Source organism: Lycium barbarum, chromosome 8, assembly GCF_019175385.1.
Source record: "Lycium barbarum isolate Lr01 chromosome 8, ASM1917538v2, whole genome shotgun sequence".
Lineage (NCBI taxonomy): Eukaryota > Viridiplantae > Streptophyta > Magnoliopsida > Solanales > Solanaceae > Lycium > Lycium barbarum.
The window spans coordinates 128775259-128919437 of NC_083344.1; the positions used below are offsets into that span (position 1 = coordinate 128775259).

A 144179-nucleotide genomic window follows, 5' to 3' on the forward strand; every position below is an offset into this window, starting at 1 on the left:
CGTACCGAATAATTCGGTCGGTTTTTAATTTTATAAAAATAAACCAAAAAAATACCGAACCGTACCGAATAAGTTTATATGTATAAAATATATTCTATATATAAATTTAAATATAATAAAATATTAAAATTTTCGCCTTGTGTTCGGGATGTTGAAAACGACTACTAGTTGACAATAGAATTAACACCTAAAGTTCCAACTCTAAAACCAATTATACTACTCCTATTGAAATTAAATTAGTTCTAGCATCTCGAGTAGTACCTAACTTGTAAGCTACTACAAGGTATTCCAACGATCTTGAATAGAAAGTTAAAAAGTATTAGATATCTTTCGTCTATTATGATTTTAAATTTATCTTATTGGATACTTAATCTTAGTAGATTCCGTTCTTGAGTCTCATGCTGATTGATTTTTGCCCCCTTCGTGCGATCTAAATTATACTTTTTGTCTTTTCTTAACATTGTTTCGCACTACTGTCAAATAGTGAGATCAATCTTTATTCTTGTCGTCTTTCATGTTTTCTTGATTCATCACCCTTTAAATAGTAAAAATGTCTAGCGAGTTTTTGCCAAAGTCCTATAAAAGTATATGCATGATGTCGTGTCTTTAGCTTTTATTAGTGACTACAACACGAAAATTAACCGAATTGTATCGATACTGAAGAGAAACCGAAATGATGGGACGGTTCCAAAAAGTATAATTTTGGTTCTACAAAATCAAATAATCAAAAAATTGGTATGGTATAAATTTTATAAAATAACCGCCCGAACCGTACCATTGACACCCCCAGCTTTTAGCATATCTAAGGTTATAAACATTTTTCTTAAGCATATCTAAGATTATAAGCATTTTTTGTTTGACAAAATATTTTATATTTCATCTTAAATATTCTTTCTATATTTGTCGTTCCTCCATTTTTTTTAACAAGAATACTTTAAAATTTATAATTTTAGTAAAAAAATTAGGAATGTTTTAGTCATTATAACAAAAAATAGTTTATCAATATTTTTTAACCAAACACATCAATTGATTGTTAGCAATTCGAGGGCTTCTCTTCAAATATGTATCTGCTTATTTAGAAAATTAATTTAAATACTAAAAATTATTGGATACTTACAATCAGCTAATCGACACAAGCTTTAATTACTGCACTATTTAGTTACCTCTTAGCAAAAATAATTCCCTAAAATTATGCAATTTTACCATTCATTACATTTTTTCACTTATTAATATTCTTGCAATTAGCAAATTATCCCATATTTGTCTTTGTCTTTTACAGAACTTCAACGTGAAGTCGAAACTTTTTGAGAAAAAAAGTCCAAATGTACTCTTTAACAATTGATTATAATATCAAACTATCCTCAAGTTTGGAACTTCATTATGGGTCAAGGACCAAAACGACAAGAGTAATATTAGATCGAACCTTAACGGAGGACAAAATTACTTAATTTTGGATAGTATAAGTAAACTTGACCATTATTTTTGCTACTGTCTCCGGATTAAAAAAAGAGTCCACTTAGCCATTTGCACACCTCTTAAGAAATTACTCAGTCCAATTTTTTTTTATGTAAATTGCTAAACTACCCCTAATTAAATAGACATTAAAATTTGATCACATAACACTTAATAGGAACAAATCTGAAAAAACAAGATTAATTATTTCTTGATTTAATAAGTGTGAACACTTTTTTTAATCAAAAAATGAGAGGCTAAATGAACACCTTTTTGGATCAGCAGGGAGTAATAAATTGAATAGGTTAAAGAGAGAGAAATGTAGTGCAACATTTATAATTATCTAAACTATATGGGCCACTTAGTCAGTATTCAGTATTGACAAATGTTCTACTATATTACTCCATTTCCTTTTCCAGCGCCACCTGCCAAGGGAGGTAGATGCTTCCCAACTAGATACATATCAGTTTGTATTTTTCCAACACAAAGTAATTAAATATTTTAATACTACTATACTATTTTCGTCCAATATTATTATAATTAGAAAAGCAACTTTCTCCGAGATACGTTAATTATATTATTAGCATGCAAACCGATATTTATCACTAGCCAATTACCTTGTTGCTTCGTGATTTTCATTTGTTGCAGCCTTGCAGGATACTTAATTAAATTATTAGCAGTATAACAAAATTTATTAGGAGCAATAACGGATGCAATTCTTTAGCACAGGGTTTATCTGAACTCAATATTCCTGACACACGAAGCAAATTTATTGAAAAAAATCATTGAAATTTGAGCAGATTCTATATCTAAATTTTATAATTTTAAATACTATAAATTTAGTGTTAAAAAATTTAAAAGTCAAATCCTTCAAATTTAAAGTCAATTACCTTCTTACCTACTTTTAAGTACGTCTTCCGCATCAAATTAAATGGAATTATCACTGCTTGTGGTGTCAAATAAGTTTTGTTCCCCTTAATATCTTTCCAAATACATTTGACTAACTTCTAGTACAAAAAAAAATCAAAAATAAGAAAACTTCTTGTACTATTAAATTATTTTTAATTATAGAATTAACTATAAATATTTATAAATTAATCGTCACATTTACACTGAAAAAATGTATTGAATTTTTGTGTTTTGAATAGTCATTTTTCTTAAGTCGGAAATAATACTCACTATTTACTTTCAATGTCGCCTCTTATCAATTACAGATGCAATTATTAGGCAATCAATTCATCCGAACCTCTATATATACATATAAACTCATTAAAATTTCAATGAAAATTATATATGAATCAATAATTTTAAAAGTATAGCAAACTCCATAATAAAATCGGAAGATTGAACTATCAAATTTAAATATTCGTTCCGCTCTCCTATGTCATGAATTTTTGAAGAAAAAGAAAAAAGTACTCCATAAAACATTCATGCGAGAAGTAAATTACGAAACTCCTTTTTTTTTTTTTTGGTTGACAAATCCTAAAATCATTTGAAAAATGTTTAAAGTCCTGTAGTGCATTCCCACGTGAAAAAAACAAACATGATAAGATTGTCACAAGTACAAGTGGTGTTAGAAGCTTCGTAGATGTAGACAATGGACCAATAGTCAAAAGATATACTAGTACTATTTTATTTTCTAGAATCTAAACAGATTGACTAATTTCTAAAATTGACCAAATGTTTCTTTTTGGCCAAGGAAGAAAGAAAAATTGAAGTTTGTTGCAACTTTTGTTGTTACTTTAGAAACAAATCATGTTCTCGAGATCTTAATACTTTTAGCGAGCCAATTAAAATAAAATTATTATTCTAACCGTAGTGGTTTACGGTCATTTTTGTTGACACTAAGATAACAAAATTATTATATATTGATTATACATTGCATACTTGCTAAATTTGTAAAAAATATATAGATTAGACTTTAGAGTAATTTCTTATTTTGGGCATTGTTGGATTGTTGTGTAGTGTAAAACTCCCCTTCTCTCTTAATGCAATAAAATAAAAATCCTTTTCATCATCCTTTGACTGTCAACAATCTCAGATTCATGGTCTACTTATGTTTGTTAGAGAAATGTACTTAATATTATTAATTACTCGTTTTAATCATTATTTGGATAATGGAAGCTGTATGCTCCTCCAGAGAGGTAACCTGGGATAAAGAACAAACATTTTCTTATTTTTACAAAATAAGAACAAAAGTGATTAGTTTCAACTTTCTTGCTAAATTCTACAACTTTTGATCTGTAGATCTGTGTTGGAAGAAAGTAACACAATGTTTTAAACTTAAACTGCCGAGAAGCAAAGAGACGCAAAATAACAAAATTCATGGAGATCTTGGTCTTTGACGAAGATGAACTGGTATATGTACTGACATTCACTTCCAACTCCGTATCCTAACTTAGGGGAAACTATCTCTAGATGGCAAAGTGAAAAGTAGAATTCTAAAAGGATCAAGAATTGCGTGCCTTTAGATCCTGTCTTTCTTGATTATGAATCAAGACGAAAGGTCAGATCAGGTTTGGTCTACTTGCATTTACGCAAGGTCTAGATAAGTGCTACACTTATTACTTCATCCAAAAGAGAAGAATAAATAATGAAACCACATTTACAGAGAAAAAGTATCATCTCTTAATCTTGACTATAATTTGGTTAGTCCACTACTTGTATAACTAAAATTGTAGCCAGCAATGGAAAATGATGATGAGGAGGAGGATAATTGTCTTGTTTCATTTCTTTTTGATTCATTCTCCTTCAGTCTCTGGGAAAGCAAGGAATCAGATAATAAATCATAAACACATGGCCCAATATCTAAAAAAAAACATTACTTGATGAGAACCAACTATGTAGCATCTACATCAAGAATTCAATTAAAGTATTGCATATGTCATTAGTCAGATTATTTATAGAAACCGCCTTTAAAACGAACCAGCTTCACAGTTGTTTCTACCCCTTAAAGTTCTAAAAACCTTCAGTATTGGTCAGGGTGGACCAAAGAGAAAATTAAAACTAGTTATCATTGTCGTTAATTGTGCTTACCATACCACCCTCATGCCACTTCAAGAATCCTTCCTCAAGGGCCTTTCTCATCCATGGGTGTCGACAACAGTCAATTGCCTCGGGAATTGTCAGCCAACTTCTTTTCCGGCAGCTCTGTTCTGGCCAACACTCGAGCTCTTCCTTCACAAACAAAGCGAACATGGCAGCTTTACACAGACCTTCTGGGCTGAACTCGTCTTGAAGTGTTTTGCTTTTAAAGGGGTAATATCCCAAAAAATGCTGAAAAAGAAGAGGTATAAATCCGATGGATACATGGATAACAAAAGACAATGAAATAATGTAACAGTTACATAACCCCACCCACCCAACAACGGGCGGATCGACAAGGTAATATGTGGCTTCACGTGAACCCAGTAGCTTTTGCACAAATTAAGAAATCTATTGAATATCTATAAATATTTGACTGCAAACCTAGTTATTATTGTATATTAACTTGAGAGGAACTCATAAACTTCAAATCCTGGATTTCGGCCTCTGGAAAAGAATGAACTTCTTCAGAAGTCCCTCGGATATTCAGGGCAAGAGACTAAACAATTCGGTAGAAAAGGGGAATGCACTGTAGAGGGACAACATAAAGAAAGACTACTAAGATTTCATGAATCAAGGGGCTGAATACTGCTTAAAGTGAAAAATGAGACTATTAGTTGACTTGTGTAGAACATTTCGGGATGTCCCAAAGTGGAAAGAGTGGCATATCCATTGGAATAGAGGAGCAACACTTATTTAAAAGAACATGTATAACTTATTACTACAAAATATTTCTTTTTTAATATGATATTACTGGAAATTGACATGTGGCACTTCAATAAGAATTTGGACAAAACTTTTACAGGGTTAACGCGCTTATTTTTATGGTTAAGCACGCACGCTCCACATAGCCAAAGTGGTGTGCACGAGACACAGTTGGGAAAAGTTTGACGTGTAAAAGTTTTCCTGTGAAGGAGGGGTGTCAAAGGAATTTTGTTACAAGTTTGGGAGGGGGATACATATTAAGGCTAAATATTTTGAAGTTCAGCCACATCACATTGCTCAAAAGGAGTGGGAAAGAGAAAGTATCATAAAATTTCTAGTCAAATATTCTCTCCATCAAACATTCTGTGCAGAGGAACTAAACATGAATAAAGTAACAAAAGCATTTTAGCACATCCAAAGCTCGAAGGCAGAGAAAATGTTGTTTTTACCTATGTGGCCTATTTAACATACATAAGGCAATTAACTTATTTCTGTATCCAAATACTACCAGAATAAACGAAGACAGGATAAAATAATCTCACCACTAAATCCCCACGGACTCCAGCCTCCTCTATGGCTTCACGAACAGCTGCCTCTTTAACTGTTTCATCATTTTCCCACCCTCCCTATATAAACAGACAGAAGTGTCAATTAAAAGCACCCATATGCATCTTGTCAGCTCTAAGGCAAAATAAACATGAACAAAAAGAATTAACTAAAACCTTATTCCCCAATATCACAGTGCTGCTAATAACAAGAAAAGCAGAAACCAGAACAAAAAGAAAAAAAGAATTAGAGAGTAAAAATCAAGAAGTCTATCCAGTCACTTGTGATGACCGGGAGCCTACTGTAAATGCCAAACTTGCTATTTATCTAGTTGTTAAACTTGGTAACGTTCAATTTGACAGTAAGGTGGAACAACGTTAGCGAATCTCTTAATTATGAAGCTGAAACAGCCTCTTGCAGAAATATAGGGTAAGGCTGCGTACAGTAGGTCCTTCCCCGGACCCCGCGCATAGCGGGATCTTAGAGCACCAGGCTGCCCCTTTTTAAATTATGAAGTTGAAATACCAAGTGATAAAGAGGACCTAACTACTAGATCCATCAGAAAGTAAAGTCATATTAGGTAACTTAATGCTGGCCCAATAAAACACATTTGGCATTTGAACTACCATAGCATATTGCTTGAAATCAAATAGAACAATTCTCACCTTCGGAAACAGAAGACCAGGCCCGCTCGTTGAGTTTATCATCAGTACTTCAACTATCTTTTCAGATGTATCACCACCATTTTGTTCCATATCTCTGAATCTAAATGGAATACACCTGCGGACAACTCTAGTTAGTTAGAATTCAAAATATACAGGTTCAAGGCAATATTATTCTGATTTCAAAATGCAAACCTAGGAAGTTAAAAGCAGTTAGTTGCTCACTGTTTTCAAATCTTAAAGAAGTGAAAAATCTTTGACAAATGAAAGTTGTCAAAAGACGTGACGACTACCACAGAACTGAAACCCATATAAAGATGCTGAGTACTTGTGAAAAAAAAAGACCCTAAAGACAAAAGAAGATCTACTACCTGAAATTATTGAGAAAAAGACAGCCACAAAGTCAACTTTAAAAGACATGCTTAGTATTTAATTACAAGAGTTAAAATTTCATATTTGAGCTTACTGCATTTTCTAAAGGCCAAAAGACTAAGGGGCTTTTTCTCATAAAAATCCGTACAGTACTATTCATATCCCGATACTTTCTAGCCACTGAAGGATTTCTCTTGTGTTCCTGAATTTTTCTACTTTGTGCTATTGCTTCTCCAAAAAATTTCAAGGATTAAATCAAGTATTCAATTGCATAACATACCATTCTTAGCAATATAGAACATCAACGCCTCACTTACTGTCACCATGCTAAGTTACAGCCTGAACAGCCCAGAACTAATCTCTTTAGCCGAAGTCAAGGTGCATTGCCCATTGACTCAGAAAGGGAAGCAATCCTCAAACTGATCATCATCAATCCATCAGTCCTTTTCCTTCTCACATTTTTTCAGCTGAAAATTAATCCCATCACAGGACTGTTCGGTTAAGTCATGGTATTAGTTTTTGATGGTGATAGGAAAAATGAATTCTTTGCTCGCTGTGAAGTAGCTCTGCCCTCATAGCTCTCCTCTCTTTCAATTCCTCAGCTGTGATGTGGTGATAAAGATAAAGAGAGATTCACAAGTTTTTTGTGCTTTATTTATGTTTTATGTCATGGCTTATAAGTTATGACTCCATCTTGAAGGACACGTTAAACAGAATAAGAATGGAAACTTGGAGATATAAAGTGTGATGGGAAGGATAAGGATAGCTTCCTTCTGATTTGAACCAGCAAAGAATTTATAAGAAGATATAGCAGGATACCAAGGTTTTTTTTTAATTGTAAATGGCGTCCGGACCAGCTTGCGCGCACCTCGACTATTTCCAGGGGTACTTGTTACCTCCCACCAACACATCTCGACTAATTCCATAGGGTACCTGTTAACTTCCACCAGCACAGGTACCGGGTAACTATGTCCACCAAGGCTTGGACAAATGGGAAGAAATCACCTAGTGTTTTGTCTTGGCTAGGATATGAACTTGAGACCTCGTGATTCTCGCACCACTTCATTGATCACTAGGCCACACCCTTGGGTGTGGATACAGAGGTTATTTCTAACCAATAACCCCAATTTTACTTTGTCTTAAGCGTATTTGATGACTGACTGCCTCAGAATTTCATCGTATGCTCACGTGGAACTGAAAAAACAAAAACATAAAAAAATAAACTGAAAATAGACAGGGTCGCCTGATTACTACTCCAACTTTCCAAGAGTCATTCTTCTGCTTTTACCTCATCAAAATTTTACTTCTTTTTGCATAACCAACTTGAAGAGAACAATGCCAGCCTATTCCCACATGTCTTAACAGTTCTTGGTTACTAGTATTATTTACAAAAGACTTCAACTTTATGAAGATACCAAACTTACTTAGTCTACAGAAAGCTGAAAAATTGCCCTTTTACTTAAAATCAAATTACACAAACCCAACCTTTAAACAAATCCAATCAAATGAACTAAGTGAAGGAACTGTAATCCATCATGTTCCTTAATAACCCTTACAACAACAACATACCCAGTGTAGTCTCACAAGTGGTGTCTGAGGAGGGTAGGACGTACACAAACCTTACCCCTACCATAGACCCTCCGCTCAAAAGAAAAGAAAAGGTTTTGAAACATGATATCAAGAATAATACGACAACAACATATCAAGATAGGAAGCAAATGGCGCAACAAATAGTAATACACATCGAAGAAAAGAAACTAAAAAGCGATTACTAACACTACTAGTAAGGAGAACACTCAGCTACCTACTAACCTTCTAGCCTAATCCTCGACCTCCACACCTTCCTATCTAGAGTCATGTCTTCATTAAAGACCAATGTAGATATAAAAAACTAATGAAAAAAGAAAATAAATTGCCTGTGAATATCATTCTCCAAAACAAACCAAACACCCAACTACACCAAGCACAAAATCTTGAAAAGCATAGAAAACTTAAAAACCAAAAATACACATATTCAACAGAAAATTTCCCAAAACCAAACAGAACCCAAACGAGCAAAAACCAAAAAAAAAAAAAAAAAAAAAAAAAAAAAAACAATTAACATAAAAGAAATGAAAAGAAAAAGAGAAAGTACCCAGCAATGAGTCGATAACCTTCTTCATATCTCTGTTGATGCCTACCCGTTCGAGCAACCAAATCAGACATTTGTATATACAAAAGTTATGCCTAAACCAGCTAAATGCAATGATACACAAAGCTTTTAATCATACTTGCATACAAACCCCTTCTTGAAAAATTAGCAAAAATGATTGGTTTTTATCCCTTCTGCATTGTAAAAATTCAACCTTTTTTCCCTTGATAAATAGCAAAAAGCCTTGTCCCCATTTTCTTGTTTTTGTCAAAAAAATAAAAATAGATGAGGAAAATGAGAGAGAAAAAGGGGAAAAGGCTATTAAAAGCAGCGCATAAATCGGAGCAACGTGGGACTCTGAGGTGGTCAGTCAGCCTTTTTTTTTTTTTTTTTGGCTATACAGTACCTTATTTTATTTTAATAGTAGTATTTTTATGGCATAATCCATAAACGGGCTCTTAAATTTGGCCGGTAAGTATGCCTTTTAAATTTGGGTGTGCACAAACACTATCTCAATTTGTCACCACTTTGCCGGTTGAACACTCCAACATATAAAATGATTATCTAGATACCTCTAAAATTTATGTGTCGCGTCATCATTTGTGTTCACTTGTTCAGTTTTATACAAGTTAAGGTGTCTACTTTTGCACATCCAAAGTTAAAGGGTATGTTTGTTAGCTAAAGTCAAGTTTGAGGACCTATTTATGTATTATACTTTTTTTTTTTACGAACACTGACTAAAATTTAATCTCCATTTATTAACCTATACAAATCTTTGTTACGTGGGTCTACATGAATTGTATACTCCATCCGTCCCAATTTATATGACAATTAACTTATTTGAGGAGTGGAACAACTTTTTATTTGATTACGATTTTCTTTAACTCTTTTCATATATTGTGAATTATTAATTATGCAGACGTATAGTATTTTTACGTAATTTTCATATATGTAAATTTTATATAACTACTTGAAGACCCTATGTTTGAAATTGAGTAAAAAAAAATTAGTTGACTCGCCAAATATGTTAACCCTCGAATAAATTGGGACGCAGGGAGTACATCTTTTAAGATAACTTCTTATATGTAATTAATTTTAGGTCTACTTTCTTCATTTATAATATAATCATTAATCGCGGTTACACACTTGTAGACGAATTCGACAAGACATTGAATATAATCAATCAAATCTATCTCAAATGATTTTCTCTCATATTATCCATACGAGTTACTCGTGTCTTGTGCAGATCGCAAAATGTGATCATTTATATGTTTGGTGAAAAATACGATAAACTCTTTTTCAGTATTTAGTCACAATTCTTGTTTGAGCTTGTACTATGCTTAATAACGTGCTTTGGCTTAACAAATCTCGAGCCTAATAACGTGTCTGCCATGTGCACTTGTGTTCAGCGACGAATCATGTATAAAAAATGGATCACGTAAACTCATGATCACCGAACTAAATTCGGTATATTATATATATAACCTTAAAATATATCTAATATTAATTGAAAGAACACATGGTCAAACTAGACCAAGTGGAGCACTAGTTAAGTGTTGAGTTTAATCCCTTAAGATGTGGGATCAAACCAATTTTGGATTCGCCTCTGCTTGTGATATGCTTTAGAAAACTCTTTGCTTTTCTATCTTATTCCGATGTGGATTCGCGTAAAGTGTCATGTGCACCTCTTCTTCGGGGGCATGCGAGCCTAGAAACTTATCGGTCCTTCTCTATGACCCGTCCTCGTCGATCCACCCTAGCTCTATCACCCCTACTCAGCATCAGTGTTGAGATTTGCCCCACCGAAAGAGTGTCAGGCTCTATTATCATGTGTAAACGGTTCAGATCCAACTGGCAAGGTATTATCCATTTTGACCCGACATCCTTTTAGATTACCTCAAGGCTTATGGGCCTCAAAGATTTGACTCCTTTTTTTTAACCCACATCTCAACAGTTGAATTCTGAACTCGCTTTTAACTTTCTCCTCTCATTTCGATGAGAGATTTACCTAAGGCAACTGTCACAACGAATCCCCTTTCGAGTTTAGGTGCTAGCACCCCTTTGAGCTGTGACAATTATATTCAAAACCAAAATAAAAAAAAAAGGAAAAATAACGAAAAATCGAAAAATTAATATATTTATATAATAGAAAAAATGTTAGGACAAATATGGACAAGTAATAATACTTAGGTTGTTGGTTTCTGTTAGTTGTCTCCTTCCTTACATCACACGTAGGAAGGAGAGAGAAAGAGAATCAGACAGTTAATGGATCAAGAAAAGTAAAACATAGTGATTCAATTTCTATCTCTCTGCATTTTTTTACCATAGTTAGTGTGATCCATAATTTCCAACCAAAAAAAGACAATCTTGTTGTCTTTTTCACTAGTATCCCATTTTAAAATATTCTTCAATGATGAAATCCATGTTGAAAAAAGATTCTTATTGATCCAAAAAAAGAAAAAAGTGTGATTATTATTGTTATTATCATGAAGGCATTGGAAGCAACTGTAAGAAAAACACAATTGGTAGCCAGGAAAAGAGCCCACACAATATTTGGCACATATGGACCAACAACACAAGTTGATGAAGCAGAGCTTAATAATAACAACAAAGAAAAAGAATTATTAGAAGATCATCAACAAGAAAATTATGATGAAGGTCCAATGAATGGTGAATTATACCATTTAGAAAAATTTCTTCCTAATGGAGATTATTATACTGGATATTGGGTTGATAATGTACCTCATGGACAAGGCAAATATTGGTGGACAGATGGATGTATGTATGTAGGTGATTGGCATAAAGGAAAAATGATGGGAAAAGGTATATTTAGTTGGCCTTCTGGTGCTATGTATGAAGGAAATTTCAAGAATGGTTATATGGATGGTGAAGGTACATATACAGCACCAAATGGTGATACATTTAGAGGTTCTTGGTTAATGGATTTGAAACATGGACATGGTGTTAAAGAATATGCAAATGGTGATTGTTATGATGGGGAATGGTGTAGAGGATTACAAGAAAAAAGTGGGAAGTATACTTGGAAGAATGGGAATTATTATGTAGGTGAGTGGCAAAATGGTAACATTTGTGGGAATGGGAAATTGTATTGGACTAACGGGAAAATGTATGAAGGGAATTGGGAAGATGGATTGCCTAAAGGAAAAGGTACATTTCATTGGGCTGATGGGAGTTATTATGTTGGGAATTGGAGTAGAGATCCAGATGAATTGAATGGGACTTTTTATCCATCTGAGTCATTATTAGAAAGGGGGAATTTTGAATGGGATCCTCAACAAGTTTTCAATGTTGATTTGATTGGATGCACAATTTCACCAAATGATAAAGTTTCAGCATTGCCTTCACAAAAGAAACTCGCGGTGAGGATATCGAAGAATGTGGATAATAACAACGTCGTTAATAGGACAAGGAGGATGTCGATAGACGGTTCAGTAGATAGTGAATTTAGTAGAATGCAGTTATCAGACGGAGTTGGAACAACAACTACTACTACAAGTATTTCTTGTTCGGATATCGAAGCGATGGTTAGTTTGCAGGAAGCTGATGGATATAAAAGTGGAAGCCCTATTAGGATTCCTAAGATTGTCAAAAGGCAAGGAATCACAATTTCTAAAGGGCATAAGAATTATGAGCTTATGCTCAATTTGCAGTTGGGAATCAGGTAGCTTAACTTTCTTCATGTACAGTTCAAGTTTCTCCGAAGGGTAGCCTTGGAGCAACGGTAAAGTTGTCTCCGCGTGACCTATAGGTCAGGGTTCTAGCTGTGAAATCAGCCAAGCCACTGATGGTTGCGTCAGGGTAGACTGCAAGGACCGCACCCCCTTGGGGTGCGGTCCTTCCCCGGACCATGCCTGAACGCGGGATACTTAGTGCACCGGGCTGCCTTTTTTAGAATCAGAGTTTCTTTATACCTTTTGGTACTTTTTGCTTAATCCTGAAAGAGTTTGAGTTATGTATGTGTATTGACCAGATTAAAAACATACCGTCAGAGTTTCTTTATACCTTTTGGTACTTTTTGCTTAATCCTGAAAGAGTTTGAGTTCTGTATGTGTATTGACCAGATTAAAAACATACAGTCAGGCCTCTCTATATCAACATTTCACTATTGCGATTGGTTTTCTTCGGAACCGACTTTCATATTATGTTATGTATGTTCTCTATACCAGCATCTCGCTATAGTAGCCAAAAAATATCTGAACAAACGACGCCGTTATAGAGAGGTTTGATTGTATTTTGCACAACAAATCACTTAAACTGCACTAGTAGGTAACTTCATATAATAAACATTTATTAGCATGTAGCCTGGGAAAAAATGGTGAATGACCTGCTATAACAGACTAAATTACGCTGATGATGTAAAAATTCTTTTTACAGTCGGTCGGTGTATATAACTTAACGAAAACATGAAAGCTTTCAGTCATCTTGCATATTTTCTCGGCTGAGAGGAGTATTTTTTTTTTCTTTGTTTATGGTACCTTGTAATGTGAATAACCATATAGGCATACAGTACAAAAGCTTGGCCCTCCTCCAACACTTGATCTCGAGCCATCGGCTTTTGATCCGAAAGAGAAGTACTGGACAAGATTTCCACCTGAAGGATCTAAGAGTACGCCGCGCCATCAGTCTTGTGAGTTCAGATGGAAAGATTATTGCCCGAAAGTTTTCAGGTATTGCCTCATTATGCAATGTTGTCAACTTCTTCAGCATACTTTTATGTGAAATCGAAATAATTAGATGTTATATTGGACATGATATTGTCCAGGGCTTTGAGGACGTTGTTCAAGGTGGATGCAACCGAGTATATGTTGTCTATTTGTGGCCCCCTTAGAGAGCTAAGTTCTCCTGGAAAAAGTGGAAGCTTCTTTTACTTGACAAATGATGATAGATACATGATCAAGACAATGAAAAAGGCAGAAGTAAAGGTGAGATCTATAAACCTTTTCCATAATGTATGTGTTTCATTGCAATGAAATATGGTTCAAAGTTGTGGTACTTGACATCAGAAGCGATGTAGCAACCAATGGACTGCTAGCGGTTGAACTCAAAAGGGGGTTTCGTGAAACTTTGCTTTAGGAAAATCCTACCTCGAAATATCGGGGAAAATTTAGGGGCCATAAAAAGGTAAGTTCTAGATTCAACTGTCAATGCGCCTTTTGGATTAAAGCCCAAGGAGACAGAACCGTGAGGCCCAAAGGTTGGCTCAGAGCACACAATCTTGAGCCATTACATTTACAAGCGAATCAAGAAGAGTTAATCGGATCGCTCTTTATATATGTGTCCTTTTTTTTCTTTCTCTCACACACAGTCCAAGAAATCATCATGTATGCGGCATAATTTGAATCCTGAAATGAAGTCATTATTTCTTCCTTCTGATTCTTACCAATGAATGGTCATTAGGTACTTCTAAGGATGCTCAATGCCTATTATAACCATTTTCGTGCTTTCGAGAACACCCTCGTGACTAGGTACTATGGCCTGCATTGCCTCAAGCTAAATGGACCAGCTCAAAAGAAGGTATATTTACATATAATGCATTGAAATTAAACACAAGTTATTCACTATAAAAACTTGAAATATGTTCAATGGTTTAGGTCCGGTTCGTGATCATTGGGAATCTCTTCTGCACCAATTACACTATTCATAGACGGTTCGACTTGAAAGGATCAACTTTTGGCAGGATAACAGATAAGCCAGAATCAGAAATTGATACAACAACTACTCTTAAGGATCTTGATCTCAACTTCATATTCAGGTTACAAAAGTCATGGTTTGAAGAATTCCGGAGGTAACATTTGTTTTCTCGCGTTAATTCTCTATTATTCCACTTATAGTTTTGGTTGTGTTCAATTGATCCCGCCACTTTTGGCTTATACCATAATCTCAAATAACTCAAATTATTGAATTTATTAAGTTTAAATCCTTAATCTGCCTTTAGCTCGGATATTTCTTTGATTTTGCAGGCAAGTTGATAGGGATTGTGAGCTCTTGGAACAGGAAAGAGTGATGGACTACAGTCTTTTAGTTGGTGTTCATTTTAGGGAAGGAAATGCTACTGGATATCAAACTCCTTCTGGCTGTAAGACGCCTATTGGTTCGTGCTAATCTTATAACACTTGCATTTACATTTGTCAATGAAACGACAACAACAACAACTAAGCCACAGTCCCAAACAAGTTGGGGGTAGGCTACATTTGTCAATCATAGCAGAAATTATTTTCTAGCTTTTAGTAAACCTTCTCTTCACTCTTTTGGACAACTCGTGTCTTTTAATGTTATATGCTAATTAACTTTCCTCATAATCAAGGCTCAAACGTTATTGTAAGAAAACAAGAAAGCATCATTTTTCCTAATGTTTGCAGAAAATGGAACCACAGAAGTTGAACCAGTTCATCGGTTTTCTCGATCAGATGTGGATCTATTACTTCTTAATGCAGCAGGGTAAGTTTTTCATCTGCTAAGTATGCAATCTTCCCGAAAAGTAAACTAGACATTTACTCTTCACGTGGTAACCGGATTAGGATTTAAAATTAGCTTAATTTAACTATTCTAAGTGTTCATTCACACAGATTTTTATGCCTTTTTATGGTGTTCAAATTAGTACTTCTGCATATATCCTACTTCACCTTATTGTGCTAAACCATACTGAAGATAACTTAATTCATTTTAAGGTTTAATTTTCTTAATCTTAATCAGACACCACTACAGTAGAGAAGAGCTTTTACACTTTCAGGTTACTAGTAATTGTACATAATAAGTGAGATTAGTAACCTAAAGTAAAGCAGGTAACTGCTATAACATGTTAAAATTAGTGTATAAATTATTAGTGTCAATGTAAATAAGTTAGATTCTATCAAATAACTGTAACATCGCATTAAGATTTAAATTGATTTTTTCTACTTTAATGGCTTCATCTCTTCTAAGTATCTTTCGTCAAGACCTGAGCTACAAGCTTGTCTACGAGTACGGCAGAGCCCAGTAGCTTTGGTCCAAACTCTGTATTTGTGTTTAAAAATCCACTTAATATGTATAGATAATTTATTCATAACCCATTAAGCTGCCTCTTCTAGAACTCTAAATTCATAAACTCAAATTCTTGCTCCGCCTCTGCTTTTCACTATCAAAAAAGTGCAACTTATTTAATGCTTGAGTAATGCAGGTTGACTAGCACAAGTTTGGGAGTAAACATGCCTGCAAGAGTTGAAAGGACATTCAGGAAAAATGACTTGGACTTTCAGCTAGTCGGAGAACCAACAGGGGAGTTGTACGATGTGACATTGTTTTTCGGAATAATAGACATACTTCAAGACTATGACATTACCAAAAAGCTTGAACATGCTTACAAGTCCATCCAATGCGATCCAAATTCTATCTCAGCAGTTGATCCAATGGCATACTCAAGGCGTTTTCGCGATTACATATTCAAAGTTTTTGTAGAGGACAATTAATAAGGACTATCATTTTTGTAAGTCTGCAGTTCTTTTTTTGTGAATTTGATGGGAGGAACTCAAGCTGCAAGGAGAAATGCTTGTGAAGGACTCCCAACAAATTTTGCCGTTGAAGCTTAGAAGAACTTATGCTTCATGGAACTTTTGTCTTAACATTTTGAAGTTTTTTGTTAAATTTATAGATATATACTATTTTGATAGCAATTGTATAGAAAAAGTTGTAAACGGAGTGATTGGTTCATGAACAGATTTTGTTCCAATTGCCAACTAACCTAAGCCCCTTTAACTTTCTGGGTTCTTTTGTTTCAATGTAGTTCATGAACAGATTTTGTTTTTGTCTTTCTCTTTTTTATTTTTTGGTTTCCTACCTGGTGTCCGGCATCGTCATTAGGACCCCAGCAAATTTGTGTCACGTATTCCTGAACCCGAGACCTCTGGTTAAGGTCATCCATCTCACCACAACCCTTGATGGTGTGTGTTTGTCCTTATTCTTCGATGAAGTGTGAACAAGAACACTGTAGAGAATGATTATTTGCCAATTAGCAGCAAGCTGTGGTTATATTTCCTTTGCAATTTAGGTACCTCTACGTACTTGCAATGTTCAAAGTGTCTCTTACAAATTTTGTCCCAAATGAAGTTCATCTTACAAAAAAAAGAAAAAAATTATACCACATTTTCCCTTTAAGTTTGGCCTAAAGAGCAAGTTAGAATTGTTTCGATACAAGTATGATACTTCACTTAATCATCCATATTCAGAAATGAATACTGATCACATTCAAAGTAAAAGGTGCAAATATCAAAGTTCATGAAGTTCCTTCGAACCATACCTTTGTTACAGTTTACAGAAATTTTACAGTTCTGATTTTGTCTGGTATTAACATTTATCAACTAGGATTCTATCTCAAACTAGCTGAAGTCAATTATATGAATTCTGTGTCTATTCCTTCTGTACATCAGGGATCGTTTGAGGAAGTCAGTTACATGAATCCTGTGTCTATTCCCGGCTATACAGCATCGTTTGGTTACAAGGACTAGGATACTAATCCCAATATGAAATTTAGGATTACATTTATCCATTATTCTGTTGTTGACATTAGCTAAAACCAGTATAAAATTTATCCATCCCCTATAGGATGTGGGATTATAATGCTGTGATTACAATCCCGGTATATCCCTGTTCTGAACCAAACAACAATGAATTGTTGAAAACTGGGAAATGTAGACCCTCAATTTCCTCTTTTACTTTTAACATTCTAGGTATAAATAAATATAAAGGGTGATGACATTTGTAATAGCAAGATTTATCAGGCACCATGTCACACCAAAACAAGTTATGCTTCAATCGAATACCAGCATCACGATGACAACATTATTAATAATCCAACCACAGAAACTGTAACAGTAACAAAACGCACCACTGGTCCAACAAAACAAACATAACAGGATAATTGTCACTACTAGGACAATACCATCAAACGAAAAGGGTTGAGATAGCCAAAGGCTATACTTATTTTAAACTAACCACCACAAAGTACTCCAACGATAACAAATCCTTCTTCATGATCTTATGCAGAATACTTTTAGAACTTCACAAGGCAGATACGGAACTGCCAAGATATCTACCTTAAACGTGTATTGTAGAAAGTTGCTCATAATGACATGTAGCAGAACTTATTTGTCGAGATCATTAATAAACCAGGTAGATTTACTGTGGCTTCTGCTCCAACCAGCTATCCACCAAATTCTGATCCCTCGGCCGCACAATTATCAATCAAACCAAGACAAGGTTCATAATTTCAAAGCACCCAAATTCCTGCACCTACTGACCTCGGTCTCTACTCAACCAGTTTGAATAGCTCGGCACAAGCTGCATCAAAACCCACAACTGTACATAAGATGATAGCAGAAAAATTTACAACATTGGTAAGCACAGGTGAATTAACATAATAATCATCCAGCAAATTAACATTGATCGCCTTGAGGCATTCAAAAGGAAGGAAAAAGTTTGAGCAGCTTTACGTTGGAATTAGGCAGTTAAAAATAAGACGGGTGACGCATATTAATGGAAGCCCTATTACTTTGTTCCCAATTCCTCAAAGTTCAGAAGTAAAGAAATGCAGGCATCCGGATCCAACTCTTCATTACCCAGACTCGCAAAGGAATAACAGAAAACTGCTACCAGTAACCGGGCCGGTGTGAGACCACCAAGACATGGTGTGGAGTAAGTCATAGAAGAAAGGAAAGGGGAGGGAGGGGTTTCCAACAGAGATCTGTCCAGAAAGAACCAATCTCCTGCTTGTCTGAGTATTTCCCGCTTAATAAAGAAAGAAAAATGAACAGGGGAGACAGAGAGAGAGAAGAAAAAAATGAAGCCATTAGGTTATGAGTGACCGTGGCCCATACTTCCTAATCGCTCAGGACATGCAGCTAATTGATAGCTGGAACTTCTTCGTTCGCATGGAAAGTTGGCTGGAGGACTGTCTCATCTATGATTGTTCTGGACTAAGAATAATACTCACCACGGCAAACAGTTGTCAGAAGGGGGAGAGAAACAAGGAGAGAAGGCAGCAGGCAATACCTGCTGAACAGCTAGTGCCTGCAACAATCCAAGACCATCCATGCTGCAACAAAAACATAATAACCTTGACCATACTGCAATATGATGGTTGAACTTTGTAGCAACGGGCTAGTGATCATTCTCCCCAGTAATTTGTTAACCTGTACAGCATTTGAAACACAACTGAGAGAATGTATATTGTGGCATATTGTAGAACACTTTAACTCGTTTCAAGTAACTTTATGATTAAGAAGAACAAGCAAGATGCATTTCTCACCATCTAGTCTCCCTATCCATGTCACACAAAGAAACGATCTTGCCACAGGGACTGTCCTTGATACTGCTGAGGCAGTGCAACAGATTGTTGGTTTGCTTTCTGGATATCTGACTGCATGTGCAGAGAGGGCACCTGTTTCCCAGGGAAAGGAAAGCTAATCCCGGCTATGCTACTGTTGCTCACAGAGTGATATGTTTGTGTTGAATGATTGTCCGTGTTATTGTAACCAATGCTCTGATGTGTTGAAGGTAACTGATATCCATTCAACCAGCTATAATCATCCATACGAGGAATGGGGTTATTTTCATTCTTTAAGGTCAAGGCAGATGAAGAGTCATCTACTTTGGAAGCAACAGAACCAAACCCTGGAGGTGGACCCAGATGTCTAACTGGTCGGCTCACTGGATTTTTCTTCATTCCTGTTGAGATAACTGGTGAAGATTTCATGCTATCGGAACCAGCTATTGAAGGTGTAAATGAACTGAAGGTAGATGATATAGCAGCCTCTGGAACCTGGAAGTGAATATTATTTGCAGTGCTGAACTTCACAGACTGGGGTAAAGGAACTGAATATGCTGCAGGTGGCATCATTTCTGGATGATTTAGCAACTCAGCTTCTGTTGTAAAACCATTTCCCATCAAGTTCAAGCCCCCCAATCCATTCATGACAGCACCTTGCTCTACAGACCACATTGAAGTACTTGGTTGGATTGGCTGCACATATTGGGTATTGGTATGGGAAATGCTTGTTGGCAGCCTTGTAGCACTCCAAGCATTCTGCAACCTCAACCCATCAAGTGCAGACGGAAATGGCCCCATCTCACAACACTTATCAACAAACGCCATGCTAGCACCAGGAGGAGCATTGGCAGCACTAATACCAGATACAGGAACCGCTGAAGTCATTGTATTTGAAGAGATGCCATTCGCTTTTTCCATAACTGGTGGCTTAAAAACAATAACTTCGTCTTCTTCCTCACATTCAACATACAATTGCTGCTTTGGCAGCGGATCTCCCACAGTCAACTGTCCAACATCTGGACTTTCCAGTCCAATACCACTTAATTTGGCAACTTCCATGGAGCCATTAAGTTGATAATCATCAGAAGTTTGGGGCTCAACACCGATGATAAATTTCTTTCCCCTGGTGTCGAAATATATTCCCTCTTCTCCAACCCTGACCACATTAGCAAGAGCCTTTCCAGCCGCTATCATCCTCTGAAGACGTGCCTTCTTCTCTTTACTTCCACTATCACCACCAAAAGAATGTTTTCTTGAGAAGTCAAGGATGAGCTGTGCCGGAAGAAGAGGAACAAACCCTCTAAGTTCAAAGTCTTCCGGCAATGCAAGACGATTACCACTCTCACCTTCATCATACCTGCTCATATTGAAAAAACATGTTTCATCTTCATCGACAAACTTAGACCCAGTCGACAATAGCTTATTAAAGAAAGTGATGCAGGTCTTCCAGAAAAAAGATCTAGCCCTTGCTTGTTTTTCCTCTGATTCATTACCAAGTGCAATATCTTGATGGCACGCCAACCATTCTACAAAAACCAAGATACCAGGCAATAAGAAGCTTGACGAGGGATCATTTAGTTGGATACATCTCTCAACCACATGACCCATGAACTCAAAGGCAGCAGTAAATGCCTTCTGTAGAAGAACTGATCTCTGTAGAATCTCAGCATATGACTGATTATCACTTTCCTTAATCACATTATGGATGGTGAATATTAAGATGGCCACGAGCCTGACAATTGCCAGTCTGCAGTCCGTAGCATCTGAACCAAAACTATACTTCTCATCAGACCCAGATGAGAGAAGCTCAAGCAGATCATTCTTAACAATTGACAGCACTTCTTCAAAGGTCTCCAAGCTGAGAAAAGATGATAAGAAGTTAGCGTCACACTTGGTTATATTGTGGCCAAATAACATATATTCATTAGACAGGAACATACCTGGTGCGTGTGAAGAGAATACCATTCAACCGAACAAACCCTGTGCTGAAGGTTTTGAAGATTTCAGATATACTTGAACCTTTTTCCTTCGCTACACTTGCTTCAACCTTTTCATCTTTTTGAGACTGCCTTATTTCACTTTTACCTCGTCCTTTACCCGTTGTTCGTGAAGGAGCTGCCTTGATAGACGAAGCCTTAGCATCCCCTGGTAGCTGGGAGTAACACTGACGATTCTGCCATAAAGAGAAATCAGTTAACACTAAGATCATCCACATAGCCCATTGCAACAACTGAAACAGTCCAAACGGAAAGAAAAAATGCCCAGAAAACTTTAACATGAAAGAGTGGGCAGAATACAAGATAATCACGTCTAGATCACTCCTTGACCAACCAAAAACAGACGGAAATCGAAATTCCACACTCACAGCAACTGAAAAGATGGAAATCAAAGTTCCACTACAAGATCTCGAGAACTTCCTACAACTGGTATTTAGGTGTCTATTTTGCTTTAAGAAAAGCAGTTCACCATGATATTGTTTAACATATGCTACACCTATGTTTTATATCGTTCTTTTTTCTAGATAATAATTCATATTTCTTTTTTATTTTACCAAACCGTGAAAGTATGTTTTATCACACTCTAAAGATTATCTAACAAGTAAACTCTTCAAAGTTTGATTATCTAACAAGTAAACTCTATCAAAGATGAAACTATCACAAGTGTGGATTTGACCATCTGAGGTTCGAAACATCCTTAGTTCCTTGATTCATTCCGCAGGCGAAAAATCCATACTTTGGAAATAAAATTATTTGGTTTTGCCAATTTGTGCTTTTGCTCTAACCAAAGCTATTGCGATGTCTCCATATAATTTTTTCCAAGATAACAAACGTCGAGAAGAGAGAGAAGAAGGAGATCTGGTTTTTTTTTGGGGGGGAGGGGGCTCAATGAATTGCTTACCTTCTCAAATGCAATGATCAGGTTGTCCCTTGCAGTCGTAAAAGGATTCTCAATAGCAAGACTACGAAAATAGCGATAGATCGCCACCAACTCATCACTGGAATAGGAAGCCAGTATTGCAAGCTGGGAAAACAACACAATCAGCAATTTTTACAAATATAAACAACAAGATTTTAAATGTTGCATAGAAAGATTAATCAATGATCATTTTCTCTCCCCCCCCCCCCCCCCCCAAAAAAAAAGGGCAAGTACGGATATCTAAATGATCGCAGAAGTAAAAATAAAGATACCTGATGATGAGGATTGCCGCTTGAGGGCCACAGTGAAGAAGCTTGCAGGTAATAACTTGATGCTGCCGCAAGGTCACGAGCTTTAGAGTCACCCTCACCATATAAGCCTCTGTACCGAGCAAGATCACCCAGATAAATCAAACAACGATGGCAGGATATCAATCCTTTCTTCACCTCAATAGATTTATTAACATCATTTGAAGAAGGAATCTGATTCCCTGGATCATCAGAGAAAGCTCCTAGTGGCAGGCCATACTTTGCCCTGATCTTCACCATCAAATCATGATAAAAGCCAGTTGCTTCTGAGAGAAAAGTCTTGAACTGCGTGCGGATCTTTGTGATGCTATCTGGCCCGTTGCGAGGCGGACCTTTCCCAGTCTGAGAAGTAGTTGATCCATTTGAAGCTATTGCAGCATTAAAGCGTCCACGCAGTTCCTCAATTCTTCTATAATGCAACTGCCACAAGGCATACTCTATTTCATGTTGTTCAGAAAAAGCGTGATCCTCGAGGATGATAGCTTCATAGTTTTCACGCATTTGTTGCCATGCGTTTGGGTCAGAAGGAACTCTAGCTTGTACTGCTTTCCTACGCTTGTTCTCCAACTCCACATTCTTAACAAAATCAGTAAAAAACGTCAGTCACATGTTCCAAACAAGCAGGTACGTATTACAATCTCTAAGCATTAAACGAATACAACTCAATGAACTTATTGGACCTGTACATACAGCAATACGTTGTGCAGGTCAATAGAAGTATTTCTAACTAAACTATGTATGTAGGTCTGTAATATAAATCACTATATGGTTATTTATGATGAAGAATCACTCTAAATATCCATAATTCAAATGGCAAAGCAATGAGGCGATACAGCAAATACCGACCTTGTTGAAGAGCCGCTGAACACGTTCCCGTGGCGAATGATCTAAACTGTTATCCATCTGAATGGCCCTTATTCATCAAGCTATTCAGTCTGCAGCACCAGAGCACAATCAGATATCAAAACAGGGAAAATATGAAATAAAAGAGGAAAAATAGAAATGCAATCATTTACGCATAAAAGAAGGATACATTGCACAAGCGAAAATAGAACTCGGAAGTGAATCTAGGCGAATGCACATTGCAGAAAGGGTTTCAAAATTGTTAGGAATTGGTTTTTCTTCCTAATCTAGATAATGAAAAGGCAGATTAACCCTCAGCAAACTAATACTGATATTAATACCCATAACAGACCATCCACGTACCCACCGCAATTAATGTCTTCTTCAAAAGGAAGAAAAAAATGAAAAATATTCTCCGAGTAGATACAAAACCACAATGCTAAATATCCATACACTAGCTGAAAGCCTACGACATCCACGTGCAAGCCCCCAAAACCCTTTTCTCAAGTTCACTTCGAACTCCTAATCTAGAAACTAGCTCCTCTCGAATAAGTTGAAAGATACACGTTCATATACATATATTAAAATCCACAAAAAGAATCATCCATAAACAAAAAGATGGAAATGTACTAGTCAACTTCACCAACCAGTTTTTTTTTCGTCTTTTATTTTTCTTTTGTGGGTGTGTGTCTGGGTGTGGGGGGTGTCTCGCTTTGGTGAAACGGGCTCAACAGGTGCCAAAAGGATATAGAGGATGAGGCAAAATAGTAGTAGTTGATGTTAACTACCTTCCTCTCTTCATATATTTTTATTTTCTAACGAGAAATCGCCCAACGGCCAACGGCACACCCCTCTACCCTTCTCTACTTAAATGGTAGGCTTTTTTGTGCCTAACCCACACATCATCTGTTCCAAATACACCCGCGTAAGCCATTCGTTTACTTGATTTTACTAAGATTTCATCAACAATATAGCCAAAAAAATAAAATCTAACACAAGTAGCCAATAAACCCAATAATATTACAGCAAAATACAAAACCTCTAATTTACCTGACAAAAACTGAAATAGAGATCAAATTTCAACTCAGACTCTTAACATAACCAAAACAAAAGTCAAACACAACAAGTCAATAACCCAATAATATTACAACAAACGAAAAAAACCTAAAAAAATCCGTCAACGCTAATTTACACAACAAAAAAAATCGAAACAGAGATCAAATTTCCAATCAATTAGCAATTCGATCATAAAAATTACCAAAATCAACAAATATGAAACGGAAATTTCAAAAAACTCACCAAAATTTCCCAAAGCAGATCCAGGGAAATCAACAGATCTCCCCCGGTTCTTTCAATTTACAATAATACCCCTATCTATTTATGGAGATGTATATACGTATATATGGCTATAAAGATGAAGAGAGAAAAAGGCTAGGGTTTCGTAATTTTAGGGCTATTTTGGAAAGCCAATAGATGAAGAATGAATGAGGAGGAATAGGAGGAGAAGTAGAAGAGACTTTTTATTTTTATTGTGAAAATCGTTTTATGAGTCTTTTCTCGGTAACGCCGTCTCTATGACTCTATCCTTAGCCCAATTTCGACTTTATTTGGTATTTAAATAAATATTATCTAGATTACATCTATTTGGTATGTTCACTAATTTTCACAAGCTTAATTGGATTAGAAAAAGGGAGGGGATTATTTTTTCTTTCCCTAGGTTCATTCATTATGAACAAAAAGTGATTGGTTGATTAGTGAGGTTTTAAAATTGTTATAAAATTCATGATCGGCTATTTCATTTTTGCTTTCAGCAAGTAGGCGATGCTAATCTATGTTTCTTTTTTGTCTTTCAGTTGGATACAATTGCTTAGATGTGTGTGAAAGTTTCGAGATGACTTGCAGAATAAATACTATCTAGGTTTGTCTTGTCTCTTAAACAAACGATTCATTTATTGATGGGTGAATGATGGGGATTGAACTCGCTCTGGTTTCAGAATCCACTGCCTTGTTCAACCCCTACCCGCAAGTTCAAGTAATCTATCTACGATCAGATCCTTCTATTGACCCGTTCGCTTTGCGTTTAACTTTGAGAACCCAATTGTTCCCAATAGCTCTATGCTGGGAGGAAGGTCAAGCAGATCCCAAATTTTGCTGGTTCTCATGGACTTTAATACTTCTTTTATTGCTTTCATCCACTCATCTTTTTCAGGACTCTTTAAAGCCTCAGTCACAGAAATACCAAGAAAACGTAATCTTCAATCCTATAAGCACTTTTAGGTATACTTTTTGTGGTACTCTTACATAGCTGAAACTCAGATTAATCAACAAGATTTCGGGATTGAGAACTCCCACTCCCACTCGAATCAAGCATAAAATCTTGATCAATTTGATTATTAAATGTGTCAGAAGACATTAGGTGACTATCTGAATTCAACATTTCATAAAGAAGCACTCCTTTCTGTACTTCGCCCTTCTTTGGAAAATTATTTTCCACAAATGTGACGTCCCGTGATTCAATTTCAGTACCACTTCCATTATCTAATTCACCAATGAACACATACCATTTGGAGCGTTTTGAGTATCTTATAAAGATATATTTCTTGCCTTTTGGATCTAGTTTACCAAACTTGTTAAAATGATCGTTTACATATTCAGCACAACCCTAGGTCGCAGATCATTCAAGTTTGGTTTCTGACCAGTCCATAGCTCATAAGGAGTGGAAAACTGATTTAGAAGGCATTTTCTTCAATATATAGGCTGCAGTTACTAACACATCTCTCCTAAAAGAGGTAGGTAAATTTGTCTGCGCCATCATGGGCCTTGTCACGTCCAATAGTGTCCTATTCCTTCTTTTTTTTACACCATCTTGTTGAGGTGTGTAAGGAATAATTAATTATCTGGCACTGCCCTTTTCATTACATAATTCATCAAATTGTCTTGATCGATATTCACATCTTCTAATTGATTCTCAACTTCATTCATATATCTTCTAAAGCATTCAAGTGCTTCAGATTCATGAGAAACCAAATAGATATAATCAAAGTGCGTGAAATCAACGACAAACATAATGAAAAGAAACACAACAGACCTAGCCTTCATATTTGTGAATTACAGACGTCTGAATGGATTACTCGCAATAAGAAGGCAGCTCTCTTAGCCTTCCCAAATGGTTTATATGTAATCTTTCCGACAAGATAATGTTCACAAGTGGCATGTCTATTTTGGAGAAAGAACCCAAGTGTCCTTTCTTAGCCAACCAATTCATTTTATCTTGCCCAATATGACCAATCTTGCATGCTATGTAATAAATGTCACGTAATAACAACAACATCTTTATTACTCGAATAGCATGTCATAATATATTAGTCCACATAATAGTCACAAGTGAAAGGATTAAAATTTACACTAAGAAATCATCATAAAGGTGTCCAGAACCATAGAAGACATTTTTTAGAGTAATTTTCACAACATTATTGTTGAAGAGAAACCTAATACAAGAAGAAAAAATGTTGGCAGTGGCAGAACTGCACTTACTTTTATCTTTCTTCTTGTAATGCCACTTTTCCTTGTTGGAATTCATTAAGTTTCTTTCCATGGAGGATCCACCTCCGATCTCCTTGACCCTTTACTAAATTTCTTGCGCTTGAAGCTTGAAAAGTTCTTACCACTTGATTTTCCACATAATTGGTTTCGTAGCACCTGCTCATCTTCAAGCTCAACATGATAGGCAACATCGACAAATGTTTTGATGCTATCATTGTGGGTCAAGTTAACCTTTAAATTCTCAAATATGAAAAGAGACCGGATCACTGCCTGACCTTACTCCTCATCCAATAGAACATGAACAACACTTTTAAGTTGAGCATTCATTTCAGACATCACCCTTTTGATGTTGCTTGACACGATGAGAAATTCACTTCTTCTACGTGCCAAATTTAATTGTCAACTGTCTGAGGCGAGTCAAAATGGTACTGCCATATATATCTCATAAGTGTGCCTATATGGCAAGAGCAGTAAAATGTATTCACATCATAGATGAGATTATTAACAACTTAACTCACAATATTTCCACAGGTAGTGAAGTCTTTCTTCTTCTACTCTTTGTAAATGTCAAGATCTCTCCTATGCTAGGCAGTGTTACCCTCCTTTGGGTAACACATCACAAAGTTTATACTCTTTATAGTATCTTGCTTTTTCAGTACAAACCATATCTTACGGCTTCATGTATCATGATTTTCGCCATTCGAGTTATCACCCTTATTCAGATCAGCAATTATACCTTTTTAAGCCATATGAGAAACAATTATGCAAGTAAGACTCATCAATTATGCATGTCATATACACGCTCAAGCAAATCAATTCCCATAATGACTTCACATTTAGTGTAGAATCGAAAGGTCTTTTAATTTCCAATCATCACTTACTATCCAAATGATTAATCAAAAATGAAAATCATTTCTTAGTATGTATCAAATTACTTTCTTGACTAAAATCACACAGATTCTTAAAGTCGTAACCTCTTACAATATTTTGTTGTACATAGTAGAGAGTAGAAATTATAACAGAAGAGACAAACAACACATTCATTTTAAAAAAATAGTTTATAACCCTTTCAGCCAAAGTCTTAGCGAGCTTGCCTTTAGGAGAAGGGTTCTAAAGTGAGGCAATTGACATGTCATTTCTAAAGTGTGGCAATTGACATGTCATTAGAAGCAAAGATTTCAATTTAAGCTTCTATGTCCTTTTCTCCTCCTACTTGACTTCAAGTGCAAGAGTATATACCAAATAACACTAATTTGGACCACACTCATGATAAATATTATCCAATATTTTTCCCCCAATACTCAAGGAGAGAATCCCTCAATATGGACAAAATGACCCAAACTTCAATTTACCATAATTCATAGAGGCCATTTTCAAATTCTTAGAACCTAGTATTTTCTTCTCACTTTCCTTCACCAGCTATTCACCTCTAAAGATTCTTTGTACCACCCTCAGAACTTTAAGCCCAACGGGTTCAGAATCGAAATCATTACTGATAATAGTTCTCTGACGACATACTCTTCTACGTTATCCTTTTGCTCGACTTTCAGTACTACTTCCACTTAGACTAATTCGAACTTGTTCACGTCCAATAATTTCGGAGAATAAGGAATAACTAGATTGGTCTTCATAACCATTCAATGTGATAACATATTCACAGTTACTCATAGAAGAAAAATTAATCATAAAGGGCATATGCTATTTATTAATATTCCACCCTTTAGGATAGCTAATTTATCAATAAAAGAGCGTCTAAGACTTGACTTAATTTCTTTACTTAAAGAAACCAAAAATTGATCAGGACATGGAAGAGAACGACCACACCAATATAGTCTTTGTTGTCAATATTGATTCACACATCGAAAGAGAAAAAAAAATATCTGAGGCACATAATCAAAAGACAAAATAAACCATTCAATAACAAGATATGCAACCATGTCTACAATGGCTTACTCTTGTTCTTCACTGAATTAATATCACTGAGATTTGATGCATAAACTATAAGGAAAAGTGAACGACTTTATAATAGTCTATGTGTTGGACTAAGTCAGAATCATCACAAAAAGAAAGAAAAAAGAATATGTGGAAACCAACTCAAGAGTTTCCTTCAAAAATGATTCACGTGGGAATTTCCAATCCCCATATTATCTCTTTTCTAGTTTATTTTTTTTCTTTCTAGTATGACATCGATTCTCCTTTTATAAAGAATCAAACTTGTCTTCTAATTGAAATATGCAACTAGTAAATTCTAACCCATAAGATTTAAAAGAAAATTATGTAAACATTAACTTTGGCAAAACTGCTACTTGGACAAGATTATAAGAAAGAGAAATCATCACAAACTAGAAGAAGTCCTCAAGCAGCACCACTACTGCCGTTACTTACTAGCGATTAGGTTAAACTTTTAAACTGTTTTCATCTCATAACCTTGATGTCACAAATTTGCGGCATATAGTAAATACGGAAACTTCCACATTGATTTTTTTTCCCACATAACACTGCAAAAACAAAGCATGAGTTTCGTCAAAAGTTGGCAAGTTGAGAATATGATAACTTGTACTATTGGGTGAGATTAGGGGCTCCACATGCTAAGCAAGTAATGATATGAAGCATTTGAATTGTATGATGGTCTCTTGTTTGTTTGATAATTGAAGAGACATTACTCTAAGCTTTTATAGTGCTTCGAATCGCCGGTTTCTCAGTTTGTTTGTTTGTTTGAGAATCTATATTTTAATATAATCTATACATACACACATGAAAAAGTTAGTGTCATATTTTTTCTTCGTATTTATTATTTATATGATAGTATTTGCACAAGACATAAAGCTATTATTTATGTTAGTAAAAGTTAAATCAAGTTAATAAGATGTTAGTTATGTGTTTGCGATACATTACCTTAGATCTTATTGTAAGAAATTTTGTTTACTAATATGATGATTTGAGTAGTTTAATTCAAATTCTAAAATATATCAATTGTTAAAAAGAAGACAATATTTATTTCCTTCTTTTTTTTTTAAAGAGTTTGTATTTTTATACACTAATTAAGCAAAAATAAAATTTTAGATCCACTATTAATAAACTTATCTATATGGTCCAATTATTCATAATTTTTTCATCCACTTTCCTAAAGAGTCATTTTTATACTTCAAAAAAATAACTTTCTACGCTTCTTAACTGAAAATATATGTTATTAAATTATTATTGGAAAGATATAAAAAAATTTAATCATGATTTACTTAAAAGAAAAGTAAGTCAGTTAATATAATTGAAAAATCCTGCCCAATAGAGAATACATTTCACTATCTTCTGTAACCTGTTGAAATGTCTCTAACACCTATCTCATAAGAAAATCAACTTAATGTTAGGGTAAATACTTACTCATACTGTGTGTTACACTAAATTAATGCAACTTACTATACTGAAGTGATTTGAGGAAGTGAATACATGCGTGATTTGAGGTTGAAGTTGAAGTTTTGTTTGGACATGTATTTGAATTTCTTAAGTTGCATTTTTTTATCATAAACATGAAAACCCTACAAGCTGTGAAAACTATCAAAACTTCTCCAATTCTTATACAATCTTAACCAGTGAGCAAACCATAGTTCATAACAAAATTAATACGCTGCTAGAAGACATTTCTAAAGAATACAACATCTATTGATCAAACTTTAGTTCAATAAAAGAAAAATTGAAGATGAGTTGTAGTAACTACTCTTTAATGTAATCCTTTCACACAGTACGGACAATCTCTAGTATGAATTTCCAATTAGATGATCGAGAAAACGAACAAATGTTGTTACTTTGAGTCAAGTTTTACATTTAAAAAAAATGTTAACCAACTTATGGATTTTTTTTTAAATATAAAATTATGGGTCGAGTTTTACATTTAAAAAAAATTGGAATCTCAAATTCCACTTTTTGGAGAATTTGGTATTTGAAATCATGATATGAAGTTGAAGTTGAAATTTTGTGCAAATTTCATAAACAAATGCCGGTTTGAAATCATAATTTCAAATCGCATGGCCAAACGCCTGTATAGATTAATGAATCACGGCTAAATGATAATCATGCCACACGTGTATTCAAATACATATTACACATGATTTGATGTAAATATACGGTATGGGTAAATTTTTATTCTTGTGTCTGACCTAAATTTTGCCCAATAAACTTTCTTAAATTTTTTAATAAATGTTTTATTAAACAGATCAAAAGTTTAAAATAATCTGTTATAACATCATATTTCCTCAATTTATACAAGTTTGTAGGCCCCCCAAATTATCTGATTTTTCAGGTCGGTAAGTAACAGAAAAACTACACCTCATTCCTTGTTTATCGTGTCACGCGGTCTAGCATGTGACATTCACGTGTACTCCTCTCTGTCATTGTTTCATACCCAATTTTTATTATCTTTTTGTTTCTTGCTGTGGTAACCATATATTTTGATCTCCTTTAAGTATTCAAGTATCTGAAATTTAATGTTTTGATTAATTTGCATACACATAAAATAAATACTACTTTCTCTTTTAAATTGTTTGGCTTGATTTGGAGTATGAGGATTAAACTAATTAATGTTTGGTATCAATTTATCATAGAATTGTTAAATTTTTTGAAATAAAATTTATATATTTAAAAACTACATAAAAGTATTATAAGTCATAATAGTTAACAATTCAAAATATTAGAAGATATTTAAAAATTATGGTCAAATAAAATATTCCTTGATTGTCCAAATAGTAATTAAGACGAACAAATTGAAACGGAGGGATCATGCGATAAAAATTCTCTACCAAATTCTCTTTTACTCGAAATATTCAACTCACAACATTTATTAATAATGAAAAAATTCAATTATTTTACTATTTCAGTCACACTGTGAGTTCCATTAAACACTAAGGGGTCGTTTGATTCAAAAACAAATTACGCTGGGATAAGTTATGCTAGATTAATTACCTTGGGATGAATTATGCTGGGATTAGTTATTCTGGAATTATTTTTTATTGACTGTTTGGTATGTTGGACTAAAAGTATTACACATTGGATAATTTCTAAAAAGAAGAGGTTTCTTTCTTATCTCGGGATAACTTATCCTGGGATAGCTTATTCCATCCTATGGCAGGTATGAGTTATCCCAGTATTATTTTTACTCATGGGATAACTTATCTCATGATTACTAACCAAACAAGGGATACAAAATTGCTAAATTCTTATCTCATGACTACTTATATTTATCTTTCGCACCAAACGAAGGAGTTGTATGATTCGGATGTAAGTTATGCGGGATTAATAATGTAAGTAACTAGTTATGCAGAAATTAATAATGCATTGTAATACGAAGATTATTTCTTGTTGAACGTTTAATTTGATATATTACATATTAGTATACGACATGTAATTCAGAATATTATTTACTTTTTAAATAAAAATATCCTTTTACTATTATGAGGGTTACGCATTCTTATTTTACATTCGGGAAAAGCAAACTATTAATTTGATTTGTTTAGAATTTTGCCTAAACTATGTCGACTACTCACTACAGTATATCCAATTGTTATCCAAAATTATTTTCCATTCCCATCTGGTCCAACATTGGACACGTTGCCACAAATTTAGTTTCTTTGGCATCCAAGTAATCAGTTAACACAGTTCTACAAAAAGGTCGACAAGTACCTTAAGCTTAGCCACCTGTTACATTTCATTTGTGCCAGTTTTCAAACCTTTTTCTTCTTCTTCTTCCTTCATTTGCACCTTTTTACTTACTTTAGTCTCCATTGAAGAAAAACAAAGCACCTTTTTTTATATTCCCAATTTCCAATCTTAGTTCCAATTTAAAATCTCTCAAATTCAAATAAATCAAGAATTACAAATACTAGAGTAAAAAATCCATGGCAAAAATGTTGAGTAAGGCAGTATGCTTCCAATCACCTTTGAGTTTTGGTGATATTCATCATCATCATCACCATTATAATCAACATGGGGTTTGTGCTTTTCCCATGAAATTTAAAAATCCAAATTCAGTTGGTTTTTCATTATCAACAAGTAATGATTTCTTTGGTGGTAATATTTCTCAAAGAGGACACTTAAGTTTTTCCAAGTTCAATAAGAGAAATAACAAATATACAGCTGCCAGTGCTCAGGTTTCTTTCTATTTTCTGTTTTATTATTATTTTTTATGCTTTGTTTCTTGAGTAATTTTAACGTACTCAGTTCATGTTCTCATATGCTTACAACTTTCTAGTTTGATCGTAGTGGTTGAATCCCATAATTTCAATAATACAAGTTTCCTTATGTGAATTTTTGTTGCTCCAATTTGGGGTTAAGGATATTTTTGGAATTATCAGTCAATAAGCATGTAAAAGTTTCAGTTTTTTCCATGATCTTGTGTTAAATAGTCTAGTTTGGGGCCAGTGGTGAGTCAAGGATTTAAACTATGTTGGTTCTACTTTAAGGTTCTTAGCATCAAAATTATATTTTACTAAAAGTTATGGGTTCAGACCTGCTATTTATTGTAATTTTAGTGAATTATTATACAAATTTATGCTCTGCATCTCAGGTACCGGGTTCAGATGAACCTAGTGCTATAAGGCTGCATCCGCCTCTGTGAATAGGGCCAAGATTTTCTGGTCCAATTTAGCGCATGATTGGTTAATGTTGCTCAATATGATTAGTTTTATTTACTAAGCACTTTCAGGATTAGTGGTTACTGTAGAAAAAGACAGTGTGCCGTTATAATAATAGCCATGTGATATGATGAAACTAATTTCTAGTAATCCCTTATCTGAATTACCGGAAACAACTATGGTAATCCAAATGAAAGAATCGGGAAATTGACATAAATAGCCGCCGTCCAAAAAAAAAAAAAAAAACTGGCAGATGTATAATATACATATAATATATGGATATGTTATGTATATTGGCTAGCTGATGTAAACATTTTTGGCTGAGCAGCCGAATGTGTAACTGCCCCTTTTATAATATTAAGTAACCTGGCATGAATGGCCATTTTGGGCAATGCATTTCAATTCTGCCATTTGTAATACTAAGTTGTTGTTTGCATAAGTTGGATCTCCATATGATCCTTTTCTTTTTAAAATTTGGCAGGCTTGAGTCTATAGATTATGAAAGGTTCAACTTTTTTCATCGTGCGCTAAATATGCATAAAACAGATGAGCATTGGAATCAGGAACGCTCCAAAATGGTGGGAGAAAGGGCTTCAACGTAACATGAAAGAGGTGACTGGCGCCCAAGACCTTGTTGACTCCCTTTTAAGCGCCGGGGATAAACTAGTGGTTGTTGATTTCTTTTCCCCTGGCTGTGGAGGATGCAAAGCCCTTCATCCAAAGGTAATAGATTTTTGTTGTCTGAACTGTTTGTTATGTGTGGTTAAAGTGAAATAGTGCTGCGCCTTTGTTTTCTGTCCGTTTCAGTAAGATATGATTAATGTTCCTTAATCATGGTAAAATTGGAAAATGCAGATATGTCAGTTAGCAGAGATGAATGCGGATGTGCAGTTTTTTCATGTGAACTATGAGGAACTCAAGTCGATGTGTTACTCACTGAATGTACATGTTCTCCCATTTTTCCGTTTCTATAGAGGGGCTGAAGGTCGTCTTTGTAGCTTTAGCTGTACCAATGCCACGGTTAGTTTTCATCTACCTTTACCTGCTTCGTTTTTCTTTTGATACAGCAATCTACTGCACTTCTGTTGGTAATGCTTTTCTTCCATGTCATTCTTGAGATGCACCTAAAATATTTAGGATTGTTATTGGATCACAGTTGTGTAATCTGAAATCTGCATTTTCTGCAATATCTCCCTTTGAATTAATTTAGTCTTTTTTCATCTTGATGACTAAGAATTCAAGATGTCTTCAACATGATGAATGCGTTCTTTTGCTTCTTGTGTTTTATGGCGCTTCCTTCTTGGCCTAGATGTTTGATATTCTTAACGCCATAGGAAATTAATGCATTTTACTGATTCCTTTTGTTATAAAATGATAATCCTCTTTTGGAATGGTATTCTAACACTAACCGCGATATTGTGGTGCAGATAAAAAAATTCAGGGATGCATTGACAAAGTATGGCGCAGATTGTTGCAGCCTTGGACCAGTTAAAGGGCTTGAGGAGAAAGAGCTACTTGCACTAGCAGCAAACAAGGACCTATCTTTTGCATACACACCAAAGACAGAAGAACCAGTACCTGTTCTTGCCTTACAAGAAGATATGGTGATAAAAACAAGCACTTCATCTCATCCAAATACATTTCCCCCTTTACCACTTCCCCTCCCTCTTCCTCTCGCATCAACTTCACATAAGGCCAAAAGCAACTCGATGAGTGAAGTTTGCTAAGAAAATAGACCTTGGCCTAACTCAACCTCAAAAACTAGCTCATAAAGGGAAAATTGTTCAAGACCATAGCAGGAGACAACTCCACTCCCTCCACCAATGGTGGTCCGTCATTGGGTGAAACCAAGAATATGGATGGACCTAGCTCTAATATCGTGTTTAGAAAATGGACATCATACTTGATTGAACCCTAAAATCTAGCTCATGAGGTGAGATCTCTCAAGGCTATAAAAACATGAGTGTCCAATCAACTAATACAGGACATTCTAACAAAGTTCTTGCCACTTTGAGGATGGTTTTGAGAATCACCAGTAAACTGTGTCATAGAGGTGATATACGTAGAGCTAGGTTGTGTTTTCTTATGTACATAATGCAGTAGAAAAGGATTGAAGATGCCATGTATTACAGTATATTGTATCTGGTTGTTCTACATATTTTCTATATCTGGCTTTTCAATTGGCTGGAGCAACAGACTGGAGTTCTGGCTTTGTCCCTTTTTTTTTATTTGAAGGATAGGCCAAATGAGTGCAATCCCTAGTGATATGTTTTAGTTTTTACTACTTGCTTCTGAACTCTCTTGAATCTTGATGATCAAAGTATAAAGTTTGTAATTTACACTTGAAAAGTATTTATGTGTACCCATTCTAAGTTATATCCTTCCTCTTTTATTTTCCTTTGTTCCAACTTAGCGGCAAAATTCCTTACCTGAAAAAGTAAATAGTAGAGTTTTTGATGCAGAGCCTAACAAACAGGTCATCATAATTGCCAAAAGATACAATCACCAGCCAGTAAGAGCATGTCCAATACAATTAGATGTCCACAAATGCAAAAGTAAATAATAATAGGCAATGGCTTTCGAATTACAAGTTACTCATATAAGAAATACAACTACAAATATTGTATCAAAGGCTACAATATATCAGCAGCCCATCATCTTGACAGTGATTACGTTCAGAGAGACATAATAGCAACTGCGCACACAATCCGCTTCCTGGAAAGAGATGAATCTTTTATCGGAGACCTCGATAAAACAGTATTGAAGCAACTCCAATTATTGCTTGGGATCGAAGCAGTCTGAATCACCAAAAAGGCCCCTATTTCCACAGGCTTTTGCAATGATTTGCATCTGTCAAAGCTTCAAACTCAATTTCCAATTCCTCTGCTAGGGCAAAGCAAAGAGCAGATTCCATGACCATGGCATCCAATAGCTACACTGTGTCCCAATGAAAAACGGATAACCCAAAAAGACATCAAAAGTTGGACACATTAAGGCAGAATCAACCGAGAAACAGCCATTGTCTCTTCCAACTTGTACTACTAATTAGAAAGTGGATGAAAAGCAAAAAATTAGCTAGAGTTATGACACAGTTCCAACCCCGCCTCCACGACACATGCATATCCCCAATATAGGAGACTGTCCTAGAGCTGTCCAATACATGCAATTGTATTAAGACTGTTAAGTTATCATCTTTCATATCTTTAAATCATGTTTCGTGCTGCACAACTTGAAAGTGATACATCTAAGACACAAATTAACACAACATTGCATAGATTTCATAAGTTTTTACCAGCAGACAGGTAGCATGGTGCTAAATGATTTACTCACCACGCTGTTTAAAACTGGCAAAAATATCTATATATGCTTCCGAAACAGGAACATCCCCACAAAATTAAGAGGTGCTCGCAAGTAAGAAACAACTCTACCACTAAATCACCTAGATAACAGTCATTAGGAGATGCAGAAGCATCTAAAACTTCAAGTTAACCTGGCATCAATCTGAAGTAAAACTGATTTAATGCCGATCTGAATACAAAAGGAACAAAATACTCTGATATTATAGCAGTATATGAATCACAGATCCAAACAGAACCACAAACATGAAGGTATTTGAAGCATGAACCGTGTGCACATATGGAAAATAATTTAACTACGTGAGTTAGCATGAAACAGTCTACGTTCTTCAATAATTTGAAACAACTAGCACATAAAAATAATTTTTTTAAAAATAAATCTGGATCTGCTAGAACATTTATTAGCATGAAACCATCCATGTTCTCCAATAATTTGAAACAAGAATACTTCAAATGCAAACACTAGTATAACAAATAAATAAAAATGCATGAACTTGAGCAAACAGCACATAAAAATGAAAACTTTTTTCAAATCTGGATCTGCCTCTGAACTTAGAACAGCTATTAGAATAAAACTATATATTTTCTTTTATAGTACGAAAAAAGAATACTTCAAATGCAAATACTAGTATAACAAATAAATAAAAATGCATGAACTTGAGCAAACAGCACATAAAAATGAAAACTTTTTTTCAAATCTGAATCTGCCTCTGAACTTAAAAGACCTATTAGCATGCAATAGTCTATGCTCTTCAATAATTTGAAACAAGAACACTTAAAATGCAAATACTAGTATAACCAATCAATTAAAAAAAATGCAACTCGAGCAAATTGGCACATAAAAATAAAAACTTTTTTGAAATCTGGGTCTGCCTCTAAACTTAGAACATCTATTATTAAAGTAAAAAATGCACGAACTTGAGCAAATAAATCAACAAAAATGCATGAACTAGAGAGCAAATAACACATAAAATGCAAATACTTTTATAATAATATATCTACCAAATAATAAGAACTTGTTTTTGTGGGGGTATTATTGTAAAGTCCGCAGAAACCCTCATCGCCCCGATTTATCGATAGGCTCAGATAGCAGACAGTCTTCATCGCAGTAAAGCAGGGCAAAAGGGGTAACGGAAATTTGGAAGGCAGAGAAAGAGATTAACGGAGCCGCCATTAAACCCTAAATTAATAGGGCGGTAACTCCTCTCTAACTGCACCGGTAATATTTCCGTTACCGTCTTCGCCGCTACCCACTGCTCAGATAAGATCAAGTAGTTTGAGGTTAAAGGCTAGCCCCAGCCTTGTCTTAAGTACTAGTAGTTTTTGTGAAACCTAAATGAGATGTAAGAGTTCCAGTGTGAAGTTCCTAGTATACCCCCCGTAAAGTGGTCAATATGAGAGGGGGGAAAAAAGAACCGAAATTGACCACTACTATTTTTTTATTTTTTTTTAACAAAAGCTCAAAATAATTCTATTTCTTTTCCATGGTACAATAATAACCCACATTCTTTGCTAAAACGGTACAATTTCAGTCCTAATACTACTACTACAACAACAGCAGCAGCATAAGCGACTACAGTGGGACATAGAAAAATATATTTGTGCTGCTTTAATCATACTTTGGATCTTGAGTTTTGGCATATTCGATAGCTTTGTTAGATGAAATTTACTTTGCAATGTATTCGTATAAGATGCTCAACTTATTCTACCATAACTTAATTTATTAATTACCAACCCGCCATCATAAGCTAATTTCATTGTAATCGTTTTATGTGTGGAAATCAAAGTATGCTGAAATGGCTTTGCAATTTGAGGTTTAATGGATTATCATTAGTATTGAAGATTTCTTTGATAATCTTCTAAAAAACTAGCATTCATGACATTTTCATAAATTTTTCCGCACAGCATTTTTTTTTGAGCTACTTAAAATTTATTTATAGTTAGTATAATGGCAAATAAACAAAGAAAAAAAACTTCTATGGCAATTGAAACACATTTATTATGGTGTTCTTTGACAGAAACACATGGTATAAAATGATGCACATCGCTCGTAAAAATAAAATACGAGATTTGCATAAAAGCAAAAATGAAGTTATGGGTCTCGAGGAAAATGTACGAGACACTGGTGATGTTTAATTTATGTTTAAAAACCTGTTATAATTTGTTTCCACAGAAAGTGAAACCCCATTTCAAGTACTATGAATTGTAAATGGATTATGTGAAAGAAACAAGATTAATTTGAAGAAGAATCAAAACATAATTAATTTAATTTCGGGACCACAACCAATTTGAGAAAGAGTTGAAATAGAATCAATATAAATTCAAGATCTCATCAAAACACATAATTTCTTACCTCATGTCTACTTTCGCGAAAAATTACCAATTAAATAGTGGAGTTTTCTTCAAAGAGTTCAAATATATTTGACTATCTTTTTGTACTATATTTCTGTTCCGGGAGGGGGGGGGGGGGGGGGGGTAGTTATGTCAATCTAACATAGCAAAAAAACAGCTTTAAATAGAACATTGAAAATAACGTATCGTCACTCAAACCCTAATTCTCTCTCTCTCTGAAGGTCAGATGGGGCTTTTAATTAAAGGTGACAAAAAGGTTTGAAAATTGAGTTGGGTAACTCTAGTTTTTTTAATTGAGTATGGATGATAAACTTTGGATTAGTGATTAGGGAGTTTTGACTTGCCCCAACGTTATATTTTTAACACTTTGACCCCAAACTTTATTTTTTACACTTTGCCCCCAAGTTTTGTTTTTAATACTTTGACCCAACCCATATAAACCCTACAAAGCAAAAAAAAAAGGCGCCAATTTTTCATTTTGCCTGTGCCGTTTCCACCGTTTTTGGCTTTTCTTTTTTGCTTCGTTTCTTCTTCTTCTTGCTGTTTCTTCTTGCTCCTTCTTATTCTGTTGGTTTCTTCTTCTTCTTCGTCCATTGTTTTGTCTTCTTCTTCTTCTTCTTCTTTTTCTTCTTCTTCTTCTTCTTCGTCCGCCATTGTTGCTCAAGAAAGAAAAAACAAGACCACCCGATTTTCTAATTTTTTGACTGGATTTCGTTCGTGTAGTACTGGAATTCTGAGAATTACTTCATAAGTGTTTTCCTCTCATTTCGTTGTTCTGCTTTTTTCTTCTTCGTCCGCCATTGTTACTCAAGAAAGAAAAAAACGAGACCACCCGATTTTGTAATTTTTTTGACTGGATTTTGTTCTTGTAGCTCTAGGAATTACTTCATAAGTGTTTTCCGCTCATTTGGTAAGTAAAACAATGCTGTTTTATTTCAATTTTTCATTTGGGTATAAATCTACTGATTTTCCAACAACTTATAATAGCTGTTGTAATTGTTGCAACAGATGATGTGGTTATTGCAACTTCTACAATAGATTATGTAGTTGTTGTAATTGTTGCTACCATTGCTAAATACGTTATTGTATAAATAACCTGCAACAACTGAGTAAGTTGTTGATAAGATTCCAAATGGAAACTCTAGAAATTCAAAAAGGAATTAAAAAGCAAGGAATTAAGATAAAAGCAAGACCCAATTAGTAAAGGAATTATAGGCAAATCTAGGTATGTTAAACCTAAATCCTCCTAATTGATTCCTACTAATGAACCTATACTAATTGATAATCAACAAGGAAGACTCAATGAATCCACAAATGAGCAATTCAATGTAGAAAATCAAGGACAAGAGTTTTAGATTGCCAACCAAAGATCCACACAACTAGTCACTAAGATAATCTCTAATTAACTAACTAAACAAACTATCACTCATAAGAGGTTTTTCTTCAATAATCAAGCTAAAAACTAATGAAATGACTAAGGCAACTATATATAGTCTTGTCTTTTACAACTAAGGCCCAAAAGTGACCTTTTGCAAAATTAGCCACAAGTTGGCCGAAAATAGCCAACATTGGCTCTTCATTGGCCATTTGCACTTCTAGCCACTTTTTATGGCTTCCCTTCTTATTCCTTCATCTTCAACATCCTCCCAAGCAATCATCCACACGTTATACACTCTTGAGAGGTGTTCTTCAAGCACCTCCAATGCCCCTCTCTTCATAAACATCACTTGCAAGTCTTGGAGTTCCTTGGCTTGGCTACGAGTGAATGGCCTTGAAGGAGTGGTGCCCGTTGGTATCGTATCATCCTCCCCTTCTTGGAGAAGATTCGCCCTCGAATCTAAAGGCTCACCTACAACACAAGAAGATAGATCACTTACATTGAAAACATTATGCACATTATACTCACTTGGCAAGTTGATCTTGTAGGCATCGTCATTAATCTTCTCAAGGACTTTGAAAGGGCCATCTCCTCTTGGGCTCAACTTTCCCTTCCTCAATTGAGGGAATCTTTCCTTCCGGAAGTGAACCCAAACCCAATCATCGGGTTGGAATTCCACTTTCTTTCTTCCATGGTTTTGCCTTTTTTCTACCTTAGTATTGATCTTCTCTATGCTTTCCTTCACTTTGGCATGAACCTTCACCATTTCAGACGCCTTTTGTTTTGCATCTAAACTCACAACAACATCACTAGACAAAAGGGTTAAGGTTAAAGGAACCAAGGGGTTAAAACCATAACAAACTTCAAATGGAGTCATGCCAATAGAGGAATGGAGGGACCGATTATAAGCAAATTCAATCAAAGGCAAACAATCCTCCCAAGAAGTGGGTTTTCCTCTAATCATACAGCTAAGCATGCTCCCAAGAGTCCTATTCACTACTTCGGTTTGACCATCTGTTTGAGGGCGGCAAGAAGTAAAGAACATGAGCTTGGTGCCAAGTGTACCCCATAGACTCTTCCAAAAATGGCTAAGAAACTTGGAGTCCCTATTACTAACAATAGTGTGAGGCACTCCATGCAATTTAAGCACATGATTCACAAATAAAGAAGCAACATGAGATGCATTATCACATTTATGGCATGGTATAAAATGAGACATTTTTGAGAACCTATCTACCACAACAAAGATGCTATCATGCCCCCTTTTGGTTCTTGGAAGACCCAACACAAAATCCATAGAAATGTCAATCCAAGGACCAATAGGAGTGGGAAGGGGAGTATACATACCTTGAGGACGAGTCTTTGATTTTGCTTGCTTGCACTCCAAGCATTGTCCACAAAGCTTCTCCACATCATTCTTCATTTTGGGCCAATAGAATTGTTCATTGAGGATGTCAAGTGTTTTGGAAACTCCAAAGTGCCCCATCATTCCACCACTATGAGCTTCTTTGACAAAAAGCTCTCTCCATGAACTCATAGGAACACACACCCTACCATATTTGAACAAGAACCCCTCAACAAGTTGGTAGCGGTCAACTCTCTTCCCTTAAGTCAACTCCTCACAAAGTTCTTTGAAATTGGGATCTTGAGAATAGAACCCCTTGAGGCTTTTAAATCCCATCATTCTAGAAGTCATAGTATTTAGCAAAACATACCTTCTAGACAAAGCATCTGCCATGACATTTTCCTTACCCTTCTTATAATGGATCACATAAGGAAATGCTTCAATAAGTTCAACCCATTTTGCATGTCTCTTGTTGAGTTTGGATTGACTCTTCAAATGCTTCAAGGACTCATGATCCGAACGAATCACAAATTCTTTGTGCCACAAATAATGTTGCCAATGGGTCAATACCCTCACAAGTGCATACAACTCCTTGTCATAAGTAGAGTAATTCAAAGAAGCCCCCTTTAGCTTTTCACTAAAGTAAGCCAATGGCTTGCCCTCTTGCATCAATACTCCACCTATACCAACCCCGGAAGCATCACACTCAACTTCAAATGTCTTCTCAAAATTTGGCAATTGCAACAATGGTGACAAAATCAACATGGACTTCAACTCTTGAAAAGCCTTCTCTTGCTCATCTCCCCAAACAAAAGGAACTTCCTTTTTGATCAATTCGGTTAAAGGAGAGGCAACAATACTAAATCCCTTCACAAATCGCCTATAGAAACTTGCCAACCCATGGAAACTCCTCACATCGATTGTATTTTTAGGAGTTAGCCAAGTTTCAATGGACTCCATCTTTTCTTCATCAACCTCCACACCATTCACACTCACAACAAAACCCAAGAATATCACTTTTCAACCCCAAAGGAACACTTCTTGAGATTAGCAAACAACTTTCCACGCAATAAGACATCAAACACTTGTCTCAAATGGACTACATGCTCCTCCATTGTTTTACTATACATAAGAATGTCATCAAAACAGACAACCACAAATTTATTAATAAAGGGCTTCAAGACATGATTCAACGGTGAATAACAAAGCAAAATTGCGGTTTTCAACGTAAAAATTATAGAGATTAAAGTAGAATTAACTAAATAGCCACACACCCAACCATGTAATATTAGTAAATAGGTACTCTCTGTATAACCATGTAATATTAGTGTATAATTTATATATATCATTTGGAAAAAGCAAAGAACAAACTCAGCTAACTATCTGTAAAGATTCCACGATTAGATGATGCAAAAACAATGTAACGGCAAGGATCATATTGTAATCCATTTATCATATTCATTTCATTTGGTAATCTCTGCCACCCCATTTTAAACTCTGACTATTTCTTTTGTCCAGCCAATGCACCAAAACTCGACAATAATTTAGTGACCAACACATTTGATGCTTCACAATGGGCAATGTATGTATCCGGAGTTATGCAAGATAGTTACCGTACATATTAGCCGATCATAGCATTCAACATACACGGAAAGCACTTTAAGCTCCAACGTTTACAAGGAGATCATGAAGATAATATTATGTAGCAGAACATCAAAATCCTATATTAAGTCTTAACAGCACCCTACAGCAATCATAGGTGGTGTTCTGCCTAGGTAAATTCCCGAATACGAAAGATTATACAGGGCTGGTCCAACTCCTGGCTGCTCATAAGTTCTCTCCAAAGCACACAAAAATCCAATTCACCTACATTACACAAGTGTATTAGAATTAGCAAGAAATAAGGGACATCAGACAAGTAAAAGCACAATAATTGTGGGAACACCAATGTGCCCAAACTCGTGGCCAATCAGAAATAAATTAAGAATGTGCACAGCCACCCAAAAGCTGCATTTCAAGAAGGAAAGCACAAAAAAAGAAAGAAGAGGAAATGGAATGTTTCTGTATGCGGACAGAAATAGCCTCTTCACAGAAATGTGGTTTATGTCCATGCTTCCCTAATCCCCTTACCCTGCTCTACCAGGGGAGCATTTTGGGTAAGCTCTCTTAGTAATTCACGAATATTCTGTACCACCTTCTGTCTCCATATTTCATTAGCTGAACTTGGAGGAACATGCAGATTTTAATCCTATAGTTGTTTCCTAGTCCCTACCATTGAGCTTCCTATCATTTGTATTACAGAAATTACTCTACATATATTATATCTCATTTAGTATGGTCCGCATTGTTCATCAAATACCAATACCTCTTTCTGTCTCCATATACCTAGCTTGTTAAAAGAACATGAAGCTTCTCTTGCTATCATTTCCTGCAATTAATTTTCCCATCATATTATTCAATTCCCACTCGACGATAGCTAGCTCACCCTCTCATTTCCAGAAAAACCATTATTTAAATGCTAAAAGTTAATCCTTTTTGAAGTTCCAAGTTTTTGTTTATAAAATATTGAAAAATATGACATTAATGAGTTCAACAAACTTTACTTCGCTTTTACCTTTTTTCGTACCAAACACTTGATTGCATAATTGCAGGTTATTAAAATGGACTGATGAAATGAACTAGCTCCAAATTCAACACAAATTACTTCAACCACCATCAAAACACAAGCAATGTCAAAGATCCAGCAATACCTCTACTTGGGATTTCGAAGGACAATGATCACAGAATCTCCCCGAAGGAACATCTTGCTAATAAACCTATCTTTGTTAACAGGATTAGCCTTCTTTTTTCCTTTTCCAGTCTTGGGCACCTGAAGAATAAACATAAACAACTTTGGTAACTGGAGCCTATGCAAGTAACAAATCCAAGACACAATACACATCGTCCCAAAAAATCGATTTAAGAAAATCAAGAACAAACAAACCTCAGTCCACATTTCTCTAACATTTTCAAGCACCATGTTGCAGTGACGATCAAACGCCCTCACACGACCAAGAAGTTTCCTGTTGTTTCTACAGTTGATGAGCACCTAGAACAGCCAGAAGAAAATAATCTGTAAGATAACATGCATAAAGATAAAGATGATGCCCTTCCACATATAAAACTGAAGCTTGCATCTAGTTCTACAGTATTGAATCTAAGATAAATGAGAAAGTATACCGGCATGACTGTGGAAAGCACATGGTCAACATAAGCAAGGTTCCAGAACAGATTTAGTCAATCTTCTTATAATTAGCATTAACAAATAAGCACGACATAAACAAAGACATCATCATAGATGCTTAAAGTCTATCAAATACCTGTGTGTTATTCTTAACACTCATCATCAGGACGGAAAGTGGGCCAGTATTGAACTCCTCTTCCTCATTTTTCCCCTGCAAGAAAAAGATCCATTAGTGAAAACAGGACATCTATCATAAAATCTGATAAGCAAGTCAGATTCACTGGAGACTGATGAGGCCCAATCCTCTATCACACCAAATAGAAGGGCATACACTCTTACTCTCTGTGCTTAAGCTGGATAATCTAACAATTAAAATTTTGAAGCTAAGCACTTACACATCTGGAAGGCGAACAAGAAGCAAGACTCACACGGAAAATGAACAATTATGAATAAACATACCAAGAAGAAAAGAAGAACTGAAAATAGGATGTCTGTTAAGGGAAAACTACACAGTTTAGACCTAGTTTCTACGTTATCCAAAGTGAAAACATGAGAAAATACTGTCACAACACTTGCATGGAGGTGGGAGCAACACAAGTGTAGAAAGTTAAGCCTTCTAATTTAACCAACCATTTTTATACTCGGAAGTTCTAAGTTTTACAAAAATTCGGTCCTAGCTATATTGTTTTTTTGAAGTTCTAATTGATTTTGTCAGCTGTTTTGTGAGTGGTGAACTCAACAAACTTAACCAAAGACTTGTCAACAGTCAATGTAAAGTGTTGGAAAAAAAACTACAGATCAAACTATCTCAAACAATTTCTTGTTCTTACTTTAAAAGGGAGGTATAGCCTATTCTCATTTTTTATCAGGAAAAGAATACAACCTATTCTCATTTTAATAAAATAAAAGACGTCTGCCTAGAAAATTATTAGATGTAATGTGTAAAGCAGGGATGACGGTAACCAACAAAAGAAATCTAATCAATACATGGCACTAAGGTGAACAGGAAGGAAAAGGAAGTACTAAGTAGTAGGGCTGTACAAAGAAAACCGACAAACCGCACCAAACCGACAAACCGAACCAAACCGGAAAAAAAAAACCCGAGTAGTGGTTTGTTTGGTTTGGTTTTAACTAAAAAAAGTCAAACCGAGACCAAACCGATCCGGTTATATATATACAATTTATAAATATATTTTTTTTTTTTGATTAAGCACCGGGTGTCCAGGTCTCTTTGAGCCCCGACTAATCCCGGTGGTGCACAGGCCCTCGGCAAGGAGTTTCCCGCAAGTGCACCACGGGTAATTCAGGGTTTTACCCCAGTCCGATGGCCCTCAGAAATTGTTTACACCCAGTGGGTTTCGAACTTGAGACCTTGAAAGGAAGCACCCCAAGGCTCAAGCCAATTACCACCAGGCCAACCCCTCAGGGTTATAAATATTTTTATACATATATAATTTATAAATATGTATGTAACTTTATCACTTTTAAGCATTGATTAGTCAGCTTCGTTCGTGATGCAATCCATTTAAGAATTGGTACCACATCCGATTGTATAATTAATTCTTTTTTGGCAATTAAAAGAGACTTTTTCATTACAAATAGCTAATGTTGTCCAATGTCAAAACACTACTATGGCACAACAGCCTAGCAGTTATCAAAACTAGCCTTTATCACATTAAAACAACTCAAACAATAAACAAAACTAGTAGACTAAGGGTAGAAAATCAGCTCATCCAATCTTTTTGTGAGTGTTGTCCACTGGGAACCTCTAACAAACACCTCTTATATGATCCTCCTTGTAAGTATTTGTGGTGTATAATGAATTGTTAACGCTAAGTTTGAGTTATAATCTTTTTGTTCATTTAGCGATAGGCTTTTTAAGTAAATGTTTAAACGCTAACAAAAACTCATTTTACGGAACAATATTGAAGTTGTTTGTTACTACATTCTGTTTGATTGTTATAGTTATACATCAAATGCATCATGCATGTTCTATACTTATTTGATTCAATTATTACGAATTTTTTATTTAATGAGTCAATGAATTCACCACACATTTTTCATTTTACATTTTTAGAAATAGAAGGGTAAGATGCTTATTTTTGGTCAAGCAAATGCCATTATAAGATGCTTCGTATCGAACCAAAAAAAAAACCCGAAAAAACCCGACTAACCTGAAAAATCCGAGAGTGAAAAATCCGATTTTTGTTGGTTTGGTTTGGTTTATCGATTTAAAAACCCGATACAATTGGTTTGGTTTGGTATTTGAAAAATCCAAACCAACCGGTCCATGTTCACCACTACTAAGCAGTAGACAAGCCCTAAAAAACAAAATAGTTCACAACACGGACATAAGCCAATGAAAAAATAAACAACTAGAGCTGTGTATAAGCAAAACACTTGCAAAGTAAGCTGACTTACAGGGGCATCCTCTTCCATTGGCCGACTGCAAAAGAGCAAAAAAAGACAAGGAAAACAAAAATAATTAGGAACCTCCACTTGCTAATGCTTGATTAACACAAAAAATCAGCAGGAATAGAAAACAAATCAGGAATCGAAAAAAAACATGAGACAATGACCAGGTTTTTTTCTAATTTCTATATCCTACAGCCTAGTTATCCTTTTATTCTAGCCAAAAGAAGGGTTCTATCACATGTAGGGATGGCAATTGGGGCAGGGCAACCCTTGACCCGCTAAGATTTTGACCCCCCCTGCCCCGTTTAGTACTTTTTAAAGATGCCCTGCCCCGTTTAGTCTTTTTCATATGTTTTCTTTATTTTCAATTTGTACTATTCTGTTCAATTTTTAAAGTGATTAAATAGCGTCGCTAATTTGCCAATATTAACGAAACCTTGACATTTATGTGATATGTACCATTGACAAAATCAAGACACTATAGAACCACATTACTATGCATGCAGGGAACAGACACAGTAAAATATGTTCCAACGTTAAATGGACACATCTATAATATCGTTTGGATTCAATAGATTTGATAGGTTTTAATTTAACTAATCCAAGTTGAGTACAAATGGCATTAATGAGTTTGTAAACTAAACCAAAGGAAGGAACTGAATGTATCCACAAATGTTCCGTCACTAGTTACTTAAAAGTTCTCCTAATTTTACAATCTTCTGACATCATATTATTGCAAGGATGCAAAATGTGAATTATAGATAATCTATTAATTTCAGCTAGCCATTCAGCAGACGAGAATAATTTATCATTGTGACTACCTAACACAACTGATTAACTACATCTATCCTCAGAACAAAGAATGATTTCTATAAGGAATATCAAGAAAAGAACCAAAGGAAAAACAAAGACCCACACAAAATTATGAACTGAAACATTCTGCTTCTCAGATACCCATACTTGCAAAGAAGAAGAGGATTTGACAGAAAACAATCAAACAGTAAAAGGAAGTTGCAATTTATTTTCAATCTATGAGTAAAAGAATATAAGAGTCAAAGTTGGTTGCATGGTGCTCTTGTAAAATCTATGCATCTTTGGAGTTCAAAGCTATTTGCAAACACTGTGTTTCACCATTTGATCCACCACCTAAGTTGCGCGGACTCTTCACTTTCGTTGCCCCACCCGTGTCGGATTCTCCAAAAATGCACTACTTTTGGAGTATCCGACACGCACCCGACGATATTTTTGAAGAGTCCGTGCAACATAGTCCACCACCTCCCCTGCCCTTCTATGGATTAGCAACATAAAAGTTTTGCCCCACCCTGCCCTACCCTACTAAGGTGTCTCCCTACCCTGCCCGTTAAGACTTCGCCCCACCCTGCCCTGCCCATCCCAACTAAGGTGTCTCCCTACCTTGCCCGTTAAGGCTCCCGTTTGGCCAAGAAAAAAAAAAACTGAAAACAGTTTTTGTTCATGAAATTTGATCAGTTTTTTGAAAATTTATCTCCAAAAAAGAATTTCAAATTCCAAAAAATAGCCCAGACCAGTTTTTGGGTGAAAGTTCACTTCCCCTCACAAAATTTCAAATCTTTTTCAAGTAAATTGCATTGTCCAAACGCAGCTTCAAGTTCCAAATATATTTTTTTTTAATACAACTTCAAGAACTCTTTTTGTTTGTTTGTCAAGTTCCAACTAAATCTATGGCCAAACACTAGCTACGGCAAGATCGTCTGCTAAAGGGGTTACTACAATGACAAGAAAAACCCTAAAACTATTCGGAAAATTACGTTATCATGGAAGCCATATCATCAAACTAAAGCAATTCAAGCAGAGAAGATATACAACTTAAAAGTGTAAACTTACCTCATCTTCGATTAAACTGAAGAAATTCAAGAGCCAAAAAAGAGGGAGATTAGTATTTGAAGTGTGCAAAAAAAGTGGCTAGGGTTTAAAGAGGGGACAGTGGAAAACAGTCGAAGAAAAAGATTTAGTGACGTTTGGTAGTTAGCCAAAATTATCCGGATTCCCGGACTAATTTATTCTAACTTGTTGTGAGATGAGATAAAATAATCCTAGAATAAGTGGGATAAAGTGAGATATTCCACCCTTACATAAGCCTTCATTTTGTCCCGTGTTTGATAGGATAGGAGGTATAAATTTTTCCTACTAAATACGCTACAAAAAATTAGTGCTGGAATATTCCAGCTTATGCCATCCAGCAAACACCCGTTACAGTTATGGGCTGGGGGGAGGCCCTTATAGAAACGGGTTAACAGCCCAGCCCAAACGATTTATCTCTCTGTTTTTCAGTTTAGGATATACGCCCTCTAGTGGGTTAAATTGGCATAAAAATCCAGTTACATTCACACAAATGCCCCTATTTTGGGGTGGTACTGGTATGTGGTGGGTCAAATGGTGAAACACAGTGTGTGCAAAAAGCTTTGAACTCCAAAGATGCATAGATTTTACAAGAGCACCACGCAACCAACTTTGACTTTTCTGTTCTTTTACTCATAGATTGAAAATAAATTTCAACTTCCTTTTACTGTTTGATTGTTTTATGTCAAATCCTCTTCTTCTTTGCAAGTATGGGTATCTGATAAGCAGAGTGTTTCAATTCATAATTTCCTTTGATTCTTTTCTTGATATTCCTTGTAGAAATCATTCTTTGTTCTGAGGATAGAGGTAGTTAATCAGTTGTGTTAAGTAGTCACAATAATAAATTCTTCTTGTCTGCTGAATGGCTAGCTGAGATTAACAGATTATCTATAAATCACATATTGCATCCTTGCAATAATATGATGTCAGAAGATTGTAAAATTAGGAAAAGTTTTAGGTAAATAGTGACAGACCATTTGTGGATATATTCAGTTCCTTCCTTTGGTTTAGTTTACAAACTCATTAATGCCATTTGTACTCAACTTGGATTAGTTAAATTGAAACCTATCAAATCTATTGAATCCAAACGGTAGCTTATAGATGTGTCCATTAAACGTTGAACATATTTTACCGTGTCATTCCCTGCATACATAGTAATGTGGTTCTATAGTGTCTTGATTTTGTCAATGGTACATATCACATAAATGTCAAGGTTTTGTTAATATTTGCAAATCAGGGGTACTAATTTAATCACTTTAAAAATTGAACAGAATATGCAAAATGAAAATAAAGAAAAAATATGAAAAAAGACTAAACGGGGCAGGGCAAATTTTTAATGTTGTGCAAATTAGATATGTCACAAGGACGGAAAAATTAAATTCTCTAAGCGACAAAAATTGTGGCATCACGAAACTCATTTACAAACTAAAATAAAGATTTTGCTCCATCACTTTAATGCTTCGCTAGATAAGACAATTTTTACCGTTATATATAAGTGGATAAACATATGATTAATTAAAGTAACAACGATAGTAAACGAATTTGTTAAAGATCCACAAATAAAGGTTCAGCAAAAAGAAAGAAAAATAACATGGTGAGATCTAATAGATTACCTCATATTTGAATTTTGTGTATCGACTGAGCAGGTGAGAAAAGGTAGAGAGAATAAAAAACCCTAATAACAAAGTGAAGCGGCCCAGCTACAAATATACAACTAGGGTTGGCCATAAGTACTGAAAATCAAAAAATCGGATCGAACTGAACCAAACTTCAAGAAATCGAAACCGAAAGAATCGAACCGAACCAATTTGGTTTGGTATTTGGTGTTCACCTTCAAAAAACCGAAACTGAAATAGCCGAACCGAACTTTGATGAAACCGAACCGAAGAACCGAAATTTATACGTTACACAGAAAAATTAAAATAGTCCAGATCCATTAAGTTTAAGCCCAAAAAAAAACTCAATTGTAATAAGCTCTCTTTTGCTTTTATATCCCTAATTTTTCACTTAAATTGAGAAAATTAAATATCCTTAAAAAAAAAGTGACTAGGATGTGTCTTTAGGATTAATGTATGTCCTTTATGTGTTATCTTAATTATTCTTAGAGAAAAGACATGTTTTGGCCCCTGAACTTGACAGCAAAACTCACTTTAGCAACTAAACTTAAGTTGTATTTATTTACCCCCTTAACAACTTTCAAGTTAATTAAATACCCCCTTAACGGGTGACGTGGCAAAAAAGTGTACTCAATTTCTTAAAAGCGCGTGGGATGAAAAAAAAACACTAAAACTGATCCCAACTGTACAGATGTCATCTTCTAATTGGATGATATATTAAGATTTTCTTAATATTTTATTTTCCATTTTAAATTAACTTTTTTCTTTTCTTTCTTTTTCTTTTCCTTTTTCTTTTCTTTCTTATTTTTTTCCCTTTCCCTTTCTTTTCTATCCTCTCGCTTCTGCTCTCAATCCGCATCTTCTTTCTTCTTCTTTTAATTTTTTTTCCTTTCTTTTTCTAGATAAATTGAAGAGAGCAGATATGCTTGAAATGATAAATTGAAGAGAGTAGATATTCTTTTTCTAGATATGCTTGTTGTTCAAACCCAATTTAAACAATACCCACTTATCTAAATCACTTATTTCTCCACTTTTTGTTACAATTTCGTCCTTTGAAGCTTCATATCTTCAGTTACAAAGCACACAAAGCAAAAAACTCACTTGAATTGCTGTGGGGAATAAGGAGATGGGGGCAGCAACAACAGCTGAAACGATGGGGAATAAGGAGAGGGAGAGGAGAGGTGAGTGGGGGCGGAGGGATGGGGGCAGCAGCAACAGCACAAAAATGAAGAATTCTTGGTATACTTTATTTCGTGGTATTCTTTGACAGTGTCAATTTATTTTATACAAAATTATTATATTTATAGTCGTTAATTTATTAATTTATTTCTCTCCAACATTTAATCCATGGAAGAAGAATAGGGTGGGTTAGTGATGAATTGTGCTATGAATTAGGGAACGGGTGGAGTTTTGTTAATTTTATACAATTAGTTTTTTTTTTTTTTTTGGGTTTGGGATGATGTTGAAGAAATGAATGTATTTCAATTTGGTGTTGATTCTGGGTGTTGCTCATACGTGAATGTTGTTGAAGAAAGAAGAAGATAGCAGCAGCGAGTTGGGTGTTAATTTTATACAACTAGTTTTTTTTTTTTTTTTTTTTTGGTTTGGGATGGTGTTGAAGAAATGAATGTATTTCAATTTGGTGTTGATTCTGGGTGTTGCTCATACGTGAATGTTGTTGAAGAAAGAAGAAGATAGCAGCAACGAGTTGGGGGAAAGGGGAGAGGGAGCGGGGGTTGGGGGTTAGAAGGAGAAGGGATGAAGAAGAAAGAGAAAAATTAAATAAATAAAAATAATTTAAAAAATATTTAATGACGTGGACCAATCACCAGGCGAGTGGTGAACAACACCAAGATCTCATCTGGTCCAGGCCGTTAAGGGGGCTATTTAATTAACTTGAAAGTTGTTAAGGAGGTAAATAAATACAACTTAAGTTTAGTTGCTAAAGTGAGTTTTGCTACCAAGTTCAGGGGCCAAAACATGTCTTTCTGTATGTATATAACACCTAGTGATCCTATATTATGGTTATGATTTTCTGTTATTGTGGATTCTGCTTATTTGATTTTGATTTTAATTTGTTAGTTTTATGTTTTGTTGCTTTTGAGAATATGAATTATTGTAAATAGAAACGCTTCTAATATCATATTAAAAAAATCGAATTGAAAAAACCGAACCGAACCAAACTTCAAAACACAGAAACCGAAAGAACCGAACCGAACTAGTTTGGTTCAGTGTTCGGTGTCCACCTTCAAAAAACCGAAATCGAAATAGCCAAATCGAAATTTGATAAAACCGAACCGAAAAACCGAACGTCCACCCCTATATACAACCCTTTACCCCCTGTTTGGATGGTGGTTTCGTGTGGTTCATTAATGTATGATTTTGTATGAAACCATGTTTATTTCCATTGTTCTTAAAATTATGTAGTATGGTGTTGTAAACCCGTGGTTCATCCCATGGTTATATAACCATGAAAAGTCTCAATTTTTATAACCACGAATTTGGTGATTTTTCCGTGGTTACGTATTTCATTTTCCCATTATACCCCACCCTCCACCATCCACCTCACCCCACCCTCACCTTACCACTCACCCCACCCCACCCTCCACCATCCACCTCACCCCACCCCCACCCTACCATTCACCCCACCCTACCCTGCTCCACTTTCCACCATCCACCCCACTCCCACCCCCACTCTACCACTCACCCCTACCCCACCACCGCCCCACGCTCCACCATCCGCCCTACCCCCACCCCACCCACGCCACTTACCCCTACCCACCCTTATCCTACAACCACCCACCTCACACCACCCACTACCCCTTACCACCACCCACCCTCACAACTACTCACCCCATCCTACCACCCACTACCTCCATCCTCATCCCACAACCACCCACCTCACACCACCCACCACCTACCACCTCTCACCACCACCCACTACCCCCAATCCCATCCCACAACCACCCACCCCTCCACCACCCCCTGCTCACTAGCTACTTATTTTTTAAAGTTCCTATTTTATTCTTTACCTGAATTTTATTAATATATATTGTCTAATTTCTAATTAAGAACTAAAGGTATTTTTGTAAACTTACAAGTTATTATACAGTACCATACAGTTAAACCAAACAATACAAATGTTATTAAATCACAACAAACGATACAGTTTATCCAAACATTGTATTTATTAATACAGTACAATACAATATAACACTATAATGTACCATATCATACTGTACATTAATGAACCATGGGAAACAACCATCCAAACAGATGGTTAAGTGTGTCAGCTCACTTCCCAAAGTTTTCTAGTTATCCTGATTTTTTAACTGGGTCATCTTTTAGAAGTATCTTTGACCTTTTCTTTTTGAGTAATACATAAATTGCCCCATAAATTTGTATTGAAAATTTAGTTACACACTTTAATTTTAGGCTTAATGCATACACGACCCCCTAAATTTATCTCCTTTTTTTCTATTTTGGCACCTCAACTAAGTATTGTTCCTATTGAACCTCTGAACTCGTCTTCAAGTGTGTTTATCAAACACAATCTGACTTACATAATATTCCAGCTTCAATTTAGCAACGTGCTAACATATATTCTAATTTAAGTATGTCATATTTTAGCTAAGATTAGCAGCAATTGAGAGTAGAAAAAATGGTAGCTCTTAATTAAGCTGACAGTGGAAGAAAAAAGGGTAGCTCTTAATTAAGCTGGCAGTGGAAGAGCAGAACCAGCAAAAACCGACACATCCATACCTAAAGAATAGCTTACCACATGTCTAAATTTTATTTTTTATTTTTTATTTTTTAAGTGAAAAATGGCATTTTGAGATCTAAAAAACTACTCCTTGATTTAATGATCAAATTCTTTTTGTTACAAAGTATTAATTTAATGATCAAATTCTTTTTGTCTTTTTGTTACAAAGTATTAATTAAATCAAAGAGGAGTAAATTCAAGTAGATTCTGTGCGTGAAAGGGACAAAATGTAAATGTACACTTTGGCCCTTTCACGCACAGAATATGTGCGTGAAGCCTAATTTGGTTCTTTTTTTTTTAATGGGTTAGTTTGGTTTCAATTTTTTTTTTTTGGGTTACAAAAGTGCCGGACTCGATATTCACGTGTACTTATCTCTGTCATAGATTCATTCGTACCCAACTTTTGAACTAGTATTTTTTTTGGTAACCATATATTTTGTTCTCCTTTGAGTAATCAAGTATATGAAATTTGGTATTTTAGAGTTGGAGTTGATGATAGAGTTGTGTTTGGTTATAGTTTTTGCAGAGAATATTTAGTTGTTTGAATGTATTGAAAGTGAAGAAAAAAAAGTGAAAAACAAATTTTGGTTATTTTTCAAAGTTATATTTGAAATTTTTATGGCCAAACAACATAAAATGAAAAAAGTAAAAAATACCCTGGAAAAAAGTGAATAATTCTCATGGACAAACGGGCCCTTAATATTTCGATTAATTCGAATACACAAAAAGTATACATTAGTCGCAATGTTCAAACTCGTAATATTTAGTAAGAGTAAAAGAATCTCAATTATTAAACTATGCCCGTCACACTGTAAGTTTCATTAAACATTAAGGGTGTGTTTGGTACAGAGGAAAATATTTTCTGTTTTTCAATTTTTTAATGTTCGGTGGTTAAAAAATATTGAAAAATAACCTTTTCAAAAAAACAAATTTCTTAAAAATGGGAAAAATGACTTCCCTTATAGAAATAGAAAACAAGTCCCACAAGTAGTTTCCACACTAATTGTGTCCTTACCATCTCTAACACGCCTAATCTTCACCCCACCCCCGTAGCCCCTATCCTCATCATCTGACACCCCTAACCCCACTCGCATCTTTCATTGTATAAATCTAGATTATATACAAATACGTTTAGGATAATATTTTTTCTTACGTATCGGAAATAAGAAAATAAGTAAGAAACCCACTTATTCTCCTCGAAAACATTTTCATGGAAAACATTTATTTCATACCGAACATACCCTAAGGGGTCATTTTGTTTGAAGTGAGTTATGCATGGATAAATAATGTAATAATTAGTTATGCATTATGAGTAATACACTATATGTTAGTAGCAGTGCGTCCACCAAACAATATGGAGAGACCTGGTTGTCTATATGTTCTCACAGACAGCTCATTAAGTAAATAACACAAGATTTTACCGTGAAAAACTCCTTGCTCAACAACAACAACAAGCCCAGTATAATCCCACCATGTGGGGTCTGGGGAGGGTAGAGTGTACGCAGACCTAACCCCTACCTTGAAAGGTAGGGCGGTTGTTTCCGAAAGACCCTTGGCTCAAGAGAGGAAAACAAGACAAAAGGCCAGGTAGGACCAAGCATATCGAAAACAATATGAAAACAAGTAATAACAAAAGCGAGAAAGTCATGGTAGAACAGTCCGGAGAAAAACTCCTTGCTCAAAGGATTAAAAACCACGACCTACCACGTAGGATTTCACTTCACTACACTGAGCAACTTCAGATTACAACCTCTTTCCGTCTAAGAATTTAACTCTCATAAATCCCTCACCTTTACAATACACTTACCGTACCCTTAGTGTAACAACCCAGTATTTTTCCAAGTGTCTTGAATTACTTCCTTATTCACAGTTTATTTAATTTTAGCGGTCTTGTACCAAAGCATATAATTATGAAATATATTCATATAATATATATGTAGATATATTTAGTTGTATATATAATTTATAGGATATATTTTATGAAAAGACAGTTAAGTGAATAAGTGGGTTAGGCCATTACTCTGGTTGCTGGCCACGTTAATAATAATGAAGACAAGAAAAGTTTAGATGTGAGTTAATAATTCCCCAATTGTTAGAGGGACCCACGGTTATGATTAGTGGTAGATTGATTGATGGTATGGAGTCGCCCGGAACTCCCTAGTATATGTTAGTTTATAAATTTTGATTGTTGGGTGTTGTTGTTGGTAGTTTATGACAGGTATATAAGTGATATTAGTCATAATTATAGGGGAAACTCTGCCCAAATTTCAGTAGGCCTAAGAGACTGGTTGAGACAGTTAAGGTTGTTAATGTGTTACTCTTTGACGACGTGAAGAGTTTTTCCTACGTTCGAGGACGAACGTTATTTTAAGGGAGGGAGAATGTAACAGCCCAGTATTTTTCCAAGTGTCTTGAATTACTTCCTTATTCATAGTTTATTTAATTTTAGCGGTCTTGTACCAAAGCAGATAATTATGAAATATATTCATATAATATATATATAGATATATTTAGTTGTATATATAATTTATAGGATATATTTTATGAAAAGGCACTTAAGTGAATAAGTGGGTTAGGCCATTACTCTGGTTGCTGGCCACGTTAATAATAGTGAAGACAAGAAAAGTTTAGATGTGAGTTAATAATTCCCAAATGGTTAGAGGGACCCACGGTTATGATTAGTGGTAGACTGATTGAGCCCCACTTTTTTTTCCACTTAAACCCTATCTCGTCTTATTTAAAATCCACCATCAATCAATCTACCACTAATCATAACCGTGGGTCCCTCTAACCATTTGAGAATTATTAACTCACATCTAAACTTTTCTTGTCTTCACTATTATTAACGTGGCCAGCAACCAGAGTAATGGCCTAACCCACTTATTCACTTAACTGCCTCTTCATAAAATATATTCTATAAATTATATATACAACTAAATATATCTACATATATATTATATGAATATATTTCATAATTATCTGCTTTGGTACAAGACCGCTAAAATTAAATAAACTATGAATAAGGAAGTAATTCAAGACACTTGGAAAAATACTGGACTGTTACACTTAGCCAAGCACACAACCACATTTGACTAACTCTAGCCAAACCAACTAATACACTTAGCTAACTCTAGCCAAGGGTACCACTTAATAGATTGAATAGGTAAACTGCCTAAAAACTACTGAGAATTTAAGCTACCTACAACAGCTTCTTTAGAGAAGAGTAGGTTTACAATTTAAAGAACGAGTGAACAAAGACTCACAACAACCTAAAGAACATAGACATAATCTGGTGTCTGGATCAGGTTTTTCAGCTTGAAAGTGACTTTGTTCTTGAGAGCACTTGAGAACTTGTGGCTGCAAGGATTTGCACAAGATTGTTTAGGTTTTCAAGTGTTGCCCAATATGTTGGAATAAGTTGTACATATATTGGAGAACATGTGGGTGAGATAGAGACCACTCATCCCATGTTTGACTTAAAGGATGGGCCGCAACACTGCTGTACAGTTATGCAGTTGGCAGTGCATCTTTACAGTTATTGCTGTTGTACGACGTACAGAGAGAGCAGATAGCGAGCCAGGTCTCTCTCTATTACTTCAGCAGTTTGACAATTATCAAAACATAAAATGTACTTTGTCTTATCACTATAATACAAAAGTTATTCCTTGTTGAATGTTTAATTTGATATATGACATATTAATATATATAACATATAATTTGGAATAGTTATTTACTTTTAAGAAAATATTTTCACTATTACAAAGGCTCATTTATTATTTTAATTCATATATTACTAATTCTCGGATTCTTATTTCATGGGGGAAAAACACACTATTTATTCGATTTATTTAGAATTTTGCCTAAACTATGTCGATTGTCGACTCCTCACTACAGTATATCCAACTATTATCCAAATTATTTTCCATTCCTATTTGGTCCAACATTGGACACGTTGCCAGAAATTTAGTTTCTTTGTCATCCTAGGAAACAGTTAATACAGTTCTACAAAAAGGTCAACAAGTACCATAAGCTTAGCCACCTGTTCATTTCATTTTGTGCCATTTGCAAACCTTTTTCTTCATTTGTACCCTTTGCTTACTTTAATCTCCATTGAAGAAAAACAAACAAACCCTTTTTGTATCGGTAAAGGGCCAAATATAGTCTATACTATTGGAAAAGGGTCAAATATATCTCTCGTTATAGTTTGGGTCTAAATATACCCTTGCTATTATACTTTGGGTCAGATATACCCCTCATTTTAACGGAGAGACACGTGTCATCATCCTATTGGTCTATTTTAAAATATCTCTTAATCAATAAAAATCCAACTCATAACCCGGTATCTAATAAAAAAAATCCATATCCATACCCGGTATCCAATTAAAATGAAATCTTTGCTCTTCCTTCGCCGCCGGTCCATTTCATCAAAGCTTTCATCTTTATGCATTTGCATTTTGCTATACTTTTGCTTTTTTTTCCATCAATCAAAATCTAATTCTTCTTCCACTTCAGCAAATCTTTCAGCTTTCTGCTTTTACTATGCTACTGTGTTGTTTATTATCAATCGGATGGACTTTTTTCCTATTCAATATTTTCAGCTTGAACAAAATTTTCAACTTTATGTATGTATATGCTATTATTTTCTTTATCCTCCATCAAAATTGGTTTCTTTCTTCATTGCGACAAAGTTCTTAGCTTTCTGCATTTACTATGCTATTATGTTATTTATTCTCAATCAATATTGAATTCAATTTTAATGGTGAATTTGATGGTCCCACTATTACCATATTTAATCTGCTCCAAGGCATTTAATCTGCAAAGAAGAAGAAGGGGAGCAAAACTTTCATTTTAATTGGATACCGGGTGTGGAAATGAATTTTTTAATGGATACTAGGTTATGGGTTGGATTTTAATTAATTAAGAGATAATTTAAAATAGATCAATAGGATGATGACACGTGTCCCTTCATTAAAACGAGCGGTATATTTGAGCCAAAGTATAACAGCAGGGGTATATTTGAACCCAAAGTATAACGGCAGGGGTATATTTGGACCCAAAGTATAACTAGAGGTATATTTGACCCTTTTCCGTTTTTATATTCCCAATTTCCAATCTCAATATTTAAAACCTCTCGAATTCAAATAAATCAAGAAATAAAAATACATGGCAAAATTGGTGAAAAATGCTGTTTTTTCCCCATCAACTTCTAGTTTTGGTGATATTCAACATGGGGTTTGTTCTTTTCCTATGAAATTTAAAAATCCAAATTCATTTGGGATTTCATTATCAACAAGTAATGATTTTTTGGGTGCTAATATTTCTCAAAGAGGACGCTTAAGTTTTCCAAGTTCAATAGAAGAAATAACAAATATGCAGCTACCAGTGCTCAGGTTTGTTATATTTTCTGATTTTAGATATTCTATTGGCTTCTGGATCATAATTTTTATGTTTACTGGTTCCGGATAGATTATTTGGATATATTAAATAGGTTATTTAATGTAAATATAAGGTTTGAGTCAAAGTTATTGAATTCTATGAACCTGTATCACTCTAGCTTAGAAATTTCTGGTCAACGCATAAGTGGTTGAATTCATATAATTTCAACAATACCTGTTTTCTTATGTGAATATCAGTTGCTCCAATTTAGGTTTGGGAATATTTTTGGAATTATTAGTTAAATAAGTATGTAAAAAACTTATCTTTTTTTGCATGATTTTGTGTTGAAGAATCCAGTGTGGGGCACAGATGTTTTGGTCCAATTTAGTGCATGATGATTGGTTAATATTGTTTCATTCGATTAAATTAATTTATGTACTAATCAGTTTCATTGTTCAGGATTAGTGGTTACTTTATAAGAAAAGCAGTGTGCAGATATAATAATAGGCAAGTGATTTGATGAAACTAGTTACTTTGATCCCTTATATGAATTACCAGAAACAGCTTTGGTAATCCAAATGAAAGACGATTTTAAATAATACGGAGTAGGAAATTGACATAAATAACCACCCATCTAAAAAATAGCGGGCAGATGTTATATACATATAATATATGTATATGTATATCAGTATATTTATATGTATGTACAATATTATATGTACGCCAATGGCAATTTTGGGCGATGCATTTTTACCATTTGTATTACTAAGTTGTTGTTTGCATAAGTTGGATCACCATATGATCCTTCTCTTTTTAAAATTTGGCAGGCTTGAGTCTATAGAATATAAAGGGTTCAATTTTTTCATCGTGCGCTAAATATGCATAACACAGATGAGCATTGGAGTTAAGAAAGCACCAAAATGGTGGGAGAAAGGGCTTCAACCTAACATGAAAGAGGTGACTGGTGCCCAAGACTTTGTCGACTCCCTTCTAAGCGCCGGAGATAAACTAGTAGTTGTTGATTTCTTTTCCCCTGGCTGTGGAGGCTGCAAAGCCCTTCATCCAAAGGTAGTAGATTCTTATGGTCTGAACTATTTGTTAAATGTGCTTATGTTTTTGTAAATTGAAATATGTCTATTTCAGTAAGATAGGACTAATGACCTTAGACTTGGTAAAATTGGAAAATGCAGATATGTCAGCTAGCAGAAATGAATCCGGACGTGCAGTTCTGGCATGTGAACTATGAGGAACTCAAGTCAATGTGTTACTCACTGAACGTACACGTTCTCCCATTTTTCCGTTTCTATAGAGGTGCTGAAGGTCGTCTTTGTAGCTTTAGCTGTACCAATGCCACGGTTAGTTTTCCATCCACCTTTATCTGCGTTGGTTTTTCTTCTAATACAGCAATCCATGCACTTATGTTAGCTTTCTTCCTAGCTGGTAATGCTTTTCTTCTATGTCATTCTTGGGATGCATGTAAAATATTCAGGATGGTTATTGGAAAAGTTGTGTAATTTAAAATCTGCATTTTCTGCATAATGTCCCTTTGGATTAATTGTTCTTCTGTTGTGATGACTAAGATATTCAATATGTATGCGACAGCTAATCACTGCATTCTTTTATAGCTGTGTTTTATGGCGCTTGCTTCTTTTCCGATATGTGATTTATTACGGGTTCTTTTTATTACCGGTTCCTTTTGCTACAACATGATCCTATTTTGGAATGGTTTTCTGACAATAACCGCCATATTTTGGAGCAGATAGAAAAATTCAAAGATGCATTGGCAAAGTATGGCGCAGATTGTTGCAGCCTCGCACCAGTCAAAGGGCCTAAGGAGAAAGAGCTACTTGCGCTAGCAGCTAACAAGGACCTATCTTTTGCGTACACACCAGAAACAGAAGAACCAGTACCTGTTGTTGCCTTACAAGAAGATATGGTGATAAAAACAAACCGAACATTTTCATCTCATCCAATTACATTTCGCCCCTTATTGCTTCCACTTCCGCTTCCCCTCACGTCAGCTTCACATAAGGCCAAATACGACTCAAAAGAAGTGAAGCTTGTTAAGAAAATGGGCATTCTGACACCACGTGCCTAGAACTGGACATGAAGCGTGGATAATATAACATGATGGTGCAATATTCGGCAAACCAAGAATATGGATGGATCTAGCTCTTGCTCAGACCATATAAAAAGTTGACATTTTGCGAGTAAATTGTTTCATAGAGGTAATATACGCACAATTGTCTTGTGTTTTTTTGGTGATGTACGTTCTGTGTTTTTTTATGTACACAATGTTGCGGCAATGGATTGAAGATGACATGTACCATACTGTATCTGGTTGTTATACATATTGTCCGGTATCTATCTATTCTTAGCTGGAGCAACAGACAGGCACTCTTTGACTTTCTCCTTTTTTTCACTAGGACTCTAGGAGAAAAGTAAGTGCATTTCTAGTAATATGCTTTACTTGTTTCTGAATCTGTTGGTGATTGAGAATTACAGAAATACTAAGTTTGAAATTTACACTTCCAAGTCTTTATTTGTATATACTCTTCTAAGTTATGTCCTTCCGCTTTTATTTATTCCATACATAGGTAAATAGTAGAGATTTGGTGCACAGCCTAACAGACGAACACGATTGCGAAAAGATATATCCCCATGCAGTAAAGTAAAATTAGATCTCCACAATTGCAAATGTAAGTAGAAGGTAACGAACGCCTCTCAGATTACTGGTATAAAATAGTAGAGCAACTTCATTGCAGAAATTCACAACTGGACTTCAATAAAACAATATTGAACCAACTCCAATTAGTTTGGCAGCTGAGGCGCCATCTGCACCAGCAAAGGAGTGCTTTATTTCAACAGCCTTCAACCATGAATTTCATTTGCCAAAGCAAAGAGCGGCTTCCGTCATCATGGCAGCTAATAGCTACACTATGCCCAAACCAAAAAACATCAAAGTTGGACACTTATAAGTATAAAGCCATTATCTCTTCCAATTTGTACTACTAATCACAGAGCGGATGAGTGGATCAAAAGCTAAAAAAAAAAATAGCTAGAGTTGCACTGATAGAGATACAATAGAGACGGATCATATCTCAAATATTAGCAATAAGATGTCCTAGAGCTGTCCAATATATGCAGCTGTATTTAGAGTGTAAAGTTTTCGAAATGGAGTTTAGACTGTAAAGTTATCATTTTCATCAAATCACTGCTACATGCTGTACAAATTGAAGGTGATACATTTTAAGACAAAACAAAATAACATGGCATCAGATTGTACCAGTAGACAGGTAGCATGGTGCTAAATGATGTACACATCACGCTGTTTAAAACTGGCAAAAATTATCTATATATGCTTCCGAAACAGGAACATCCCCACAAAATTAAGAGGTGCTCACAAGTAAGAAGCAACTCTACCACTAAATCATCCAGATAATAACAAGCACTAGGAGATGCAGAAACATCTACACACTTCAAAAGATTCAAGTTCATGTAGCATCAATATGAAGTAAAACTGATTGTAATGCAGATCTGAACATAAAAGGAACAAAATACTCTGATGTATTATAAGTATACTATGAATCACAGCTCCAAACAGAACAACAAACATGAAGGTACTTGAAGCACCAAGAAATATTTAAATGCAAATATACTACTGTATAATAAATCAAGAAAATTGCATGAACTTGAGCAAATAGCACATAAAAATTAAAACTTTTCTGGAATCAGGATCTGCCTCTGAACTTAGAACATCTATTATAACGAAACAGTCTATGTTCATCAATAATATGAACAAGAATACTTAGAATGCAAATACTTGTGTAATAAATAAATCAAGAAAAATTCATAAACTCAAGCAAATAGCACATAAAAAATAAAGGAAAAATGACAGCCAAATACCATTGCATCTAGTTTACCTAATATGTACACACTGTATAGATAGTGTATACTAACATACATATATTATACACAACATATACATACAATATACAGTATACTTCGGCCCGAAGTGTACATTCACATAAGTTTCCCAAAAATAAAACCTCTTTTGAAATCCGTACCTGCCTCTAAACTTAAAACATCGATTGTATCATGAAACTATCAATTTTCTTCAGTAATACTTAAATACAAATACTAGTACAAAAAGCATGAATCAGAGCAAATAAGATAAAAACTTAATGCATGAACTAGAGAGCAAATAACACATAAAAATAAAAGCTTTTTTTTGAAATCTGACAAGTACACATAAAATGCAAATACTTGTATAATAATATATCTACCAAATAATAAAAACTTGTTTTTGTGAGGGTATTATTGTAAAGTCCGCAGAAACCCTCATCGCCCCGATTTATCGATAGGCTCAGATAGCAGACAGTCTTCATCACAGTAAAGCAGGGCAAAAGGGGTAACGGAAAATTGGAAGGCAGAGAAAGAGATTAACGGAGCCGCCATTAAACCCTAAATTAATAGGGCGGTAACTCCTCTCTAACTGCACCGGTTATATTTCCGTTACCGTCTTCGCCGCTACCCACTGCTCAGATAAGATCAAGTAGTTTGAGGTTAAAGGCTAACACCTTCTTCGTTTTATATAGATTTCCTGAAACCTAAAATGTTGTCATTTCTGTGTGCATTTCCTAATATACCCTGCCTAGTTGTCAATATGAGAGGGAAAAAAATCCGAAATTGACCACTATTTTTTAACAAAAGCTCAAAATAATTCTATTTCTTTTACAGTTTACATGGTACAATAATTACCCACATTCTTTGCTTAAACGGTACAATTTCAGTCCTACTCCTAATACTACAACAAGAAGACAACAACATACCCAGTGTATGTACCCTCGACAAAGAAAAGCAAATCAAAGCATTCCAGAAAAAAAGAGTAAAAGAGAATGTTTCTAGTGAGACTTGAACTTACAACCATGAGCTAAACATTATGCCCTGTAACCGATGAGCTGAAGTTCATATTGTAAAGAAAGCGACTACAGTGGAATATAGAAAAATATATTTGTGCTGCTTTAATCATATTTTGGATCTTGAGTTTTGACGTACTCGATAGTTTTGTTAGGTGAAATTTACTTTGCAATGTATTCGTATAAGATGCTCAACTTATTCTACCATAACTTGTTTTATTAATTGTCAACCCTCCATCTTAAGCTAATTTTATTGCAATCGTTTTATGTGTGGAAATCAAAGTATGCCGAAATGGCCTTGCGACTTGAGGTTTAATGGATTATCAATTAATACTGAAGATTTCTTTGATAATCTTCTAAAAAAGTAGCATTCATGACATTTTCATAAACTTTCCCGCACAACATCTTTTTTGAGCTACTTAAAATATATTTATAGTTAGTATAATGGTAAATAAACAAGAAAAAACTTCTATGGCAATTGAAACACATTTATTCCGGTGTTTCTTGATAGAAGCACATGGTATAAAATGATGCACATAAAACAAAATATGAGATTTGCATAAAAGCAAAAAAGAAATTATGAGTTTGGAAGAAAATATATGCGACGCTGGTGATGTTTAATTTCTGTTTAAAAATCAGTTATAATTTATTTTCACAGAAAGTGAATCTCATTTCAAGTATTGTGAATTGTAAATCGATTATGTGAAAGAAACAAGATTAATTTGAAAAAGAATCGAAACAGAATTAATTTAATTTTGAGACCTTAACCAATTTGAGGAAGAGTTGAAATAGAATCAACATAAATTCAAAATCTCATCAAAACACGGAATTTCTTACCTCATGTCTACTTTCGCAAAAAATTACCAAAAAGACAGCTTTTTGTATTATATTTCTGTTCCCAAGGGGGGCAGTAATGTCAATCTCACATAGCAAAACACAGCTTTAAACACAACACTGAAAATAACGCATCGGCACTCAAGCCCTAATTCTCTCTCGCTCTCTGAAGGTCAGATCTTAATTCAGTTCATTAATTATGTGTTTAATTCACTATTATTGCTACTCTTGAGCTGCTATTAAATAAAATTGAGTTAGAATCACTCAATTGTGTTTAAAAATGGTTAAATTTGATATAAAACTTAAATCAATCGATATAATTTTTTCTGGGGTCAGTAACTTCAATCGATATCAATCAACTGCACGTCAATCCTAAATTAGTTCGGTTCTAATGATTAAGCTGTTTCTAGTAGTTAGGAAGTTGTTTCAGCTATTGGAAAGTTAATCTATGCATATGTTCTGCCAGTGGCGGACCCATGTACAATTTTTGGGTGCTCCAGCACCAATTAAATTCAGTCACGGAGTGTATAGCTGTATAGAAAATATAAAGGAAACAGATATAAATAGTTAATAGAGCACCCCGAACTCAAAATTCCTGGATTCAGCACCCCCGAACTCAAAATCCTGGGTCCGCCAGTTCTGCTCTACTTAGGAAGCAGAGGAAGTGTCTGTGTTCTATAGATTGTCTAAGCCTGAGGATGCAACTAATAAGTAATCATCCTGGACAGTAGACACAATATAATGTACCCTAAAAAGGGATGAAACATCTTAGAGGAAGTTAGAAAAAAAAAATGGTATTTTGAATTTTGAATCACCAGGGGACTAAAAGTGCTCAAGGGTCGCTGTTTACTCCGGGAAATGGGTGGTTTTCGGTGATGGGGTTTACCGTATGACCCACAAAGGAAGAAAGACCCCGTGGGCAAGTTCATGAACGTGTGGTGGATGTATGGCATGAACGGGATCTCTTTGGGTTTAGTAAAGTATTTGAGCTAATGGTGTAACTGATTTGATTGTCAACTTGTATGTGTCTGTTATTAGAGATACCTAATTAGTGCTAAGCACAATTTGAATTCTATCCATGTTTCTTCTAAAGAAATTAAAAGTTTTGGTAACAATGTAAATGTCTTAAGATATCCTGTTTAGGCTGTAGGAGTTGGGTGCAAATGGCAATAAACATGTCACGTGTACACTTTTACTATTATCCATAGCTTCACTATTTCTCGGTAATAGCTGAATTTGTTGCATATTTACCTTCTTTCTTACTTGTTGATTTTCCATTACTTACAAATGAGATACGAAGGCATAGTTTTGCCAGTAGATGGTAGTGTTCTCACTCGTGGTTGACTCTAACTTTCTTTAGGAAGTGATGTTTGTGATCAAAATGACCTAAGAGACTCTTTCATTCTGAATTCTCATAGGTCTGATCCTTTTCTTAAGCTGGCTTTCCACTGTGACTAAATTCTTGTCTTGCACGTGCTTAGTTATTCTTCGGCATAATGTGACTTTGTCATGCATATGAGGGGCCTATTTTATTTCGATGCCATTAATTGTTTTTATGATTCAGGTCAAAAATGACAGAGCCATCAAAGGTCATTCATGTTCGCAACGTGGGCCATGAGATCTCAGAGGTAGATATCTGGATTGTGTACTGATTACCTCCCCCCCCCCCAAACACACACCCCCCCCCCCAAATCTCTCTCCCTCTCCCGCTTGCTCTTTCTTGTCTTCATTCTTAGACAGGCATCTATTCTAGTGAGTAAAATGCGTGATCTGTGAGCTCCCTGTATGCGTGAACTAGAATTATTTTGCTTTACTATGTTCGAATTATTTTCTCAGCACCATTCGTCTTATGGCTGCTTCATTGAAAGCAGAGTGCTTCTAGCATTATACCCTCTGTTGCACTACCTGTTTAATTAAGACCCTACCGTTATACTATGACACAGATACCGCTAATTTAATGGAATAACACGTGGCATCACTTGAACATAAAACCCACACCCAAACCCAATTTCAAGACTATTTTTTTCTTCTTTGTATTAAAAGCAAAGCCTCTAAATTGCTGCCATGGAATTTGGTTGCTATTTTAGAAAATAGCTCATCGGGCAACAAAATCGAAGCCCTAAAAGTTTTACGGGCTCATTGACGACCCCATTTCAGATGTTGGTCCCCAATTTTTTTAGCTAAAACATGACGGAAGTGGAGAATTAATGGGGAATTTTCAGGGTGGTTTACCATCTCCGGCGTGCCAGTGATTTCTTTTTTGCTCTAATCAATTGCTCCCTTTGCATATGTATGAATCTGTGTATTGTATGTCAGTTTCTGTCTATCTACTAGACTCTTACCACTAGTCTGATCGTCCATGAATTTTCAGGGTTGTTTACCATCTCTGGCATGCCAGTGATTTCTTTTTTGCTCTAATCAACTGCCCCTTTTGCATATGTATGAATTTGTGTATTGTATCACTTTCTGTCTATCTGTTAGATTATTACCACTAGTCTGCTCCTCCATGGCTGTGTTTTCAGGCAAAGCAGCAATAAAAGCACACAAAAGGGAGGATTAATTTCTTAAATGCAGAGTTATGGGGTCTGTTAAATTCTCTATTATAAAATAGGGAAGATAAGACGGTGTAAGGCACTTCTCTTAAATATTTAGGTTTAAAATATACTTTCTTAACTCAATGTGGGGTAAGTGGGTTGGGTAATGGGTACAGCACCAGTTTCTCCAAAGGAAAAAAAAAAAGAAAAAAAAAAAAGTGGGTTGGGTAATGGGTAAAAATTTAGGGGTGGGTTTTATGTTCATGTGATGCCATGTGGCTTTGCGTTTAAATTAGGGGTATATTTGTGTCATCGTATAACAGTAGGGTCTTAATTAAATGGATAGTGAAACGGAGGCTATATTTAAACTATTTCAGATAGCACAGGGGTATATTTGGCCCGTTTCCGTTTTACTTATTATATTGTACTATTTCCAAGATTGAGGTCATTTATGTAATTAGCTAAAATAGCCCGAGGACCTGATGTGCATGTCAGAAGTACATACAAAACGAATTCCCACAATTAAGATTTAAAAATAAAAATAAAAAAAAGATAGGAGAGTTTGTGATAAATGATTAAAACGGGCAACACACAATGGGTTAGCATCCCATTCTTTAGAACTGCCGTAGAATGATCATTTAATTTGAGGAGATTATTCTAGCACCTATCATTGAAGGTAGAAAGTTCGCGAAGTGTTTATAAATCATTCTAAAGATCTGGTTACATTAGTTTTTTTGGCTTCTCTGCATTTGATTTCCACCTCACTTGAATGTCCAAAAGAGAAGCAGTTAGCATTATGCCGCTTTAATTTGATGTTAGTATTAACACAGTTTGAAGGATGGGAACACTTTGTACTTTGTGGTAGTAAATATTTACACCTGAGTGGAGCAGCAAATCCTTCCTCTTCTTGGATTTCTTTCTACTATTAGTTCTCTTTTCCACTCTATTGTGACTAGCAAGAATGTGATGGTATAGGTATGCAATGATTCCTGTGTTGTTTTTTCAGAATGACTTGCTTCAGCTATTTCAGCCGTTTGGAGTCATTACCAAACTTGTAATGCTTAGGGCAAAAAATCAGGTGCTTCTTTTATATATTTATTTTGATTGGCAGAATGATTCGAGGAAGTTGCTGTCCCTTTAATTAATTATATTTCATGGACGTACAGGCCCTCTTGCAAATGCAAGATGTTCCTTCTGCTGTAAATGCAATGCAGTTCTATTCAAATGTTCAGCCCAGCATAAGGTACCTTCTAACAGAAAACTTTTATATCCAACTGGGATATTTATGTAGCTTCTCAAACTACTATGTTTGCTAAGCTTTCAAGAGCTACACTTTGCTACATCTTCTTGTTCATTGGTGGCATCATTTTGCTTGTTCATAGGGGGAGAAATGTTTATGTACAATTTTCATCTCATCAAGAACTGACAACCATGGATCAGAATACCCAAGGGCGAGGTGATGAGGTCAGTGGTTTTTTTTGTTTTATAAGAGGTGGCTTTGTGCATCACTTATATTGAACTCAATACTAATGGTGTCCCTGGGTGACATACTCATAAACACCCACCCTTGTCGACTTTAAACTAGAAAACTTTTCAAGTATAATTTGTGGTTTGCATTTAGCCCTACATGCTTTACAGATTCGTTGCATGCTTGAAAGAGATTTCTATTATTTACTTGAAGTTCAGGAGCACTAATAATTTTTGATAAATACACAGTTCACTTCCAATTCCTGGTTGGTTAGATAACTATGTGAAGCCCATAGGGTAATAAATGATTTCACTCGTCATAAAAGAAGCCTTCAGAATTGGGTGTATATTTATTCAAATGAGTTAAGTAATGGTATCTCAAATTCATAACAAGTGGATGAACATGGCTAAAACTAATGTATAGACATATTATGGAGACACCAAGAGAAAATTTGAGATTTTGTGATCGCATTGAATGGAGAAGATGAATTAACCTGTTAGATGTTTGCCTACCTGGCACCACTCTTGCGCCTGGTGCTTATGGTGTTACAGATCTAAGGTCTTAACTGAATGTTCTCTCTCACAATTTCTGACACTAACGCATTTAATGCGGTTGGAGGTGCTCAAAAGGTATGACTTTTAGGGGATAGAAAGGCAAGCAGAATGGTAATATAGATGATTGGATAGTTCCAGATTGATTATGGATTTGAGTAATCTTATTTCCCAGAAACCGATCTTTTTCACTGAAAAAACAGAGTCCATGTTTTGGAAAGATTGTGTATTGTCCAGGAAACTATGGTCTTCTCGGTAACCTGAGAGAGAGAAAACAGGTTATTGAAGGGTAACTCCTCATTTGACTGAGGGTTAAAGACAACAATTAACCTGTTTTACTTAGTCCACCAGTTTCAGTATCACCCCTAAGATCCTTTACAGTAATTTATGTACTGTTACTATCCTAAAGCATTGAGAAGCAACATTAGTGCTCATCTCAGTTTGTACCTAATGAGCACTTAAGAGTCCTATTCTTAACTCTTCTCTAAAGGCAGAGATGTGGGGCCTCATTTGTGCTTGAAATTACTCAGAACCATATCAAAAGGAAACAAAGCACCAGTTGCTATGTACAAGTCAATATTTCTTTTCATGTATTTTCTTGCTTTTCGCATGCTTTTCTGGTCTGTCTGTATACTTCTTTTCTACTTGCTGAGATGAAATATTATTGCAATAGTTCCTTCTCCTTTTCTTCACCTATTCATTCTCTTCCCTTCTCTCTCTTCTGTCTCTATGCTGCTCTGCTGTACGGCTCTCTGGACTCTCAGCCTAATCGAATTCTCTTAGTTTCAATACATCATGTGCTATATCCTATGACTGTGGATGTGCTGCATCAAGTTTTTTCACCTCACGGAATTGTTGAGAAGATCGTGACATTTCAGAAGTCGGCTGGTCAGCACCTTCAAGTTTTCTCTCTCTATGTTCTAATTTCTTCTTAATTTGTTTCTCATTCTGGATTTAAAGATTGGCTAGAAATTTGATCATGGATGGAAGTCTCGCACTTCTTTGTTGTGTTATATGATTCCAATTTTGGATGTAACTATTTAGCTTCTTGCTTCAATTGTTTCTGGAGCATATTTTAAATTCTATTTACAAAACTTGCAGTCTTTGCTCCATTTCTGCATAATCTTTTACTCCTTCTGATATTTGCTATGAACCTTGTAGGTTTTCAAGCTTTAATTCAGTACCAATTACTCCAGAATGCTGTTTCTGCTAGGAACTCTCTCCAGGTATGCTTTGTGTTGCATAGAGGTGTCTTATCATGAGACGATTATTTTGTGCAGTTTATTTATCTTAGATAGTGAAGCTTAGTGCTTACAAATTTTTTAATAGGGGCGTAATATATATGATGGCTGCTGTCAACTTGACATACAATTCTCAAAGTAAGGTTTTAATCCCTTTAAAATTGTGCTGTTCTTTTTTTCTGCATGCACAAATTTGCTTTTTTAAGCCTGTTTTGGAAATGCATTATTGTGTCGATGGTCTATCGGAAACAGCTTCTCTACCCCACAAAGCTAGGGGTAAGGTCTGCGTACATCCTACCCTCCCCAGACCCCACCTGTGGGACTACACTGGGTATGTTGTTGTTGTTGGACATATTTGCATCTTTTCTCTTATGGGACTTCACCGTGGCTAATTTTGTGATTCAGCCTAGATGAATTGCAAGTGAGCTACAATAATGAACGCTCGAGGTAAATTGTTATTGCTTTCTTTCTTTCCCTCTTATACATATTGAAAGAAGCCTTTCTCTTCAATTAGGAAATATTCATGTCCTGCATTCTCAATCTGTGCAGGGACTTCACCAACCCAAATCTACCAGCAGAGCAGAAGGGCAAATCGCCTCAGGTAGTTTCCATTGTTTCTGTTTTTAGTTGGACTTAAGAGTCTCCCAATATAGATTAAGTTCAAGCTTTGTCATTGTGTAACAGCAGGGATATGGAGATGCAGGAGGCATGTACTCCTTGCAAGTTTCTGGGCCTCGTGGAGGTGCTTAAGTTAAAACTATTTTATTATGGTGATTGTGAAATTTTCCTGGTCTAGTGTTCTCAACTGTTTTCTCCCTTTTTGTTTGTCCAGTTGGATTTCCTCAGGTGTGCATCTCTCTCATCAAATGTGAAGTATTTAACATCTCTTGGTTATCTCCCTCTGTGCAATCAGATCCAGGGGCACACTTTCTTTCTCTCACTTTCTTGTGTTCACACACAAATTTCCTTAAAGCTCTAACTTGATTTGTCTTTGCTATCATTTGAATAGATGGGAAATGCTGCAGCCATTGCAGCTGCCTTTCCTGGCGGTTTGCCCCCTGGCATAAGCGGGACAAATGATAGGTGTACTGTTCTTGTATCTAATTTAAATCCAGATGTAAGATTCTCTGTCACATTAGCCTTTTGTTTGCCCCTTTTTTGGACCCTCATTCCAGGATCGCAGTTTTATCTTGTTCTTTGAATACCAGAAGACGTCTTTTAAAAAAAAAAAAAAAAAATCTTTTCCTGATAAAATTAATTCTAAGGGTCATGGTTACTTATCTTGATTTTTCCCTTACTGATTGGTTTTCCGTTTTACAGAGAATAGATGAGGACAAGCTTTTTAATCTGTTCTCCATTTATGGAAACATTGTCAGAGTTAAGCTCCTGCGGAATAAACCAGATCATGCTCTGGTTCAGATGGGTGATGGCTTCCAGGCAGAGCTGGCTGTGCACTTTTTGAAGGTCTGAGTGATGATATTCATTTTGAATCTATATTTCTTTATTTTATTTATTTATTAATTTTTGAATTTTATTTGTTCCTCACTATGGTGTCAGCAACCAAGATACCATTTGGAGAACCTCAGAATTTCACCGAAGTTAGTTTTTGCCCATAGCACCGAGTAATATTTTGACAAGTATCTTATTCAGGTGTAAACTTAGCACCAAGCTACTGCCACATAAGCTTTACACAAAGTTATAAAATGGGAACAACATAAAATCCTATGTCAAATTTGCATAGATGATTGGTTGTTGCTTGTATAGTCATGTTTCTCTGCTTTTTGTTTATGAGGATGTTCCCTATCCGATCAATAAATTATTTACTTCATTTGGTTGCTCCTTCTAATCATGTTTCTCTACCTTTTGTCTATGGGGGGATGTTCCCTATCAGATCAAGAAAAAACATTCACTTCATCAAAAAGCACGAGTTTGATGACTCCAACGAAGATAAAGTACCTAAAACAACTATTCAAGACTACTAGACGCTCCCTCGTTCAGTGTTTCTTAACAGCCTTGCAGTTGTACTCTCTTTCCTAGCTTGTGTAGCATATCCCTTGCATTTGCACTAAGTATAGATTCCTGAATTTTCAGTGAGTTACCGGATGACATGAGTTATACCCCAGTAAAAGATGGTTAGTAGATTATTGTTGTTCATCAAGTTTGGACTGTAGAACCGATCCATTAGTACTGCAAGCTTACCTGTATTTAAGCCTTGCATATCTTTTGCTTCATATTAATGTTGTTCGCATTATTGTGCATCTTTGTTAATTTCTCCTGGTATTTTGGATATAGGGTGCCATGTTATTTGGCCAGCGTTTGGAGGTCAACTATTCGAAGCACCCAAATATTACTACCGGACCAGACACACATGATTACTCGAACTCAAATCTCAATCGTTTCAACCGGAATGCTGCCAAAAACTACCGGTATTGTTGCTCCCCCACCAAGATGATCCATCTGTCAACCTTGCCTCAGGATGTGACGGAAGAAGAGATAATGGAACATTTGGAGGAGCATGGTCCCATTGTGAACACTAAGCTTTTTGAAATGAATGGGAAGAAGCAGGCTCTTGTTCTTTTTCAAAATGAGGAGCAGGCAACTGAGGCACTGGTGTGTAAACATGTTACTTCCCTTGGCGGTTCGACCATTCGGATTTCGTTTTCTCAGTTGCATAGCATCTGAGTTAAAAGAACACTGTGGTACAGTATACTGAAAATATACATTTGAACAGTGTCTTTTGCTTTTGTTGTGACTTCAGTTTCTTCCTTAACTTGAGCTCAAGGTATATAGGGAGATTGAAGTGTGTTGTACTTTAATATGGTAGTCAAACTTCTTCAATAGAGATAATGTTTTCATCAGCTAAAGGGGATGAACTTCCTATCAGGATTTTTTTCCATATGTTAGGCTCAAACCTGAGATTCCTAGTTAAGTGTGGAGGAATTCTATTCGTCAATCAAAATCCTAAGCTGAGACACCTGGTTAAGAATGTAAGAATTCTCTCCATTCCATCCTTTGGTAGTAGCAGCAAATTGTTGCATATATTTAAGTATTCTAAGGTTTATAGTTTTGGATTCGTGAAGCACAATTTAGACGCAAGTATAATGCTTTTTATTTGTGTTTGACGAGAAAAATCCAATGAACATTTGAATAATTGTGCAGTCGTCCTCTTCAGAAAAAAGGGGTTTAACTTTGACAAGTATTTGACGTCGTCTACACGTATTTGATAAATAATTCAAAAGAAAATCAAAAAGAGGAGAAAGAGAGAAAAAGATCCAAAGTATAGTCGTATTTATTGATTTTCAGAGGGACATAAATTATTAACTCTGTATAACAAGCTCATCGTTCAACTTTATACTATTTTAAGTGGTTAATTTATTTAGTAATAGGCATTTGAAAATACACACAATTATTATTTTTCTCAAAATTTGAGTTGGAAGTAATGAGAACAAATCATAATTGGAGTGTCTAATTAAAATTTACACAAATTTAAGGGATTATCAATATATTTAGCTTTAATATTTATTTCACTTCAATTGACAAACTTTTCATAATTTATACTCCGGCGTCTCAATTTATTACTATGTGTCATACATTTTTTTTTTAAAATTCATCTCACCAAAAATATCTTTTTTTTATTTAGAATAAATTAAAAAATTTAACTTCTCATATTACCCGATCTTTCTTTTCTTTTACAAAAATGTAAATAAAATAGCAACGGTTTAATATCTCTTAAAGAGTGTAGGAGCACTCCGAGAGGTGTCGTGACTTTGGATATTGTAGGAGGATAAAGACTGAGGCAAGTAAGGGTGCTATTCGCAGGATGCGCTGGGGAAGAGCGATCGGGCCAGACGAAATCCCGATAAAATTTTGGAAGAGCGCATGTGTCACGACCCGACTAGGGGCCGTGACGGGTACCCGGGGCTAACCACCGAGCACCACTCATTTCCTTTCTCGTCATAGTCATTATACACTTATTTCCCATTTATATACTCATAATCATAAGACAACCATTTTTCATTTGAAAACATAATTAATTTTACATACACAAGCCCTTCGGCTATCAAAATAATAATATATATATATACAATTGTAGCATCGTGAGACCATACTACCCACACATGCGTATCTACGAGCCTCTACTAGAGTACTAGACATATGGACGGGACAAGATCCCGTCGTGCCCAAAATACATATACATATATATATATATATATATATACAAAAGAATTAACCAAGTAGTACCTCCGGAACAATGGAGTGCTCTCAAATCAGCTGACAGCTCCTACGAGTCTGGATCAAGCTCACCTCCCTGTCTACCTGTGGGCATGAACACAGCGTCCAAAGAAAACGGACGTCAGTACGAACATTATACAGAGTATGTAAGACAAGAACGAAATAAACATAATAGAAAAATCATGAGCCATAAGAGGAAGGTATAACCTGCATGAGTTTCATAGGTGCATACATTTCATACATATATCGTATATTTATATAACCGTAGTACATATGTCATCACAGCGCATATATCATCACATCATAATCCTCATCGTTAACCCGCGTCCGGGTAACCATCATATGCCGCCCACTAGTGGTGTCATGTCCGGCCCTCTAGGCACGGTGTAATCATAAGCAGCCCGCATTAGCGGTGACATGTCCGGCCATCTAGGCACGGTGTAATCATAAGCAGCCCGCATTAGCGGTGACATGTCCGACCATCTAGGCACGGTGTAATCATATCGTCACATAATCATTCATAACTTAACATTTTCATTCCTCGCGTAAGTATATCACAAACTTACATTATTGACCATTTCATAGACATATCATGACTTAGCATCCTTATACATTTATCGTTAAGACATACATTAGAACTTGAAGACAACTATGGCTATGTCGGGGTGACATAAGGTCATGAACCCCCGATTCCATTATGGAGTATTCATAAGTATCCGGCCTCACCTTGAAGGGAATAGTGTATAAGGTGAGTGTATCCGATAAATAGCATCATTAATTAGATAGGAACATCATACCATGAACTCTAGGATCTTTAGACTTAAGTTCAGCATCATCATTATTGGACTCGTAATGTATCTCTTATCTCATGTAGCTATTCGTGAACATAGACTCTTAGCTTTCCGGGATATAGAGGATTCATGGAGAAGAAGGAGAAATCATGTCATTTGATTCATGCCATAGAAAGAAAGGACTAGTCTCACATACCTTTTACGCTTAACTAATCTATTGCTTGCTTGTTCTCCTTCAATACCCTCGTTTCTACCTTCAAGAGAATTCACATCAACATTAGTTAATTGGCTATAAGAACGTGTTACTATTTCTAGGGAAAATTGGGCAGCATTTCCTTTGTTTCTACTACTTTTCTCATATTCTATATCAACTCTCAAACGTTCATAACAATATTCACAATATTGCAAACAACAATCATCATTCATTTACATTTCTCACAATTCACCATTTCCCTTCAATTTCTCCACAATTATGGTTATAGCTCACTATCGCGTTTTCTCATATATAATACTTATTCCATGGTCTAAATGTCATTAATAACATATTTACAATCACAATATATCGATAGTCATGACTCAATCCAAACCTTTACCCAACAATGTCACTATTCCCATATTTATGACCCATTTTCTATATCTTTCTACAATCCATGTGTTTTTAACTTTCAACACCTTAAGCAATCAAGAATGATCATAAAACTCACCTTGGATGATGGATGAACAACACTTGAGTGAAGCTTCTCTTCTTGCACCAAAACCCTAACTCACTTCCCTTGAGTTTTCTTGGTGTAGATGAACTTTTATTAGGTTTCATACACTTGATTTCATGGATTTGGTATAGTTGATTATGATTTTCCCTTGGTTTCTTATTGATGGACAATAGAGAAAGTTCTAGAGGTTTCTTGGTGTGTGGAGAAGTGAAAATGAAATGAAATAAAATGAGAGAATGGTCCTTATATGATTTTAATTTCTATCCCGACCAAGATATACGGACCAACATACGGTCCGTACATTTTATACGGGCCGTATGTATGGCCGTATGTTTGGTCCAGAGAATGATGTCCCTCTTGGCTAATTATACGGCCTAACATACGGCCAGTATAATTTATACGGCCAGTATGTTGGGCCGTATAATGCCCAACTGTTCCGATTTCGTTTTCGTCGACTCGTTTGATCTCTAATCCTTATGGAACCTTCTTGACACTTGTTAAACACCTCAATATCAATCTAAGGGACGATATCACTCTTCTCTAAGACGTCATTACGCCATCATTAACTCGTCGCCCATAATTCTTACCCGACACGCAACATATCCTTTGCTTTCCTTGTTAACCTTCTTCCTTTACGTCTAATGTCTTTGAATCTCGATTAGGATCATCAAATGCTATCTCTTACTTATCAAAACATCGTATACGTTGTGCTCTTCGCTACCCTATTCACTGTACGTTAACGGGGAATTTTCCAAGGTGTAACAGCATGCAAGGCAGGTTTGGAGTGGCTGACAATGTTGTTTAATGTCATCTCTAAGACGGCGAAAATGTTCGAAGAATGGAGGTGGAGCACATCGATGGCTTTGTACAAAAGAGGGGGGGGGGGGGGGGGGGGGGGGCATTCAGAATTGTAACTACACATGGGTATCGAGGTTCTAAGCCACACTATGAACGTTTTGGAAAGGGTGTGGAGATGTGGGTAAAAAGAGGCGTGTTTATCTCCGAGAACCATTTTGGATTCATGCCAGAGCGCTGGGCGACAGAAGTCATTCATTTTGTAAAGAGACTGATGGAGCAGTCAGAGGCGGACCCAGAATTATAAGACGGTGGGGGCCCATTATCTTAACATAAACGCCAACAAAATTTTTAATACCATCAAATGACATAGTGCAGTGAATGAGATTATTCCTCTCTTAACTGGAGATCTCCGGTTCGAACTCTGATTCTTGATATGGAGCGCTTCCTCTTGAATGAGCCCATCGTGTGTGAAAATCAAATAAAGTCGGGTACCGCAAGTGCCAGACACGGGTTGGAGAGAAAACAACACGATATTTCTTTAATTTTTTGTTATTAGTTTCTTGGGGTCATTTGGTACGCGGGATAAGGAAGGATATTTCGACATTATATTTTATACTTTATTTTGTTGAATGTATAAATTTATCCGGGTAAATTCATATCTTTCACCAAACAAAATATAAAATTTATCTAAACTTAATTTTGAATAACATATCTTATTATTTGATATTATTTTATTTTACATAAGCAGTGTCAATCTCAACTATTATAACGACCAATATATCCCTAGGGTTTATTGAACCCAAATAAACCTCACGTTCTTTCCTCAACCAACAAAAACTCCAAAATGTCAATCGAATCAACGCCGCCGGTAGAAAACCTCACCCTAAACGACACCGTACCAGAATCCAAATTCTCACAACGAGTCCCAATCCGATCCATCGTAACCCGACCCGACGGCGGATCCGGACTAGCCGGACACGTCATCAAAATCGGCGGTTGGGTTAAAACGGGTAGAGAACAAGGCAAAGGTTCATTCGCATTCCTGGAAGTTAACGACGGTTCATGTCCATCAAATTTACAAGTAATAGTTGATGCATCGGTACATAAATTAAGTGATTTAGTATTAACTGGTACTTGTGTACATGTTGAAGGTGAATTGAAAGTTCCACCTGAAAGTGCTAAACAAAAAGTTGAATTACGTGTTAAGAAAGTGTTATCTGTGGGAACTGTTGATGCTGCTAAGTATCCCTTGCCGAAAACTAAGTTAACGCTTGAGTTTTTGAGAGATGTTGTTCATCTAAGATCCAGAACTAACACGGTAATTAATTATATCTCTCTCTTTTTTTTTTTTTTTTTTTAACAGTTTTACTCCTCTTTGATGTTACAATAATTTATTAGATTAGCCCATTCACGTTTATACAAGGCTGATACATTATGTATAATTCTTTCCCCGGGTATAAACTGAAATATGGCCACGGGGTGTAATACTGTAATTATGTCTAATCTAATTTTTACTCTTCTTAATGTTACAATAATTTGTGGGATTACACTGGGTATGTTTGTTTGTTGTTGATGTTATAATTATTTATGGAAAACATACATAAATATACCCTTCGGCCATCTAGTATATACTACTTGTACACTTCTGCTGTATAGGTAATGTATGTTATATGTATAGGAAAGTATATTATATGTATAGATATGTATATTTTTTTATTTGAAAACTGGTAAATTATATTCCTCAGCATTGAGATAACTATTTACAGGCGTCCTAAAAAGTCTACCAACTGTTCTGCTCCCTCTACATTTGCTTCTTTACCTCTATATTATATGTGTAGATATGTATATCATATGTATATTTGTGTATCTAGTATAAACTATACACTACCTATACACTATGGAGATATATTGTAAACTTGATGGCTGAATGGTATTTAGCTTTAATTTTCCCATAATTTATTGTAGAGGCGGATTAATGATACAGTGCAATTAATAAATCTGCGTGCAAGCATTTTTTTTGCCTGTGCTGGGATTCATCCCGTGGGATTTGCTCTTAAAGTATTGACTGTTGGGCTCACACCACATAAAGTATTGACTGTTGGGCTCACACCACATAGTACAATTCAATATACATACATTATTAAACAATTATTTGCACAAAAGAATTGGGTGGTTTAGCGTATGAATTTATATTGTGGATTGTTTTGATTTTGCTTTTTACAAATCTTTGTAATTATCTATCTCATTTCTGTAATCTTGGGTAACTTTCTGATTTTTTTTTTCTAACGGTCCACCCTTTTTGCTTGTTCTATGTTATTGCATCAGTGTTCTTGATGTGAACTGCTTTATTTCTTTGAGGCTGTGTGTATCAAATTATCAATATCACTTCGTTAATCAGTTTTTGCTTCCAGATTGTTCTTCTGGTGGGTTCTTGATTTAATTCATAAAAAGGACTGGTTTTTGTTTTTGGGTTTTGCTCAAAATCTTTGGGTTTCATGCTGGGGTTTTGTAAATCTGTGTACAAGCAGTATCCATTGCCGAAAACTAAGTTAACGCTTGAGTTTTCAAGGGATGTTGTTCATCTGCGCTCGAGAGCTAATACTATAATTATCTGTCTCATTTTTACTCCTAATTGATTTTACAATAATTTATTGTTAACGATACAGCATAAGCACACACCTTAACAAGTAAATCTGCGTACACACAGTTTTTTTGCATCTGCTCTGATTCATCCCCATGGTATTTAGTGGGCGTTTGGACATAAAATTGTGAAATTTGAAAAGAAAAAAAAAAACAGTAGTATTTGTTTTCTAAGTTGAAAATAGTATATGGAAATTGCAGTTGTGTTTGGACATGAATACAAATTGGAGTTGTTTTTGAGTGACTAGGTGGGCATTTGGACGTAAGAATTTTGAAAGTTGGAAAATAGTAGTATTTATTTTCAAGTTGGAAGTGGTGTTTGGAAATTGGAATTGTGTTTGGAGATGAATACAAATTGGAGTTTTTTTGGATTTTATGAGTGATTTGCAGTGAAAATTGCGAAAACAGTTTTTTTTTTTTTTGAGTTTTTCGAATTCCGGAATTCAACTTCAAGTTGAATTTCGGAAAATTGTACAGTTCTATGTCCAAACAGTTCTCCGGAATAATATTCCGTAAAAAGTGAAAACTACCCATGGCCAAACGGGTCCCATTGGAGTGAAAATTGTGAAAACAGTTTTTTGGAGATTTTCGAATTCTGAAATTAACTTCTGAAAAAGTGTAACAATTCTATGTCCAAACAGTTTTCCCGGAATAAATTCCGGGAAAAAACTTTCCATGGCCAAACAGGCACTTACTCTAATATTATCGACAGTTGGGCTCACACCATGTAGTGCAATTAAACACACACACACACACATATTATTAAACTGTTATTTGCAGAAAAGAAGTGGGTAGTTTAGCGTATGAATTTGTATTGTGGATTGTTTTGATTTTGCTTTTTCCAAGTCTTTATAATTAGTACTCATCTTAACTGAAAGAAGATGTGAGGTGGCATGTGTTGGATCTGAAAAGAATTTGATCGATTTAGAGAATTCATGGCCGGACCCAACTAGTTTGGAATCGGGATGTAGTTGATTTGTAGGGAACAATTGGTTGTATTCCAACATAAATTCATATTTACTAAGTACTTAAATTTAAATGTAATCATTGGGTTAACATGATTGTGGATCTTTTTTATTATCGGTTAACATGTTTGTGAAACTTGCCACTTTGCTGCCCTTACCTGTTGCCTGTTGCTTCTTTGACTGCCTATCTTGCCACTTCGCTGGCGTAATTTTTTTCTCTCTAGCCTGTCTTCGTGTCTTGTTTTATTTGCTTTGTATCTTGCTACTGTGTGGTCATATTTTTTTCCTGCAGCCCTGCTTCATTTTCTTTTCTTTTGAGCTGAGGGTCTGTCGAAAACAACCTCTCTACCCCACAAAGGTAGGGTAGGGGTAGGGTCTGCATACATCCTACCTTCCCCAGATCCCACTTGTGGGATTACACTGGGTGTGTTGTTGTGTTAGTGAAACTAATGTTTTCTGATAAGAATCTACTTTTTGAGCATATGCATTTTCTTCTAGTTCTTATTTTTTCCTCTCTGAAACATCTAAGAGATAGAAGTGAACAAAAAAAGGCATTGCTTTGAACTCCTATCTGTTTGCTGACGACACTAAATAGTGGATTATATTAGAATCTGTCGTTAAATTATTTAATTATAATCCAGGATTTTCCATTTTCAGATTTCTGCTATTGCAAGAATCCGTAATGCCTTAGCTTATGCCACCCATACATTCTTCCAGCAGAATGGGTTTCTTTATATCCACACCCCAATCATCACAACAAGTGATTGTGAGGGTGCTGGTGAGATGTTCCAAGTTACTAGTTTGTTAAGCGATGCTGAAAAATTGGAGAAGGAGCTGAAAGAGAATCCCGCTCCTTCAGAATCTGACATTAAAGCTGCTGAGCAACTTGTCAAAGAGAGAGGTGAGGCAGTTGCTCAGCTAAAAGCTGGTAAGGCGAGCATGGAGAAAACTGATCCCAGTATTGCAGACATCAACAAGAAAATCAGTGCTGCAGTTGCTGAGCTACAAAGAGCTAAAGAGAATCTCCTGAAGTTGCAAGACAGATTTAAATTGGGAGAAAGATATAGACTCTCTGCTGGTATTCCTAAAAAGGATGGAAAAGTTGATTACTCTGAGGATTTCTTTGCACGACAAGCTTTCTTGACAGTGTCTGGCCAACTCCAAGTTGAAACCTATGCCTGTGCACTTTCTAGTGTGTATACTTTTGGACCAACTTTTCGAGCTGAACAGTCTCACACAACTCGGCATCTTGCGGAGTTCTGGATGGTGGAGCCTGAAATTGCTTTTGCTGATATCCAGGTATTCATGTAGTAATTGTGTCATGGTGCTATATACAATATTTTCTAGAGCAAAATGTCTAGACAGATAAGTTTCACTCAGATACGAAATCAATTTAAACTCGCGGTCTCTTACATGATAAAGTTTCAAGTTCAAATAGTTAATGAATATGAGCGGCACATGAATGACAATAAAGCAGAAAGGTTACATCAGACGCTACATCTAGCATATTTATAGAATTTCTGAAGGGGTTCTTGTTGGGTTTCTTTAGTTTCCATTACTCAAATTTGTATTCCTTTGGCAGGATGATATGAATTGTGCTGAGGCGTATGTGAAGTTTCTGTGTCAGTGGTTACTTGACAATTGCCTTGATGACATGGAATTTATAACTAAATTTGTAGATAAAGATGCTCTGAGTAGACTTAGAATGGTTGCCTCATCAAACTGCCATAGGATAACTTATACAGAAGCCATTGGCATTCTAGGGGTAGCAGTTACTAAAGGGAAGAAATTTGAAAATAAAGTAGAATGGGGGATTGACTTAGCATCTGAACATGAAAGGTACTCTTTTTCCATAGTCTGCCTATTGGATCTGCTCTGTATTTCTATAGCTATCTTGATTCATGATTTACCTTGATTCTAGATATTTGACCGAAGAGCATTTTAAGGCACCTGTTATTGTGTACAACTATCCAAAAGGGATAAAAGCATTTTACATGAAGGTGAACGAGGACAATAAGACAGTTGCTGCCATGGATCTGCTTGTACCAAAGGTAGGCTTGTTGAATCTGCTTGCATGCGGGAAGACATACCCTTTTAGTCTTAAAATAAGCAGGTTACACTTCAAAAACGTATAGATGAATGCTTTGATGTAAATCAATGGAAAGTAAACTAATTTTTTGCAGCTAATGCATAGATTTCCTGTTAGAGAATCAGTAGCTGAGCTGAATATCTGTTTGAAATGGTGGTGCTCGTCTGTCGAAAATGTTTTGAAATCTCGCAAACAATTTCCTCAAAGGTGTTTGCTTAAGCTTTTTCAAGAGGGATTTGCATAAGCTTAAACAAAGCTTTTCCCCAAAACTGTTCACTCGTATGAGTTCCTATCTCTCTTGATCTCACCAGAACATTGTTGTTCTTGGAAAAAACGAAAAAACAAAAATTGGTTACTAACTAAATCAAACAGAATGTTGCCCGTGCAGTGAAGCCACCTTTTGGCTACAGGGAAAGGAATTGTACGTCTGACCAGCCTGCATGCCTTTAGCTTTTCTGGAAAGTATATACTAAGAGCAGAAGAATCAGCTGTATTTTTTCTCAAAGAACAGATACACTTACCTGCAGTGACCCTTCCAGCATCTCCCTTACAATTTTACATTTCAATGTCATGAGTAAACTTGTCTGCCGCTGCATAAACAAATGTTTGTGTTCCTCTGCAGGTGGGAGAACTAATTGGAGGAAGCCAAAGAGAAGAGGATTATGAGGTCCTCAGAACAAGGTATGACAAATTTGCTATGTAGTAGATAAAGCAAGATTATATATCTGGTTCCTATGTTTGGTGATTAAAATCCAGAATTTGATTACTGTTTGTTTGGCCTACACTTTGTTCTTAGGTGAAAAATAATTACTAATTAACTTAAGGTTATGACAATGAATAAATGATGGAATTTTGATGATATTACCCTTTTTTTAATTACAGGATACTGGATTTGGGTCTACCACTAGAGCCATATGAGTGGTATCTGGACCTGAGGCGCTATGGTACTGTAAAACACAGTGGTTTCGGTTTAGGCTTTGAACGAATGATTCTTTTCGCCACCGGGTTAGAGAACATTCGGGATGTCATTCCCTTCCCCAGATATCCAGGGAGAGCTGATCTTTAAATGATATTGATTGTTATGGATGCCTAGTTTTTTGAGATTATGATACCATTTTCTCACATTGCTATTGTTATTCAAGTCAAACAAATTCAGATACAAGAAACCTATATCATCTTATAGGCCGGCCATTGGTGGCTTATTTCATCTTATATCCCGAATGCTTTGTCACTTGTGTATGTGATCTTTATTGATTTGATTAAATCAAGTCAAATTTTCCACAATCTGAGCAACATTTTATAGGATTTCTGGAGAATTATATTTTTGAAATGTCATGCCTTAAAATCCTGCACCTGATATTACAGCATGTCTGTTGGCCATTTTCTGAACCATGGATGTATAGAAAACCGATTATCATTACTTTGGGATATGGTTTACAACAACAATTACGTCTTAGTCTCAAAACAAGTTGGGGACTTTGGGATGTGATTTCGCCGAGACGCCTGCTAGTTTCTAAGAACATTAGATCACCAAGTCGTGTATATCTAAATTTAGTTTCCGAAAAAATGAAATCAAGCATGTAGGGGAAGAAATACAGAGGCTTTCTTCATAAATGCTTATAAGACTCTATAGCTATGTCGACATGTCGTTGTTTATCTTTCTTCTTTCTTGACTTGAATTGACAGACCGAGTTGATGGAGGATCAGACAATATTCGAAAAGAAAGGAATATCAAAAGTAAAATAGAAGTCAAACAAAATCATCAAGAAAAAACAAAAACACCAAGACTTACGTGTTGCATTTCTGATCATTATATCCGAGAAAACAAACATCACAGCTGCAACAGACAACTTCGAAAACTTTGATTGGTAAGTCTTGGCCCTTTCATTTCTTCTTATGACACAATAGCCCGAATAAAATTATGGAAATAATTGTATTGAGAAACGAAGGTTCATTGACATTTATGGCCCTATTTTGTGTTGGTTTTTAATTTTTTTCCCGCGCATAAAAGATACTCACTTTTTCGCGGAGCATAAATTTTTATTTTCGTATCATAATATCACACAAGTTATGCCTCGCCCCTTAAAAAACTTATGTCCTGCTTAGTATAAGCTCGATTGCTAAAGGTACAAAATTAAAGATCAGCTCATTTGAAGGAAAAACTGTGCAATTTCTTCGAAACGAAGAGTTCTCCATGAAGATCTTGAGGATGGTGATTAGAATCGAGGTCTCTCTCATTTCCTGTGTTTAAAATGTGCTACTGAATTAAGAGTAGAGATTAAAATCAAAATAAAGTAATAAATTAAGGTGCACAGTGATAATTACTTTCCCATGGGACAAACAAATAGTGGGTTAATTTTATATTTTTTCCCATATCCAACCCATGATGATAAAGACAAACCGTACAACTTTCTCACACATTCGCGGCCCTTTAACCCAAATCTAAAGGCTAGAAAGAGTTATTTTTACCCCTAAGCTTCTTTATCTAATTTACTTGTTGCAACAATTAATTGTTAGTTATCTTCAATTTGTGCGGTGAAATGGATAAAATCACTTTATTAATCAAAAAATTTAAATTCAATTGAATGAGTACCTGATGTTAAAAAGTGTACGCAAAAAAAAAAAAAAAAAAAAAGGTTCTTAGATAGGTTTGAAGTTAGTTTTGAAATTAAATTCGGAATAATTAGTTTTAGCTTAACCAATTGTTCAAAAACTAATTTATTTTCTGAAAACATAAGCTATTCGAAAGGAAAATACACTTGTTAACCAAAATCTACAACTAATGTGGTTTTAGCTTAAAACCGGATCAATTGATTTTTTAGCCTACCACGCAATATCAAGACAAAATTTATAACGTAACATACACTTGCATTTTATGTATATTGTGTGTGTATAGATATACATATGACGGAGGCAGGTACACAAGTTTTAAGTAAATTGATGCAAGGCGGTTAGATATGTTTAAGGAAATTATGCATAAAATTTACAAAACAAGATACCAAAGCAAATTCCCAAGAAAAAATCTGACATCATTTATCAAAATTTATTAGGGAAGTAGAATCAGAATCTTTTTTCCCCAAAATATATATTTTTCGTTTGTAAGTTTTAATGCCAAATAGTGTAAATTTTGTTTTTAACAAAATTACAGACACATATTCACCAATAGAAGGACCCAATCAAACAGAAAAATATGGTGGAGTTTTTTACTTTTTTTCAGTATAGAAATGAATGGCCGTGTATTTGAGAAGTCATGAAAAAATTAAAAGCAATTAAAAGAGTACTTACGGACAAGGAAATGGATAACAACATAAAAATTAATAGAATGAGTGCGTGTGGTTCGGAGTGAAGGGGAGAAAAATAAATGGACAAACAAGTAAAAATAAAATAAAAAAGTGTTTCATTATCTTTCTATTTGGAGTACAATATAGTAAAGTAACTACAAAGCAGTGTTTAAAAGGTGAAGGCGTGCGGCGAAACGTTTTTTTAATATCGGGATATGGTCTGTAAGTCTCATAAATTTTTAAAATGTTAATTTAGATTTATAAATTAATAAAATAGATGAATAGAACTTTTATCATTTTTGTTAAAATTTTTTGAAGATTAACGGTGTTAAATAGGGAATGTAACATATGATTTGAGTAAGAACTATCTGGCAAGTTTCGAGCCTTAAGAATTGTAGTATCCCAATACCCAAATATCATATTTTGAAAACTTATAAATTCATTATTAATTATTTATATCTAATTCAAATCGTATGGCGATAAAGGAAAAAAAATGAATAATTTGCCTCTTCATCATTAAAACAATTACTGTTAGGTGGCATTCGGACTTTGAATTTGGAAATAGTTAGCATGTGTTGGGGTTCAATGTTGAAAGAACTGATTCTAGAACCAATAAATGTGGTGCAATGATTAGAATATTTTCACCCTTAATTAAAGTTTTCCAATTTGAATTATATAAACGGAGGATTTTTTTATAGCACGAATCAATGAGTTTTAAGTATGATTAAAAAAAGAATAATTGACTTTTGAAATAAAGTGTATTTAGATTATTTCCCCTAGATCCACATGTTGGAAGAAATTACTACTCCTGCTGTTTCAATTTATGTGTTATGCTTTTCTTTTTAGTCCGTTTTAATAAATGCAATACATCATTGTTTTTAATTAGTTAAATTTTAAAATAGCTAATTAATTTTAATAAGATGATATATAGTCACATAAATTTTTATAAATTATTTAAATCACAAACTTAAAAAAAAAAAAAAAATTAACAATGTGTCTAGTCAAATTTAAATAGGGATTGCAAGTTAATTTAGGAATGCGTGGGCTTAAATTTAAAAAGGAAAAAGGGGGACCCAAAACCGAATAGCATACTATGTATTGGTATTGGGTTGAAATCAGCTAAAAAGTCTAATGGAAACAAAGAAAGATTTTGCTTTGAAGGACCAATCTAAATTTAGAGCCAAACCTAAAATCACTTAAGGTCCTTAATTCTTTTACTACTATTTATTGCCTAATTTAAATGTACTCTTTCCTGCATGGGTCCATAGCTTCTCATCTTGATGTACAATGGCCTTTACTAATTTTGCTAAAGTAGTTTCATGAATAGATTATTTTATTTACTAAACTGTTGTATACTATTAAAGTTGTATACTATTAAATTAAATCATTGAATGCATCTCGACCGACTTTCAAATACTTTTTCTTTTTAATTTCAACTTTAATTACTTATTCTTTTCAAAGACATACTTTAATCATATAAAATGTAACTCCATCCTTTTTTGAACCATTTCATTTATGATTAGTTACTGAATAATCTCTCAGTCCCCCACGTGTCAAAACAATACAAAAACAGATTTTACACCAATGGATTATGTAACATATTTATATATGTTCATGACAAAGGCAAATATTAAATATTAATAGTTCATTTTGTCAAGTTTTGATAAGCTAAAAGTGTTTCTATTTTAAATATTTATTTTTAAAAAGTTTAGGTGTTTGATCGAATTTTTAGAATCTTTTTGAGTAAATCATAAGTAAGTGCTTCTCAAATTAATTTACTAAATACACATACATCGACTAACTAATATTCTTCAAAAGCACTTTAACTCTTGCAAGATAGAGAAATTCTTTGATAGAGAACTTCTTGGTACGAGCAACCAAGAGTGTGGCTTAACACATGAAGTAAGTTGAGAATTACAAGGTCTTAAGTTCAAATTTTAGCGAAGGTAAAATCATTAAGTAATTTCTTCTCACATGTTCTTGATGGACAGTATTACCGATACCTATGCTGATGAAAAGAAAAAAATTTGGTAGAACGTTTTTGCTGTGAATGTGGATTACCAGGATAAGTTCTACACACTAGATAATTCAAAAAAATGTTCAAGTATTGATGGATAGTAATCCTGATACCCATGCTGATAAAAAAAAAAACTTATTGATATAATATTTTTGGTGTGAGTGTAGCTTAGCAGGATGATTTCTGCACACTAGATAATCCAAAAAAAACCCATATGTTCAAGTCTCAATGAACAGTGTTAACGATACATGTGCTGACGAGAAAAAACTATTTTTCTATAATGTTTTTGGTGTGAGAGTAGGTTAGTAAAATAAGTTTTGAATACTAGATGATCTGAAAAATTCCATATGTTCAAATACTGATAGACAGTGCGATACTCGTGCTAATAAAAATTAACACTTTTTAGTACAACACTTTTTGGTATAAGTGTAGATTAGTAGGATAAGTTTTGAACCCTAGATAATTCAAAAAAATTCATAAATTCAAGTCTTGATGGACAATGCGATACATGTGCTGACAAAAAATAAAACTTTCTGGTACAACATTTTTAGTGTGCATGTGGATTAGTAGGATAAATTCTGCACAATCCAAAAAAAAAAAAAAATCATATTTCAAGTTTTGCTGACATTTTTTTTGGGTAGAACGTTTTTCGTGTGAATGTGGATTACTACACACTAGTTATTCACATAGACTAATTCAAAAAACCTCATATATTCAAGTCTTGATGGACAATGTTAACGATAGCTATGTTGATGAAAAAAATAAAACTTTTTGGTATAATCTTTTTTGGTGTGAGTTTGGATTAGCAGGATGTTTTGAATACAACATAATCCAAAAAATATCATATCAAGTCTTCTGGACAGTGTCACTGATACATCTGTTAATAAAACTATTTGATACAACCTTTTAGGTGTGGACGTAGATTAGTAGAATAAGTTTTGAATACTAGAAAAAAACTCATATGTCCGAGTCTTAATGGATAGTATTATCAATACATGTGCTGATAAAAAAATAAAACTTCTTAGTACCAACTTTTTTGTGTGAATGTAGGTTAATAGGATAAGTTTTGAATACTAGATATTTCAAAAAATTTCATATGTCCAAGTTTTGATGGACAGTGCGATACCTCTGTTAATAAAAAAATTTAAAAACTTAGTAACATATTTTTTGTCTGAGTGTAGATTAGTAGAATGAGTTTTGAACACTAGATAATCCAAAAAATCTCATATGTTCAAGTCTTGATGGAAAGTATTACCAATACATGTGCTGATAAAACAGAAATTTGGCACAATATTTTGTTGTGAATGTGATTAGTAGGATAAGTTTTGAATACTACATAAACCAAAAACCTCATATGTTCAAGTCTTGATTGACAGTGTTACCGATATCTGTGGTGATAAAAAATAAAACTTTTTGGTAAAACTTTTTTTGTGTGAATGTAGATTAGTAGGATAAGTTTTGAATACTATATAATCTAAAAAATACCATATGTTCAAGTCTGGTTGGACAGTGTTGCTAATACGCGTGCTGATAAAAAATAGAAAATTTTGATACCAACATTTTTTGTGTGAATGTAGATTAGTAGAATAAGTTTTGAATACTAAAAAATCCAAAATTTTTATGTATCCCAAGTCTTGATGGACAGTGCAATACATGTGCTGATAAAAAAGAAATTCATATAGAGCCCGTTTGGATTGGCTTATAAGTTGGCTTATAAGCTGTTTTCAGCTTTTTTGAGTGTTTGGCTGGCCAGCTTAAAGTCATTTTATGCTTAAAATAAGTTCAAAAAAATAATTGGACCCATTTGACTTAGTTTATCTAAAGCAGCTTATAAGCTGAAAACAGCTTATAAGCCAAAAAAAATAAGTTGGACTACCCCAACTTATTTTTTTCAGCTTATAAGCTGCAAACAGCTTTAAGCTGTAAGCCAATCCAAACGGGCTCATATTCAAGTAGTGATGGATAATATTATTGATACTTGTGCTGATAAACAATAAAACATTTTGGTATAAGATTTTTGGTGTCAATGTAGATTAGTAGGATAAGTTTTGGTTACATAATCAAACCACATAAAAAAAGAGGAGATAGAGAACAAATACATAAGGGTAAAATAGGTATAAAATGATAGTAGTAATAATTAAAAAAAAACACGAGATAAGTACATTAGGTTACAGTAAAAACAAAATCAAAGAAGACATTACACACTAATACACATAATCAAATGGCAGCCCAATTACCAAGCATTTTAGTAGTAAAGTCTAGACCTCTCTATAACGGCATCCGCATATAATAGCACCTCTCTATAACAGTAAAACAATTTTAGAACCGATTTTTAATGTTATATTTTACTTCTCTATAACATCATTTCACCTATAACAACAACCAATTTTATAACACGGTACGCTCTTTGTAAAATTACCTCTCATATAACAACTATCTTTATTTTTAGGTAGTATAATAATTAACCTTCTTTATAAAAATAGAATATCTATGAATACCAATAATAAGTGTAGAGATTTTGACTAAATATTTGATCATTTAATACACTATTTATGACAAAAAATATCATATGAATATATAATTTTCATCATTACAAGATTTTTCTTCATTATACAAAGTGTAATTAAGCTTAGAATTTAACAATTAAAAATAAAAATTAGATTTTAAGCATCTTTTTGCCTATAACAACAAAATATTATTTAAATGTCAATGCTATTATAGGTGTTTAACATCATTTCTCTATAACAACAAAAAAATTTCAGACCCAACGATGCTGTTATAGAGAGGTTTGACTGTAATACAAAGGGGATACAGAACATACAAAGTCCCCCCGCTTATTAGTATTTTCATTTCATTTCATTCATTCAATCCAATTTTTCTCACCGAATGTAACATTACTTCATCCTTCATCCAACCTCATTCGTTATCATCATATACGCTAAAGACCAAACTACCTTCTCCCTTCTTTTCAAAATTCAATTTTTCTCATCAAATGTAACATTGATTTATGCCGCCGGCATGCGCTAGCCACGCCCCTTCCCCCTTGTAACTTTACTGGCAGACCGCCAGACCCTATTTTGTAGATAGAAATTGGGTAAGGCATTATTTAGTTGTAAGCTTTCCAAATTCGAGATCCCTTTGTATATATCTGAGAGATAATAAAAGGTTGGGATTCATCGTGTAAATTGTGTGTTCTTTGTTCCTGTAAATTTGTCCTCAAACGTATGTGTGTGCGAATAGACTGAGTTGTGTAATGTTGTGCAACTACTGTGGAGTGGTGAGTTCGATAAAAAAATCACACCTTAACATAAGCCACTTAATATTTATCGTTGCTGCTTTAGATATACTTTGAGGAACTATGCATGCAATCTACACAAAACTATGCAAAAACAAACTCACACCAATATATTAAGTATGTATATTACGTATGTACCTGACAAAGGCAATTATGAAATGTTAGTAGGCTGTTTGGTCAAATTGTGGAAAGCCAAAAGTGTTTTTTTAATATTTATTTTAGCGAGTTTGGTTATTTGAGCAAACTTTTTTGAAAAAAGAAAAAAGAAAGAAGTAATATTTGAGTAACAGTGGAAGTTATTTTTCAGAAGATGAAAAAAGTAAATTTTCTCAAAACACTTTTGAATCTTAGCCAGGCACAAATTGTTACTCTAACATGACAATACTATTTTTTAAAGTGATTTGTCAAATATACTTTGGATTTCGAAAAATGTATTTAGAAGTTTGACCAAACAAAAAGTGTTTGAGTATCAGTACACTTAAAATTCTTTTATGATATTATGTAAGAACTAAAAGCTTTGAATAACATTTTTACATGGGTCTGTATGCATTTCAAGTTTAAAATAATATACTACTCTTGTGAGATAGAAATTTTTTTAGTACGAGCATTCGGGAGTGTGGCTTAGCACTTAATGAAGTAGGATGAGAATCGTGAGATTTAAAGTTCCAATTGTAGCGAAGGCAAAATCACCAAGTGATTCTTCCCATATGTTCAAGTCTTGATGAATAGTGTTACCAACACCTGTGCTGATTAAAAAAAAATGACTTTGGTATGAATGTTGATTAGTAGAATAAGTTCAGCATACTAGCATCTAAAAATTCCTATATGTTTAAGCATTGATGGGCAATGTTACCGATCCTTTGCTGATGAAAAAAAAAAATTAGTACAAAGTTTTGGGTGTAAATGTAGATTATTAGGATAAATTTTGAATACTAGATAATCCAAAAAATTTCATACGTTCAAATTTGAAAGATAGCGAGACCGATACCAGTGTGAATAAAAATAAAAGGTTTTGGTACAACGTTTTTTGGTGTGAATGTGGATCAGTAGGATAAGTTTTGAATACTAGATAATCAAAAAAATCTCCAGTGTTCAAGTTTTGATGGATAGTGTTATCGATACATGTGCTGATAAAAATAATTTTTGTTTTGGTACAACATTCTTAGTGTAAATGTAAAATACCAGGGTAAGTTTTGAACGCCGAATAATTCAAAAAACTCCATATGCTCACTTCTTGATGAACAGTATCATTGATACCTGTAAAAAATAAACTTTTTGATATAACATTTTTTGTGTGAATGTAATTAGTAGGCTAAGTTTTGAATACTAGGTAATCCAAAGAATTTCATGTTTGAGTCTTGATGGACAATGTTATCGATACTTGTGGTGCTAATAAAAAATAAAAACTTTTGGTACAACATTTTTTATGTGAATGTAGATTACTAGGATAAGTGTTGAATACTCGATAATTCAAAGAATCTCACATGTTCAAGTCTTGATGGACAGTGTTACCGATACATGTGGTGCTGATAAAAAAACTTTTTGGTACAATATTTTTGTTGTGAACGTTGATTAGTAGGATAAGTTTTGAACACTAGATAATCCAAAAACCACATATGTGCAAGTCTTGATGGATAGTGTTATCGATATATGTGCTGATAAAAAATAAAACTTTTTGGTACAACATTTTTGGTGTGAAAGTAGATTAATAGGATACGTTTTGCATACATAATCAAACCAAAAAAAAAAAAAAAAAAGATGGATGACAAATACATTTGAGTACAGCAATCAGGGATCGGCTGGTTAGAGTTATGCAGGTATTAGTAATACAAGGATTAGTTATGAGAGATTATGCAAGTTTTATTTATTCATGTATTAGTTATTCCATCTTCTATCCTGCGTAACATAATACATAAATTGGTCATAACAAATATATTAGTTATGTGGGTTTCTAAATTACAAACTAAACACGTGTGAAAAATTCTATACAACAAAAGAATGTTACCAATCATGCGATTAATGTTACCAATTATGCGATTACTTATGCATGATTTAATACATGAATAAGTTAGCTCATAATCAACTACTAAACGACCCCCAAGTGTCTAAAAGTGTATATACAAGATATGTGTTTTACATTGATTGGCTTGGGTGAAAACACCCGATACAGATAGATTTTTATCGATGATTTCTTCTCATATATTCAAATTTTGATGGATAAAGTGAGCCACAACCTGTACAAAGTGGACCTATTTGTTGCAATTTGAATTAGTTGGATAACTTCCCATACTACTCCCTCCAAGCACTTTTACTTATCGAGCTTGGCTTATCGAGAGTCAAACTACATGAATTTTGACCAACATTTTAAGACGTTTTTTTCATCATATTATTATGAGAAAGAATTGCAGCTTACAGTATTTTTTGTATAGTTTTGAACATCTAAATTTAATTTTACAATATTGAATTATCTAATTCAATTTAACTTCGAAAGTTAGTCAAATTGATCATCGAGAAGCGATGTGACAGTAGAAGTAAACAAAGGTAGTATATATTACAATAAGGGGTCGTTTGGTACGTGAATTAAGTTATCTCGAGATTATAGTCCTAGACGTTATTCCATCTCTGAGGTGGGATAAAATAATCCCAAATTTAATGGGATAATGTGGAATATGAGAATTAAGTTTGGGATTAATTTATTCCAATATAAATTTATACCTTCAACAAACAAAGTACTTACTCCGGTCCAAAATAATTGAGAATTTAACATGTAAAAGTTGGTAAAAAATAATTGAGGTTTTTGTCTATCAAGAAGGTATTTTATTCTTTTTTCCAAATTTACCCTTGACACATATTTAATTTCAATGAACAAATTTAATGCTTGCTATAGTTTCAAATCCATATACCCAAATCTAAAACCTCAATTATTTTAGATCGGAGAGAGTATAATATTGATTTCAAACTTAACCCTATCATATCCACTTTATCTCGCATACCAAACAACCTCTAATTAAAAAAAAAAAAAAGGAGACACGACATAAGTACATTAGGTTTTGATTAAAAACATGACAATACACACTAAACACACACTAATCAAATAGTTACCAAAGTAGTATTAGTAAGTTAGTAATACAAAGGGTATACATACATACGTAACATACAGCACACACACACACAAGAGTCACCCCCACTCATTATTATTTCCATTTCATTTCATTTCCATTCATTCAATCCATTTTTTTTGTCCCAAAAACTCATTTTTTTTTCCTCACCGAATGTAACGTTACTTCATCCTTCATTCAAGCTCATTCCTTATCACCATATACTCTAAAAACCAAACTTTTTTTTTTTCCTGATAAGATTTTTTTCTTTCTTTTTTTTGTTTGTGTTAATTTTTCTTTGAACTAACCATGTGGGGTTCTTTGATCTAAGATTAATCGATTTTGAAACCCATTTTCTTGATTCATATGTGTTGATTTTCCATCGATCGTTTTGGGTTTTGCTGTTTTTGAGGTAAAGATTTGTTTTTTTGATGTTTTATATGATGTTCTTGTTTTTCTTTTTCTTTATTGGGTTTTATGAAATGTGCCAAGAATGGTTAGGTTTTGTTGTTTGTTTGATGATCGGTTGAGTTATATGTGTTGAGATGAAGAAGATCCATTTGGGGGTTATTTTTTTGGATTATAATTTCATTTTGTTTTAATTAATTCTACTGATGATGTTTTGCTTTCTTGATTACAAAGTTTAAAGCTTTAATTTTTGATGTTGGAATTGAGCCCTTTAGGATGTGGATTTATCTGTTGAAGTTTAGAATTGTTAATTTTTTGTTGTATGTACTTTCAGTGTCACTTGGTTGTATGGAAATAAAGGAAAGTTTTTTGAAGATTTCACACTTGTATATGGGTGTTTCTGAATTCCTTTTTAGTAGTAAAGATGTTCTTATAGTCAGCTTTATCATGCTTTCCATAGTATTTTGCCATGGATTTTTTATATATACTGCTTTAAATTGCTTGTTCTTGTGCCGAGGGTCTACCCGAACAGCCTCTCTACCTCCCAAGGTAGGGGTAAGGTCTGCGTACACTTTACCCTCCCCAGACCCCACTTTGTGGGATTTTACTGGGTATGTTGTTATTGTTGTTGTTGTTAGTGAAGATATCCTTATCTGCATATCTGGTCCTTTTTTAGTATGTAAGGAAGATGAACCTTCTTATGTTATAGAGTCTAGACTTTTAGGGTAAAAAGTTTAGAACTTCACTTCAGAACTTTTGGGAATTAATAATGTAGGATCATGTTTTTTACATGGAAACTATGATTTTTCTTAGATGCTGTTGCCTTTAAAGTATTGAGTGCTGTGTATTTTTGTTTATTAATACTGGATTTCTTGCATTCATAGTTACTTTGTTTCCGCCTTTCTTTGGCTCTTCTGATGTGTTTACCTCCAGATTTTCAAGGCAAGGTGGGTGAACCGAGTTGATCGTGATTTGCATGGGTGACGATGCCAGAATTGCGTAGTGGAGCAAGGAGATCAAAACGGCTTGGTGATCTCCAGCCTGCCCCTCAACCTGTTGTTGGCCAAGAGGAAAACTTGGTCTTGCCGCCTACTCAGAACAGAACCAGGAGAAGAGGTGGTGGTGGTGGAAGAGGAAGGGGTGGTAATGCAACGGCGGCTATAGGAAAAGGACCTTCAGGGACGACACGTGGGAGGCCAAGTGGTGCTGGTAGGGGTAGAGGGATTAGGTTGATAGATTTGGACCCAGAGCCACCGTGTGAGGTTCTTCCTCAAGCTGCTCCCGTTGGGGTTGCCGAGCCAGCTTTTAATAGAATTGACGGTGCTGCAGATAAAAAGATCGCAATGGATGGTGGTGGAAGTGCAGACAAAGTAATGGCAGTTGAAGAAGAACCAAGCACGACTCCTGTACCAGATAGGGTATCTTCCTTTTTTTGCTCTTAACTGTATTAATGTAGTTATCAATGACGTGAATTCACAAACAACTTGAGGTGTGTTTGGTATGAAGGAAAATGTTTTCTTGGAAAACAAGTGGGCTTCTTACTTATTTTTCTAGTCTTTGGTACGTAAGCAAAAAAATATTACATCAAGAACATTTATATCTAATCTAACAAAACATAATGGAGGTGGGATGGGGTGAGGAGTAGGGGTTCGGGTGCGGCAGGGGGTGGGGTGTTGGGTGGGTGGGTGGGGAGGAGACAATGAACTTGGAAGTAACTTATGTAACTTGTTTTCCCTACTTCCATTAGGGAAGTCATTTTTCTCATTTTTAAGGAACTTGTATTCCTAGAAACAATATTTTCCAAAACATTTTGACCAACCAAACATGGAAAAATTGGAAAATGTTTTCCTAACATAACACACCCTTAATGAACTTACGGATGATCTGAATTGACAAACAGCTACTCTTGCATTTAAAGTTCCAGCAGCTGCTTTGGAAATACCTTAACATCATTAATGATAATGTGTAGGCTAAATTTCTGAAACTCTTATTGTAAATCGAGTTCTTAAAAGAATTGTCTGTATATCTGGATGCAGGTGCAAGTGGGTAATTCTCCTGTATATAAAACGGAAAGGAAATTAGGTAAGGGTGGATTTGGGCAAGTATATGTTGGTCGAAGAACAAGTGGAGGAACTGAGAGAACAGGACCAGATGCTGTTGAGGTACTCCTTATGATATAGTGGATCTTGACGAGCCTTTCTGATATTATTTGGATTATAATACAGCGATAATGATTTTCACTAGGTTGCATTAAAGTTTGAGCATCGAAATAGTAAGGGTTGCAACTATGGCCCTCCTTATGAGTGGCAGGTGTACAAGTAAGCATGAATCCTTATCTCAGAATCTTGGATTTCTTTGTATTTCTCAGTCTTCAGATCTCTTACTTATTATCCAATTTTGAACTTTTTTTCTTGACAGCACCCTAAATGCATGCTACGGAATCCCAGGGGTTCACTATAAGGGTCGTCAGGGAGACTTTTACATCTTGGTAACTTTTGGTTTTCATCATTTTCTATTAAGAATTTCTTGTTCTATCAGTTTTGTGTTACTGATATTTCCTGGAAATTATTTTCAGGTCATGGACATGCTTGGACCCAGCTTGTGGGACGTGTGGAATTCTTTAGGCCAGTCGTAAGTTGCCAACTTTTTCTATTTACATTGATTTTCCTGCACATACCTAGGAGTTCAGGAAAAAACAATGTACCACATATAACTTTTCTGTATGTCTTTCTAGTTGATGATTGTTAACCTTGCAACAGGATGTCGCCGAGTATGGTAGCATGTATCGCGGTGGAGGCAATATCAATTCTTGAAAAGCTGCACCAAAAGGGGTAACTGTTATCTCTAATCAGCAATACATATGTTATTTCATCATTTCACTTTCAGCACTCTAAACTCAAGAGTCATCTAGTAATAGTGACCTATTTTATTTTCACGTCTAAACTTTTGTTCTCACTTTAAGGTTCGTGCATGGAGATGTGAAGCCAGAAAATTTCTTGCTTGGTCTGCCGGGAAGTCATGATGAGAAGAAGCTGTATCTTATTGATCTCGGTTTGGGTAAGATGGATTCTTATGATTTTCTTTTCTGTTTATCACTCTATCTTTTCTTGGAAGTGTCCAGTTCATTTTCTTTCTACTTTAATCTTGAGTATTGATCATGATGTATCGTTCTTTGTTGCAGCATCTAGATGGAAAGATGCAGCATCCGGTCTGCATGTTGAATATGACCAGAGGCCAGATATATTCAGGTTTGTTTATTTGGCATATAACTGAAATAATCTTGGGCATTTAATTCAACAGTCCTTTTGAATGTGGACTCATATATTTGCTTTGACAGGGGCACCATAAGATATGCAAGTGTGCATGCTCATTTGGGTCGGACTGGAAGTAGAAGGGATGACCTTGAGTCACTAGCATATACATTAATATTTTTGATAAAGGGAAGGTTACCGTGGCAAGGCTATCAGGTTTGTTGTAATGTGCTTCTCGAAGTTGTTTCTAGTGGCTTAATTTTGACTTATGAAGTTTTACATTCTCTTGTAATTGTTTTTTTGAGTTGTGATAGGGTGACAACAAGAGTTTCCTTGTCTGTAAGAAGAAAATGGCCACTTCTCCAGAGTTGATGTGTTGTTTTTGTCCGGCGCCATTCAAGCAGTTCCTTGAGGCTGTGACAAATATGAAATTTGACGAGGAGCCAAATTATGCCAAGCTTATCTCATTCTTTGAGAGTCTTATTGAGCCAGTCACGTCACTACGACCAATAAGAATTGATGGTGCTCTGAAGGTTCTTATCCAGAGCATGTACGCGTTTGCATGACAATATTGGTTTCCTCATTCAGCTATTATGTCTTGTTTAATCAGGTTGGGCAGAAGCGGGGAAGGTTGCTAATAAACTTAGAGGAAGATGAGCAACCAAAGAAAAAAGTACGATTAGGTAGTCCTGCAACGCAATGGATTTCTGTTTATAATGCACGACGTCCCATGAAGCAGAGGTAAGTTGCTATAAAGAAAAGTGTCATTATGAGTTTGACATGTCTGGCCTTTTTTTTTTTTGAAACTGGTAACGTTGTATTCCTCAGCATTAAGGGTATGCTGGCCACCTCCAAAAAGTGAGTAACCAAAAGAAAGGAAAAAGACTTACAGAAAACTTAGTAAATCTACAATCTGATCTGTTTCCTCTATACAAAGTTGTATATACCAAAAAAGTAAAGATACAAATCTACAATACAATTCCATTTAACTTTCTGAATAGAATTGGATCTATCTTCAAAACATCTCCCATTTCTTTCTCTCCACACAGTCCACCATATGCAGGCTGGTATTATCCTCCACCACCTTTTCTGACTTTTGCTCCCTCCCCTTCTAATCCAGCAACTGAACAGATCTGAAGTGTGCTCTGGCATGATCCATCTTGTATTAGAATGTTTGAGAAAGATTTCCCAAAGATGGGCAGTGAACTCACAATGAAGAAACAAATGTTTGTTAGTTTCCCCTGTTTTGTTGCAGAGAAAACATCTGGGTACTAACTGCATCCCTTTCTTTTGTAAAACTTCTTGAGTGAGACAGGCTCTCTTTACCACTAACCATGTGAAACATTTCACCTTGGTAGGTACCAAGGTTTTCCAGATGGAATTCCATTGATATTGTGGCCTTCCAGCTTAAAGAGGCGCCTCAGTGCTTGTCTTTTAATTTGTCTTGGATCTTATCAAAAGTACCCGTCAAACTCTAGAGACCTCCAAATAAAGTCTTTTAATGTATTAGTTAGTTATGCATCTAAGTTGCCATAAAATTGCAGCTCAGATATGCCTATTTGGCGTGTTTCCTAAATTTGGCTTGTGTCCTTTCTCAATTGGACATACTATAGGTTTGAGAGGTTACATATTTTTCGGACAGGCCTAGTTTTACTAATGCAAATTGAATTTACTACTCATATATACAGTATATATTGCAGGAATCCAAGTAGGTATGACGCTTTAACATTTAAGAAAGTATGCTTCTCGATTTTATGATTCTTGGGTTGGTCATTTTTGGATAATCTTGCCCAGTTCACCTTTGAGATTCATTCCCATATATTAGTTACTGCATCTCTGTTGGTGGTTACTTTATTTCTCTTGAAGTTTGAACTGTAACTAATTCTCTCTTTAATTCAGGTGTTTTTTCTGTTTTTGCTTGGACACGTTATACCTTTTGCTTAGGTTGATAGGAATTAGGATTTACTTCAGAAAAATGTTAAAAAATGTAATGTTACATTTGCATGGATGTTTTGGGTACACTTCTGAATTTTTTTTACCACCATTTTGTCCCTTAAAGGTGAGAGAAGGAAATCTAAAGTGTGAATACCCTTGCATGCAACCTTTTTGGTGAACCTTGAATATCTTTGCCTCTTATTTATTTACCTTCTGCCTTCCAATGTATCGTATTATAGAATCTGGCAAGACAGGCTACATTCTTGTATAGACTGTTTGATTTGGTAGGTGTACATGAGGACTTCTATTGAGTATTATTACATGGAACATGGATATTCATGTTAAATTAGTATCTTCTTAATGCATGTGATTATATTAAAGTGAGTTGCTGATAGAAAAGTATTTACGATGATTTTATAGGTACCATTATAATGTTGCCGACTCTAGGCTTAGGCAGCATGTAGACAAGGGAAATGAAGACGGTCTATACATAAGCTGTGTGGCCTCAGCAGCCAATCTGTGGGCCTTAATAATGGATGCAGGAACAGGTTTCTCTTCCCAGGTTTACGAGCTTTCAGCTGTCTTCCTCCATAAGGTTATCATCTCAATCACCTTTCAGTGATTATCTTTGCCTCTTTTCTTTTCGTGCTCATGGGTTATACTCAAAACAATTGTGTGACTGTTTTTGATTCTTATCAGGATTGGATAATGGAACAGTGGGAAAAGAACTACTACATCAGCTCAATAGCTGGTGCAGCGAATGGAAGTTCCTTGGTCGTTATGTCCAAAGGTTAGATATTAAAGGAAAATGATCTGATTGATTCATAATTTGATGTGTTTACAGAAGGATCAACTGATGGACTTCTCCTTATGGTTTCCATCTTTCTATTTTTGGTGGGAAATTTTCTTTATTAGTGAGAAAGAGTCTGTGCTTTAACAAAACCATCATATAATAATTAGATTGAATGTGGTACATACTGTGCAATCGTATTAAAGTGGGAGCACGGTGGTGAGATGATCCCCCCCCCCCTCTCTCCCCCCGCGGGGTTCGTACCTGTGAACACAACTGGGGTTGGACCAGCTAACTATAGGGATTCTTGGTTATAAAAAAAATGAAAAAAAGTTAAAGACCACAGGCTAATGGCCTGCATAAGTATTTTAGTCATGGCTGCCTCAGAACTCTTTGGTTTGGTCAAGGCAACTGCAGTTGAATTATTTACCTATTCTGACCACCTGCCTAGTGGCACTGACACTATCTCTTTGTTGTTGGCTTAGTGTGCTGCTTCTTTTGAAATACTCCCATGGGATTTCCAAGCCAACAGATAAGAGAAAAGGCATGCTATTACTTGACTGAGATGAATGCATGCAAGCATCTCATGATAAAAGGGTGTTAGAGCTACAATATATAAATGGTGTTAGAGCTACAATATATGGATGATTTTTTTTTTCTGAGTAACCCATCTTTTTGTATTTTCGGTTTGTGAGCTGTATTTTGTTGCTAAGATTATACTTACAGATTGTTTACTAGGAATGGGCTTGCTGCGAATCAATCTTATTATTATTATTATTGTTCATTGCTCTATAAACAATCTATTAATTTCTCTTTGTGCTTGTTGGATCAGGAACTCCTTATACACAACAGTCTTACAAAGTCAGTGAATCTTTTCCTTTTAAATGGATAAACAAAAAATGGAAAGAAGGTTTCCATGTAACATCCATGACCACTGCTGGCAGTCGCTGGGGTGTGGTGATGTCCCGAAATGCTGGTTACTCGGAACAGGTGAAATAATTTTCATTTTGTTGTCAAATTTAGTGCTATTTCTTTCTTTCCTTGAAAATTAGTGTCTTAAAGCAGATGACTTGTGTAGGTTGTTGAGCTTGACTTCCTTTACCCAAGTGAAGGAATACATCGACGGTGGGAAAGTGGTTATAGAATAACTTCAATGGCTGCCACCGCCGATCAAGCAGCTTTCATATTGAGCATACCGAGACGTAAGATGATTGATGAGACTCAAGAGACTTTGCGGACATCTGCCTTCCCAAGTACTCATGTAAAGGTGACGAGTCATTTACATAACCTTGAATGTTTCCTGTTTGCCTTTTCCCTTAAATCTAACAGGTGGAATATTTATCAATTTTTTATGGGAATATACCAATTATGGGAGGAAATATCAAAATAATGGTTTAAAAGTTAGTTTGATACTGAAAATATCACATCAAAGTTTAGAGTATAAATAGTTAAATGAATTTGAATTCTCGAAAGCTATGGTGCTCGGACCCTCCAAAAATGCTGCCACACCCATGTCGGATCCTTCAAAATTGCATAGGTTTTGGAGGATCCGATACACACCCAGCAGTATTTTCAAGAGTCCGAGCAACATAGCTTGAAAATTGTATAAACTAATAGTTATTAATGAAATGCTGTCTTTCGTTGTGCCTCCATTTCATACAGAAAAGGTGACGATGTTCATAATAATTGACGTTCCGATTCACAGTAGTTTGTGGAGTGCAATTTGCATATGGTTATGCATGTTACTCTTGTTGTTCTTTCCTTTTCTAGTTTTAATATTGCTTGCGTTCATTTTGCAGGAAAAATGGTCCAAAAATCTTTACATTGCATCGATCTGCTATGGTCGAACTGTCTGCTGATATCAACTGTTAAAGTTGTCGATGATGATCATAGTCGTTCATCTTTGAAGAGATTTGGAGGATGAATTCAGCTGGTCTAGTTGGATTGCCTCCCAAGTGAGTCCTCGTGATTTTTCATGTAAAATCTTTGTTTTGTTGTATCAACTGTGTAATGGGAAAAGTAAAACGAGAGTTGAGAAGTTGCTGAGTTAATTGTGGCTGCTGCGTGCTGGTGGGTAGTAACAGCAATTGCGCCGATGACAAAAAGTATTTTAGTTTTGGCAATTAAGGCTAAGAAATGGTTGATTGCTGAAAATATTTGTACCTTTAAAATTGGAAGGGTGTATTTTTACCATAATCTATCTGGTTGTCTCAGACATCCTCTTTTTGCTGATAATTCACCCACTGGTTAGTTTGAGTAGTTTACTGTATAATCTTAGTTTGGACCTAATAGGCGACTTTCGTTGAATTTCATAAAGCATGCTTTAATCGCGTGGAACTTAAAGAAGAATATAAAGAAAGGGCAGCTCGGCGTCTCCTGTTATGTGCCGGGTCCGAGGTAGGGGTTGGATCACATTGGTCTACTCTATGCTGCCTTATCTTGCATGTCTGCAAGAAGCTGTTTTTACGGTTTGAACCAGTGATCTTCCGACCCTTGTAGTTGCGTCAAGTTTCCCTTTGGTAAAAATAGAAATATAATTGATTCCGGTGCAAAGAGTTATGGTAATTCGATAAAAAATGAATATATGATATTAGATCGTGTACTGATTAAGTGGATCATGATCTCTTACCATAAAAGGGCAATGAATGCATATGGTGAGCAGTAGCAATGGTGAAAGAGCCTAAAATGATTAGATTGAGTAGATCAACAAATTGTGGTAGCAAAAGCTGAACATGCAACAGTAATTCGAGGTCGCACACCCTAACGGAAACTAAGCTCCCACTCAGAACCCCAAACAGAATCTAATCCTCCGCTCACGACCGAAACTGAAACAACTTTTGTTTAAACAAACAAGGAAGTTAGAAATGAAAACAACCAAACACTAATTATGCCTTATACGGCATAATTTCCGCGAAACCTTGCATTGCGATTTTTTTTTCCATCTGAGCGGGGATTCGAACCAAGAACTTAGGGGTACTTTCGCTCATTTTTCTAAGCAAAGGGCAAAAATTAAAGATAAGTGCCTTTGCACAAAAAAATCTTCAAAAGAAGGAAGGAAAAAGACCAAGGGCAATTCGCACGAATGCCCTTATTTTGGGGTGGTCTTTAATTTTTGTCCATCAAAATAAAGGTATTTAAGTTTTGCCCTTCACCTAAAGCCTCAGGATTTCGGGTTCGAACCCCTACTCAGGCGAAAATTAAAAAAAATAAAAATCGTATGCCCCTTAGGGCATAATTTCATGTAACTAGGTCAGACAAGGCATAATCTTTGTGTAACTAGCCGAACAAGGCATAATCTTAAATTTTCAACTAAACTTTGCTTTCAGGCATAGTTTAGTTATGCCCTATAAGGCAGAATTTCCACAAAACATGCAAATTTTGCCTTATAAGGCAAAGTTTTAGTTATGCCTTAAAGCTAATTATGCCGCATCCGTGAAGCCTTGCCTTGTGATTTTTTTTTTTTGAGTGGGGGTTCGAACCCACAACTTAGGGTACTTTCGTCCACTTTTCTAAGTGAAGGAAAAAAATTAAAGACCAACAATTTGAGGGCCAAAAATTAAAGGCCAGTGCCTTTGAAGGTCAATCCGCAACAAAAATAAAAAATAAAAAATGAAAGGCCAATGCCTTCGGCTACAGCCCAAACGAAAACCACGACCCAAGTCCCAAGTCCCAAATCAAAGGCCCAATTAGGTAAGGTCCATTTCAAATCCCCTACATTCCAGAATTTCTAAAGCCCCCCAAATCATTTTTTTTTAAACCGAACTAGCTTCACTTGCTTTGTCCTCGTCTACCTTACTTTATTAATTTTATTGCATTATAAAATACATTCTTAAAATCCGCAAAAACTCAACCAAACCGGTAAAATCGACAAAATCGAAATCCATAGAATTTATATTATAATGATTTGGTTTGGTTTGATTTTTACTAAAAAAATAGAGTCAAATCGGACCATGAACATCCCTAGTCATTAAGTAGTACATAAATATTTTACTAGTTTGAAATGTGAAAATTGAAGTACTTTTTACGAATTGGGTCTAGTTTAAAATAAGAGCTTGCGTTAGTTTGGGTGTTTGGGGGTGCAAAAAAGACTGACGCCATACCTTACACAAGCAGGTCAAATCTTTTCGGACAAACAAAAAAATTCTACTCTTTTTCTTCAGAACCATTTGTGAAGAGATTCTGAAAAAAATTATGGGAAGTATATTATTTCCATGTTTCATTAGAGGATTAAGTGAATTATAATTCTTGAAGTTGTTAGAACTATATACGACAGCATTTAAGTTATTTTTGGAGTGAAACCAAACTATTCGGGAAATTCATTCAATAAACTAAATTTTCAAACTCTTCAGATTAGTTTCAACTTTCAAGTTTGACTTCGAATTAAGAGTGTGTTTGTTATGGAGGAAAAAAACTTCCAGAAAATGTTTTCCAATTTTTTCATATTTGGTTAGTCAAAATATTTTAGAAAGTATTTTCTCTAGTAAAACAAGTTCCTTGAAAATGAGGAAAATGACTTCCTTAATGGAACTAGGGAAAAGAAGTTCCATAAATACATTCCGAGTTCATTGTCTCCTCCACACCCACCCAACTCCCCAACGCCCACCCCTTGACCATCCCACCACCGCCACCCCCAAACCCCCACTCCCCACCCCATGCCACCCCCATTGTTCTTTGTTAGATTCCATATAAATGCTATTGAAGTAATATTTTTTTTCTCGCTTACCAAACACTAAAAAATAAGTAAGAAACCACTTGTTTTCCAAGAAAACATTTTCCACGGAAAACATTTTCCTTCGTGCCAAACACACCCTAAAAGGATTATTAAATAAAATAACGTTAAGCACACTTGCACGTGTCGTTTTGCATAAGAAAAATATCCAAATCCTTTACTAGTAATCTACCCCTATGATAAGATAGCAAATGCTAGAACACTACCAAATTACTGCTATGCACATTGGACTCTCTGTGCACCACCATGCATATCACCATCTTCGTTGTATGCCTGCTTCCTTCGCATCTCGTCCTCAATGTTCACATCATGCAAAGTAGTCTCCTCCTCACACTCATTCAGTTCCATTTCAGATACTTGCAAGTCCTCAGGTTCTTGAATTGTTGTGGTGTTAATGACTTGGAAATCAATAGTGAGGTGAATGTACAGTTTACCTCTCATGAAAGGCCTTTTGTACATCGGCATTCCTTCATCATTGATAGCTTTAAACTGATCTGCAGAGCCAAAGAAAGGTTTGTGGTCAGTATTCACAAGATATTTTCAGCATCACAGCCTAAAAGATATACTATCCATTAGAAGGGCAGGAGACAGACAGAACACACCTCTCTCTCTCCTCCTCTCTCAACACACACACACGTGGGCGCGTGCACAAAGAGAGAGAGAGAGCTTAAATACACATGACTATATGAATTTAGTAATCTACATAGTTGCATAAGAACCTAATAGAAGGGAAGGAAACATCAAGAATCATAAAAGCGGAAGGAGTTGGATCTTCTGTCTGTTTGATGACTTGAACAACTATACAAACAGGTAAAATATTACTAGTTAGGGCTGCATATCGGTCGGTTCGGTTCGGGTTTCAAAATTATCGGTTTAACTTATTGGTTATCGGTTTGTAAATATATTAAACCGTTAAAGAACCGTTAAAATATCGGTTAATGGGTTATCGGTTAATCGGTTTTTGTATGTTATCGGTTCGGTTATCGGTTTAACCGTTAAGATTTCACACAACAAAAAAATTGCTTGACCACAATATGAATGGTGACTGGTTAAAATTGAGGTAATTGGCAGGTTTATCCCGCTTAATCATGATTTATAATTGACAATGGGTTTCAACCCACAAAAAGATCAAGAAATGGATGTAGTTCCATATATGACTTTTCTTCATTTGAAAACTAATAATGTTAAAAGAAGGTTATTTTGCCACCATCTTTCAAAAGGTTATATTAAAATCACTCCTAACCCATAAACAGAACATAAACAAGCAACAGTTGAGTTTAAATCTTAACATACATCATATGCAAACACAACCTGAGACTTCTATATATACAGAACATAAACAAGGCAGCAAAGCATCTTAAGTGTATAACCAACAAAACACAATACTATGTTTCAGCCTTAATACTATCAAGAAGGCAGGTTGTTAATCATCTTTACATTTCTCCATCATTCTACGGTCTGCATCTTTACAGGGGTTAGTAAACTACCTATGAACGCCAACCCTACTGACAGGACCATAATTAAGCTATAGATTAGAACTTAGAAAATAACCCATAGAACAGCTTCTAGTGGGCACTGGGCAGCAGCGACAAAGGCAAAACAGTGCACAACAACTTAGTTAAAGGGTAGAAGTGTAATTAATTAAATTGTTATCGGGTTATCGGGTAACCCGTTAACAAAAATGGTCAACCCGCGACCCGACCCAATAAGCCAATAACTCAAAAACACCACCCGGAACCCGAACCGGTAATCCATTAACCCGAACCATTAACCCAATAACCCAATAATCGGTTCGGGCTATTGGTTTAACCGTTAACATGCACAGCCCTAATTACTACTACTCATATATATTACTATAAATGGCAAATATATGAAGGTAATGCTAGGATTGGCGTAGGAAAAAAGAAATGCTAGGATTGGCACTGGCCAGGGGAATTAACTGATGAGATTCCAGAGTATGAAACATAATCTTTAACAGAAACAAAAATCTTTGAAAGGTCGTTAGGGGTTCTCCGGGCCTACCAGGCTTAATAATTTCACCAGGTTGGGACTTAATGAGCAGCTGTCTGTTGTCTAGGTGAGTCAAGATGAACTGGAAACCACATAGGGCCTCAGTCACGGTCAATCTGCGCTCAACAAAAAGATCATCTCCCACTCGCTTGAACTTAGGATGTTCCTTTCGTTGCAAGACAAAAACTATGTCTCCAGTGATAGTTCCTGGCTGCAAAAGCACAAATCATGTCAAGTCTCAGTCATTATAAGCAAATCATTCCAAAAATGTGACCACATGTTACATGTATCCTACCGCTTCATCTGCCTCGCCTGGGAATGTTACCGTCTGCCCAGTCCGCATACCCTTCTCCACGTGAACTTCCAATTCCTTCTCTCCTGCACAACTTTCTCACACTTACACTGGGGGCACCTATCTTTGTCATTGGTGATTCCACCAGTACCCTTACACTCGTTGCAAGGGTACAGCATCGGCTGGATCATGGATGGACCAAGCTGTCTGATAGAAACTTTCAATCCAGCCCCTCGACAGCCAGGACACTTCATTGAAGCACCTGACGTGGACCCTTTACTGGAAATCACAACATAGCACAATCATGATCATCGCATATTGCAAGATAGTAAAAGGCACTAAGCCCTGAAACTCACTCCACTCACTACATAAATAAATGACAAACGAAGTTGAAATATAAATAACTAGGCTATAAACTCACCCCTTGCACTTTGAGCACAACACATTGCGAGATAGTGAAAGCTTCTTTGATGTACCATTGTAAAGATCCTCCAAAGAAACCTTGAGAGGGTAGATAACATCCTCTCCTCTTCTTTGTCTTCTACCTCTGCTGCTTCCACAACCCGTTCCTTCCTTTAGAGCATCCTCACCATACTGATCATATATCTCACGCTTTTCAGGGTTACTCAAAACCCCATAGGCTTGGGCAAGCTCTATTCATGCAAGGCTAACCTTCGGGTTTTTGCATAGGCTTGGGCAAGCTCTATAAACTGAAAGAACCAATGAACACAATTAAAATCGACTGACAATAAGAACCTAGTAAGCTGGGGCAAGCTGTTAAAACTAATAGAACCAAAAGAAGGAGACCAATTCCTTGAGATTTCACATGAAATGACACCGAACCTCTAGCTACATACAGGGCAATGTCAAAACACAGCAGTAATTGCAGTTCCCAGTTTCACACCACCCCACACAGTCTGAATAACTTAAAAGGTATGATGCCCGAAACCTAAAAACAACGTTATATTACAGAACCAATATTGGTCTCACTGCACACCACGGCATACAGTCTGGATAACTTACGATATTCCTACATTATAGGTCATTTTAATCTACTTGAACTAAGGAAGCAAAATTAAGAAACGAATGCATAGTTGATTCAGTATTTCACTAACCAACACCTCTCTTGTAGCATCAATCATTATTACCTTTTGAGGATTGCCTCCCTTATCAGGATGGTATTGAAGGGCGGCTTTACGATAAGCCTTCTTGAGATCATCCTGAGAAGCACTCTTCTTAACTCCTAACATCTCATAATACTTTGTTGCCCTTCCAAACATCTTCCGATTGCAATATTTTCACTACAAAAAACAAAAAAACGATTAATCAACCGTTAACTGATGAGTACGTACCCATTGAAAGAGAGGTGCTTGACTTTATATGGAGAGAAAAAGAGAGAGGATTGAGGTAGAGAACTCCATCCCCTCTCTCTGTCTCTCTGTCTCTCCCAAATACTTATCATTTCTCCTCTCTTTTTTTTTTTCTTTTTTTCTCTTCAATTCTTTATTTCCCTTCTAATTAGAAAATGAGAACTTGTTATTAATTTATAAGGGTGCTTAATCAAAAAATAATAATAATTATAAGGGTGTCTCCGAGACCTTCATGAGCCAGCAGTCTAGGGGTGTTCACGATAAAATTAAATCGATAGATCGCAAATCAACTCAAATCGATAATTAATTGGGGTTGAATTATTTCGGTTTTAAATTCTTAAAAACCTAATAATATTTGGTTTGATTTGATTTTATTAAAAACTGTCACGACCCAACCCCGTAGGCCGTGACTAGTGTCCGATCTGGGCACCCAAACCCATCTATCAAATGCATTCAAGTATATACCAGAAGCCGACGAGGCTATATTCTAAATTTAGACAATTCCCAGAAAAATTTCGACAGAGTTTCCTCCGTTTTACAGACTATCCAAAATAACCCTGTACACAACAAACACCAACAAAGGCCACACAAGGCTAGCAAAGCAACGTATAAACATATGCGGACCGGCCGTCTCGGCGTATGGGATCGCCCAAACAACATATACACCTATCCATACAGAAAGACCCTAACCCACAAACATGTCCACAGACCTCTAAACAGACCGACAGAATCATATGACGGGACAGGGCCCCGCCGTACCCATGAACGAATATATACAAATGCACTAATAAATATATATACCAAAAGTATAAGCTCCGGAAAGAGAGGAGCACTCCGAATAGCAGTAAGGGTGTTCTAAACAGGTGGATCACCAGGCTGTGCGTCCGTACCTGCGGGCATGAAACGCAGCCCCCGGAGAAGGGGGTCAGTACGAAATATGTACTGAGTATGCAAAGCAGAAGGTACAGAAATAAATCTGAACAACAATCGAATCAGATATATAGAAAATAATACATATAAAAAAAAAAATCAAAATGTTTATTTCCAAAGTATAAATTATGCCTAGGGCACAGGAAAATGTGGTCGCCCGCCTGTCGATGACGCCACAACACAGCATAACACCAGAAAGTTTCAAATCTCCGAATCCCTGTCACACATCACAACACAGCATAACGCCAAACACAGCATAACACCAAACATAAGTGGAACCCGGCCCTCGAGCGAGGAGCACGGTGAACCATAATCACAGCATAACACCGGAATGTATCACAAAGCGCACGACAACAGAACCGGCCCGGGAACCGGTGAACGATATCACAGTAGGCACGAGCGGAGTAGTGAGGAATCATATGCATAAAATCATTATTATAAATCTGAAGGATAAGTAAAATAGTCATATTCGAAATCGGAATAATAATTATCACTTTTTGTTTCAAAGTTATCGAATTTCAAAAAGGGCGTCGCGGGACCCACGGACGAGTATAGACCCGAACTGAGCCCGCCTATGAAAAACATACTCATTTTATATCATACAAACTCCTACGAAAATTTCAAAGCAATCCGAGCTTTTCTGAGGAAATTATGGGCGTTTGAAGTTTTGGAATCGCTAAAGAATGAACTTTAAAACAAAAACCAGCTTTCATGTAATCTTTACAAATTATGGATTCCAAGAACATAAGGATCAATGTTTTGCCATGACAAGGCAAGGATGCCAAAGAACAAATGCGATTCATAAACATGCTCGGATTGTGAGAATAGAGTTTCCTCGAGGCTTATATCATAGCCTATTTTAACTAAGGCATGCCGAAGAAGGAAGATTACTTTACATACCTCAAACGCTCTCCAATACGATCCAAACTCAAGCTAAATCCAACCTATGATTCGGGCTGCCCACGATCTATAAACAAGCCATAAAATGCCAAACATTAGCTAAAGACTTTTTGGGCATTAAATTCCAATTTCGCCCTTAATTCTACAGAAATTTGGGCAGCATTTCCCCTGTAAATAGGCTACCCCGAGAATTTAACTCGGCCGTATCAATCAACAACAACAACAACAACCAACCTAACAACATTAATAATCAATCCGAAAGGTAATACAACAATAATAGCTCTCTTTTCCATCATTCATCAACTTTCATAAATTCAATTCGACGACTTACCTTCAAGCCAAAATCGACGCTTATACGCTCACATACTAACCCGAACCCATACCAAAAACATTTCAAGACATTCTAAGCAATTTATACAATTTTTCCAACAATCCATAAATTTTCCCAAGCTACCCGAAACAGCCCCTAACCGAGACAGCCCCCTAACTTTTTCTTCATTTCCAAATCATGGTTCGTATCTACAATTTACATTCTAACAATGCTATTTTCATCAATACACAATTTACATTAAATGTACAACAACTTCTAAATCAGTTCGCAATATTTACAACATCAATTTGAGTCAATAAACTTTCATTTCCAACATAGAATTCATGGCGACGACGGCTAAACAATAAGCGATACTAATTCAATTCTTGGCACATAAGGTGACCCATTTTCGGCTAACACTACACATATACATATATGGATGATTCTCAATTGTTCTTCACCTTACAATGATCATAATCAACTAACTAAACATTAATTCATAATTTCAATCACAACACAACAACACCCATCACACGCCCAACCGTCATACATATGGCATCCACTTCACCATTCTTTATTTCATGATTTTCAACCATAATAAGATACTACAACATGAATAGAACCTTCATAACACAAAAACAAGATCAAATCTTACCTTTTTCTCTTCAACTTTTAATAGGCTAGGGTTTTCCAATCTCTTGAATGAAGGACTTGATCACCCCAACAATGCTTCCAAGTTACTTAGGGACCTCTAATTAGTGGTTTAACACCAAGAAATAAATTTTTGAAGAGCTAAAAATGGAAGTGAATTTTCAGGGCTGTTGGCCGAGAGCCTTCAATGGAGGGTCTTCAATTTTTTTTTGTTCAAGTGTGGTGAATGAAGCAAATGAAGTGAAATAAAATTGTGGTCATCTTCTAATACTTAAATGAAGTGTACACTTGCCCCTTGGCCCACACTAATGTGTTGTCCCAATTAAAATTGAACACCATTTGTGTGGGCCAACCATGGAAATTGTGGATGATTTTTATCTTCCAATTTTTATCACTTTTGGTCCCGAATTTTCCTAATTGTTCCATACCAATAAATTCATGCACAACTTATATCTCAAAATAAAATCGAAGGTTAAGAACCCCGACTTTGTATCCCGAAAATTTTTTTTGTCCTTAGCTTATCATAAATAAATCCGGACTATTCCACTGTACAAAAATACGGGTTCTAACAAAAACAAACTGATCCAAACAGATAAAACTAATATACACAACTTTTATAATTATATATACACAATATATTAATTTATATATAAACTTTTTAAATACTTTGTTTATTTTTTCATGAAGTTGCTTTTTGGGTCGGTTTTTTATTAAAACAAAAATCAAACTGATGTAGTCGACTTTTTAATAATTAAAACCAAACCAAATGATTATAGAGTCATGATAAATTAATCAAGAAAATGGAAAGGGCAGAAATAAATCAGAAAACAGAGCAAATTTGGTTATAGTATGTGAAAGAGTTAAATTGATAAATTACAAGCTTGAAAACAATAAGTACAAACACTAGAGATAAAATACATATTAAACGTTTTTTTTCCCATTCATTTTGCATTTAGTTCAAAGCCCTTATATCTACGATTAGGTTCAAGTTGAATATATTGAAAAGGTAATTGAGGAATTAGGAGTTAGGACTATGGACAAAAAGAATTCTCCCCAATATTTAGAAATTTGAAATCAACTAAATATTTTACTTTGCAAATCTTTTTTTTTTGGATTAGAAAATAGTAACGAATATTTAGGAATTTGATTTGAAAAGGTATTAATAATTCTAGCACTTCCAATTGTATTTAAATGTGATGCACTTTCAATTCCTTCCAGTTTTAGGAGCTCTTATTTAGGTTTAGGAGTATTTTGTATTACTATAAAATTTTAGGTTTAGGAGTCATTGTGTAAGACTTGGAGACTTTGCTTAAAAAGACAGTGAGCTTTTCTTTGTGACTTTTAAATCACTTAAAATCTTAGTTATTAATTTTTTTTTTTTAATTTTGCGTATGTAAAAAATCTTAATACGTAGGACTTTAAATTAATTAAAATGTCCTTATTTGAATATATAGAAAGTCTATCAGTGGATTTAAATTTTGTTTAAAAATTTCAAAAGTGAAATGCCAAATTGATATTTTAAAATCATAATTATGGTTAAAGTTCACACTAGACAAAGTTACCATTTAGTAATCTAATTACTTCTCTAAAATTTAGAACTTTAATTTTCAGACGTGAAAAAAGCACCAAACTATTTAACACGATCAACCTTTATCAGTTTTAATAACTTGCAACTTTTTAAGTTTCTATTTTATAGTTGGAACACATTGTTTGGATCGTCTTGTATGCGTTTTTTATTTATTGACGTGACGCATAGGTGCAACACATATACGCTAAAACTAGTTGAATCCAAATAAGTATTATGGCCCTTTTATAAAGTTGACCCTGTAATATAATAATGACAATAATAAAGTATTATGAAAATATACTACGTAATTAAGTATTACTTCCATTATGTTTTTACCTATTTAAATTTTTTAATAAAGGATATCCCTCTTTTAAGTATCTATTTTATCTTTATTGCATTAAAAGCTAAAATTTGACATAGAAAATTGTGGGGTGGTGTAATTAAGAGATTGTGGGATCTGACTTTTGGGGAGAAATTAAATGAGACTAGAGAATAGGAAAAAGAAAACGGAAGGAAAAAAAGAGAGGAAAAGGAGTTTAAGGAAAAGTAATAAATCTATCTATATCTATCTATCTATCTATCTATCTATCTATATTATTTTAAAAACATGAATATAAATATTGGTTAACCAAAATATTCTTAAAATATTAAATAATTTTTATACCCTTAATAAATTCTAATCCTATTTTGAACATACCTCTTTAACCTAATACCTATAAGAACGTTACAAGTAAGATAGAAAATACCTAATTAATGTCCAAACTGTCTTACTATAGAACATATTTCCGTAAATACTACTAGATGGAAAAAACCTTCATTATTCCCTCTGAGCAAATATTTGATAGTCTTTCTATTGTAAGATATATATTTATATTTAATTGGATGAAGGAAATATGTAAATTGGTAATCCTTTTAACAAAAATAATAATATAAAATTGAGAATGTTAAATTTTCTAATAACATCTTTTACCTCACTATTAAAATTATTGTCTAATAACATTTTTGTACCTCATAAAACAACTATAATGTAATTACAAGTTATATCACCTAACATTTCTTTTTGGTGATAATTGATAGGGAATAATGTGCCACGCACATTCGTAGAGACTAGTTATATTAAAAGCACGAAGACCTTAGAAATGTTGTTTTAACTTTTTGCCCTTCATTAAAAGACTTTGCAATAGACAAAATTGTAATTTCATAATTATTTAAGATTCGGAAATTAATTAAAATTATAGTTACAAGTCTTTCCTTAATTAAATTAGTCCTATATTTAGAAATTTAAACCCAATTAGGTTTTACCTTATGTCAATTCTTTCCATACTTAAACATAATATTTACCTAATACTATAAAAACTACTTGCTGGTCTAGCAAATTTGCCAACAGCACATGAATTGCTCCACAGACCATACGGGTGAATTCTTTAACCTTCATTTTTTTCCCTATTGTTCTTTAAGCTTCGTTTATTCTGTTGTTCTTTAAGCTCCGTTAAATCACTTTTTCCTGTTGCTAACTTCATATGAATTTGCTAATTACTTGATTTAGTTTATTGTAGTTTATGGCATAATGGTTACCATTCTTTAGATGTTTAATTGTTTTTCTTAATCATTGCATAATATTTATTTTTGGTAGAGATTACGGGATGCACCTATGGTTATACAGTATTCGGTTAAGTTATAGTTATTCAAGATATCGGTTATGATAATTATTTTGGTATTAATTGTGACAGATTTGATGCTTTTTAAATCAGTTAATCAAGACAAATTCTCTTGAATCCTCATCAAGCTGTCAGGGTATGTGACTTCAACCTACTTCGAGAAACAATTTTCTATTTTCATATTTTAATCTCTCTGGAAAGAGTTGTATTTGTCCAGTTTCATTAATCTTTTTCATGCTAAAAGATGAGATGAAATTATTAAGTTTTAGTTATTCAAAGAAATTGATTATGATCATTATTTAGTAATAGTTTTTACCCTTCATTAAAAAACTCTACAATAGACAAAATTGTCATTTATTATTTTTCTCAAATTATTATTTTTCACAATAAAGGGGAATAACTAAATTGTGCAAGATTTAGGGAAATTTTACCGCACTAATTGATTAACAAAAAAAATAACAGCTAAATTGTCACATTCCTTAATACAAGAAACTATAATTTTGGAAGAGAATCACGTTAAAATCTCAATCCTCTGTCCTATTTGTTCGGCCATATTTTCACGCATAATCTTTTAAGATGTACTAATTATTATAGGAAACAAAATATTCATCATTTACCTTTATGAATAATAGTCCTATTAAAACTACTACAAGCGTATTTCCAAAAAATGTTGGAAATTGTAAATTATTTTGGTGGCTGACTAGTAGATTTGAGATCTGCCTTTGATTTTACTGCTGTCTCTTTGCACAGAGCATGGCGAGCCCATCCTTGTATTTAGAGGTAGCAATTTGAGCCCATATTTAGAAAATTAACCCATTTAACTCACATTTTAGTGAATTGGATCACTCATATTTTAGGTGGGTAAATATGGGCTTTAAGTATCTTTTTAACCCATAAAAATATGAGCAAATATATGTAAAATATGGGTATCCATATAAGAACACACTAGAAGACCCAATAACAACTCATTTCGAAAATGAGAAATTTCTTTCTTACCTCCCACACCACCCAACCCTCCATGTCCCCCCCCCCCCCCCCCGTCACAATTTTTTTTTATTTCATATACTTTATTTTACTTTTATAAAAAATGAGAATTTTTTTTCTTACCTCCCACTGCGACCCTTACCCCCCCTTCCCCCCCCCCCCCCCCAAAATTTCAATTTCATATATTTTACTATTATAATTTTTTTATAAAAAATGGAAAAAAAATTCTTACCCACCACCCCACCCCACCCCCTCCCTGAAACCCCCTCCCCCACCCCAAAACGAAAAAAAATAATCAATTTCATATATTTTACTTTTATAAAAATTGAAAAAGAATTCTTACCCCCCACCCCCACCCCCACCAAATTTCAATTTCATATATTTTACTTTTATAAGAAAATGGAAAAAAATTTCTTACCCCCCACCCCACCCAGTCCATGGCCCCCCTCCCCCCACAAATTTCAATTTCATATATTTTACTTTTATAAAAATTTTATAAAAAAATGAAAAAAAACTCTTACCTCCACCCCGCCCACCCCTGTAATTTCTATTTCATAATATCAATTATGAATATATGAAAAAATTAATTCAACTTGACAAAAGAATTTTTTTTATAAACATTACACTTGAAATAATAATACACTTGTATAATATGGGTTAACCCATAACCAACCCACCCATTTATCACCTAACCCATATTTACCCATATGAAATATGGGCGGTTTGAAACCCAACCCATTTTTGTTCAAATCATTTTCAACCAAACCAAATCCAACCAAACCCACCCATTTGCCACCCCTATTTGTATTCCTTGCAGCATTGAGAGTCCTAAAACTGACTGTGAGCACTGTTTATTAAGTGAGCATTTTCCTGGGGGCATGGACACTATATTTTCTACTCTGCTTGGACATTTCGGAACAGCGGCCAACCTGCGTCGCAGATTGGACGCACTGCGTACTGCAGAAGATAGGAATGCATGGATATTCAATAATTATAGAACAACGGTACAAAGGGACCCAGTGGGTGGATGCATGGGAGAGCTTGATAGATGCAACAAAGAACTTAAAAGATAAAACAGGGAACTTGATAAATGCAACGAAGAGCTTGAAAGATATAAGAGGTATTTTTAGTCTTTTGTTTACTTTAGGGTTTATGGTTTTGTGGTGTTTTATTTTCCTTTTCTTTTGATAAATTTATTATTTTCTGCTTTCCACGGAACATTTGGGCCTCTCAGTGAGGATTCAGAGACATAAGACAATCACTTCTTCAGTCATCAGACAATACACTATTGTCTGGCACAATCACTTCTCCAGTCATCAGAACACTTATAATACACTGGCTGATTTATCTTTTGCTGGCAATCTTGATCGTCCTCTGGAGTCCTCTATCCAGAATGATAGCTACAATCCACTGCCTGGTTTATCTATTGCTGGTATTTCTGGTCATCCTCTTTGTCATCTGGAGTACTCTACCAAGAATGATAGCTCTAAGGACCTTGTAAACCAGAATGTTTTGTCACTTCTCCTGTCATCGGCTAGTTTATCTTATGCTGGTATTCCCGATCATCCTCTTCGTCATCTGGATTACTCTATCCAGAATGATAGCTCTAAGGACCTTGTAAACCAGAATGTTCTGTCACTTCTCCCATCACTAGCTGGTTTACCTTATGCTGGGCATTCCTGATCATCCTCTTCGTCCCTTGAAGTACTCTATCCAGAATGATAGCTACAATGCACCGACTGATTTTTATTTTGCTGGCATTCATGATTATCTTCTTCGTCCTTCGGAGTACTCTATCCAGAATGATAGCTCTAAGGACCTTGTAAACCAAGGTGTCATTCGTTCTCTGAGCATCAGCGATGAGAATTTTCTAGATACATTATTCCATTCACCAGACAATGCAGAATATTGTGGCCTTGTAAACCAAGGTGCCACTTGTTATTTGAATTGTGTCGTACAGTGCTTGTTCCATATCCCATATGTTAGAAAGGTTAGCCTTGAAAATTGTGATGATTTCTTTTTATTAGTGTCCAACATATGACTAATTCACACTAAAGCAGGGGAAATAAACTAATTCCGACATGTTTCAGGTTGTGCATGACATACCAAGTGACTAACTACTGGTAATGATTCTAGACTTATCTCTCTCGCTTTGCAGACTTTTTTCAGTCATCTCCAATTAGGTAAGACTAGTGCAGTTACAACAGAATTGACAGAAGCCCTTTGAAAAGTCACTTGCAAGAAGATGCATATGATTTTATGACAACTCTTATAGAAAAGCTTGAAAATGAGATGAAGGTAATGTGTAATTATGTGTAATTGTGCAACACATGTGAACCTATAAGCATGTCGGATATTGGATAGATAATTGTTTATCGATTGATTTGGTTTCTTTGCCTCAGGGAACTACTGTAGAGGGCAAAATATCACAACTCTTCCGTGGGACTCAAATGGTTCATCTTCGATTCACATTGAAGGATAGTTCTGGACATTCTATTAGCGAACCTTTCAATGGTAATTATGGAATCAATGTTACTTTTGGGGTGAAAATATTATACTTTAAAATCATTTAACTATCACGTCTGTCTTGAAAGAAATTCAACTTGTTGTCAAGGGGTGTGGTGATGTTTATGCTTCTTTTGACCAATATGTTGCAGAAGAACACCTAATAGACTCGAGATTAATGGTGAATTGAAGGTCATATCTCTTTATATTCCCTTTTATTTATCAAAAACGAGGCTGGGGATGAGCTTGTAACTATTGATTTACGTAGTTGGAAATAACCAATTAGGTTTACGATGAAACCTAGAAATCGATCACTGATCCAATTTGAGTACCTCTGGAGGATAGACCTCAGCAGAAACCTGAAGTGATTGAGTTCAGTAGTTCCTCATATAAAATTATTGACTCTAGAGATATAGTAATACGGAGAAGAAAAAATTATTTCAAGCACCGGCAGAACCGGAAGCGCCCCTTCTCTCAAAATCTTTATTTTTACTTACCAAAACATCCAATTATGTTAGGACACTTTTAGACGAGTCAGCTTCGAAGAGTTCCCCCGTATTCTTCTACTTCACTTAAAATGATTCAGTTATGAAAGGGCTACTACTGTCAAGGTATTTAATTTGTTCCTCTACGTATGACCAAAGTATGTAATTAATTAATTGATTGTATAGGCGTAGCCAACTAGGTTAAATGTCTTTATTTGGTTCTGTCCAATCTATTATAATTGATGATTTTTTCCCCCATTGATTGAATAGGTGAATGGCAGGTTTGAGTACCCGTTGTGTCTTGATCTTGATGCCAAGGAATATAGTACCACAAAAATGAGTGTTCGGAACAAGTATGAGCTGTATAGGTATAGTTGTTTTTGGACAAATAAAAACAGATTTTTGCATGACAGAGTTTTGCTCACTTGTAAATATGGTTTCAGTACAACCTATGTACTGTTTTGTGTTTAATACATACAAATGTTACCTTTTAAAAAAAATGTTTCATTGTTTTAGCGTCGTAGTACATGTTCAAAAGGATTATGGGGGCCACTACTTTTCGTATGTTAGGGACTTTATCTCTGACAAATGGTATGTTTCTTCATCCTTTAATTTTTTTTTAGGCTCAAACTAGATGATCGACTCGTGACGGAAGAAACCGATTTGTCTATGATTCTTGAGGCCCTGTTCGGGGTGGTATGGAAAAGGTATTTTGTTGATTTATTCTCTTATTGTCTACGTATTTATTGGATTCCAGTTAGGGATGTAAATGGGGCAGGGTAGGGCCAGGCAAGCCTTGACTTTGCAATTTAAATCCCAGGTATACCACATGCCCTGCCCCATTACTTATGCGTTTTGTTTTTATCTGCCCCGTTTAAGTCTTCCCCGCCTTGCAACAAAGCCAATTTCACCTTATTCCTAAGGGTGTTAGTGGGGCCGGCTCCGGTACCGGATCGTTCCGATCCCGATCACTTTAGGGGGACCAGGTAGAGGCGAAACGGTAGTGGAAAAGAAGGACTGGAAAATCCCGATCAGTCCCGGTCCGGTCAGGCCCGGTACCGAACCGGCTGACCCAGTTCCGACCTGCTGGAAAATGTTTTTTTTTTAGTTGAAACTGTTTAAAGGGGCCCTTCCCAAGAATATGAACGTTGGGACTCCAACGGCTGAGTTCAAAATCAGACCGTTTGAAGTCCCCCTTCAGCAAAAAAAAAAAAAAAAAATATTCACCCCCCAAAGTTTAATAAATTGCATTTTTATCCAAATTCTAAACTATAATTACCTTTTCATTCTTATTCATTTTCACACAAATCATCCATCAATTATCTCTCTCTCTAATATTTGGTGAAATATTATTATTATTATTATTATTATTTTGGTGAATTGGGCAATATTTGAATTTTGGAGCAACTTTCAAGCTTCAAGTAGCAAAATTTCAATTTCGACGTTTACGGTTACGTTTGCTTTTACGCAGACGTTTGGTACACTCGTTCTATCCTTTAATTTATTTAATTCTTGCATTTTATTTGAATCTTTTTTTCAATTAATTTTCATATTTTATTTTATTATACTTTGAAAATATGTCTAAAAAAATTAAGATCCCTGCCATAGGTAAAACTGTCGATATCTCTATCCCTTTTAGCCGTAGTAGTAAGGGTAAATGTGGTTCTTCTAGTAAATCTAAAATTCAATTTAGAAACAATACGGACGATTTCACTCATATTGATGAAACTGATTTAAATTCCCCCCCCCCCCCCCCCCCAGCCCCAGTTTTCCTCCTATTCTAGAAGATTTAGAATTACAAAATGAAGCCTTAGATAGAGCTTATGGTAATTTAAATTTTGATGAATTTGAAAAATTAGAAGAAGGAGAGAAATTAGATTTAAATGAGACACCTACTAGTCCCGTTACCGAAGCTCCAACTCCGACTACATCTCAGTCTGGAGCTGGTCTTCCCCCTAAACCTCCTACTTGCACAAATGTTATTTTATATTTGTGGACTTACAAAACTATTTGTGGAATATAGAGAATCAAACGAACATGAGGAAGCCGTTGATGAAATGATTCTCAATTTTAAAAAGTATTTTTTTTCCTATTACCGATGTTTATTTGATTGCTTGTATATTTGACCAGTTTTTAAAATTAAGAGGTGCTCAGGGACTTGTTGACAAAATTTATTTGCAGTTAGAAATTCCTCCTAACGAACATCCAAATGTTGAAGAGTGTAAACGTAGCATAGAATTAAAAGCTAAAATAATGTATAATAATTATAAATCTTTGGAAAGTAGAAGCGGAAATCAACGTCCTTCACAAAAATAAGGCTAAATTTGGCAATATAAAATTTGATAAATCAATGGATCCTGCATGGCTTGGTATTGCTTCTACTCAAAATGAAGTGATCTTAAATCTTATCTTAATTAGGGATTGGAAAGCATCACTGTGGACGACGACAACAATGAAGATATTTTAGAATGGTGGAGGGAGTGTGGCAAGTCATTTCTATTACTTTAAAAAATGGCTCGAGATATCCTAACTATTCAATCATCATCTGTAGCTTCAGAGGCAGCTTTTAGCGCAGCAAGATTTCAATTCGAAGACCACAGACATTCATTAGCGCAAGATAGCTTGGAGATTTCTGTCTTATAAAGGGATTGGATCAACGCAGAAAGAAGATCTATTTTGAATTGAAACAGAACCCTTCCTAGAAGGTGGGTGTGTAGATTAGGTGCTCTTCTTGTATTTGAGATTTTGAATCAAGTTTTATGAAATTTAAAAGATCTATTTTGAATAAATATACATAAAGTTCTTACTTGAAATTCTTCTTCTTTACATAACTACTAAAACAATGCAATTCTTTATAAATTTTAAAAAGACTTGAAATTATATTTAATATTATGTAATAAAAATTATATTTAATATTATGTAATAAATTAAAAATAATAGCCCTTAGAAAAATACATTTAAAGACTTTAAAGTTATACGTTATAAAAAATAAATAGTTCTTAAATGTATCAATTTAAATGTTAAGTTTGAAGTTATATATTAAATTTATGTCTATTTAGTACTTTAAAAGTAAATATTTAAATAAATTAAAAAAAACCCCACCCCGTCCCCCCTTGGAGTGGGACAGGACGGGCCCCCCAAAAATCCACCATAATCTCGGTCCCCCATTAAAAAGTCCCCTGTCCCGTCCCGTCCCCCCAGTAAGTCCCCTACCGTCCCCTTCGCCACCCTTACCTATTCCTAGCTGATATAGACCCTTCTACCAACCTTAGTTGGTGCTCTAGTAACCATTTAAACTCACTTTCTTTCAATTCCCCGTTGCTTCTATATCAATCTGTCACGAAAGCTATATAAAATTAATTACTAATGTTCCCTGTTTTAATTTACCTAGCGGTGTGGAAAAATTTCTATAATCTAATGCTTGAAAATTATATATACAGTGGTGGACTATTCAAGCGCCCGTACCCCCCCCCCCCCCCCTTCCCCACTCTCTTGTATGTGTCACTCAGAGTTTGATTAACAACAACAACAACCCAGTGAAATCCCACATCGTAGGGTCTGGGGAGGGTAGAGTTCATTCTTGAATTTTAATACACGAGGAAATGATTTGTAGCTTTTAATCCAGGATCGTAAAATTGATTATGTTTAATAATGTATTCTGCCAAGTAATTGGGATGGTGACATTTCTTGAGGAGATTATTTTCTCATTCCTTTCCAAAATTCCATGATCCCTTCCTGAACCAAATATGAACCTTTTGATTGATTATTACTAGCGTGTAACTCTTTTTGTTCGTCAATACTTCATTTGTGACATACATATATGCTAAACCTTTAGTGTGTTTTGAGGTTAGGTTATTTCAAAACCGGTAGTGACCCTAAATAGGAGAGCATGGAGGTCGAGGATCAGGGTAGGAGATAGTAGAGTGACTTCTCTCTTATCTGTGGGAGAGCATGGTTCTATCATCCTTATTTTCTCCCTCTTCTCCTTAGCATTATTATTCTATCATTACCTTATTCTTCAATTTTATTACTACTTGTATTTTTAATTTGGTTATCTTTACCATTTTTGTTGTCAATACTTTTCTTTACTTCGGTATCTTCATCATAGCTTTTTTTACTCTTGTATTTTTCAAACTTATTTTGAAAAACGCTTTTCTCGAGTTGAGGGTCAATTAGAAACAACCTCTCTACCCCACACAAGGGTAGGGTATGGTTCTTTGGTTTGGATACACCCCACCCTCACAATACCCCCCTTGTGGGATCACGCTGGTATGTTGTTGTTCACTCTACAAGGGACCATAAATTCGTTTCACTTATTGAAGTTCAACTCAAAGAGTCATATGTTTTTTTTTTCATTAATTACAGGCTGAGAGTGCTTATATGCTAATGTATATTCGCAAAAGCTAGAGAGAGAGACTCTTTCCTCCGACTAAAGAGGATCGGAAGCGCAAGGTGAGTTATTTATGTTTGAGCACATTAAATGATATTTTTTTAACATAATTTTAACTTTCATCTTCTTAACAAATATGTGATATTAAAGGATATGGGTCATAGTCTTTTCTTCTTGTTAGCTGGATATGATACTATAGATACATGTATAGAAGCAGAATTAATAGCTGTTTAAGAAAATATAATTTATTTTTTACACAACCCAATAAAAAAGATAAAAAAATATGAAAATAAATCAGTTCCATGTTTAAGAAAATTAGATTTATAAACATCTTTAAATATATGATGCATTCATCCACTATCAGTCTATCCTATCTATCTTTAACATTTGGTCCAAGCCGCAGGTCTTCCTCAGACCTTTGACGATGAGCATGCCTGTCACAACTGACTAGAGAACAAATGTTACGAAGACCGTCAACATATTTATCACAAGAGGCACCTCTCGCGACGGGGGCATATTCAGGTGATGTCCAACCACAATATAGGTTGGAATCACGAGGTAAGCCGGCGGCTGAGCGTGAAACTCAGCCGCTCCGCCCAATGTGATCATTCCAATGCCAAAGAGTAGCCATGCATATATCTTCAAAAAAACAAAAACAAACAAACATTACATTAGATAATGCATGTAAGGGAAATAAAGGCAGTAAACTACAAAACCCTTACTTACGTACCGAAGTCAAGTAGCAATAGACTCAACGGGGACACCCCTCTGGAACCCAGCGAATCACGGCTTGGCAACCCCATCCAGTTTCAGTAAACAATTTCATCTTTGCAAAGATTGTTATCAGAGAGCAATGTTATTTGAGGTTTTCATGTGTAGAAAGAATGCGGTGTGGTTTTTTTGTTAGAAGAGGAAGTGCATGTGTGCTTATATATATAATAGAACTTATAGTAGAAGAAAAAAAAATTCAAAATCTTTTATTTAAGTTTATTTCTTCATATTAGTATATTTTTATTTTTATTTATTCACGTGCTTTTGTTATATTAAAATATATCGTTAAAGGTGTGAGGAAGACCTTTAACGAGGCATAAGCCCAATGGGTATTTATTTTTAGTATTTCATAAAATATTATAATTTAATAAATATTTTTAAATAGGTAAAATTACATAAAAAATAAAAGAAAACTGTAAATAAATGACATATAGTAATAGTATTTATATTAGTAAGGATCTATTCAAGTCAATAAGATATTAGCCATGTGTTTTAAAGACATTACCTAGGATGTTATTGTAAAAACTTTATTTACTAATATGAAGATTTGAGTAGTTTACTTCAAAGTTTTAAAATATTGCTCTTAAAACTTAGATAGTGTTTTTTCTTTCTTTTGTTATATATATATTTTGTACTTCTTTTACAATCTTCAATATTATCTAAGAGAAACTTTAACCATAAAATTCATCGGTAAAAATTTTTGGAGCCTCAAAAGTTTGAGGGCCTAAAATAAAAGCTTTACTAGTCTCACCCTTGAATCACCCGTACTTACAACTTGTAATTATATATAACATAATTTTACACTTATAAAAAATACAATGAAATAAAAGCTATTATGGAACACAAATCAACTCTAACATCTTAACTTTCAAACAATGAAAAAATCACAATTTCTTAAAATAATATTACTATCATACTATTCATTTTATATCAATAATTATCAGTATTATAATTAAAACGTAATTCCTTCATGAGTAAAATTAAAATTACTTTCAAATAGCTAAATAATAATATATGATAATTTTGATGCATAGGACAAAAGACTAATGACAAGTGAAAATGTACAAACGGCTATGTATTTTAAAAAGAAATATTAAGTGATATTCACCCTCACGATGTTCTCAAATACTAAATATGCAATACTACGACTTGTTATTTGAGTTACACTCAATCTTCTTATTTCTATAGATGAAAAACTATTAAGTATCATTCATTTGTTAAATAATTATGAGGGTCAACGATTTTAATTAAGGAATTTAACATATAATTTGTGTAAGAACTATTAAGCGAGCCCCGAGCATTGGGCATTAGGCATGTTTAGGGTGTACAGTCAGGCACTTAGGGTGTAAGCCTCACAGGAACTAAGCCCCGCACGTGAGTCCCAAGCCGTTTTGCTAGTGCCTCGCCCCGAATTGAGTCTTGAAACCGCCTTATAAAACACTGGACAATACACTGGCTGATTTATCTTTTGCTAGCAATCCTGATGATCCTCTTCAGGACCTTTCTCTGAGCATCATCGATGGGAATTTTCTAAATACATTTCTCCCATCACCAGACAATTCTTTACAAGGCGCCACTCATTCTCTGAATGAATGTTGTCTTACAGTGCTTATACCATATCCCACATGTTAGACAGGTTAGCCTTGAAAATTGTGACGATTTCTTTTTATTAGTAGGCGTTTGGACATGCGATTTGAAACCATGATTTGAAATCATGAGATGAAATCAGAGTTTGGACATGCATTTCATCTCATGGTTTGAAATCCCAAATCATCCAAAAAGGCATGATTTGGGGTTTCAAACCATGCTTTCAATTTTTTTTTAACTATTACTCCCACCAACCATTTACCAACATTTGTTTATGTATACCATGTGGGAGGATTATATTAAAGAGTAGTTACATCATTATTCATGTTAAATTTTCTTTTTTATTGAACTAAAGTTTGATCAATTGATGTTGTATTTTTTAGAAAGGTCTTCTAGTAGCGTATTAATTTTGATATGAATTATGACTTTCTCATTTGGTAAAATTGTATAATAATTGAGAATATTTTGATAGTTTGCACAACTTCTGGGGGTTTATGTCTATAAGGAAAAATACAACTTAAGAAAATCAAATTACATGTCCAAACATGGTTTCAAATTATGGTTCCATCTCATGGTTTCAAACCATGTCCAAATGGCTCCTAACATGTGACTAGTGTCCAACATATGACTAATTTACACTGAAGCAAGGAAATAAACTAATTCCGACGTGTTTCAGGTTGTGCATGATATACCAATTTCCACGAATGATTGTAGACGTATCTCTCTCGCTTTGAAGCTTTGTTCCATCATCTCCAGTTTGGTAAGACTACTGCAGATACAACAGAGTAGATAGAAACCCTTGAACTGGATTCTCTCTTGCAAGAAGATGCACATGTTTTTGTGAAAATTCTTATAGAAAAGCTTGAAAATGATATGAAGGTAATGTGTAATTATGTGTAATTGTGCAACACATTTGAACCTATAAGCATGTGGGATATTGGATAGATAATTGTTTATAGATTGATTTGGTTTCTTTGGCTCAAGGAACTCCTTTACAGGGCAAAATATCACAACTCTTCCGTGGGACTCTAATGGTTCATCTTCGATACACATCGAAGGATAGTTCTGGCCATTATTTTAGCGAACCTTTAGATGGTAATTATGGAACCAATAGTTGTATTTATGGAACCAGTATTACTTTTGGGGTGAAAATATGATGCTTTAAAATCATTTAACTTGCAATCATGCCTGTCTTGAAAGAAATTCAACTTGTTGTCGAGGGGTGTGGTGATGTTTATGCTTTTTTTGACCAGTATGTTGCAGAAGAACACCTATTAGGTGATAATAGACTCAACGTTGTTGATGAATTGAAGGTCATTTCCCTTTACATTCCCTTTTATTTATCAAAAAAAAGGCTGGGGATGAGATTATAGTTATCTTTATTTTTACTTACCAAAACATTCAATTTTCTCAGGACGCTTTTAAATGAGTCAGCTTAGAAAAGTTCCCCAGTATTCTTCTACTTCACTTAAGACGATTCTATTATGATGGGGCTACTACTGTCAAGGTATTTAATTTGTTCCTCTACGTATGACCAAAGTATGTAATTGATTGATAGTATAGGCGTAGCCAACTAGGTTGAATGTCTTTATTTGGTTCTGTCCATTCTATTATAATTGATGAATTATTTTTTTCCCATTGATTGATAGGTGAATGACAGGTTTGAGTACCCGTTGTGTCTTGAACTTGATGCCAAAGAAATATAGTACCATAAATATGAGTGTTCAGTACGAGTATGAGATGTATAGGTATAGTTATTTTTGGATTTTTGCATGACATGAGTTTTGCTCACTTGTAAATATGGTTTCAGCGTCATAGTACATGTTCAGAAGGAATATGGGGGCCACTACTTTTCTTATGTTAGGGACTTCATCTCTGACATATGGTATGCATTCTTCATCCTTTAATTTGTTCGGTTTTTAGGCACATACTAGATGACCTACTCGTGACGGAATTAACTAATATGTCTATGATTCTTGAGGCCCAGTTCGGGGGTGATATGGATAAGGTATTTTGTCGATTTGTTCTCTTAATGTCTATATATTTGTTGGGCGGGATAGGGCAGGGCAAGCCTTGACTTTGCAATTAAAATCCTAGCTGCCCTGCCCCCATTACTTATGCGTTTTGTCTTCCCCTGCCCCGCCCAGTTTAAGTCTTCCCCTTCCCCGCCCTTCAACAAAGCCAATTTCATCCTATTCCTGACTGATATAGACCCTTCTACCAACCTTAGTTGGTGCCCTAGTAACCATTTAAGCCCACTTGATTTCAATTTCCTTCTGCTTCTCTATCAATCTACCACGAAAGCTATATAAAATTAATTACTAATGTTCCCTGTTTTAATTTACCGAATGGTGTGGAAAAATTTCTATAATCTAATTCTTGAAAATTGTATATACGGTGATGGACTATTCAAGCACCCGAATCCGCCCCCTCCCCACTCGCTTGTATGTGTCAGTCAGAGTTTGTTGATTCATTCTTGAATTTTAATACACTAGAAATGAAATTTTGTAGCTTTTAACCGAAGATCGTAAAATTGATTATGTTTAAGAATGTATTCTGCCAAGTAAATGGGATGGTGACATTTCTTGAGGAGATTATTTTCCCATTCCTTTCCAAAATTCCATGATTTCGTCCCAAACCAAACATGAACCTTTCGATTGTTTATTACTAGTGTGTAACTCTTTTTGTTCGTTAATGCTTCATTTGTGACATACATATATGCTAAACCTTTAGTGTGTTTTGAGGTTAGGTTATTTTAAAACTAGTAGTAACCCTAAATAGGAGAGCATGGAGGTCGAGGATTAGGGTAGGAGGTAGTAGAGTGATTTCTCTCTTATATGTGGGAGAGCATGGTTCTATCATCCTTATTTGCTCCCTCTTCTCCTTAGCATTATTATTCTATCATTACCTTATTCTTCAATTTTATTACGACTTGTATTTTAGTTTGGTTATCTTTACTATTTTTGTTGTCAATACTTTTCTTTACTTCGGTATCTTCATCATAACTTTTTTTACTCTTGTATTTTTCAAACTTGTTTTGAAAAACGCTTTTCTCGAGTTGAGGGTCTATTAGAAATAACCTCTTTACCCCACACAAGGGTAGGGGTATGGTTTGCATACACCCCACCCTTAGAATACCTCACTTGTGAGATCAGACTAGTATGTTGTTGTTGTTTACTCTGTAAGGGACCATAAATTTGTTTCGCTTATTGACGTTCAACTCAAAGAGTCATATGTTTATTTTTTTGGGTTTTCAATAATTACAGGCTGAGAGTGCTAATATGCTAATGTATATTCGCAAAAGCGAGAGAGAGACTTTCCTCAGACTAAAGAGGATCGGAAGCGCAAGGTGAGTTATTTATTTTTTAGCATATTAAATGATATTGTTTTAACATAATTTTAACTTTCATCTTCTTAACAAATATGTGATATTAAAGGATATGGGTCCTAGTCTTTTCTTCTTGTTAGCTGGATATGATACTATAGATAAATGTATAAAAGCAGAATTAATAGCTGTTTAAGAAAATATAATTTATTTTTTACGCAACCCTATAAAAAAGACAAAAATATATGAAAGTAAATCAGTTCCATGTTTAAGAAAATTAGATTTATAAACATCTTTAAAAATATGATGCATTTATCCACTATCAGTTTATCCCATCTATCTGTAGTAATTCCGGGTTGTACTTATAATATATAGTATACATATAACTTAAACATATAAAGTTATATATAACTTAAACATACATACATACATACATATATATATATATATGTAAGTATATATGTAAGTTATATAACCTAAGTATATTGATATATATAAGTATATTCTTATTATATTTTAGGTATATGTAGTATAACTTAAGCATATAACTTAATATATATATATATATATATATATATATATATATAAGTTATATAACCTAAGTCTATTGATATATATAAGTATATTCTTACTATATTTTAGGTATATGTAGTATAACTTAAGCATATAACTTAATATATATATATATATATAATGTTTCCTTATTTAGACCGGAAATCGGCCGGTTTTATAACCGGTTACCGGTCCGGTTCCGGTTCAAACCGGTTGACACCTTTATCCCACCTGCTGTAAAATTTTAGATTAGACAGTAGAAGCAAGATTGTCAAGGCACAAACACATCAAATTGAAGAATTTATCATTTACGTACCTTGATTATTTACTTCCACTAATTTGTAGAGACTAATAGCCTGTTTGGCCAAGCTTCTAAAATCAGCTTATTTTGAAAAGTGTTTTCCAAAATTTCTTTTCAAAAAAGTACTTTTGGTGAAAAGCAGTTTGTGTTTGGCCAATTAATTGAAAAAACAATTTTGAGTAGCAATTAGTGTTTAACCAAGCTTTAAAAAGTGTTTCTAAGTGTATTTTTCTCAAAAGTGCTTATCAAAAAAGTATTTTTGAGCAAAAGTTATTTTTTTTAGCTTCTGAAAAACTGTTTCTGCTACTCTCTCAGAAGCAATTATTTTCTCCCAAAAGCTTGGCCAAACACCTCACTTTTTTAAAATAAGCACTTATTGGAAAAAACATAAGCTTGGCCAAACTGACTATAACTTTGATAGCTTAGGATTCAGAATCCTGCATGTTCAATTTCATGCATAAAACTACTCAAGTAATTCACAGCTATATAAATAAAAATAGCAAAAATAAAACACGAGCAAAAGAAATGAAATTATCCTTTAAGAAGCCATCAAAAATTCTTCTCAAGTAGAATTATCCTTAAGGAAATGAAAAAACCTCTTTAAATAGAAACACACACACACACACAAAAAAATAAAATAATAACAAATATGTAAACTACACTACAGAAAGATTTTGCTGATTTGATGAAGTTGATGAGGCCACTCAATCAAGAGAAAGAATTCTGGGTTAGATTTATGATGAACCCAGTGCCTTCTGGGTTGCGTTTAGTGATCGTGCCTTCCATCTATTGCATAATGAAGCAGTTTGCAAACTATTTTAGTGTTGTCACGTGTTTGGGGTAGTTTGTGGTTTCTAAGTATGGTTCCACTATAATTGGACATGCACCTTTAATTTGAATTGGCAGTTTTAACTTCCCTTTTTTTTATTTTTCTCTTTTTGTGAATTTGCACTATTTTTTTTAATTTGTATTTTGTATTTTTAAATTTAATTTGGATTTTTGTGATGATTACACTTGGCATCCTATCAATGTTTTGCTTCTCCTATTATATATAGATAGATTCGTTTCTTATTTACTGTTTTTCACATAAAAAGATTCCGGACTACGCTATCACTCCCGTACCCTATTGCTCGTGCACCGGCGAACCAAGATTTTGTGTACGAAGTGGTGGTTCGCAGTCAATATGTTGCACCCAAATCGTGTCGCGATATCCGCTGCTGGATCTCAATGGGAAAAAAATGGGTGGGGGGAAGATGAACAAAAGGGTATTCCAGGAGGTTGTGGACACATGTTTGAAGGAGGGATATAGTGTCACAACCCAACCAATTGACTTAAAAAGATTTTGGGGCAAACATGGCAAAACAAAAAAGGGCTCGCAATGAGATTTTGTGATAGACTGCTTAAATGTAACCTTCTGTTTGCCATTTTTAATTTATGATAGACTGATAGTTGTCATTTTTAATCAGTTAATAGTACTGACTCATTCAAGTTCATCTATATAAACCTACTAAAGATCTAAAACGCTCTCTACTATTGTTCGTGATTAGAACACAAGGGAGTGAAAGTTAGCTACGTCCACACACAATTTTTTATTCAGAACAAAGGGAGTGAAAGTTCGCTACGTTATAACACAAATTTATTGGGATTAAATGATCATTAGGCGCAACTAGTGTTGGTAAACATAGTGCTTCTCATTGCTCTAACAAGCAGTCCTTTCATAATATTAACAACAAAAGACATACACACATTCATCAAGATTCATAATCTAGATATACATTTTACTACAACAGCAACCTAAAATTTAAAAAATAAACCGAAAACTTAAGCACAAACTCGGACGTTTGAATTTATTCATCACGAGTGACTTCAAACCCATAATTCAGCCTTGATTCAACGAGCTAACCGACTCGTCTTGCCTTATCTTACTAATCTAACTTAAAATCGAGCTAATATGTGATCATGATAAATACGATCTTTCCTATTATTTTACTAACACGACGAAATAGTCGATACAGTCGTTGCAGATGATGTCCTAGGAGCTGATGGCGATTGTTTCAAAACAACCGGGGGTAATATGCTAGTTTTCCTCGTTTCTTGTTCTTTGATTAATTCACCTGCAAATATTTCCAATTTATCCAAATTGGTTTGTTCCACCAACTTTTTCCCTTGAAACAATGTAGATTCCACATTCCTCTGCCTAAGCATTTCCTCAGCAATGGCCACTGATTTTCGCATTTTTTCATCTTTTATCATGTGTTGTTTTTTCCCAACAATTTCATTTCCTTGTACCCGAACATAGTTACTGTTCCTAAATTCTCCAAATGCCATTGATACAGCTTGATCTACCTGCATTTGTAGGTAAAAAGAAAATATTAGTCTCTGTAAGTTGACGATGTAAAAATATTTATACAATCAAGTTACTTGAAAATGAAATTATTCTATAAAACACATTGAATTCTAAGATTACCTATTGAGATACATCGATAATAAAAAAAATGTTTGTGATTGTTTCAGAAGAAATGAAACAAAGATATGATAGAGGCAGAACATTTATTAGATGAGGTCCACCGGATGCTAGATGCAAAGGCGCATAATTGATCGATATAAACATTATGAGTTATCAGTAATTGCCAGTAATACCTTACTAAGTTTCTTCGTGCATAATCGAAGCTCGGACAAGGAAGAGATAAAAGATAATTGCAGTTAACTTTATTTAATACTAGCATCAATGATAATCTTTAATAAATAGTAAGTAACCTCTTATAACCAGTTAAATCATACTAAACAGTGTAAAAAAAATCCATTAAACTGTCACATGGTATAAAAAATATTTACACACTCCTTTTCACGTTTGAAGTGCATACTTAACGCAAATACTTACCTAACATTCCAAATTAAAGTTCCTAATAAACTAGTAGTAGTATATATATGGTTTGGTGCACAATTTAATCAAAAGATTCAGTGGACCATTAATATGTAAGACTTGTAATTCCATTAGAGTCACCAAATAAATTCAAGGTCCCATGCAAAACGAGACCGTTCTTTTAATATAATAAAACTCATTAATTCCAAAGTACCAGCTTCACTAATTAGGAACTATTTTATTCAAAGCAATCATTGTCACTCATCAAACTTTTTTAATCAAAGCAATTATTGTCACTCATCAATTTTTTTTTTTTAATTAAACATTTTTGCTGCAACAACCGCATAGCGATTGAAATCTCACAAAGTGGGGTCTGGGGATGATAGAATGTGTACAGACCTTATCCCTAACTTGAAAGGTCAGGAGAAGGGAAGCTGTTTCCGGCAGACCCTCTCGGCACAAGAACAAGCAATTCAAAACTAATTAAACATTTTTGCATGAACCAAAAATGTCACTTACCATGTCGGCAGCTCCATCTCCGGCAATCTTAACAAACTTCACCGGTGATGACGTCACATTTCCGTCACCGGAATCTGATTCTCCATTTCCCAAAGAAACAACCAACAAATCTTCAACTCCATTAACAAATGGAAATTCTTGTTTATTATTAAGCACATGAGTTATAGCCGCAGCCGTTGGATTATTCATCACAACACCACCACCAACGGCTCTGATCTTTCTTTTCCCATCAAGTGACTTAACCTCCACCGTACGATCAGCCACCGTGGCACCACATACATCAACCAACTTAAAATCACAACCGTCCATTTCCAATGCATCAGCACGTGAAAATAAAAAAGCTGATCCTGTTGTTAAATCATAACATGGGATTAAAACCGTTTTTACAGTTTCTTTTAAAGTTAACTCACCGAACACTTGGTCAAACACCTTCTCCGGTGACCGGGAAACTCGCCGGAAAATGCCATTTGTTGAAATTCTTGAAATTTTCCGGCCATTCTCAACAATAAATTTTAAAGCTTCATTTGCTGTAAACAGTGGGACCCCATTTTTGCCACGTGTAAATAAAAGTCCGGCTAGTATACCGCCGGCACCGGCGCCGGCGACAACATCAAAGTAATCAGCAATGTGGGTGTTTTTATTTCCTGTTTTTAAACAAAGGGTTGTTTCTAAATGGGCTAAAGATTTTGCTGCAAGAATGCCATTAGTGGAACCACATGCATCAATTGAGAGAATTCTTACTTTTCCGGTGGTGACATTTTTTTTGGAGAAATTAAGGTTGTCTTTGCATGCATGAGAAAGTTTTTTTGGGTCATTTTCGTAGCCAAAGAGGAAGTTTTTTTCGAGAATGGAGAAGATTTCGTATGTTAGTTTGTCAACTTCCATGTTGGAGTCCATCATTGAGATAGTAGAAATTGTAGCTGTTGCCATTTTTGTGTTGGAATTGTAGTTTTTTTGTTTTGGTAGGAATTTTGTTTTTAGATAAATGAATGGTTTGAGAAGAGAGGAATGGTGAATTGATGGAAAAGAACAGGTAGACAAGTGTGTATATATAGATATAATACACACAAGAGAGATATGTAGAGGAATGAAACCGCAGGCCGCAGGGTGTTTTTTCCTTTGGTGGGGGGGGGGGGGGGGGTTGCAGAAGGGGTACGTTTTTTTATTTTTTTTACATTATCATTACATTTGAATGAGAGTATGTTCTTGTAAAAGTACACAATTAACGGGCGAAGAAATTATTTGTCATTCAAAATTCAAATGCGTTGGTCTTTAATTTTTGCCTTTCAAATGAGCCAGTCTTTAATTTTTGCCATTTAGCAATCAAACTTAGATTAGGCATAAGTTCTTTAGTCATACGGCGATAACTTATGGGATATTATGAAACAAAAATATAGACTTATGACCCACAAAAAATTATTTGTTACGAGGGATAAAAATTAAAGACCAATACATAATAGGGCATAAGTGCCCATGACCCATTACATGCACGTATTTTGACTAATTTTGCGAGTTATTTATTACTAACTCCCAAGCTTTTATATACTGTTTTTGCTACATTTCCGCTAATACTATGGGATACTTGTTGTTTCCACCAGTACAGGAATCGAGTACTCCTGTTTGTCAAGGTTTGGAATGATGAAAAAAAACCCATAGTGTTCTTAATTTCATTTTAATTTGAATTTGAGACTTCTTGATTTTTAACTTACTTCATTAAGCATTAGCTAGGTCATACCTTATGGTGCTTTGAATAAATGGTAGTTACTATTATAACATATTAAATTAATAAAGTAAATAATGTATTACATTGCATCATTGTATATAACTTAAACTCTATTTTCAATTATTCATCAGGTTATAAGTAAATCTTACTTACTATATACAGTTACTTATAATTATCTTTTATGTTATCAGTATTAATTAAAGTAACCGTTTGGTTTTAAATTCATTGATCTGATTATTTTATAGGGGAAATTTCAGTAATGTACAATTTAGCACACAAAATTACATTTCGTAGCCATATTTTTAAATTACAAACCTATGATCCAACAAATTATGGCCGCAGCTTGTATATACATTATTATACAACAATATACAACTTTATACACCTACTGTAGACAATGTATAAACCTTGTATAAAAATGTATAATAACGTATAAAAGTTGTTTATACACACTTCTACAGTGTTATGCAGTGTTATACAATGTTTATACAGTGTTAAAAGTGTAACATAATGTGTGTGTTTTATACACACTTTACCCTTAAAAAAACACCAACATTAGAAAGAGATTTGGAAGAAAAAATAGCATCTTGGAGTTTGATTCGGGGGGAGGGGGGGTGGCTATCTCAGGTAATTATCTTTTTAAAAAAATGGGATGAAGGCTACAAAATGCAAAAAAAAAAAAAAAAAAAAAAAAACTATGGCCATTTCGGGTAAATACTTTACCCAAAATGCCATAGAGTGTTATTTTCCCTATTTTATATTCGTGTCATGTAGGACATATACCAAAATTTTCTCAATTTGCAGGACTCAATAAGAGACCAGGACATCATGTTTAACTTAGATTAATTAACTCAAGAATAAAAGCTTTAGATTCCCATTAAGATTGTGCCTCTCTACTGTACCTGTAGTTTAAGTTTTTAGAGTTTAAGTGGGGACAGTATGTAGCCTTTATTGGTTAATCTAGAACTTTTAGAAGATTTTAATTCGGATTACTTCAACTAGCTAGTACTCCTTAGATTTTGTGATAAGTAAGAGATACACTTCTGTTTTAAAAAAGTACTATTTATTTTACAATATTTTACATAATCAGTACAAAAGAAAAATTCTTCCGTCAATATATACTTAAATTGCTTTGTGTACATGCAGGGGACATCAATATATATCTCTTAAAGATCTCAAATGGTAGGGGGCAAGTAATGGTGTTGTCTCTATGTTCCGAAGTTTCTTACATGCTTACCTACTTGCATATAAATGGTTATTTATTACTACGACAAGGGGTAGATGTAGAGTGTTACTTTATGGATTGAACATGACACAAGGCTTGGTAATCATCCCTTTTTATTTTTTTAAGTTTAACTATATTCGAATATTCGATGTTTAGCTAATTATTAATACTGACTCAAAAGTTCATAAAACTACTAAAGATCTAAAATGCTCTCTACTGAAATGCTTTTCCTTATTAGAACACAACTTAAAATCTGTAATTAAGAAATGAAGGATCTTGACAATTTCACTGTATCCCTTTGGTGGTTACAATCTTGATGCCCAACCCGTACTTGGTGTGTGAAACTTGAGCCTTCTAGACAGAAGGCAAGTCTACAAGGAAGGCTTAAAGAGAAGGATTAGTAGATTTCTAATAAAATTGGTTTTACAAGCATAACACAAATTTATAGACATGGCACAGGAACTTTTGAAATTGATAATGATACCGGTCAAGGACAAAAACTGTGAGGTTTATTGGATCAAAGCGGGCAATATGCGACATGAGCTGGATTATTAAAAAGATGGTACCAAAGCCACTTCGCGTGTAACCTAAATGGTGAGGCAAACCTCTGTATTCACCCGTGTTTAAGTGATATGCACATCTTTGAGATGATGGTTGGGCAGTACCTAGCGCAATGCTGAGCCTTGAAGGGGGTGTATCTGACACTCTAGACAAATTCCACATTAGCATACGTGAGAGATCGATGTTCTGCATGCATATAAAAAACAAATCTTTGACCCTAACTAACTAGTGACACCCACATTTTAAAGTTGTGTGAGCTTAGATCCAAAACAGATAGTAATATATAGTAGATTTAGTTCTTAAACCAACCGTGGTAACTTACTAGTAGAAATAAACTGACTAGAAGGATTTGTTCTTAAGCCAAAAAACAAACGTACCTATCAATGCAAAATCCGAAGGTAGGGACTTGTAAAGTTGTCGTGGGCCGTAGTTAGTTACACCTTAACATTCCTTGACTTTTTATTTTGGTTTCCTTATGAATATTTTTCTTGCTTTTATTAAAGATAAAAATAAAAAGGGAAAATACACAAGCTCCAGTTCTTAGTTGTACAAGTCATGTCCCCCCTAACCTCGGGAATACCACGTACATAGATGGTGTATATACCTTAAATGTATATGTATTTAAAAGGACCCCTGAGAGATATTCATTGCTTTGGTGCATTTGGTTGTTGTGACCCTTAGATCCTTATATGACACCTACGTTCGAGTCTCGCTTGCAGCACCTTTAATTCTATTTTTTGTTGAGTTTGTTTTGTTTCCGTTCTAAACCTATTTTCGTTTCTTCCAATTTTGAAGTTCATACTTTATACTACTACTTTACCAATAACTTAGCATAATTATTAAGTTTTCAAAGAGTTGCACGCCAAACTTTCACATCATAAGTGACATATTTATATTAGGGCAGTGGTCATTGGTGCCCCCTCTGCGTCAAAATCCTGGGTCCGCCTCTGCTTATACCCATAAGTTTTAAAAATTATAAAAATTTCCCAATTAATGGTAGTGAGCATAAGGACGATAGTAGTAGAGGGACAATTGTGGTGGAAGAAGATAAAGAGGGGAGGGGTAAAATTGGATTTGTAACTAAGGTGGCATGCCATATAATATTTATTTTATTAAAATATTAATACCATGTAGGATTGGGATCAACTTAACTGTAGTGGGGTATATTTTGACCAAAGTATAACGAAAGGGGTATATTTAGACCCAAAGTATAACGAAGGGTATATTTGGCCTTTTTTCGATAGTACAGGGGTATATTTGGCCCTTTTCCCTTTTTTTCCCCTCTTCAAAACTTATTAATTCTATTTACGATTATACGGGGCAGATGTTGAGTGTGTTACATTTATGTTATACAGTTATATTTATTAAATAAATATGAATAAGTGAGTTCAAATCCTGTAAAGTAAATGCGTTAGTAGTTCTTATTTTTCGTCTTTTTTCTTTTCGATAAACTTAGTTAAGTTGCACAAATAGCTAAGTAAAAAGAAAATTAATCAAGGTCAAAGGGCAAAAACATGATGCATGGACCTTTTCTCACCTGCACAGATATAAATGAATAAATCACCAGCAATTAATGATCATTGATATTCAAGATATTCCGATCCATAGTCGTTGTTCTTTCATATTCATTATTATTTTTCTTACCATAAATATGTTTTTATTTGTGTAGATTCAGAATTTTAATGGTACGTGTAGGGGTCCTCCAAGTTACAGGTAAGCTGTACGAACCAATTTGACAAACAAATTTCTTGTACTGTTACTGTAATAAGTAGGCTAGTTTATGATATGTCATCTTCATGAAAATCAACTAATTAATGCATTCATGAGTATTGACTAAGACATGTGAGCCCCAAATATTTACATGTTTATCATCTTACCTACGTGAAACATTTTAAGAAAGTCTATCAGTAAATACCTTCAAGTTTTAAGTAATCTGATAGTGTAAAAGAAAAATACACTAATGATGTATATATATAACTTAAAGTCTATGTATTTATCATATTCCACTAGATTTCTCTTTGACTTGCATTCCTTATATCTCATTGTCTCGGTCTTTGATATATATTACCAAAAAGTAAAAAAGGATTAATTAAATGCCTTTTCGTATGAAGCATTAGGTAAATGCAAATGATGCTCTAACATATAATTAAACTTACTTGCCTAATCCAAATTCGTATCACATAATACCTATAAAGGAAACCTTTTATATCATGATTTTTTATTGGGAAAGTTATTACACATTTGACCTCTCAGCCAAAAATAATTACATTCTTTAGTCAAATATACACAAATTATATACATTATGTATACTTTATGTATATTATACATTATGTATAATTTATGTATATTATACATATACTATACATCTGTCGAGTATTATTTTTGGCGATGACTATATATGTTTGGGGTCATTTCATTCACTTTTGCATCATACTGTACTTCCCAAATCGTACAACAGCTAGGAATGGGTAGGGGACCTCAGTTGAGTTCTCAAAAGAGTTGCATGCATATCATGTGAAATTTCTAACGTTTCTCCTGTGTACACGATAATTAAGATTTTACCCCAGAATTAATGAAAGTTATAGTTAAAAAATATATTTAATACTGTATTGTTGTTACATGTATATTTAATAAGAGGTTTAATTATTACATAGTAATTCGTTTCACATAGAATAGATATAGAGACATGTATAGAGTATTTTCCCTTCAACGAGCCTTATGATGCTTAAATTTGAATTAGTCAGGGGTCAAAAACAACTACTTTATAAGCGCTTGGTGGAAAAAGAAAAAAAAAGACATGCTCTTCTTGATCATTGAATAATTAAGTAACTTATTAATCAAGCATATAGGCTTCTACTGTTATGGCAATATATATTTAAAAGATAGAAAGTAGAAAAGTCAATACATATAGTATAAATTTGATTTAATGCGGTCAACAACTTGTCATTTCAATACTGGTTTAATTTTCCATACCATAACCGAAAGGAATTTATGTTACTCCTTAGTTATTAATGTATAAATCGATCTTTGAATCAATTTATAGGCCATTAAGATGACAAGTAATTGATAATATAGTAAAATTGATAATTAACGTATTATAACAAGTTAAACATGCATTGGTAATTTTTTCTATATTATTAGTAACATATAATTTGATTCCAAATGGTAATAAAGAGTTAGGATCACCGACAGTTAGTCCCATTGCACTATTGCAGACAGGAGATGCGTTAAACATAACATAATGAAAAGAACCGCACATTATTGTGAAGGATCATATAAGAGCAAATCAAGGAAGATTTCTTATGTTGGGCCAAGTAGGGACACCCCCAAATTATTAAGCAGTAGGCAGCTAGTGATTAGCTTAAGGACCAAACAAATTCTCAACCAGCAAATGAAAAGATTTTAAAAAGTTATAAAAGACTAACTAAACACGTACGAAAAATAAGTACATTTTTATAATCATTCGGTATGTAATATCACTGGATAATAATCTGAATTTGCGTTAGTTAGGATTCAATAATTGGAACTCGCACGGTGTAGGATCCTCAGGGGAGAACACTGTAAATATTATTCCGAATGACCAGTTTTTGGACTGCTTGTTAATATTTAGTCACCGTTGAAATGTATTTGAGAAAGAATCACTTTTTAAGGAGGAAATAATTTGGATAAAATTAAAATACTCTTAGCTAAAACACAAAATTACTGAAGTTCGAAATTTTGACAAGTGAAACTCCAGCACCTAAGTTCAAACTTCATGAAAAATTCCTAGATAATAAAAGTTGAAATTGTATGAATTTTTCCTGAAATTTCAACTACATATTTCAAACTCCAAGGTTTAACCGTGTTTGTTCTACTACAAAAAATACCTAATTCCTGGAGACATTGTATTTCAAATTGCACGGAGTATTTCAAGTTTTTAGATTTATGTGTTTTAGTATAGGGGTATGATTGTGCCCAAATGATGTTTTCATATTAAAACATGGCTAAAGTTTAATTAGTCTGGAACGTTGACTAAAGTTTAATTGGTGATTCAAAAAATGACTGTTTGTTCATTTCTCCTAAAAATATTGCCTTGAGATTTTTTTATTTTTAGACTTAAACTCGAAATCTTTAATTAAGGATGGAATGATCCTTATATTATGATTCCACCACACTAGGCCTGTGCACAAATCGGTTCAATCCGAATTTCCGAACCGATTCGAAACAATTCGAATAATTCAATTTGGATAATACAATTCGATTTCGATTTACAAATGCAATTGTAAAATATTACGGTTTAACTGTTCGGATACGGTTGGCTTCAATTGTCAATCGAACCAGCCTGAACAAACCGAATTTATATGCCACTAGTGACTAATATGAGTAGTACTCTAATAGTCTAACTATATATACGCTTAATACTTAATACTGCAGTAATATTTATATAACTTCAGAAGTGGTGCAAATGAGTGTCTGCATGCACACCTTACACTGGATATTCATGGCCTTCTTGTTGGCTTCAAGCTGACTTCCCTTTTGATCTTTCATCTTTTCAGCGTTCTTCTCACGATCCATCTTTACCTTTTGGCCATTGCCTCCACCCATGGCTTTGTTTGTTCTTTGATCTTAGCCTGTATAAATTAGAGTTTTTTTTTTTTTTTTTTTTAGGATGCAAACTGAGTTATTACGTTTATCTGCTTGCAAGTCGCAAGATGCCGGATTATTAATTTGGTATATGTAATGTGGTGTTGGCGGATTTGTATGCTTGCACAAGTTGTCAAGCTCTTGTTTTGCTATTTATATGCTATTATGCTTGCAAGTTTATGATTTTTTCTTAGTTAATATCTTGGTTATAAGGCTACAAATTTAGGATCGCATTCTTTTTTGTTATGTTTACTCTAAAACTGAAATGAAATAGTTACTTGTTTAAATTTCGAATAAACCGAACAAATCGATTTGTGTAACCGAACCGAAATAATAAAAGACGAATCGAATTGAACTTAGAATGAATCGAATTTGATTGAGAATTTTAGAAAGTCGAAATTTCAACTCGATGATGATCAAACCGAACCGAACTGATTCATGCACAGGCCTACACCACACATTGGAGTTCACATTCATACAAGTTGTTTTATATTGTTCCATCAACAATGTTTTCTCTCTTGTTATGATTCTAGCTTATTGCTGCAACTGTTTGGTGATAATAAGCAAATCTATAATAAAGTAGCAAATCTATAATAAAGTTTGATTGAAGACTAAATTCACTTCCGACAATGAAACTTAATTTAAGCATAAATTTAACTCACGTCTAACACTGCTTGTACCAAACAATTTGGTGTTATAATCATGTCTGTGCCACTTTAATTATGAGCGGTTGTCAGTTAAATCAATAATTTTTTCTCTTTTGGGATAAAAGGAGGTTTTGATGTTCACAATATTAAAATAATCATTTTTGTCTGATCGATATTGGTGTTTGATTAACAATAATGGATAAAAGGGAATAATCATCTGCCTATTCATTGCTTATATAACGTAACTTTTTCCTTTTTCCAATTTTAGGCACAAATATAGGCATGCATGAGACATAAAACTGTTAAATATATATGAGCTCAAGTGTAACGAGTGTTACAAGCCAAGCTGATGAAGTGTAACGTTGTTTTATACACACACATTAAGCTTAGTGTGGCAAACATTCGTTATATATGGAGATATATAGATACAATATTTAAATTTTATGGGTTTAATTTTTAAGATACTTAGCATTTATCTATTGAATTTCCAAATTTATGGGTTCAAACCTATTTTTGTCATCATCTTAGTGAATTTTATACATAAAAAAAATGATGTTTTGCATCGAAAGTGCTTAATTTAGATGAATCCGCAGCTAAATGGCTGCATCGACCCCTAATCATAAGCAGGTTTTGAGAAGAATAGGATCA

The 144179-nt window shown here is 34.8% G+C and overlaps 10 protein-coding genes, 2 long non-coding RNA genes, 2 other non-coding genes and 1 pseudogene across 21 annotated transcripts; 7 read left to right on the top strand and 8 right to left on the bottom strand.

Annotated features, from left to right (window-relative positions):
- Positions 1–3757: 3757 nt before the first annotated feature.
- Positions 3758–9273, bottom strand: LOC132607348 (nudix hydrolase 16, mitochondrial-like). Its single transcript, XM_060321279.1, has 5 exons — positions 8956–9273; positions 6453–6567; positions 5784–5867; positions 4489–4728; positions 3758–4210 (listed from the first exon to the last, which is right to left on the bottom strand). The coding sequence occupies exons 1-5, from the start codon at positions 9024–9026 to the stop codon at positions 4091–4093; spliced, it is 630 nt and encodes a 209-aa protein (XP_060177262.1). The 5' UTR covers positions 9027–9273; the 3' UTR covers positions 3758–4090.
- A 1674-nt stretch (positions 9274–10947) lies between these two features.
- Positions 10948–16862, top strand: LOC132607351 (phosphatidylinositol 4-phosphate 5-kinase 6-like). Its single transcript, XM_060321281.1, has 8 exons — positions 10948–12634; positions 13473–13640; positions 13736–13895; positions 14371–14487; positions 14565–14758; positions 14934–15064; positions 15333–15411; positions 16130–16862. The coding sequence occupies exons 1-8, from the start codon at positions 11439–11441 to the stop codon at positions 16416–16418; spliced, it is 2334 nt and encodes a 777-aa protein (XP_060177264.1). The 5' UTR covers positions 10948–11438; the 3' UTR covers positions 16419–16862.
- Positions 16863–17734: 872 nt separating this feature from the next.
- Positions 17735–24925, bottom strand: LOC132607350 (nonsense-mediated mRNA decay factor SMG7-like). 3 transcript variants are annotated; one of them, XR_009570253.1, is made up of 8 exons: positions 24640–24923; positions 23344–23432; positions 22462–23073; positions 22172–22294; positions 21214–21446; positions 19253–21131; positions 18997–19136; positions 17735–18285 (listed from the first exon to the last, which is right to left on the bottom strand). XR_009570253.1 is itself a non-coding variant. In XM_060321280.1 (6 exons), exons 2-6 carry the CDS (start codon positions 23398–23400, stop codon positions 19274–19276), a joined length of 2883 nt encoding a protein of 960 aa, XP_060177263.1. In that variant the 5' UTR covers positions 23401–23432; positions 24640–24925; the 3' UTR covers positions 19251–19273. The 3 variants fall into 3 exon arrangements, 1 of the variants encoding a protein (XP_060177263.1); XR_009570254.1 differs by having other exon boundaries at positions 17735–18303; XM_060321280.1 differs by lacking the exons at positions 17735–18285; positions 18997–19136 and having other exon boundaries at positions 19251–21131; positions 24640–24925.
- Positions 24926–32545: 7620 nt separating this feature from the next.
- Positions 32546–35855, top strand: LOC132607352 (thioredoxin-like 1-1, chloroplastic). Of its 2 annotated transcripts, none has more exons than XM_060321282.1 (4): positions 32546–33020; positions 34050–34226; positions 34359–34523; positions 34931–35855. In XM_060321282.1, the coding sequence occupies exons 1-4, from the start codon at positions 32769–32771 to the stop codon at positions 35228–35230; spliced, it is 894 nt and encodes a 297-aa protein (XP_060177265.1). In that variant the 5' UTR covers positions 32546–32768; the 3' UTR covers positions 35231–35855. The 2 variants fall into 2 exon arrangements, with proteins under 2 accessions (XP_060177265.1, XP_060177266.1); XM_060321283.1 differs by having other exon boundaries at positions 32885–33020; positions 33985–34226.
- Positions 35856–36787: 932 nt separating this feature from the next.
- LOC132608544 (small nucleolar RNA snoR137) lies at positions 36788–36926 on the bottom strand. The gene has a single exon (XR_009570453.1). It is a non-coding gene; the product is annotated as a small nucleolar RNA snoR137 (small nucleolar RNA).
- A 6541-nt stretch (positions 36927–43467) lies between these two features.
- On the bottom strand, positions 43468–51138 carry LOC132607353 (uncharacterized). 3 transcript variants are annotated; one of them, XM_060321285.1, is made up of 6 exons: positions 51064–51138; positions 47579–47603; positions 45294–45368; positions 44918–45022; positions 44685–44803; positions 43468–43800 (listed from the first exon to the last, which is right to left on the bottom strand). In XM_060321285.1, the coding sequence occupies exons 1-5, from the start codon at positions 51066–51068 to the stop codon at positions 44687–44689; spliced, it is 327 nt and encodes a 108-aa protein (XP_060177268.1). In that variant the 5' UTR covers positions 51069–51138; the 3' UTR covers positions 43468–43800; positions 44685–44686. The 3 variants fall into 3 exon arrangements, with proteins under 3 accessions (XP_060177268.1, XP_060177270.1, XP_060177267.1); XM_060321287.1 differs by lacking the exon at positions 51064–51138 and adding an exon at positions 49436–49623 and having other exon boundaries at positions 43468–43770; XM_060321284.1 differs by lacking the exon at positions 51064–51138 and adding an exon at positions 49436–49606.
- Positions 51139–51559: 421 nt separating this feature from the next.
- On the top strand, positions 51560–53107 carry LOC132605477 (uncharacterized). The gene is made up of 2 exons (XR_009569197.1): positions 51560–52496; positions 52647–53107. It is a non-coding gene; the product is annotated as an uncharacterized LOC132605477 (long non-coding RNA).
- Positions 53108–58867: 5760 nt separating this feature from the next.
- LOC132607354 (thioredoxin-like 1-1, chloroplastic) lies at positions 58868–62856 on the top strand. Its single transcript, XM_060321288.1, has 4 exons — positions 58868–60219; positions 61097–61273; positions 61396–61560; positions 61965–62856. The coding sequence occupies exons 2-4, from the start codon at positions 61097–61099 to the stop codon at positions 62301–62303; spliced, it is 681 nt and encodes a 226-aa protein (XP_060177271.1). The 5' UTR covers positions 58868–60219; the 3' UTR covers positions 62304–62856.
- Positions 62857–62909: 53 nt separating this feature from the next.
- On the bottom strand, positions 62910–65195 carry LOC132607355 (uncharacterized). The gene is made up of 2 exons (XR_009570255.1): positions 64492–65195; positions 62910–63137 (listed from the first exon to the last, which is right to left on the bottom strand). It is a non-coding gene; the product is annotated as an uncharacterized LOC132607355 (long non-coding RNA).
- Positions 63484–63623, bottom strand: LOC132608543 (small nucleolar RNA snoR137). The gene has a single exon (XR_009570452.1). It is a non-coding gene; the product is annotated as a small nucleolar RNA snoR137 (small nucleolar RNA).
- Positions 65196–66034: 839 nt separating the features above from the next.
- LOC132607356 (polypyrimidine tract-binding protein homolog 3-like) lies at positions 66035–74610 on the top strand. 3 transcript variants are annotated; one of them, XM_060321289.1, is made up of 15 exons: positions 66035–66130; positions 67523–67586; positions 69499–69570; positions 69659–69735; positions 69875–69956; positions 71276–71399; positions 71673–71737; positions 71841–71890; positions 72158–72199; positions 72302–72353; positions 72437–72494; positions 72585–72598; positions 72762–72869; positions 73073–73216; positions 74045–74610. In XM_060321289.1, exons 2-15 carry the CDS (start codon positions 67530–67532, stop codon positions 74432–74434), a joined length of 1335 nt encoding a protein of 444 aa, XP_060177272.1. In that variant the 5' UTR covers positions 66035–66130; positions 67523–67529; the 3' UTR covers positions 74435–74610. The 3 variants fall into 3 exon arrangements, with proteins under 3 accessions (XP_060177272.1, XP_060177274.1, XP_060177273.1); XM_060321291.1 differs by having other exon boundaries at positions 72440–72494; XM_060321290.1 differs by lacking the exon at positions 66035–66130 and adding an exon at positions 67320–67376.
- Positions 74611–79052: 4442 nt separating this feature from the next.
- LOC132607357 (asparagine--tRNA ligase, cytoplasmic 1-like) lies at positions 79053–85262 on the top strand. Its single transcript, XM_060321292.1, has 6 exons — positions 79053–79602; positions 82547–83188; positions 83472–83728; positions 83811–83940; positions 84601–84659; positions 84861–85262. The coding sequence occupies exons 1-6, from the start codon at positions 79129–79131 to the stop codon at positions 85042–85044; spliced, it is 1746 nt and encodes a 581-aa protein (XP_060177275.1). The 5' UTR covers positions 79053–79128; the 3' UTR covers positions 85045–85262.
- Positions 85263–95733: 10471 nt separating this feature from the next.
- LOC132607358 (casein kinase 1-like protein HD16) lies at positions 95734–104288 on the top strand. Its single transcript, XM_060321293.1, has 17 exons — positions 95734–96081; positions 97011–97495; positions 98114–98239; positions 98322–98395; positions 98496–98565; positions 98653–98708; positions 98837–98908; positions 99040–99134; positions 99259–99325; positions 99415–99544; positions 99643–99861; positions 99939–100069; positions 101684–101858; positions 101963–102053; positions 102886–103043; positions 103132–103320; positions 103853–104288. The coding sequence occupies exons 2-17, from the start codon at positions 97064–97066 to the stop codon at positions 103910–103912; spliced, it is 2145 nt and encodes a 714-aa protein (XP_060177276.1). The 5' UTR covers positions 95734–96081; positions 97011–97063; the 3' UTR covers positions 103913–104288.
- A 2570-nt stretch (positions 104289–106858) lies between these two features.
- LOC132607359 (dnaJ protein homolog) lies at positions 106859–110586 on the bottom strand (annotated as a pseudogene).
- Positions 110587–133037: 22451 nt separating this feature from the next.
- On the bottom strand, positions 133038–135783 carry LOC132607360 (patatin-like protein 6). Its single transcript, XM_060321294.1, has 2 exons — positions 134753–135783; positions 133038–133716 (listed from the first exon to the last, which is right to left on the bottom strand). The coding sequence occupies exons 1-2, from the start codon at positions 135680–135682 to the stop codon at positions 133360–133362; spliced, it is 1287 nt and encodes a 428-aa protein (XP_060177277.1). The 5' UTR covers positions 135683–135783; the 3' UTR covers positions 133038–133359.
- Between the last annotated feature and the right edge of the window lie 8396 nt (positions 135784–144179).

Excerpts from the sequence above, each read along its gene's own strand:
- LOC132607348 (XM_060321279.1), bottom strand. The coding sequence starts at position 9,026 with ATGTCTGATTTGGTTGCTCGAACGGGTAGGCATCAACAGAGATATGAA. Across the intron at positions 6,568-8,955 it reads GGTTATCGACTCATTGCTGG|GTGTATTCCATTTAGATTCA; the intron begins GTACTTTCTCTT and ends AGTTGTCCGCAG. Across the intron at positions 4,729-5,783 it reads GAGTCCGTGGGGATTTAGTG|CATTTTTTGGGATATTACCC; the intron begins GTGAGATTATTT and ends CTTCTTTTTCAG.
- LOC132607351 (XM_060321281.1), top strand. The coding sequence starts at position 11,439 with ATGAAGGCATTGGAAGCAACTGTAAGAAAAACACAATTGGTAGCCAGG. Across the intron at positions 12,635-13,472 it reads AATTTGCAGTTGGGAATCAG|GCATACAGTACAAAAGCTTG; the intron begins GTAGCTTAACTT and ends ATAACCATATAG. Across the intron at positions 13,641-13,735 it reads TATTGCCCGAAAGTTTTCAG|GGCTTTGAGGACGTTGTTCA; the intron begins GTATTGCCTCAT and ends GATATTGTCCAG.
- LOC132607350 (XM_060321280.1), bottom strand. The coding sequence starts at position 23,400 with ATGGATAACAGTTTAGATCATTCGCCACGGGAACGTGTTCAGCGGCTC. Across the intron at positions 23,074-23,343 it reads TTCAGCGGCTCTTCAACAAG|AATGTGGAGTTGGAGAACAA; the intron begins GTCGGTATTTGC and ends GATTTTGTTAAG. Across the intron at positions 22,295-22,461 it reads GCGGCAATCCTCATCATCAG|CTTGCAATACTGGCTTCCTA; the intron begins GTATCTTTATTT and ends TTGTTTTCCCAG.
- LOC132607352 (XM_060321282.1), top strand. The coding sequence starts at position 32,769 with ATGGCAAAAATGTTGAGTAAGGCAGTATGCTTCCAATCACCTTTGAGT. Across the intron at positions 33,021-34,049 it reads ATACAGCTGCCAGTGCTCAG|ATGAGCATTGGAATCAGGAA; the intron begins GTTTCTTTCTAT and ends TGCATAAAACAG. Across the intron at positions 34,227-34,358 it reads GCAAAGCCCTTCATCCAAAG|ATATGTCAGTTAGCAGAGAT; the intron begins GTAATAGATTTT and ends TGGAAAATGCAG.
- LOC132607353 (XM_060321285.1), bottom strand. Across the intron at positions 45,023-45,293 it reads GTGTTAAGAATAACACACAG|GTGCTCATCAACTGTAGAAA; the intron begins GTATTTGATAGA and ends TGGCTGTTCTAG. Across the intron at positions 44,804-44,917 it reads TTAGAGAAATGTGGACTGAG|GTGCCCAAGACTGGAAAAGG; the intron begins GTTTGTTTGTTC and ends TTTATTCTTCAG.
- LOC132607354 (XM_060321288.1), top strand. The coding sequence starts at position 61,097 with ATGAGCATTGGAGTTAAGAAAGCACCAAAATGGTGGGAGAAAGGGCTT. Across the intron at positions 61,274-61,395 it reads GCAAAGCCCTTCATCCAAAG|ATATGTCAGCTAGCAGAAAT; the intron begins GTAGTAGATTCT and ends TGGAAAATGCAG. Across the intron at positions 61,561-61,964 it reads TTAGCTGTACCAATGCCACG|ATAGAAAAATTCAAAGATGC; the intron begins GTTAGTTTTCCA and ends ATTTTGGAGCAG.
- LOC132607356 (XM_060321289.1), top strand. The coding sequence starts at position 67,530 with ATGACAGAGCCATCAAAGGTCATTCATGTTCGCAACGTGGGCCATGAG. Across the intron at positions 69,736-69,874 it reads AATGTTCAGCCCAGCATAAG|GGGGAGAAATGTTTATGTAC; the intron begins GTACCTTCTAAC and ends GCTTGTTCATAG. Across the intron at positions 69,957-71,275 it reads CCCAAGGGCGAGGTGATGAG|CCTAATCGAATTCTCTTAGT; the intron begins GTCAGTGGTTTT and ends CTGGACTCTCAG.
- LOC132607357 (XM_060321292.1), top strand. The coding sequence starts at position 79,129 with ATGTCAATCGAATCAACGCCGCCGGTAGAAAACCTCACCCTAAACGAC. Across the intron at positions 79,603-82,546 it reads TAAGATCCAGAACTAACACG|ATTTCTGCTATTGCAAGAAT; the intron begins GTAATTAATTAT and ends TTCCATTTTCAG. Across the intron at positions 83,941-84,600 it reads TGGATCTGCTTGTACCAAAG|GTGGGAGAACTAATTGGAGG; the intron begins GTAGGCTTGTTG and ends GTTCCTCTGCAG.
- LOC132607358 (XM_060321293.1), top strand. The coding sequence starts at position 97,064 with ATGCCAGAATTGCGTAGTGGAGCAAGGAGATCAAAACGGCTTGGTGAT. Across the intron at positions 98,909-99,039 it reads GAAAAGCTGCACCAAAAGGG|GTTCGTGCATGGAGATGTGA; the intron begins GTAACTGTTATC and ends TCTCACTTTAAG. Across the intron at positions 99,545-99,642 it reads TACCGTGGCAAGGCTATCAG|GGTGACAACAAGAGTTTCCT; the intron begins GTTTGTTGTAAT and ends GAGTTGTGATAG.
- LOC132607360 (XM_060321294.1), bottom strand. The coding sequence starts at position 135,682 with ATGGCAACAGCTACAATTTCTACTATCTCAATGATGGACTCCAACATG. Across the intron at positions 133,717-134,752 it reads GAGATGGAGCTGCCGACATG|GTAGATCAAGCTGTATCAAT; the intron begins GTAAGTGACATT and ends CTACAAATGCAG.